This window comes from Rhipicephalus microplus, chromosome 6, assembly GCF_043290135.1.
Source record: "Rhipicephalus microplus isolate Deutch F79 chromosome 6, USDA_Rmic, whole genome shotgun sequence".
Classification (NCBI taxonomy): domain Eukaryota; kingdom Metazoa; phylum Arthropoda; class Arachnida; order Ixodida; family Ixodidae; genus Rhipicephalus; species Rhipicephalus microplus.
The window spans coordinates 123,378,777-123,522,955 of record NC_134705.1 but is presented as its reverse complement, the minus strand read 5'-3'; the positions used below and the strand labels follow the sequence as shown (position 1 = coordinate 123,522,955).

Genomic DNA, 144,179 nt, shown 5'->3' with positions numbered 1-144,179 from the left:
AAAATCTTGAACGCCTAATGTCACTGACTCATACTCAGCGTTCTCAATCAAAATCTTGACCTCCCACACAGCATATTATTTCAACAACCCGCCACCTCTCACCATGTCATGAACCAAGCTCGAGTATACACAAACCCTCCTCACCGTTAGGTAGTTAGATAGCTCCACTAGTGCTTCACTCTCGGAACACATAGACCAGGGCCGCAACTAGACGGGTAGTGAGGAGGTTCTGAGCCCCTGAAGTATTTTCATGCTCTGACTTTTCGTCAACAATAGCTTAATCTGGGCAAGTTGATTCATCGTGGTTGTGTTCTAGTAACAGTGAGAGAAGTTCAGGAAGAGACAAAAAGGACAGGAAAGAGCGCTGACTGCCAACTAAATTTATTGAAGGTACTACGCCCACTTTTATACAGAGTACAAGAACAGTGCTCATGCACAACGACACATGTGATACCATGATAATATAATCTTAACTGAGAAAAGAATACTCTCTCTCCGAATGGATGAGTGAAGGTATACTGATGCACTGATCCATGGCCTTCCTGACAAGAAAATGCTTTCACATTCCTCTCTTTCATTTCTTGTTCTTGCTTTTTTCAAAAACAGTGTTTTATGAAACATAGAACTGCACTTACATTCTTTACAGTGTATGGCCATGCGACTACCATAGCCATTCTTAACATTTTAAGCATGCTGTCTTGCTCGAACATTGGGGCATTGCCAAGTTTCTCTTATGTTTACGTTTCCACATGTCAATAGTATCTCATACACAACATTATATTGGCATTCAGTATACCTATTCTCGTTACGAATGGTGAAATAATAGCTATTCTTGTAGCTCTTTAGTACACACACTTTTGAAAACTTGCAAGGGATGGCAAATAACGAGATAAAATCATGTCGGCTCGCTATTTTATTTATATTGTGAAATACCTTATATTCGTACGGTATAGCATGCAAAGATCTTTGGTCATTCTGTTTTTTTTGGTCCTGTTTTGTTTAACTTGACTTTCTGCAGGAGGGTTTAGCACACGGGTGTGATGGTGCTGTTGGGATATCCAGCATCCTTTAGTCTTTTAATCTGGTTTTTAAGGCTTACCTCATCCTTGTGCTCACATGACTTCTGAAGGGTGGCCTCAATGCACGTGGTGGCAATTCCTCTGTGTAAATTGTGTAAATGTGTAATTATGTGTTATCATGTACTAAAAAAGATGTCCCAAGAATCAGAATAAGTGACAGTAGTCAAAGTTTTTGTCACTGCCTTTATACAAATACCAGTTTATTTGTTGCCTCCTGCAGTAGTTTAGGGCCTCTTATATAGATAGGATGTTTTCTCACTTTTATTACATTTTTGTATTGATGATGCCATATGCTCAGAAGGCAGAATGTCGTTATGTTCTTTCTGATAACTTCTAGCTTCTGAGCAAAGATAATGTTTCAGAAAAATGAAAAAAGGCTAGCATAATATTAAGACATGGGAAGAAAGCAGAGTTTATCAAAAATGAATGCATTAGTTGAGAATGAGAAAAAAAGATGGATGACAGGTCAGTAATGTCAATTAATTTATATTAGGACACACGAAATGTAGCAGAGGGTGGCAGGTGATTAGTTCCAATGAGATCGAGAAATTATCAGCCATAATATGAAATTGGCTCAAACAGGACAGGGAACATTGATTGGGCTTCCACCCTGCAGTGGACATAATATAGGCTTAACGCTAACAATGAGCAAAGCCTGTGAAATTAATTCTCCATGAAATGAGCAGTACTGCACAGATTGCTGTGCTAGACTTCCCATTTTGCATGTTTTTACCAGCTTATCCTGCTCGCTGTTCAGACACAAAGCTTCACCAGAAAAACAATATTATACTTGGTGAGGATAATGCCAGTGAATCCAGTGTTTTATCTACACCTTTCCTTGCTTAAGTCCTCCTCCAAACTATACGATTTTTCTTGGAAATGTTCTGCTTACAGCACACCAACCGATCAAGTGAAACAACTTTATTGGGGTCCTGCAGGACGCGCCCTAGTATGCAATCACCATTTCACTTCACGTTACAACATACTGGTGGTAAAAATATTCTCTGGCAGGGTACAGAAGTGCATGCACTGAGCTAGCTTGTGCAGCGCGGTCTATTCCAGAAAGCTGAACCTATGTTTGGTACAGAATTTTGTAACCACACGATGCTTGCACAGATTAAATGTGGCCACACATAGCAACTTCTGAGCTTTTTTATGAAATGATCTCGCAGTATCTGAAAACATTTGTTTTTTTTTGTTTACTTCATAGTTCCCAGTGAAATATTTCTCTTGTTCCTCTCATTGAATAATGGTATTTGGTGTGACTAAGGTGTTCCTAATGCCTCACTATGAGATCAGAAAACGATTCTTCTTGAAATTGCTTCACAAGCATTTCCTAAGATATTGAATGACACTGCTTGCACATGTACAAACATTTGCTAGTTTTATTGAGGGTTGATGATAAAGGGAATAAGTTGGTGCATCCAAGCCGGACAGAGGTTGACTGGCCCTGAAAAGGGCCGTTTAGTTATATATCTTGCAGCTTGTTCCAGGTAGACAGGGTTTCATTCTGTAGAAATGGTAACTCATCACACTGGTTCCCCAGCATGAAGAACATAACTTGATGCTAACACTGACTCAGATGTTCTGAAATGTCATAGAGGGTACATGAAGGCTGGGTACATGAAGGTTGCAGTTATACTAACTGCACAGTCAGCATGCTTGTGTGATATGTGCATAGCTGCATCAAAGCCACGTGTGAGAATTGCGTGAACAGCTGAAAATCTCAATGGCAGTATAGCTTAAGAAGTCTGTCATCCTTTTTTTGCCAGTTTCCAATATCATCCTTCCCTTTTCATGCATCTTCTTTCAATATAACTGGGGTTTTAATTCCCAAAACCACGATATATTAACGAGAAGCAAATTTTGAACATCTGGTGTTCTTTAACAACTTCACTTGTTTGCAGCGCAACACCAGAAACACAGGACAGGGAAGGAGCAAAACAGAAAGAAAAGACGGCGCAGACTCTGAAAAAGACGGCACTGACATCATGACACGCACATGTCGTGATGTAAGCTGCCCAAAGAGTGGCCTCCCGTGAGAATAGTGAAGAATTGGGAATAGGATGTACCAGTAAGGGCTTTGTGTGCAATTCACAAACAGTGAAAAAGATCCACCAGGGGGGAACCACAGGTACATGGTGCACTCTGGTTGAGAGAGAGAGCAGAGTAAAACAGATGGGCCAGACAGGAGATTATAAATGGTTTTGTCTGGAGCTGGTGCCAGACCAAGCTCTGATTAAGCGTAAGGGAGTATTGAGTGCCAGGCCAATCTGATCCCATTCCTGTGATGGGGTGCAATGTGATGGCAGGTGCGAATTCCATTTTCTTTTTTTTCCATAGGTTTAGGGAAATAATTTTTCAGGGATTAGATGAAAATACCTCCGACATACATAATAACATGCTTATTCTTGGGCGTAGTCATGCCTAGCCACCAGATTGGGAGAAAAAGGAATGTTTCCCGAAATGTGCGATAAAGTGTTTGGTGCTACGCCTTGACGGAAGTATTGATAGGTGCTTTGGAAATCGGTACGCCATTTCTGTAATCGTTAAATATGCAACTGCATGTGCCACTGCTAGGGATAACGTGACACTCCCAGCCATTTCGGGGTAAGCCGTTTTAATCTATATGAAGATGTTAATGAGCCCGTTCTCCATCACAGCAGTAGCTGTGGCCATTCCTTCAACTAGGCCTACTGCAGCGCCAACTAAATGTCTGCATGAATTTAGCGCTAGTACCATGCATAATAATCAGCACGTGCCTTGGGTTCACTTCGATGGTGTTGTGAATTCATCTTGCGTGACAATGGTTTAAGTTGCATGCGTGCCTTAATCATTATTGCAATAGGAGACCATGATTTATCGTCACGCATGGTGTTGCTTAGCTCGGTCCTCAGTGTTCGAAGCAGGTTCCGCCTTGTGAGTGCATGAGAGAGGCACAAGAGTTGATTTCTGCTCTGTGTTTCTATAATTCCCTAGCCTGTATTATACAGGAAGCGGATAGTGCTGATGTGCGTCAGCTGCCTCAATGCGCTCTCAACCGCCTGCCTGGTAAGACTGATAGCTCATTCTATCAGCGCCTTGTCGTACTCCCTTCTCACACTGCGACATGTCCTCCACTTGGAGGACATGATGACGAAACAAGATGATACGAAGCCCAAAACCGCAATGTTTGCAAGCCACAACCCGAGCAAACAATTCAACGGTGAGGCCAGAAAATCTACCTGACTAGGCCTGGAGCAACAAGCCAGAGAGCATATTCTTGGCTGGATAGATGTATGGATGTGGCCGTACCCTTTAGATCGGGCGGCGGCTAACGTCACCTAGCCGTAATGCTTAGTGAACTAACCACTAGATTTTTTTCCCCTTTAAATAGTAAAGTTGGACGGGTACTTTGAAGTGAAGGGTTTAATTTTCAATCGTGCCTTGACTTCAGCCACCAATCAGATAACCTCCTTCTAGTTAAGTCTACCCGCTTAAAGTCTATTTTGCCCTCCCTGTCCCTAAACACCAGTGCTTTGAAAAACTCTGCGCCATCATCTTGAACTATAAGGTGAAGCCCTTTACAGAGCATTGTCAAGTGTTCGGCAGTTTTTTCTTTCTCTTCGCACGCACTGCATATTGTGTCTACCTCTTCATATTTGGCCCGATATGTCTTGGTTCGCAATACTCCCGTCTTGGCCTCAAATAGTAGAGAACTACCCTGATTATTATCATAGATTCTTTCTTTGGCAATTTCCTGCTTAAAAGTTCGATAGATCTCTAGTGCAGACTTCTTAATCATGCCAATTCTCCACATGTCAGTCTCCGTTTCCTGCAGTTCCTTTTTAACCGATAGTTCTTTCTGGTTTGGCCACCTGCTGTTTTCTAAGTATTTACCAGTCAATTTCCTGGTTCGCTTCCTCCATTTTGTATTGACATTCTTCATGTACAAGTAGCTGAAAACCTTCATAGCCCAACGCTCCTCCCCCATTTCTCTCAATCGCTTCTCAAATTTTATCTTGCTGCTAGCTTCCCTGCCATCAAATGATGTCCATCCCATATCACCTTGTACTCCCTGGTTTGGTGTATTCCCGTGAGCTCCTAAAGCAAGCCTACATATTTCACGTTGCCTAATTTCTAATCTTGCTTGAACTTCTGACCTCATGCACAAGACCGCGTTGCCGAACGTCAGCCCAGGAACCATGACCTGTTTCCATATTCCTCTCACAACATTATACCTATTGTAATTCCACAGTGCCCTATTTTTCATCACTGCTGCATTCCTGTTATCTTTAGTCGTCACGCATATTTCGTGTTCCCTCAGGTACTCGGTCCGATTGCTTATCCATACGCCCAGTTATTTGTATTTATCTGTTATCTCTAGCGTGACTTCCTGTATTCTAAGCTCACTACCTTTGTTATTATTAAAAATCATGACTACTGATTTTTCCTTACTGAATCTAAAATCTAACCTATTTCCCTCATTACCGCAGATGTCCATCAACCTCTGCAAATCTTCCTTGTTGTCGGCCATTAGCACTATATCATCTGCGTAGATTAATGCTGATAGTGCCTGATCAATAAGTTTTCCTTGTTTGACTAAAGAGAGGTTGAAGCCAAGTCCCCTTGCCTCTAATTTGGCCTCTAATCCTTGTAGGTACATCATGAATAAGAAGGGTGACAGTGGGCACGCCTGCCTAAGTCCACGTTTCACCACTGTGGGCTTGGATACCCGTTTTTCACACTTTTTAACTACCTTGTTAGTTTTAAAGATTTCCTTTAAACGATTAGTGACTCCATCTTTTACACCCAGTGTGTCTAGTATTCCCCACAAGTCCTCTTGAACCACGCTATTGTACGCTCCTTTGAATTTCTGCAGGCCGGTAGGAAGCTTCACAGCGCAGCGCCTGATCTTGTGAAACGGCGCAGCCATGCAGGCAGGGCATTCAATTCCCTCCCTATTTTTTGTATACTACTGTCCTTGTGTACATCGTAGAACACAAAACAGTAATGATAGCAAACAGATCATTAATTCGGGTAGGCTTGGTGTTTTTATTTAAAATGCAACAACGAGGAAGCTGCTGAAGCTCGCGCCTGTATACAGCTGCTTTATATGGAGATGAAACTTTAACGAAAAAAAAATGTAATGATAAACAGTAGGCTCATAACAAACAACATTTCTCTGAGGGTGCATGGAATATATGTCCCATGCAAGGCTATGCATTGCAGTCCTTACTGCATTAATTATGTACACGTACTGCAGGGCATGCAAGTGTATGCAGACACACGCTGGCGAAATGACATTTTTTGCTACATACAAACGTGCACCGCACCAAATAAGACGCACGTGTTTGTATAGTCAGGGAACACTCGTGAATATTGATGAAATCACACAGCTCGCTTACAGTATAAAACAAACACAATTGCGAACAATAAAATGCGACGCTGTTTAAATAGGCGGACCCAGGTTACGAGGAGAATTATCAGTATGGCATACACACCACGTGTCAAGCTTTTGCAACATCTAAAGAGACTAAATATGGAAAGTTGCCTTTGTAAGTTAACAAGACAGTATCAAATGGAGAGACCACACGAGAGAACTACTCATCGTGGGCTAAAGAATGTGTTTTAAATATTATACACAGCTTTGCAAGTTAATATCGACGAGTTTTACTCGTCTAGGTGTTGGAGGTGTAGGCCTGATAAAATGCGATGTTGCTTCAGAGCTTTTCTTTCGTAATATTGCAATTTTATTCAACTCTTTCAAACGCGGCACCGTAAATTTCTACTGGGTGCTCAAACACGGCAAGCAGGTCACGGGGCAAAATCTTTGTAACATTTTATTACCGAAACAGCGATACTAGCAATGCTTGAGCTGCACTTGCTGTTTTCTAAATTGTAACCTCCTCAATCTCATCACTGTGATCAGGAAACAGAGAGGAAAAGTACAGCAGTAGTACGTAGAGAAATATTCAATTTCAAGCCCTTTAGCAATATCATCTAAACAAATTGCCAGTTCACTGTTGAATTCTCGATGGAAACAAACAGCTGATCAGGGACGCAAGCTTGGCTTGGCACTAGCTTGGCCGTTCATACAGAGCCAAAAGCCGCTGCAGGAAACTGGAGTGCGGATACAAAATATTTTATACATTTTTGTTTTCTTTGTTTCATTTCTATAATTGCTCTTGTGATGGCGTGGACCGCGCTTCGTGATCTCATGTACCGGCGCACTGTTTTTAAGTTTAGTATGGCGCACGATAATACATGATTGCGTGCTTTAATTTAAAAAGGTTCGCGAGTATGGCAGCAACACTGCAATGTCGGGAAGAGGCACGGGGAAGAGGATAGTAGTAGAACCAGTAGCAGCTGCATGCCCGGGTGGATTGACTGATGCCCAGATGGAGGAATGTCAACCCGATGCCTTTTGTGTTGGCCGTTCTGGCAGTTCCGCCGACTTTATAGAAAGAGACGACCCCGTCGCTTGTCCTCTTCTCTTTTTCCTTCGGGCATCAGCGACAACAATGACGGACGACGTGTTCGACTTCACCGTGCACGTGAGTATAGGTTGGTTTTTCATTCGAGTGAATTCTTGTTCAGATTTGCAACTTGTCGACTTCATCCTGATCACCTGTCACCGGCAATAAGTCACATACGTGTGATATTTAGGTGAAATAAATGATAATGCACATTTTCTGCTCCATTTGCGTGACTTAGCTACACCAGGACATGAGGTAAAGCCTTTGTCGCCTAGCCACTAGCAGGCAAGATCGATCACTCGCATCCTTCAGTTCACGAATCAGCGCGCCTGCCTTAAAAATAGTAAGCTGCTCGCAAAGAAATCTTACCGAGGCAATTTCGTTTTCTGTGAACAATGCACCGTAGATTTGTCTTGAATAACAAAAAAAAACTTGAAAAATAAATGTCGCGACCTTTTAGAAAACGCCGTGTCTAAGAGCTAGACGCGGCATTTTGTAAAAGGCTCATTAAATTCAGTATGTTTTCGTAGTTTCTGCTTGAAATTATTATTGTCTATGAATTTCATGGCCCAATCTTTTGCTTTGGCTGAAAATCTCGGTGGCAAAAACTTTGTTCAGTGTCCCTTTAAGGGCAGGTGTAGATGCCATCATTTCAGTCGCAAATCTTTTTGCTAGTCGGTCGGCTGGTTAACAATAAGGGTACTAACTAGAGTTCCAGATTTCATCAGCAACACATCGTCATGGCTTCATCAGATGCTGCATTATATACATTCTATCCTCGTTTTTAAAGGTGTACCGTATGGTCCACTGTTACAGGAAACAAGCGAGCTCATGGACAGTGAGCCATGCGGTGCTAACTGGCAGCGAGGCTTGTGAATGGGACGCATGCGCATAGAATCGGGGAGAGCCCAGTTTTGTCTGCCATTTCTCTGCCTGTACGCATGACAGCATTGGAAAGCGCATCCGTATTTTAGCTGCGCAATTTATCTAGCCCAGTGCCTCCTGCTTCAGGGATTTCCTGTGAGCACAAAAAATGCATGATTTTAATCGTTGCTGCAGTGTTTTGCAAGTTGTCACCGTAAAGCACATCATATTTTTTGCATAATGCTCGCTGCAACTAGCAAGTTTCGGTGACTCAAAATGCTGTTCAGGTCTGATGTAGCAAACATTTTAAGCTCGTCCTTGTGATCATGAAATATTGGTTTATTAAATAATGGAAGGCAGAGTTGGTATCAGTTTATTTACAGTGTGAACATGAAAAGTGCGAAGGACCGTGCCTCGCAAGTAAGCCCCGAGAGCATGAGCAGAGAAGTAGCAGATGAGGATGCTCATGCGCTGCATTTCCAAATCTCACCAGCACTAATGCTTGACGGACTGCTGGCCACGCACTAGCGTGTTCTTTCCGAAACAGGACTTTGGCCCTGTAAGCAAGTTCTTGAAGGGCATAAGTAAAATGTAGAATGGGCCCCCTAAATGCACCCATCCTTGAACCATTGGGCTTATGAATTAGTGCCCTTTTCAAGATACAACTATTCTGAGCTATAAATTGTGACAGAACAGTGCACGAAGTTCATAAATGGGAAAAAAGTCTTTAAATGTCCCCTTTATACATAGTGTTCTTGTGATGTCACTTCTGCCGTTGTTGCCCTCTCCCGCCATGCCCGGGTAACTCCCTGGGTACCTACGGCAGTTCACGTGCTGCAGTGCGAATTGTTGGGGGCTCGTCATCTGTTGCTGTGAACGATGTGGAAGCATTGTGGTTTTTTGTTGTCTTACTTTAACGAGCTCATTGGATTAGGAAGGCCTCGCTCGTTCACTCGATACAAGACCAGATAATCAAGATGTGCGACACATATACCAGCCACGGCGTACACCGGCTGCCCGCCACAACCTATGAGGGCCTATTATCTTGCTTTCACTACAAATTGCCTGGCCCAAAAACAATTGAAAGCTCAAAATCTCTCGAGCCACAATTTTAAGAGTGGATGTGCGAAGCGCAGCTGCTCCCATCGAAAACTAGTCGTGCAGAGCTAGGCAAGTTTACAAGAGATATAACATTATGAATATATTGTCACGGCCTACGCCACCAAAGTAGCAATGCCCCCCCCCCCCCCAGTGTTTTAAACAGTGCTGATGTTGAGCTTGAGCCTCTTTGATTGCAATTTGTGGAAATAGTCGAGGAAAATATTATACAAGGGAGATAGCGACTTTGCGTGGTGTGTGCCGCGGTAATGCCAGTCATCACTTTATTTTTCGCGTATGCTTTAACACACTTCTCACTTTGTATTTTGCTTTTGTTGTACGCTAATGTACAGTGGAGTCACTGAACATGATAGAGACCGTGTGTAGAATTAATTGACTAATTAAAAAAAATCCTGACGCCCAACATGAACCGATCGGCTATACTTCAAAGTGAACTAATATTGTTTCCCATTCTTTATAGTTTGTTTCAATGCAATACCAAATCTCCGCAATCGCCATCACGATTTTAACTGCGGACAAGTTTGTATAAACAGTATCTTGGTAAGCTATATCTGTTTGCAGGTAAATACTTGGCTATGGCACTTACCCGTAATGAAGTTGCACCTGAAGATGCAAATATTGCAAAGTTTCTTCAAGTAGCTTTTGTTAATCTGCACCAGCCAAATACACTAGTACTTTTAGGAAAATCGGAATGTGCGTTCTCAATTTCAGGTTATAACTTTCAGCGAAGAAACACCCTAAGCTCTGCTCCCTCTGCGTGGACTACTAAATCAACTTGCCTCACTAGCAGCTCATAATTTCTCAAACTTGCATCGTGAGGCAAAACTAAACGGGTGCAAGCACGAGGAGACAACATGGCAGTTGTAGGCGATAGATTCGGTTGGTGCCCGGGCATGTTGGTGGCGCATTTCGGAAGTGACGAAAAGGCGCTGCGAGATGCACGTGCACACTTTGTATAGTTGCTGTATTGGACAGCAAACTTTTTTCCTTGTCTGAGCAGTTTTACCAAAGGAAGCTTCATCATATGGCGTGATAAATGAAGCGAATCCACAGGTTGAACCACATCATAGCCTCGCTGTGCTTTTGTACTTTTTTAGCTCGCAAAATTTATTTGTACATATAAGTGACAACTTGCCAGTAATAAGGCAGCACTTGTTTCTTTACCATATGATCATCTCCGGTGTGCTGCTGCCTCAATATTTCAAATTCTAAGCATTTACACCATTGTATGCTAACTTTTCCTTCAAAGTGAGACAAGCCACATGTGTATCGTAGATCAAGAAGCATGCCAGTTTTACGTACTTGCAAGGTAAGCATCAGAAATGCACAGTTGATCAAAAATACTAGTTTAATGGTGCATCTACATAGCAAAGCACCTGTGGCACCTCGGGAACAAGATAATGCCACATATGTTACAAGAGATAATTAGAAAAGACAGGGGACATTCCGTGAACAAATAGAAACAAAAATAAAATGGCACGTGGCAGCGAGCGAAGGCGGCAAGGGGGGGGGGGAGCCCGTGGGAGACTTCAGCGGATGAACGTAAGGTGTGTGTTTAATATGTGGAAGAAAAAAAATTCAAAATTTTGGCGACTGAAATGAGGGTGACTTAGTGAGTGCGCTCAAGACGAGAGTAAACACGGTTATTATTATTTTTTTTCAAATCTTTTTTGAAAGCCACAAAAAATCTGTATGTGGTGCAGCCTAACAGAAGGTCCGTGAAGGCAAATTATGAATTCGTCGTTGTACAAAGGCCTTTTTTTTTTTTCATGCGCACCATCCCCGCCGCGGTGGTCTAGTGGCTAAGGTACTCGGCTGCTGACCCGCAGGGCGCGAGTTCGAATCCCGGCTGCGGCGGCTGCATTTCCGATGGAGGCAGGAATGTTGTAGACCCGTGTGCTCAGTTTAGGTGCACGTTAAAGAACCCCAGGTGGTCTAAATTTCCGGAGCCCACGACTACGGCGTCTATCATAATCATATAGTGGTTTTGGGACGTTAAACCCCACATATCAATCAATCAATCATGTGCACCATAAATAGTGCTCAAAATTTAATTGCATATGTTGTTTTCATTCTCGCTGTATTCCGTGCTGTTTATGATGTAAAAAAAAAAATTAGCACGCTGAAGTGGTGCTGCTTTTGGGCAACAGTTGAAAATGGCGGGGTGCATGAATGCGGAATACTGCCGCTTACACTCAAATCACTCTTGTGGTCACCTCTCACTGTTTGCAGCATGTGTTGTGTATACACAGCTGCATATTTCCTAGCTAGAAAAATTTGATTTTAGGTGTTTCACGCCATTTTCCATGTAACTATTCCACGATTGCACACACTGATCAGCAGGCTTTCAATTGCGCTGAAGGACACAGGTGCCATAAAATTCATAGTCGATTCTTTCAAGAAACCGTATGTAAAGGCTGAAGCTTCATGCGTACATACACACACACATACCATATTGTTTTTTGTACTTTATGAAAGCTGCGAAGGTCTCATGTGCCTCCAAGCGTAACCTGTCTTATTCTCCATCACCGCAAAAGTTTTGTGAGTTTCAAATAAAAGTACTTTGCGCATGGCCACTTTTGGGTAATTTTTTTCTGTAGGTGTTATTTGAGCAGCCTACACTGTTTACTTTATAAGCCTGTATGTATATGTTGCATTATAAGGATGCAGAATGTGTGTAGCTGTACAATATAGATGAAGTGTAAAAATTAAGTGTGTCTATTGTAGTGTTCTTGCAACCAATCTTACCCCCGTATTCTAGAACGTCCCTCCACTCAACGCTTCACCTTCACTTGAGATGGCTGATGGGAGCGCCGTCTCTAAGCAGAGAAAATTGCTGCATGTCAGCAATAATCTGCTGTGATTCTCGAGTAGCGCAGCGTCGCTTTCAAACGAGCAGCGGCACAGTGCTCAACTCTGTCAAGTGAAGGGTGAAAGTCGAGTCGGGGAGCATTTATGAATATGGGGGTTAGTTTTGTTGTCTTGTTAACCTGCCATTAACACTGGGTTGATGCTACTTTGCTCTAGCTGTACAGTGCTCTCCAAGGCTCAGGGAGGCACGGCACGGGGAAGGCTCGGAGCAAACCATGCGTGAGTTTCCTTTCATTGTTACACTATGCACGTATTAAGTGATAGACTTTAATGTATGCTATTTGTATTGTGCAAGTTTTTGGGGACATACAACTTCCAGCACTCATATGTTCTGACGAAAATCACGCAAGGATGAGAGAAGCTTGTGCAAAAATTATGCAAGAGTGTAAGAAGCTTTTGCAGAAGTCTGTGAAATGAAGTTTTGAAATTTTATGGCAATGTGTCATTGTACAGTGGTCAACAGTCTTGCTCAGCATGCTTGACTGCAGGGCTCCCGGCTGCACAGGCGCATCTACGGAGTGCCTGATGCATGATGGGCCAAATGTCAGCCTGCACACTGGTGCCTCTTATCCCCGTTTGTCTGTTACATCAGTGTCTCTTGTAAAGGGGATCAACTGTGCTACCTTTTTTTTTTCGAATGTAGTGAGTTCTTTTTCCAGATTATTGTTGTTTTAAGGTAGAGCCTCACATTTCTATCAAATACTGAAGATTCTATTTTTCCTTCTAGATGCTATGAAGTCACTCCTTGTGTTACAATAGAGTGAACACTGTTATGAGAAAAGCTACTTTATGGAGTTCCTTGTCCCAGTCTTCTATTGCGTTGTGTTCCCTCCGATATCTAACAAACACACCCAAGCTTCTATGCTAAGTCTTATTCAACGCACTCTTCTGCTGGCTCCCATACTGAATATTGCATGTCGAAGAACTCCACGCTGATGTGCTTAGCGGTAGCATGGTTTCAGTTTTCTTCGGTAAGCTTTATAACAGCATTCTGTCTCGTATATAATTATTGTAGCCTATCACAAGGAACGGTAAAAACGCAATCGCCAGATGGCGAAACCGAAAAAAAATGAGTGCGAAAACCTGCCTCATCTAGTTGATGTGACAAGTCCTTGCACGCGTTCAACATCTGTGCTGTGTCTCGGGAATACATTCTTGCCGTGGAAGAGGTGGAAAGATAGGAGGCAAACCTTTAGGCATTTCGGACTACACATAAACAGGTTTCAGTTCTCAAGTTCGATATTCTAGGGAAAGCATAAAAGTTCATGGAAGAAGGGACCTTGCACTCAGTCCATTTTGTGTAAGACTGCACTCGCCTGCTCGACAAGAGATGTGCCTGACCAGAGCATCATGAAGTCAAATGTGTCTGTGTGTGTGCTGGCAAGGTGGCTCGGGCTGGTTGGGGAGGACAAAGTATGCGAGCAAAAAGTTTCTTGTAGTAAAGCAGGCTGGCTAATTATACTGGTGAGCAAATTATGTGAGGATGCAAATTGTGCGAGTAAATATGGTATGTACTCTTGTATGTTTCAGCTCTATTGCTACGGATCCTGCGGATCCAACTTGGCATCCGGCAGCAACAAAGACAGGTTCTGCAGGAGGTGCGCCAGCTGAAGCACAAGGTACGGCTCTTGTCCGTGCCTCAGCACGCCCAGCCAGCACAGCGCCCCTCTGACCTTCCCCGGCTGCCTGCTGGTACAATTGGAGAAGTGGAGGCAGCAGAGGCAGCTGTGCAGAGTAAAGCTGTGGCTGCGGCTTTGGTGTATATTTCTTGATTTTTAATATGCCTATGTAACATGCAGAAATTTAGTACTGCTTTAAGATACTGTGTTTCGGGAAACAAACTAGTCAGGTTATCTCATGAGCCACTGTACTACAGTCGAATATGAATAATTCGTACTCAAAGAGGCCAGAAAATTTGTTCAAATTAAAAGAAGTTCAAAATAATGAAAGTTACCGTAATTACTTGAATCTAAAACGCACCTTTTTTCCGGTTAAGAGAGTTCATAAATCGCATGTGCGTTAGAATCGAGTACGAAAAAAAAATGAATATGGTCATTCTATTGCCATCGCCACTTACAAAATGGGCGCCCCCTACGTGCGTCAGCATGGCGCGTCGGTCATTTCTGCCTATGTGTTTCCCATGCGCGGCACTTCATACGTGTGCTGAGGAGTTCGTCATCTTGTAGTACATTAGCATCGACGGCATGGTAGGGCCGACTCCAAAAACTCGACGAGTGCACCACAATGCTGCTTCTAAAAGAAAAGTCGTCGCGTGTGCCGGAACGGACAGAAATCGGGCCGCATCGCGGTCATTCGGAGTTCCCGAAACGTGCGTGCGGGACTGGCGGAAACTAAAGCAGAATATTGTCGACAGCAAAGATTCACGCAAAGGCTTCAGTGGACCACAGCAGGGTCGGTTTCCACAAATTGAAGAGCTGCTCGGCGAGTATGTGATTAAGCAGTGAGCGGTACAGCGGCTCGTGACGACAGAACTGCTCCAAGTGCAGGCTATGCAGTTAGCCTTAGAAAAAGGGCTAATGCAGAGCCATTTTAAAGCGAACAGGTGCTGGCTAACGAACTTTATGAAAAGAAAAGGCTTTTCCCTCCGAAGACGAACGGGCATATGCCGGAAGTTGCCGGAGGAGTACGAAGAAAAGCTTCAGAGTCTTCAGAGGTTCCTGCTAAACTTGCGGTACAACAACGGCTACCTGCTTGGGCAAATCGGGAATGCCGATCACACGCCTCTTTACTTCGACATGCCTGGCACCACAACCGTCTAGGAGAAGGGGACGAAGCAAGTTTGTGTACTGACATCGGGCCATGGTAAAACTAGAGGGACGGCAATGCTCTGTTGCACGTCAGATAGGCATAAGCTTCCCCCGTACTTCATATTTAAACAGAAGACGCTCTCAAAAAGAGTCGTTTTCGCAAGTGGTGTGATCAAGCGGGCCAACGAGAAAAAAGGGTGCGCGTCGCAACCGATGTCTTAGGTTTTTTTTTTTTTTTTTTTTTTTGTCGTGGAAACCGGGTGCGCGTCACAATCGAGGGCGCGGTAGAATAGAGTAAATACGGTAAACGAGCGGAGGGCTCACCATACAGCGATGCATGTGCATGGGGAAGTTTTATTCACAAATTACAGGACATCCGTCATTAATTAAAGTAGTCAATACATGTCTGTACACGTTGGCCTTGCAACGAGTCAACAAGTTTTGCGTGCAGTTTGCAAAGCATTTGTACTTCGGCTTCACTATTCTCCTGGCAAAAGAAGTTGCGCGCGGCAATGTCCAGTGCTGACACTCTTCGAAGACAACTGTGTTTCCATTGTTACCATCTGCGCTGCAGCCGGAGCGTGGCCAGCACATGATGAGAATGGAGGAGCGTCTCCACCTGGAGAAAAGCAGATCGGCATTCGAGAGAGAAACACTCCGCGGCAGCTTTTTTTTTTTTCTCCATGCGCGGTGTTGAAAGGAGAAGAGTCTCTACATAGCAGGAACGAAAAACAGGGAAGCGTGACACCGGCGCGTTACAGATCGGCATGAGAGAGCCAACTCTCTGCGACAGCTTTTTTTCCCCTCTTTCTCTTCATGCGCAGCGTTAAGAGGAGAAGGGTCTCTACGTGGCAGGGATGGAAAAAGCCGAAGCGGGGCACAGGAATGTCGCAGATTGGCATTTGGCAAACATTCCACCGCAGTCTTTTCTTTCCTTTTCTTCATTTTCTTCTTCAGGCACAGCGATGAGGTGTCTGAAGTGCCACCGCAGGATTGGGCGGGGTGCTGAGAGCATTTTCGGAGCGCGGTATAGCTTTGATAGGACCACAGCGACAGTTCAAATTAATTGTGTTGGAATAAATGAGATTCGACTGTATTTACTATAGTCTGTGAAGTCCGAGTGAACTGTCCTAAGCTAGCAGACGATGTAGGCGGCATCGTGGGTTTGATGGGCAGTGACTAGCAATAGCCTGCTTAAAACAGACATTCAGTAATTTTGTTCATTTATCACCCTATTTCGTGTCCGCTGCGGCTCTCTCTACTTAGAGCTACAGTTCACCCTGCCTTGTGTTAGCCGATTTCTTACTTTTTTAAAAATCTAACATGCACCCAATTTCGCAGTGTGAAGAAAAATGCACCTTTGTTTATTGTGATGAGATTTCTATAGCGACATGCCTCTTTGTTGGCTATCACAGAAAAATATAAACAGCAAATGGTGCGACCATCTAGTGCGACCTTTAATTTTCTATCAGTTTCATCTATGACCAAGATTTGGTCGCTCTAAGGTTGCCTCTTAGTACGCCTTGATCATGTTCATTTATCTTGTTGTGCTCTGCTTACAATGCATTGATTAAAAACATGTCCAAGCTTCTTTTTGAATTCCACATATTTTATCGTTTTTCACCTGTAGAAGCTACTCCTGGTCAACATTCAGGCAAAGACATTGTAACCTCGAAGAAACGTGTATTGGAGTTTGAGCACTGTACAAAGTAATTATACTATTTCATAGCTAGAATCAATATTTATTAAGGGTTATAACAGTGTTGTATTTGATTTCATAACAGCGAAACTGCATTCAGAGAAGGACTCTGAAAGGTTCTCACACTGAGTGTGAGAGGGCTGATGTGGAAACCATTTTAGGTCAAGTGAGTTGAAGTTAGCGTAAAAAAACAATGAAATGTTGTGATGCCCAAAAATTCAAGTTGTTGTTTTCAGTGTCCTCTTCTTGCAGATTTTTATCATGAAAACATTTCGATGTGCTGTTGCGTTCACCCCATCTATGCTTCTTGCATTTTTTTACAGTGCAAGCACCTCCTGCAGATTGGGGGACGTGGCCTCCGAGAAATTGGTGTGAATGCCATGAAGGCTGTATTGGCACATGACGTGCAAGTGCTGTACAGCCTTCATGGCAGAAAAGGGAAAAGGGCCTTTGTGAACCTGAGGCTCTGTAGATTAGTGACAGGTTAGACTTGTTCATTGTTTTATGTGTGTGTACCCTTGTGTATTCTCTGTACTGCAGTGCTTCATGTGTACTATGGTATTTCTGTTCTTGTATGCAGATGTCATCTGCCAAAAAGCAGGGTGCGACCAGGCGGAGGCCCTCAACTTTATTAAGAGGTGGCTGCCAGGGTCTGGTGATCGCTGTGGGGGCAGGAAGCGGCGCTTCAGAGAAGCATTTGTTGTGGAGCAGCCCGATGATTCCCACTCTCAGAGTGCAGATTATCGGCTGCTCGCGGCGGCTGGCTTCCTGCCCAGCCACAGCAGCCAGGGCCTTGACAGCACCACTGTCACTGTGCCCCCAACGCAACCTGACCTGCAGTAGAGCGGGCCTTTTTTAGTTGTGTATATATATTTTTCAATGTATACATTTTTTGTTGTACCAAATAAATAAAAAAACAAAGAATAAATAGTCTGCAGACTGTCGGTGGTGCACTGTTCGGCTAGCTTATGCTGATTCGGAAGCACCATCACCATTTTTAGTTACAAAAAAATGCTCTAAACTATAAATATTCTCGATTACCATGTGGGGGACATATGTGGGGATTGCAAGTGGGGGACATACGCTTTCAACATTTACTTCCTAACGATTTTTTTCGATCTGCTGTACCAAGTACCAGTACCAAATAAAGCACTCGCTATTGCAAAAGATAAATTGGTAAAAAAATAAACTACGCTTCTAGTGTTAGCAAAGGGAATGAGGTATAAAAGATGAAATAGATCGAGTAACTGCTTTCAGTTCTCAGCATTCAATTTTCTGTTGCCCCAAGTATACAGGGCTGCAAAGCTACAAGAGCGGGTCATCGAAGCATATTGTTTAAATCTTCCGGTAAGAAAAATTCCCTACTAATAATGGTTACATAATGGCAAGCCAATCAGTAGCCAATATTCGTCATGCAGGAAACATCGGTGTAATAACGGCATTTGATTGGCTGCAATGTGGCCCTGGATTGGTCCAATGTCGGTCGTACATCCGTAGCCAATATTCGTCGTGCAGCAAACATCGGCGTAAAAATGGCGTGTGATTGGCTGAAATATGGCCCAATGTTGGCCGAACATTGGCAGCTTTGTCGGCAATACGATGGGCCTTCGTCGGCCCAATGTTGGTTGCATACTGGCTAAAACATCGGCAAAACGTCGGCCCATCATTGGCTTGAACGTCGGCCCGACATTGGAAGAAGTTGCACTTCCGACGTCGGCCCGACGTCGGTGCCGATGTTAGCCGATGTTGGTCCAAGATTGGTCCAACGGCGGCGTGCTGCCTGGGATTATACTTTCTTGCTTTGCGAGTGTACCTCCAACTTCTGTTAACGCATTGAGACGTTGCCGTTTCAGACGGGCAAAGTCACACGCTCATTTTTATAGGTTCACGTTATCATCTCATTGCCTGGAGTGTGTGTGTGTGTGTGTGTGTGTGTGTGTGTGTGTGCGTGTGGTGTGAGTGTGTATGTGTGTGTGTTTTATGCGGTTTTGGCTTGAGCCTGCAAGCACAAACTTACTATATTCTCGAACAACTGCTACCACCAGTGGTAACGATCAAATTTGCGATGCCACTTGCATAGTTGGTGACGCGCCGCACCGCAGTTGAGGTTATCAATAGCCGACACTTTGCTCACTGATATCAGTGTGGTCAGCGTGAATTTATAGTCTGAAAGTTCTACCGAATACACCTTGTGGAAGGTTCAACAAATCTGTGGAAGGTTCAACGAAGCTACCGAGTGGGTACCCAGTTGGACGCTTCCGTTAAAACCACGTTGTGGTGGTAGCTGTAACTTGTGGCTTGAGGGTGCATTGACAGAAGCTATCGGTACATAAACAAAAACATCAAAAGAGTGTGAAAGGACCTCCATTCCTTACAAACATTACCTAGTTAGCACGTTCACCATAAATACGAGTAAACAGCTGCCTCACAACGAAAGAAAGGTGCAAGTTTTTTAACCGAGGCACAAGACTGCCGTCGTTGATAGCGAATTTTTCCACAACGTTACAACTTTTGTGGGTTTATTTTCAGCACAGCGAATAAAGCATTGTTATCTGTACGATTGAAATGCGAGCAGTATGTGATTGTTGGGAAGAGCCTTCACAGCGCGTGGCAGGGCTTGGCAGAGCGCTGAGGCCTGTTAACCTATTTCGAAGCGTACCATTTTATCAAGGATAGCCGACGTCGACCTCATGTATTGTACTTCTATTTTATGTGAAAGATTGACCGGTCTTTATTTTTCAATAAAAGTTACCTCGCTGCTGTAGTCACTGACCTATTTGACCTATAGACTTACTACGCGATTAAAATCTGAAAATATATGCATTTCGAGCACTCTGAAGGGATCATAAATAGTGTTAGTTGCTTCAACAAACAGCTACATTCCCATTATCTGGCGCTTTTTTGAAGAACATCCCGACATGTGATCATTATTAACACGATGCGCTACGTGTAAACGTGTTGACAATGTCTCTTTCTATGCCTGCCGGCACCTATTCAATTTCAAACCATTGCAGCAAGGTAGTTTTGCGTTGGCGACTGCATGCCTGAAAAACCACCTCAGCACGTAACTAACAATAGCAGACATATGGCAGGATGTAACACATTTTCAAGCCCAACACTTTTTTTGTTTGCTCAATGCAAAAAGCGCCGCACATTTCAAGCATTTGTTATCATAAGAAAGGACGCAGGAGTAGATAGAGTATCTACTCAAACATGGATCACATTTTCGGAGAACCTAATCAGTGCTTTCCTTGATGTATTACCATTTCAAAAAAAAATAAACAGGGGTGATCAGAGTATCCAAGCCACCCTTCTGAATTCCTTCGTTAAAAGCAGATAAATGTCTTGCAAAGTACGCATACTGAAGCAATAAGCGCGCGAAACAGCCCACGCAACGCTACGTTGTTAAACTGCACAGCCGGGAAAAAAAACTACAAACAGCACGCACCACTACGATCGATCTGTTGGCTTAGAATTGATGGTGCTCTCGAGGAAGCTGACAATCATATAACTTTCATCACAATGTAATACAACGAAGTAATGTTGTTAACAGAAGCACAGGCATGCGCGAGTAGCTGCCATGCAGCTATGAATGTCGTACACGAAGCTGTTTCATCTCTGTCTGCAAGTACACAGCGTGAAAACTGACTTGTTCCGGCGGGACACAAAAGCGTTCTCTGGTGAGTGAAGATGCTCTCAGTTCTCGCATATATTACCAAAGGTGACCGTAAGTGCGTTTCTAGGCGAAAGCAGCATCCAAAGAAACAGAACGTTCTGCTACTTCGCGTGGGCAGCGAGGAAACCTAATAAAAAATTATTGTCCCACAAATCTTTTTCAGCATTCGTATTCCCTCGATTTAATCAACGCAGTACACAAAAATCTGTCAGCATCGCCACCTCCACCAGCTGCTTCCCGTTGCAACGCACGCTTTGTTTGGGCACATGTGGAGTGCGGATAGCCTTCAAAATGGCGGAAACGCGCACAGCGCCCGCTAGATGGCAGCGGATTTTGCATAGGGTCTCCCACAAGTTTATTCTTGATTCTGCCTACTGCGGCCTTCGTCAGCGTCAAGAAGCCAGGACAACCTATAAACCATCTGTCTTTGAAGACGTTCTGTATTCACCCCCTTAAGCCATCAATTCCTAAAACTGGGCGCAAATGTGTGACGCATATGCTTTTTCTTTTGTTTGGAAGGTTCTTGTGCACTGACGCAGAGTCTAGCAATCGTCTGGTTGCCTTAGATGAATGTTTTCCTCGCTATATGAAATGACAATTAGTTATCATTTATAGAATATACATGCTCATACTTGTTATCACTTTCGCCAGAAGAACTTGTAATGGCGAGATTTCTCCTACACACGCTGCCTTTCGTGCTGCTCTGTATGTGTCTACATTGTTTCATAGGAACTCATGCGCTGCGGAATCCACGAAGTAAGATGTCTTGAATTTTTATGTTTCTTGTTTTATTGTTGCCTGGCAGGATTTTGAAGCAGCTTTACCCATTAATGCTGTGCCGTATCTGCAAGTAAGCCCTTAGGTTGAGTTAGCGCGGTACATATGAGAAAAAAAACATGACACATAAAAAAGGTAGGCGCTAACTTGCGCCTACCATTCTTTTTATTGGCGCCTATTTTTCGCCTGTGTCAGGCTTCCTGTTTATATGTACTTCGCTAATATAGGCCAAGTTCATGGGTGACCAGCTCGCCCAAGTCAAAAGATATTTCGCAAGTATAGATGACGTACTTAAATCCCCAGCAGTTCACAATTTCTGTGGCCTGCATAAATGCAAGATTGCACTGTGAACACTATGGAAGAAGCAAAACGTATCTGTCCCCCTGTAGTAAGAACTGCATTCTGAAAATAATACCGGTAAAAGAATTATTCTACCCAAGTTTTAGCCACGGACACCCGCAAATACCACAAAGCCAACGGTTGCCTACATTTTAATGCTGTTCCAATATTCACGTACTTCTTTTTTTTAGCGTGCATAATGTTTCCAAGCTTAACTTCTTCAGATTACACGAATCAATATTAAAAATATTTTGGTAAATGATTTTAGTTCCAAGGTTACCATAATTTTACCCATATATACGTTGATGATGTTGGTGAACAGTGGCTTTCCTGTTGTTGACGAGTTCTTAAACCGAAAGCACAAACGATAAGCCTAAATACCAACAGAACTACGTGCGCAAAAGACAAAGTTAATTGATTGATTGATATGTGGGTTATAACATACCGAAACCACCAAAAGAACAAAAGAGAAATTCAAGTTCACCGTCGTATATCATCGGGTTTTGTCCAGGGCCGTGTTATTTTAGACGAACGCGCACTTTTGCAATAGCCCATCATAACCTGTATAATTTGGCATGAGCATATTTCTAGTCAATATATACATACGAGATTTCTAGAGCTCAATTAAGTGTGGCATTAAAAAACTTGGGGCTAAATTTTTAAACCAGGTGCCTGAAAACTTTACTATATTCACTCTTTTTCAGTTTGTGACCGACAACGAAACCGCAATCAGTGCCAGTATCCAACAGGTATGGATGAATGAAGGGAAGAACTTTTTTAGTCCTGAAGAACGTAACTAGCGCACCGTTGGCTTCTCCCTCGTTGGGACGCACACGCTATGTCCTAGTTTTTTACCTAATACTAGTACGGTAATTTTATTTTCTTTGAGCATTGACATAACTTGTCAAGTAACATGGTTGTTTATATCCGGCACTAAATTTGGGCGCACTAATATATTGGTTAAACCTCCGCGTCTGGTGCTGGTTGCAAAATATTTTACTTGGCACAAAGTACATCGACAGTCTCTACTGCACATTCAGTCCATTAGGTAAGAATGCCATGATAACTTATTTTGTTTAGTCAGAACATTCAAATAAATATACCTATTAAAATATACACTAATGTGTAGACCAAAGCTATTCAATCATCAAACGCCGCATCGCTAACTATAATGACGCATCTCGATCGTAACCATAGAATTAAGGTGTGTTGTGGACAAAAGATTGTACTGTATTGGAATGGTACGAATAGACTTCATTTTGATGTATTTGGCTTCGATGTTATCCAGCTGCGTCACTTTCTGATGTGTGCTCAGTGCATTCATGTAGAGTATATCATTTGCCAAGATGTTTCTCTTAGCGTTAAGTCATGCCTCTTTGATCTCATTTGGCGTGATATTCTCAAGATACACAGATAGCGCTTGCCTATGCGTACAGCGGAGGAGTGAGGTCATGGCTGAGGGGCAGAGGTCATCGCTGAGGGGCATTCAGTGGAGTGAGGCCATCCCTTAGGTGCAGTTGTGATGGTGGCCACGCTTGACCCCGAAGTAAGTTCCTGCTGTTTATTGGCCATCAACTGACACGTTCTTCAGCCTGTACTAGCTGACGAGGATAAACAATACGTAAGCCAACAGTGAAGAAAAGGAACCTTATCATCCCCGTTGTCGTTGACCACCTGTCTACAACAAATAAATTTGTTCACAAAATACTGCAAACCATACTCTCCTTCAGTTTTGGCCCATGGATTATGTTTCGTGATTTCCACGCCCACAATAAGCCGTGGGCGAGCCTGAAGATCTGCACAAAAGGCAGAAGTGTGGTAACGCTTCCTTGAGACAATAAGCTGTTCTTGTAAAATGCTGGCAGTCCCACGTTTTTACGTGGCCCTTGATACAGCAGCTGCCTTGACTTGGCCTTTATCTCTTGAACTCTAATGAGATGTGCCAGATGGTCTGTGGATATAAAAAACATAAGAACAACCACAATGCCACCTATGAGAAGGTAAGAGGATTATCACCTAGCGATGTACGCGGCACTATTCAAGTAGTGAACTGGACTAAGTTTCAATTTCTTACAAAAGAACGATGTGAAGACAACTCATTTCACTTCATAGAGGTGATGAAGTTCACCATGCAACCATGGTGTGCACCCTCCCATGCTATTCAAAAGCATCACATTTTGTATACAGTTTGGACGACTTCAGGCTGTCTGACAATGTGCCGAACGATGGTGCAGCTGCGTGAAAGCAATCGACCCTTTACGAATCACAAGAAGACTACAGCAGAATATGCAACGCCATATTAAGAAGTTAGAGTCACAACGATGGGCTGCCTTTTGCGCGTTGTTAGATCGCTCAGGTATTTTTTATACGTAGGCAGGAGAGTAAAAGGGCTCCCGACACGTCGCGTCCAGTGGTCTTCTTTGGGCCTCTAGCCTTATTTCAATAGTGATTGGGGGTCGACGTGAAGCAAGAGTTCAGTGCAAAAGTACTGGTCAGCTCACAGTTCAAAACAGCTTTCGGTCGTCACGTGGTGGTCCGCAATTACGCGATCGCCATAACTACCTATGCTTCTCAATTCATGACCTTAAAGAACCACTGGCTTTGTGTAGACAAACATGAGCACTGAAGCCTCATAGAACTTCTAAGAGATCAATGTGTCACAAAGGTTTCCGTGAGATAGCTGCCGTCCTCGAGATATGCAATGAATCGTCATGAGAGGGCAATACCCATTTATGTGGAAGACCTGTCATCTGGTTCAGTTACTAAAGCCTGGAAAGTCACCAATGATGCTAACGTCGTACAAGCAGACTGCTCTGGCTAGTTGCATGGCCATAGTACTGGAGTGGGTGATAATAGGACACTATAAGGGTACCTGGAGCAACACATCATCTACCCAGACACCATGACGGAATACACCGTGGTTGATCGTTAATTCATAGCATTGTCGACCAGACCGCCTACACAGAACAGAAGAAGGGCCGTCAGCTGCTCTGTGACTCTCTATTCCTCAATGCTAAAGGGGCGTATAACAACGTAATGCATGAAGCATCGTCGTCGCTCTAAAAAATGGCAGGAACGGCCAGTCGCATGTTTTAGTGGCAGCGCAGTTATCTCTCCGAGCGGCCCTTTTATTGCGACAGCAGTTATATGGACACTCTCGGCTGGATTTTGCAGCCGGCGTTGACGTTGACGTCGGCGTTGGCATCACCGTCACTTACCGTATATGCATACGGATCTATTTGTATGAAAACTGAAGAACAAAAAATAAGCCATAAAAAGACTCTGACGCGCGGAATCGAAGGTGAGACTTTTACAACGTGAATACAGGGCTTTATGCACTTAGCCATTTAGGAGCACGTCGATTTATATCGACCACTTACCGATAGTGACGAGCATCTCAGGAAGGGGGGAGGGGAACCATCGTGTTTGCAGTATTACCAGCAAGATAGCTTAATGAGCGCGCGTCACCGCATTGTCACGACGCGACGGTGCGCTTTCATCTCCCACGCGTACTTTGCCCATCGGAGAGGAGGAGGTCGGTGCTCACTCGCCTGCATTTACTGGTGGTGAGGAGAATGGTACGTTCTGGCTGGACGTCAAGATTTCCCGGAACGGTTCTGTCGTATTTAGCGGGCACGCAAAGATCACCGCGATTGTTGCACAGTCTCCGTTTGCACGAAAAGCGCGCTTTTCAGACACAGCGAAGTAACACAAGAGACGCTTATATTGAGTTCATGTGTACATGTGAGTACGTTTAGTGCGTGATTTGTGTGCCAGAAACGTGGGGCACGTTTTGATCAGCTTATCATTCTGCGCGTCACCCTCCAATTTGTTTCTATTGAGTTCATTGCTTCGCCTTTGCAGAAAAGGTGTGACTTTTTTGTGAGAACCGAGGGCGGCGACAGTTCGCTACATCACAGCCCCCATGTTCTTCTTTAGGTGGCTTTTTTTAACCCTGTAGTATTCAATTAGGTGCTAATCACTCACCATGAACATCTGCCAAGTACTGTCAGATTGTCTATGTACGCACAGACGACACCTCCATGTGGACGGCTGCATTGACACACCTACAGCTGCGAGCGTGAATTGAAAGAGCCTACACTCAAGCTGCTTGCTATTTACGCCCGTAAAGAATTTTTGAAAATTTCCCCTTAGAATTGTGTGCTTGGGGAATTTACGTGCAAAGCAATGGAGGGCTAAAGCGTCAGGGTAATTGGCAAAAGGATACCTTACGTCCAATAGTACAAGTGGCTAGAAGTTATATTTGACACTGACCTCTCAAGAAGCTTTAATGTATCCTACATAAAATAGCAGTTGACAGTAATCTCACAATTGTTGAAGTTCTTCGCTGGAAGGAGTTGAAGAATGTCCACAGCCGCTATGTCTGAACTATACAGAGTCGTTTTCCGTGGATCACTTCGGTAAGACCTGCCTACGTTAGCCAATGCAACTAAAATAACTCCTCGCATAATTCAAAATGTTCAGACTAAACCACTCCGTATTTCTGCTAGGGGACGACGTTGCTAATAACCTAGCCAATGGAGACCGCTCATGACACCGCTGCAGAGCAGATATTCGTTGCTCCTGGCCGTATACAGCTTTGGCTCTAAAAACAAAATAAAACATATGTCCTTGATGTGGTATTTCCTTATCGTTGTTATATTTTCATAGGCTACAATTCTATATTGCTCTACAACGGGCAGGGCTTAACATATGCAGCCGATATTAACGCACTGTAACATTTTGCGTACCAAAACTGATCGTATAAGGCACTTATTGTCGCTATTTTGACTGCTGGCACAGAATTCTAACCAAATACTCGCTGAGAAACATGTATTTTTTTGCATTGAGCCATGAAAGCGAAAGTGCACACCGCAAATACCTCTCACAAGGGAGCACAACTAACAAGTAGAGCACAGAGGTGAGAGGAGTGAAATATATGTGAAGTGAAAAGACTGCGGGAAACAAAAGAAAAAGAGGGACCCATCATACGTATGTAAAGTTAAGTCACCGCACATCATGCGCCACTGAAAAGAAAGCCATTGAGAAGGCCGGAGGGGCGCTCTAGAAAAGTGGGAGCACGTGAAGCTCTTGCCTGAGCACGTAGCCCAGGCAGAAGAAAAATAGAGTCCTGATGACCTCGCGGGTCAGAGTCCAGTTGTCATCGGTGAGGTCTCAACTGGCTGACTGAATTCCTAGCACAATGAGCTCATGTGCGGAAATAGCTGAGGAACATAATCTTAGCACCCGAGAGTCAGCCGGCAGCATCGCGAGCATTGCATCAACCACTGCAGCGAGTGCGGCTATCACTGCGTTCGTTTGTTCGACAGCTGGGCCAGGGAATTTGAAGGAGGGGGTGGGGCAGGCAATCTGCATGTCATTGAGATGCACCGGTATTACGAAATGATCCAGCGTAATTTTTTCTGCTCATTTTACACCTAGAACGAATACAGCTGCAGGTGCCTTCTATGTAATCTCAAGATGAAAGTTTTAAACAGCTGTTATGTTTCGAAAAATTGAGGCATAGCCTGCCACGCGTAGTAAAAAATTGCGTTCGTGGGTGCAGCCAGATCAGAATAACGCAAAGCAATTAGGGAGCAATATGCAGTCCTTAGTCGTCAAACAGTAGTTCACTTCAAACATCTCTGGGGGAATACGGGAATGGGCACTACGTATGATCTATTGATCGGTACACTTGAGCATGCGCTTCATTTGCATAAACACAATGTTTGTGGTCAAATGTGAGTATTGACATTACGTCGAGGCATGTTCTATTCTGCATGTGCTATGGCCAGGTATGCCTTTCAGTTGACAAGAATTAACAAATTTCCTTCAATGTTCTGATCCAGCGTTGCCTAAGAGGCATCACCAAAAATCCGTCTCAGCAACTTTTGACTCTTTGATTCACAATACACGAATTCCAACAATGCACTTCATCAGACGTAATTTTTTACAATTATTCGTAATAATAAATGTGTCATCCACAAATAATTGTGATTGTTTTACTTACTTATCGTGATACTGTTTTCATATTTGCAGCCTGCTACTGCGACCACCGTCTTTATTTTGGAAGGAGGTTTTCATATCTATATTACTACAACAGACGTACAAATAGGTGTCAAAGAAACGGAGAATTCTTCAACTGCAACGCATTCAACTCACGACAGCTATGCGAGAATACATGTTTAGTGGAAGACGCAGCGCGGTAGACTGGCCTTCATTTGTTTGCTGCTGAAATGTATGTAGTAATAAAATGATTGACAGAAAACAGTTCAACAATTATTTTATTAACAGCATTTCACCAAACGCATCTATCTTTTAGTGGAAGAGGATAAATATTGTGATAGCTCTTTCTTCATGGCTGCTTATTACTAACGCTGTGAAAACAAGCACCGGTTCACGCTCAAGTGGTACGAATATGTAAATATCATTCACTTTATGGAAATAGCATGCACGAAGATTCAAATATCATACACATATCAAAAACAGTACATAAGAAGCTTGAATGTGTCCAGGGTTTGTTTTTATTTATTTCTGTGTATGTTTCAGTTACGTAAGTCATGTAGCTTATTAATAAAATTTACGCAAGTGCAATATCAGGTTCACAGTTTATAGGGCAAGTCACCACCTCTTTGAGTATCACACTGGTGGCCCAGTAGCTCATAAAACTGTATAAATTTTATGTCATCTGTTGCGGCACAGTAAATAAGCAGCGAGGTGCATTTTGCTACGGGCAAAAAAGAACAGCTGGCTCTCCCATAATCGATGTTAAAATGGCTACCAGGAAAAAAGATTTCTTGGTGGCAACACAAGCCGCAATCTGCTGCGTGTGCGCCGGGCCGCACTTCCGAAAACAATATACCGCATAACAATCTGTAGTTGCTTATTAGCCCCGAGAACGAACACTGGCGTCACTGCATTAATAGCGATGTGACCTTATGGCGAAGATTCAGCTCATTCTCCTCCGCTTTTCGTGCTTTACTGCACCCGTTGTGTACTCGCTGGGTAGCGATACGGTAGTGATTACTAAACTTCGCAACGTAAATCTTTCAAGGTATCATGCAGAAGGTTCTGCAACAAGAGAAGGTTATTTAGGTTAGAACTCTCTGATACTATGGTTACGCGTGAAGGGCAGGGCATACATAAATTAGGAGGTCGTTTATCAGGTCACCAAGGTGAGCGCAGGACCGGCCAGCATGTTGGTTTCATCAGCTTCTTAGTCTGCCATTTAGCCGCCTCGGGGAACAAGCTCGTGCAAGAGGACGTGTACGATTGAAGAGGCCGTTTATTAGGTCGCAAAGAACAGCGCAGGAGCGGACGACATGTTGGATCTGTCAGGAAATTCGTCTTTCTTTTAACTGCTTTGGGGAACAAGCATGTGTCGGTGGACGTGTATGATTGAGGAGGCCGTCTATAAAGTCGGGAACGAGAGCGCAGGAATGGGTGACTGCTTGGATCTATCAGGATAATCGCCCTCCTTTTAACTGCCTCGGGAAACAATCACGTACAGGAGAGCGTATACGATCGAGGAGGCTGTTTATCACGTCTCGAAGGTGAGCGCAGGAGCTGATGACAGGTTGGATCTATAAGTATAATCGTCCTCCTTGTAACTGCCTCGGAGAGCAAGCACGTGACGGGGGACGTATACGATTGCGGAGGCCATTCATTAGGTCGCGAAGGTGAGAGCAGGAGCGGATGACAGGTTGTATCTATCAGGATAATCGTCCTCCTTTAATTGCCTCGGGAAACAAGCACGTGCAGGAGGACGCATACGATTGAGGAGGTCATTTATTAGGTCGCGAAGGCAAGCGCACGAGCTGATGACAGGTATGATCTATAAGGATAATCGTCCTCCTTGTAACTGCCTCGGAGAGCAAGCACGTGCAGGAGTACGTATACGATTGAGGAGGCCTTTAATAGGTCGAGAAGATGTGCGCAGGAGCAGCCTAAAGGTTGGATCGATTAGCACCTTATTCTCCCTTTTAGCTCCCTCGGGGATCAAGCACGTGCATTGGAGGACGTATACGATTGAGGAGTCCGTTTGTTAGGTCGCAGAGGTGAGCGCAGGAGCAGCCGAAATCTTTTATCTATGAGCGTCGTCGTCTTTTTTTTAGCTATCTCAGGGATCAAGCACGTGCACTGAAGGACGCATACTACTCAGGAGGCTGTTTGTAGTAGGTCGTGGAGGGGAGGGCAGGAAAGGTCAACAGGTTGGATCTACCAGCGTCGTTTTCTTCCTTCGAGTTGCCTGGGGGGAGGCACCTGCACCAACCTTCGTTTGTTTCTACTTTAGCTGCAACATTCCTCTCCGTAAGGCCAATCGTAAGGCCAGTCGGTAAACGTGTCTCAGCCTGAATAATTTTAGGCGGGCGACATAGACAGCTTCGGTTTTGCCAGCTGGTCTATCACTCACCGTAAGACGTACTATGGTGTATGTGACATATGTGAATCTTTGTTAATAATAAATGCTCCATCATAAGTGGCTTTTGGCATAAGACGCATTTCCTTGCAGGACATTACAGCCAGAATAAATCACCTCATCCCTAGGTTACTGGTATAGGTGGTGAATGGGTAGCAAGCTTTCGCACTGTCTTGACATGCCAAGGTGCGTAATGCAGTTATACGATGCGCCTCTTCAACAAGACAGATAGCTTCAGCAACTTTGACGTTTTTTTTACCATAAAAAAAGAACACTGTCGATCATGTGCGCCGGGAGGGGGGTGACGTGCTTAAATAAGAAGTGGGCTATAGCATGTAGTCTCGTAATTCAATGCATGGAATGGGTACGTAAAAAAAGTAATACGGCGTCGAGTTTGTATGTTTGGATAAAACAAACGTTGACAATATGTGGATAATGCCATGGTTGGTGCACTTTGTAGGCCCCTTTGATTGTGGATGGGAAGGCATCGAGTGACGTAAGCTACATTACACATACGATCACTTTGAATGAGGCTCAATTACCATGGCCTTTTAGATACAATGATCAATTTAGACACGGGTACGACTATTTGTGGAATGAATTTCTTATGTACTCTTAGGCTTAAGGTGTTTCTTTTCAGCCGTGTAGTGACATTCCCTGCTTTGAGTGCTGACGCGTTTTGTCTCGCTGTGTCCTGCGGCAGTTTTTACAGCTAATATTTTGTTCTGCAGCAAAGCGTTTCCCAGAAACCTGCTGCTATTGTGCGAGAAACGCATGTCATTGTTCTAGGAATTCCTTTTATCGGTAGTTCAGAGCAACAGTTGATCGTCGAACCGTGTACCTTTCCCTGAATGGCTGTTTCTGTGGTGCCCATCTAGAAATATTATGCCATGATGATTACGACTATGTCGTATTCTAGAACGTGGTCGCTCGTGCCTTCTCTGCCAAGTGTGTGCTAGTGCAATGTTTTAGTAGCGACGTTTTCACGTTGGACACCACACTCAACCTTTTTTTATTTGGCCCGTGTGAAGAACAACATTGTATTTCTCTATTTTATGGTGTCTGTTGTTAACAGACGCACACGTCTGTGGGAAATCAACAGTTTAATGAAGCCAACAGTGTTGCCTGGAGCAATTAGGGCTGTATATAAACCCGCATTGTTATGACGCTGATTGCCCATCTTGACGCTGCCGGCAAGAACTGACATGCAGCTTCTCAACGTTCAGAGGTTTCACAAGTCCTACAAGTTAATAACTATTCAGTATGCCAAAGTGAGCATCACCCCCACCACGACGTTCTCTCCAAGCACGCTGAACATTCGACATTACAAATGCTATCAAAATGACTCATTTGCAGCATCTCAAGTACGAAATCAAATGAAAACATAGTCGACGCACCCCACAAGACAGAACTCTTGCACAATGCCATCTTCAAAGCGCAACGTTATTGGCGACAAAGTGTTTGTATTCGTTCAAGAACAGTTTAATGAGAACGCAGGCATTTTTATTCTACCACATTCTTTAATAATGCACACTCTTGAGCTGATAACCGCAACGAACACGAACGTATGCCCTTTAACATTCCATTGCGAAAGCTTTTGTCGTCAAAGCAAGCGCGCAAGAATGAGTTCCTTGGCATTGATAAATCTCCTGTATTGCTGCATGCTATGAAAACCAAAATTATATAGAAAGCGCTCATTATTACACGTCGCTAGGACTTGTAGAAAGACGTTTAAGGGTGGAATGGCTTTTATACATACGCTGTCTGTCAATATGGCCTGTATATCTTTGCTTTATCTCGAAGCAACAGATGTATTGCGACTGCCACAATGTGACAATACGCTTGTTTCAATCTTATAGTTTAATATTATTTTTAGCCAACGGGAAGCACATGAAGTGCTTAACACATTGTGTGGTATGTATGCGTCCTTCCGTATATATTGTTTCGAGAAGGAGTCCGACCTGAAGAGCACACACAGATGTATTTAAAGACGGTTAAGCGAGTAGCGCCAGCGATACACATTACATCACGCTAGTCTATCTTCTTTTCTTTTTCATCTCTATGCCACTGGTACGTAGCATGACCCCCGGCAGCGGAGTCACAGTCATCTGACGCACTCTTGTAGGGCTTGATCCGCGAAACGTGGGCAGTATCACTGGACCGCACAGCTGGTGATCATGTACAAATGAGGCTGATTTCATAGGTTGAAGGTGTTACTTGACGCAAAACACGGTAAGGTCCCTCGTAAAAAGACAAAAGTTTTATATGCGAAAGATTTCTTAGTGAACTTTGGCGACGTTTAACATATCTATTTATCTATCTTTTTATCTATCTAGCCACCTACGACCTTTATCTCTCCTGGCCATTAAGGTGATGGTACCGATCATACCACGCTCATGCCACGCTCATGATGCACTCGTGGCCTTTTCGCAAGCGTCACATATACCAAATTTAGTATTACATGAATGGATGATGAATGTATTTGACTAATGGATACATGATAATCACGACATGCGTGTCATGTAACAACATGACTACATGCCACGCTCATGATGCGCTCGCGGCCGTTAGCTAGCTGTACCTGTACGAGATTCGGCATTATGTGACTTGCACAGACGACATAGGTAAATGACACGTTCAAACATGATACTCATGAGATACGTGTCATGTAACATCAAGGCTACATGCTACGCTCATGATGCGCTCGCGGCTAATTAGCTAGTTTCGCATGTACCAAATTCGGTATTAAGTGACGCGAACGGGCGGCATAGTTAAATGACACGTCCAAACATGACAATCATGACAGGCTTGTTATGTAACAACGTGACTACAAGCTACACTGTTGATGCGCTTTCGGCCGTTTAGCTAGCATCACATATGCCAAATTTGGTGTTACGTTCCGTGAACAGATAACGAAGGCATTTGACTGGTGCAAACATGATATGCCTGAAATGCGTGTCATGTGCGAGCATGACCACATGCCACAGTCAAGTCGCCAATACATTTCGACGTGACGCAGTGCGCGTGCTCGCGTTCATTTCGTCGCGTCACGCTGGAGTTGCCACGCCAGGCGCCGGTCCTGCCATATACTCGCAGGCGCGCTGAGGGCTGCGTTGCTTTGACGCATGCGTGTTTCAGCGCGACTGGCGTCCCTCCATTACGAAAAGAGGAGACGCAGTGTGGTCCGGGTAACTTATCGCGGGAAATGCAGCATGTCGCATTTCGCGCTGGTTGACATCGGGGCCACGCCGATGGACGCTGCTGGCGCCTGGCGTCAGGCTCGCGTCTTGCTAACGTAGCGTCGCTGTGCCCAGTGTGCAGGCGCGTCAATGCTACATGAAAGTGTATTTCGCGCTTCATGATGCGCTCGTGGCCGTTTCACAAGCTCCACATATACCAAATTTGGTGTTACGTGATGTCAATCGAAGACGAGATATATGACTGGTGCAAACATGATAATACTGACACACGCGTCATGTAAAAACATGACAACATACCCCAATCATAGAATGCTCGTGGCCGTTTCGCTAGCTCCACATATAATAAATTTGGTATCACGTGACGCGAATAGTTGGGGAAGGTTAACGACACATCCAAACTTGATAATCCTGACACGGAAGTGAAGTACGGCATCATTTACCTCCACCGCAACGAGTTGTGCTAATATTGAAGTGAGACATTAACATTTCTCATTCGGGCTTCGCATATCATCGATTTCCACTGTACACTGTCGTTTTTTTTAAATGAAACACGCGAACACGTGGCCTGCGCTCTGCGGTGGCTGCCTACAGCACCATCAACCGACAAGTGGAGAAAGCACGTTCGCTTTTCTCGTTATGTATAGCCAAGCAAGATAACGAGATATGACAAGTAGACAAGCGCTGCTAGATTACGTTCCCTAATCGCTCGCTGCGCGGGTGATATCGGGGGTTTACTGCAGCTTGTGCCGTGGTCGCGAACAACGTTTGCTATGTTGGCAGTGGACTACGCACTGCAGGCGTGAGCAGAGAGAGAGTGCAATCTTGCAACGTTTTACTATTGGCCATAACTCGTCATCATTTTTTCCGGCAAGAGATGACGCTGAAAGTGAACACGTTTCTTTTTGCTGTCGGTTGATGATGCTGTAAGCAGCCGCCGCTGAGCGCAATCCACTCGTTCGTGTGTTTCTTTTCATAAAGGATGACCGTGTACGTGGGATTCGACAATTTTTTTTATTGTAAGCCCACCTGACGTTTGAGGAGACCAGACAAAGGTGAGGGTACCGCGAACGAAATGTACGTGTCGATGTTCCGCATCATACTGACGCTTTTGTTTGGTCTGCGACGCCATCAGCCGAGTGCGGGCGAGCTGACTGGCATGATAAACTTCGCGATTGCGTCGCTGGCATACTCGCTAGTGGACGAGTCGAGCTTTGTTAAGGTAATAATTTAGTTGTGGAACTGTACAGCGCAATCTGATATAGGTTGCTTCATACTGGCGAGATACACACCACTATTTACTCCAGCAATACCTCGGATGGATCTATCAGCGTCGTCTTCTTTCTTCTAGCTGCCTTGGGGAGGGGGCATCTGCACTAGCCTTCGTTTGCTTCGACTTTAGGCGCAATAGTCCTCTACATGCAGACAAATACCGCGGGGCCAGTCGGTCTACGTGTCTCAACCTAAACAATTTCAAGCAGGCCACATGGTCAGCTACTGTTTTGGCAGTTGGTCTATCATTCGCCGTAAGCCGTACTATGGTGTATGTGACCTATGTGAGTCTTGTGAAAATAACAAATGCTTCATCATAAGTGGCTTTTGGCATAAGCCGTGTTTCCTTGTAGGACTTCACACCAGACTGGATCACCTGATTGATAGGTTACTGGTATGGGTGGTTAATGGGGTAGCGTGCTTTCGCTCTGTCTTGACATGCGAATGTGCGTAATTCAGTCATACGCTGCACCTCTTCAACAAGTCAGATAGTTTCGGCGACTGTACATTTTTTGTTCATAGAAAAAGAAAACACTGTCGGTCATGTGAGCCGAGGAGGGAGTGGGGGCGTGCTTAAAGTAACAAGTGGGTAATGCCATGTAGTCTCTTGCTTCGCTGTATTGAATGGATACCTAATGAAAAGTATTACGGCGTCGAGTTTGTATGTTTGAATGAGACAAACATAGACAACATGTTGATAACGCCTTGGTTGGTGCACTCTGTAAACCCATTCGCTTGTGGATGGTTAAGGCATCGCGTGAGGTAAGCTACACTCACACAAACGGTCATTTTGGATAGCGCGCGATTACCGTGGTCCGTTTAGATAAAATGAACTTTCTAGATACAGGCACGACTCTTTGTGGGATGAATTTTTCTTTTTAAGCACTCCTAGGCCTAACGTGCTTCCTTTCAGGCGTGTAGTGACATTGCCTGCCGTGAGTGGTGAAGCGTTGTGTGTCGTTGTGTCATGTGGGAGTTTGCACAGCTAAAATTTTTTTCTGCAGCAACCCTATCGGAAAAAAACGAATGGTGGGCATGGTGGAAACCACCACCCACCATTATAGTGGAATAATGTAGTGGGTGAATGGTGGGAAACGCCCACCATGGCGCATGGTGGGTGTGGTGGGTGCGGCAGTGCCGGCAACACTTGAGCGCGAAATGACGTCAGAATCACCGTGACGAGCTGCCACAAAAAATAAAAAAAGAATTCTATAAAAACGGTATAAAAAACACCCGTCTCGTAAAAAAAAAATAAGGCGCCACGGGGGATTGAACGTGCAACCTGCGGATTCCCATTCGAAGACGCTAACCACTCCACCACACCAACATAACGGTGTTCGTGTGTAAATACTTAGTTCGCATACAAACTTAAGGTTCAACTTATGTTATGTTTGTCGTGTACACAACATAGACAAGAATTACACCTGCTACTAAAAATTGAACATTTATTAAACACAAGCAACTGCGGCCTGTAACGATTGCCACTATGTTAATGGCACTAGTGCTATTTTTTTTTTACAATTCACGACTTCAAGAAAAAAAAACCCAAGTGGACTGGGGAGCAGCAACAGTTTACCGGCGGGGTCTGCCAAGTTTAATATTCGTTTCGCGCTCGTTCTAAAGGGCGACATCTGCTCACGCTTTATGACGCTTCTAGGCTCATTCCACAGATACGCCCGCCTAATTTATTTGATTGAGTATTGGGATGCTTTTCGCGCAATGTAGAGGGTGGTCGCGCCAGCGAAATGCTGTAGCTCTTTCGCTAAAGCAACAACTACAAAACGGCTTGGCTAAAATGAATGCAGTGTGCCGGAAACATTACGCTATCATATTGGTTCACCAAGCACATGAATTGCCACATATGAGTTCTCATACAAGATCTAGAGAAGTGCCGGCGAGTGCGACCGGCGGCTGTCGGTGAGAAGACACCTAATTACGTTCTCTGGGAGTGCTTTATTCGTGTCGCATCGATGTTTTGTTGCTTCTTGAGCGGACACCATACACAATGAAAAATGCTTCATTTAGGTTAATTGATGCCATATGGCTGCGCTGTATTGTCATACTTAATCGTCGTAATTGTGTATTCTGAAAGCTGGAAGCACGGATAACACAATTTTATGGGCTCGGTCAGTAGGCCTAACCCTTGGTGGAAATCATGGTGGTAGAACCTGTAGTGTTCAGATCCCAGCTTGGTACACTATATAAATGGCCCGCCATTATAAGCCCACCCATCATCTGCTTACTGCTTCCCAGCATTATCGCGATGGTGGGCAGAGCTTCTCAGCTTGGTACACCATGTGGCCCACCATAACAAGCAGCACCCATCATCTGCTTAGTGCTTCCCAGCATTATCGCAATGGTGGTAAGAGTTTTTCAGCTTGGTACACCATGTAGCCCACCATAATAAGCACCACCCACCATATGCTTAGGGCTTCCCAGCATTATCGCAATGGTGGGCAGAGTGTCCCATTATTGCCCACTATCTAGCCTCTGCTTTCCACCATCATTTCCACTTTACCCATCATCTGTACACCATACCACCCAGTATGTCCCGGCATAACCACCATATTTTCCACTACGTCCCACCATAGCCATCATAATTTCCACCATGCCCACTATTATTTCCACTACGCCCACCACGTTTTCCAGTATCCACCATGGCAATTTTTCCGATAGGGAAAGCATTCCGCGGAAATCTGCTGCTAGTGTGTGATACGCGCATGTCATTGTTCTGAGAATTACTTTTATCGGTAGTGTAGAGCAACAATTGATTGCCGAACTGTGTACCTTTTCCTGTATGACTATTTCTCTGGTGCCCTTCCAAAAATATCATCCCATGATCATGACAACTATATTGTATTCTAGAACGTGGTCGCTCGTGCCTTCTCTGCCAAGTGTGTGCTAGTGCAATGTTTTAGTAGTGACGTTGCCACGTTGGACACCACACTCAACCCTACTTATTTGGCCCGTGTGAAGAACAACATTATAATTCCCGTTTGTGTGGTGTCTGTAGTTAACGGACGCACACGTGTGTGAAAAATGAACAGTTTAATGAAGCCCACAGTGTTGCCGGGAGCAACGAAGGCTGTATGCAAATCCAAACTGTTACGACGCTGATTCCCTTGCTGACACTGCCGTTGAGAACAGACATGGAGCTTCTCAAAGTTCAGAGGTTTCAAAACTCCTACAAATGAACAAATCAGTAAGCAAAAGTGAGCAGCACCCTCACCACGACGTTCTCCCTAAGCACGTTGAACATTCGACGATGCAAAACGATTCGACGTTACAAAAAGCTATCAAAACGCCTCAAGTGCAGTATCTCAAGTACGCAATCAAATGAAAACCTCATCGACGCACCCTTCAAGACAGAACCCTTGCCCATTGCTATCTCCAGAGTGCAACGTTTTCAGCGAGCAAGTGTTTGTATTTGTTCAAGAACAGTTTAGTGAAAACGCCGACGAAAAAGGACACGGTCATTGCGGAAGCAGCGTCCTCATCCTTCTCCTTCCTCTTCTCTCGCTTCTACATGTTTTATCTCGCAGGGACTCTTCGAAGCCATATATAAGCTATCTCTATGCGACCACATTCTCTAATGATGCACACTCTTTAGCTGACAACCGCAACGAGCGCGAACGTTTGCCCTTTAACAGCTGTCTGTTGCAAAAGCTTTTGTCGTCAAAGCGAGTGTGACTATTCAGTTCCCCGGCATTGATAAATCTTCTATATTACTCGATGCTATGAAAGTCAAAATTATATAGAAATCGCTCATTATTACACGTTGCTAAGACTTGTAGAAAGACATTTAATGGTGGAATGGCTTCTATACAGACACTGTCTGTCATAATGGCCCGTATATCTCTGTTTTATTTCGAAGCAACAGATTTGTTGCGACAGCCACAAAGCAAGAATGCGCTTGTTTCAATCTTATATGTTCTTATTATTTTAGGCTAATGGGAAGCACATGAAGTGCTTAACACAATGTGTGCTATGCATACGTCCATCTATATATATTGTTACGAGAAGGAGTCCGACTCGGAAGAGCACACACAGATGTATTTAATGAGGGTTAAGCAGGTGGCGCCAGCGCTATAGATTACCTCACGCCAGTCTATCTTCTTTTGTTCTTCATCTCCATGCCACTGGTACGTAGCATGACCCCCGGTGGCGGAGGCATATTCATCTGACGCATTCTTGTAGGGCTTCATCCGTGAGACGTGGGCAGTATCACTGGACCGCAAAGCTGGTGATCATGCACAGATGAGGCTAATTTCATAGGTTACAGGTGTTACTTGACGCAGAACACGGTAAAATCCCGTGTAAAAAGACAAAATTATCAAATGCGAAGGACTTCTTAGTGAACTTCGGTGACGTTGAGCATATCTATCTATCTATTTAACTATCTATCTATCTATCTATCTATCTCTCTATCTATCTATCTATCTATCTATCTATCTATCTATCTATCTATCTATCTATCTATCTATGTATCTATCTATCTATCTATCTATCTATCTATCTATTCATCTATCTAGCCACCTACTAGCTCCTACTATCTATCTAGCTCTCCTGGCCGTTTCGGGAATGGTATCGATACCAAACTGGGTATAGCATATCATGACTGTATGGAGAACATTTTTGGCTTGTCATAACATGAAGATCATGACATGTATGTCATGATGCCATGATTTACATTTCCTGGACCTGCAACTCTTGCGGTGGTTTCCTTCACATGGCATATTGCAAAACTGATATGGTATGCCTTGATTGCATGGCGAACACAAGCGACAGACTATAACATGAAAATCATCACATGCGTGTCATGTAACATGACTACATGCCACGCTCATGGTTCGCTGGTGGCCGTATTAGTAGCTTCACTTATACGTAATTTGGTATTATGGTATGTGAAAGAATGATGAAGAGATGAGACTGGTGCAAACATGATAAACACAAGATTCGCACCATGTAACAACATGACTACATGCTACGCTCATGACGCACTTGCGGCCGTTTCACTAGCTTCACGTGTACAAAATTTGAGAATACGTGACGCGAATGGACGACACACGTAAATAACATATCGAAACATGATAATCACGACATGTGTGTCATGTAACAACATGAATACATGCCACACTCGCGATGCGCTGGCGGCCATTTTGCTTGCTTCACATATGCGAAATTTGGTATTACGTAACGCCAATGGATGACGAACGTATTGGACTGGTGCAAACATCCTATTCATGAGATGCGTGTCATGTGACAACATGCCTACATGCCACAGTTAAGGCACCAAAACACTTCGACGTTACATGGTTATACGCAAGCTCGCCGGTGTTCTTTTTGTCGCGTCACGCCAGCGTGGCCATGCCAGGTGCCAGTTCTTCCACATGCTCACTGGCGCGCGCCACGCTGCGTTGCTTTGACGCATACGTGTTACGGCGAGTCCGGCGTCCCTCCGTCACGAAAAGGTGCAGGCGCAGTGCTGTCTGGGTAACGCATCGGCGCAAAATGCAGTGTTTCGCATTTTGCTCTGGTTGCCATCAAGCCACGCCAAAGGACTGCGGACGCGCCGATCGCGCCTGGCGTCAGACTATAGAGTTCTCGTGTTTTGCTAGCGTAAAGCTTTGCTGTGTTCAGCGTGCGTGTGCGTAAACGTTACGTTGAAGTATATTGGGACATTCATGATGCCCTCGCGGCCGTTTGGCTAGCTTGACACATACGAAATTTGGTGTTACGTGACGTCAGTAGATGATGAAAGTATACGACTAGTGCAAACATGATAATCATGACACGGGTGTCTTGTCACAAAACGATCAGATACCACGTTCATAGCATGCCCGCGGCCATTTCGCTAGCTTCAAGCTTCACGTATACTAAATTTGGCATCACGTGATGTGACTAGATGAAGAAGCTAAACGACACCTCCAAATAAGATAATCATAACATGGAAGTCGTGTACGGCATAATTTACCTCCACCTCGTAATATTTAGGTGATTTTCAAGAGGCATTTCAAACGTCCTCATTTGTGCTTAACATATCATCGATTCCCACTACGTGGCATCTGCCATTTTTTTAGATAGCAGCGCTTTGGCTCCAGTTCCAGCGTTGAGCGCGCTCTGCGTATGCATGGCCGGCAAAGCAATTGAGGGTGAAAGAAAGCAACGGTGTAGAGATGTGCAGGAATAAAGACAACGACATACAACGACAGATTCCTGGGCGACCACTGGTGGAGCCAACGTATAAAGCTGCTATAGAACTCGCAAACGCACTGCTATCCACAGGCTCCACATCAGCGAGTTATTTGCGCTACGATACATCTTTGACCGTTGATATTGATACGTGTATGGAACTGTCGTTTCGGCAACGCATGATTGGCACCCGAAAGTAGAAGACGACAACGTAGTTCTGGTGGGTTGGTCTCTAGAGCTTACCCCGTTGGCCTGCACGACAGTGCTCTGTGTATGTAAACATATAACGTTTTCGAAGCAGTCTCCTCTTCTCAGGATATTTTGGTCTCTCGTACCGCATAGCCTATCAGAAGTTCGGTTGATTTGGGTCCCCGGGCATGCTGGAATTGTACTAAATGAAATTGCTGATTCGCTCGCTTCGGCATCTTTAAATTCCCCGGTGGAGCTAGTAGCCCCAAAGTTTCCTTTTATTACTGCCGAACAATTCAAACGCCTGTTAATCTTAAAAATCAACGAAACGTCTATCCTACAATCTGAAGAATTTCGGCACTTGCAATTCTCGTGGAACACCGCAAAATGCCTTTCCCGTCAATGTGAGGTGACCCTCACAAGCTTTCACTGTAAAGTTCCTCGGTTAAATTTTTTATCTCAACAAATCAGGATTTTCGTTCACTAACCTATGTGCAGTTTGCAATGAACCGGAAACAATAGATAAGTTTCTTCACACATGCCGCCACTTCGCCTCACTGCGACGAATAATTCTTAACAGACCGATTAGTATGCTGGGATTGCCAGTTAATACATCCTCCCTATTATCGTTTGGAGCCAGTCAGTTGGGTGTGGGCCACAGTGTTATTCTGTATGCGTTACATAAATTCATTCAGGCAACCGGTAGAATAAGCTGCTAGTTGTACTGCCAGATATATCCAATTCTTTGTCTCCCTTCCTAAGTCTTGTCGATTTATTTTATATATTCTGGTTTATCGCATTCTTCTGCACTTTTTCGCGTTATTATTTTTCGCGTATATAATAAGGAACTTTATTATTGTTTCCTATCTAATTTCTGTTTCTCTTTTTAGCAAGCATTGTAAAAAAATTTATCTATTATGAAGTACAGTGTGGCCAATACCCCATGTAGGTATGAGCCAAGATATCCTAGGCGACGAGACAACACAAGACTGTGCACTCTTTAAGCCGTTAGGAAGACCTGCTGTCGAAGAACAAATCTCCCGTAGCAATTTGAAACATCCTGTTCGAAATTTTTGTTGCAGGTACCCTACTCATGGCGCTCTCGTCCTGATGTAAACGCAGCCTTAGGCAGTTCTTCCTGAGCATTGAGCATCGCAGTTTGTTTATTTGAGTCTTCACCCGCAGCTGCTAAGGATTTGCCCGGGCTAGAGGAACTAGAACCGGGATTGTACCGCATTATTTTGTAAATGTTTTTTCTTTGCCGTGGCGTCATTTCGGGGGGCTCCAACACATAGAGGGTCCAGCTGTCTTGCCTCTCTAGTGTTCCGGCACGCTCCTGGCCATCTGATAAAATGAATGTATCCCAAATTTTCCGCTGCTAGATATATCTCTGTGACGAATACGAATTTCAGGTGGTAATATGGAAATCATGACAAGCCTTTCATGCACAGCAAGCTTTACATTCCACACTCACGGTTGGATCACCACCGGTTTGGCTAAGTTCATTTCCACAAAAGTTAGTATTTTTGGAGGTGACTGCATGGTGCACATAACTGAAAGATAATATTCACCACAAACGAAATTTCGCGAAGTGACTGTATGACGAACATGAATGACCAGTTGTGCCATCATATTCATAAAGTGTATTATATGTCCATCATGATTTGCATGCCCTGGTCAAAATGTGCTCGTGACCGCTTGACTACCTTGATATTTATCAGAATTTGTAATGCATCAGTAATGCATCAGATGATTGTACGGCAAACGTAAATGAACCGTGGAAACACGAAAATCATGACATGCAATTTGTGTATAGATTCAAATACAACCTTGGCTCGTGGTGAGATCGCGGAAGTTTGGCCTGCTTGATGTTGAACAAAATTGATATTTTGTGAGGCTACTATATGTCGGGTAAAAATGAAAGCTTATAACGTGGTAAAGGTGAGGTGCGCTTAATGTATACTGTGATATACATGCCGCGATTTTGGCGTGCACGTGGCCGGTTGCCTAGCATGATACTCACCAAAATTGATTATGCGTAAAGTGACTGTGTGACGAACAGGAACCAAAGGCCAAAACTTGCAAATAATTGAATGCCTTTTATGCATATCATCAATCATATGCCGAGATCACAATGGGCTATTATAGCCATGCGGTACATGACATGGCTGCTATCATTTCAGGTCACTACGTTCTCTCACTTACGCCATACGTTTGCGTGACACAATGCCATTTTTGTGATTTTCAGATGGTGAATCCTCTGTGGGCACAGCACGAGCCCGCCATTTACATCATGCTTTACATTATGTTTATATATTATGAAGTGAGGACCTTCTCTGACCTTACAAACTTAGGAGAGCAACAAATCCATGGCAACACTAATCTCTCGCTCAAGCCACTGATAGCACTCGCGTGCCAGTGGATTGTAAAATAAATATCAGTTTCAACGCGATGGTGGTGGAATAAGCGTGAGATCACCATTATGTAATGTTATATGAACAAAATATCGGTAAATCAAGTCCAGGCGCTTATTTTCTGCATACCATCTGACAACATCTTTAAATCTTTTGCATCCCACCTGACTGAAATAAAGGAATACGGCTGCCTCAGGGAGCGAAAGGGCTTTGCAGGCTTGAAGCTGTCTGATGCTTCAACATGAAGGTGTGAGAGCACAGCACGTATGTTGAAGGGTATGTATGAACCGCGTACTGATGCTAAGCAAGAGAGTGCACGCTCCTTCCATCGCGACCAGTTTTATAACGTCAAGGATCGCAGTTGTGTTACAGCAACGCGGCCACTACGCCAGCCCCACTCACAGGGGCGCCCTCGTCGAAACTTACCAGATGAGAGACATACAGTGTCTCCTCTTAAGCAGCCATAAGCGAAGGCTTTTCTTGTGAACTGAATTCATTGCACGTGCCCCTTGAGCAATGGGGAAAGGCTGGCCTGTTTCTTAGCTCCTTGAATCACATGTGCAGACAGCCTTGGTGCGACCTTATTGTCATATACCACGGTTGATATACAAAACATGACGGTGACGCGAACAGTATAAACGAAAATTTGTCTAAAATGCCCGTATAATCGCTGTCAAAGTATCACAGAATATCTCAAAAAGTCATCTCTTTCGCTCAGGGCCTGTTGGCATGTTGCAAGTAGCCACAAAAACACCAGCATTCCGTGGTACTAAATGGGAAGCTTTTAAGCAGTTAGAAGCGACGGCGCAAGCGTTGCTGTCTTTTGGTCTGGTCATTGTCCACGCAAAGGACCGAAAGGAGACTGAAAAGACAATTACTAAAGAACAAGCTGCTTACCCGCATACATGATTTTGGTTTTTTTAAGTGTACTATTGATGTTCTTCATCTTTAACATTGCCTGCTGGAATACGGCCACTTATGGCGAATGCGGCCCCTAGTGGGAAAGAAAGGGATTTTGTCAATTCTGCTGCCTCAACGTGAAGCGATGGGACCACATCACTTAAAAAGACATACGAGTTATTCGGTGACCTGTGTCAAGATTTAGCGCATGGCACGTCTAGCAGGCAGCTTGATGATGTCACGGTCTGCATGGGCGCGAGGGAAATGGCTTGCTTGTTTCAACTTTGCTTTTCAATGTTAATCACTTCCTGCTTACAATATTTAGCTCTGGAATAAAACTATGTTGAGCAGGGTGATGTAATCGACTTTTTATTTGTACATAGCATGACAAGGACGGCAAAAACCTGTTGAACAAGTGTATGTAATTACTATCGCATTTATATAAACACGCAATGCGACGGCGTACTGAGCTACAACCATCGATTTTCAACTCTCATACGCTGTTCGGGGTTCGGCGACACAGTGACATAGCACCGACGAAAAACAGAAGTCGATTTATAAGGTTACTTATTGTATTTTCTGCTCATCAATGAAAATGTGGTTCATGGCACGGAATTCTCTAAACCTAATTCATCCTTACGATGGGTAACTTATTTCCACGAAGTATATTTTTGTCTATAATGGGGAATGTGCTTCGATCCTAAATTATACGTCATTTATCTGCAATTTGAAATGGCCACATTCATCTTTGAGAAACGTTGTGGCTGGTCACACGTCACTTTAGTACTCAATACTGCTTGTCTCCACCCGTGTTTTATAAGTTTTAAGTGGTCTGAGCAGGGTAAAAAAGCTTTCGTGGCCATGAAATGATTGATCACATATCAACAACTCAAATGAAACCTTGTTTTAAATGCCAATTGCCGGAACCTTGAAACTTGATTGGACATGATGAAGTAGAATTGCTTTGTATAATGCGCCATTGGTTTTCAGCTCAGCGAAGTTATAATGTCGCAGATAATATCAAAGAGCCTAACTGTGCTTTTAGAATAACACTCGTCTCAACATACGTAAGAAATGGCTTGTATGTACAAGTTGCTTTCTATGACGCTCCTCATTTTTATCCTTCTCCGACAAGCCGCATAGTCAGCTTTACACGTGGAGGCGAGAATCGACCACGCGAGTTAGTTCATAATTCTACATCGCGTGATTTTAAAATTATTTCATATAAGGCTTCTTGCCTCGCACAGGGACGGTAAGTTGAACCTGTTGGTTTGATTTCATCTTGAACATGGTTTTAATAGCGCAACACCAGAGACACGCACAGAAAGAAGAAAAGTTAGAGTCACCACCAAGTTTAGTTCCTCCATTTTTGTGTTCGTGTTTCTTGAGTTGCGCTGTTAACCAAGTTCGACATAAACTGTTGTGTCACCCGTGCATTATATTGAATAAATTGCATATTGTGACATGACGCTGTAGCCTTTGATTATCAATCAGGATAAGGTAGATTGTTTAATATGTGACTCGTTATGCAATTTAATGAGAGGTGAAACGTTACACCTAGATGTTATTACGGTAGTGGGTGCTTTTAGCTGCGAAGCAGCTCTTTTATTAGCCTGTGAAATGCTTTACGTTCGTCGGTACGTGCCAACGCACAGCACCACGTTCTCCCTGCCATTGTTGTTGGAGCGATGCCAAGTAGGTCAATTCACAGCTTCGCGTTTACGTCACTCTCTCTCTTACCCGTAGCAGCTAGCTTCTCCCAACACATCTGGGTGATGTTGCTACCCAACCCGCTACACACTTCTCTCTCGCTTCACCCTCTCCACCAGCCTCAACGCTCGACCGCACGTCGAGTTAAAACAGTCTTTCAGCTCGTTTATCTGCGGTGAATCTCACACAAATTTCTACCAGCCTGCAGTGTCTTTGCGTTTCAAACACAAGTTTACTCCAGTAAAGGTAACACCGAGTTTTGCTTCAAACCGTTCTTCCAGCACCCGCGTCGACACCCGTTTTAGCCGGGTAAATGGCGTTCACACCACTGCTGCTTCGCATCCCATCCTGGTTCTCTTCTGGGAGATGGTGCACAACTGTTTTGTAGCAATGTTTTCGTCCTCTTTTATCATTGGGATGCTTTCACTGTTTCTATTGGTCTGACCTGGCACGACGTTTGTCGACATTGCGTTTAGCATCTAGTGAAGCAAAATGATGGTGCTGGAAAGCATAGGTTTTCTCCAATTAGCACTCTGCAGTATCAATGGCACGATAACAAAACCCAATAGTGGCTTTTTTCTGAAATGATGTGGCCTTTCACATGCCAGTGGGGTCTTCGAATAACGAGTAAAGTTGGAACTACCGTGCGGGAGAAGTTTGAAATTTTGCTGTCCTGACATGTTTCTATGACGTCGTTTTCGAGCTTGAACGGTCTCAAGATTTGACCCGTTCATACCGCGCTGAAATTGGCGTCAAAACGCACAGACTTAGGAAGACGAAAGACCTATCGAGACTTTATTGTTCTGAAACCTCGCATATCTTAGTCGTTCGTACTTGGTAGCTGAAAAAATACATGAAAGCATCAACAGTGATATTGAAACATGGTTTCATGGGACCAACCGTGCCGTCATTATTTATCGTTGTTGCATGTTTTACAGATTTAAAGAATCTTACGATGTGGCCCAACAAGAATTTTTTTCTTTTTAAAAACTGCTCTCCTCAGCGTCAAAGCAGAAGCGATGAGTGGTGCCACTTAACAAAACACTAGGTAATGTCTCTATTCCAGTCAAAGTCTCCACTGCTTCTCCGGCCAATCGCTAGGCATACAAGTCAACATGTCTGGAAATTATATGTCACCTTGTACTGCTAAGTGCAAGAAGATTCGCTTCTGACGGCCTCCCTTTTTGCATAACATGAGCTGATAGTAAAGAATATGTTTGGGATTAAGTCAAACTTGAAGTACTGGTATTCTCTTCTTTGCTGAAAATTTAGTAAAACAAAATTTGTCCTCGGTGTTGAGCTGGTAACTATAAAGATTTTGAATAATCACCAGTCGTTTGCAACCACGCTGTTTATCAAAAAAACCTTTCTAGGACACCGTATTCAAAAGGTATCAGTAATGTCAATATTATTGCGAATAATGGAGGTTCTCTGATAATATTTCAAATAGAATACATAGTCTTTATTTAGAATGCAATATAAATATCAGTGGCAAGCAGCAGGTGTTTCAACGTGATGCGTTTTCAATTAATTGGGCAACCAGGCACCGCTATCAATGCGGGAAGCTATCAACACAGGCGTTATCAAGAAATATATTCATGTCGTAACAATTTTATTGATTTACTTTTGAGCTACTAAACTGAATGCAATTTACTTCTAATTACGCATTAAATTCTGCCTAGCCTTTTCTAGAATATGACAGGCGCATCGTTCGTGTATGCTCAGCATGCCAGACTCCGTCAACCTATATAGGCCTACAAACTAAAGAAAACATCAAGGTTAGAAGAGAGAAGCAAATGCCACAGCTAGTGGCTTTTTACTCCTGGGTTTCAGAATTATTCGCATTTAAAGCTTCATATGCCTTAAATACACTATATACAGTATTTTCCTATGCAGAGTTTGTGTTAGTTAAGGCCAATCATATACGCTTGAAGAACGTTGCTGTATATTGGCAGTACTACTATCACTATGTCAATAAAGGAATAATTTTTATGTTCGCACCAAGTCGTGCAGAGCTTGCCACAGCGAAGCACGAGATTATCCTTGCTCGTCCTGCCTGACCGACACGTCGTGCTTTGATACACGTGGGGTCCCTCTCAGGAGTCAACCAGGTTGTACACAGTCGAGAGGAGGTGGGGAGCGACGTCGAAGTCTTAGGCTGTGGCTTGCTTGTGTTGTATTTCAGTCTATCTTTATCACGTCTTTCTGTTTCTTTCTCTGCCTTTTATTGATGTTCTTTGGTCTCTTTATATTGCTCTTTTTTCATTGTTTCTGGGCTACCTTTTGCTCTCTGCTTTCCTCTCTTTTTTCTTTCTCACCATGACACTTTTCCCCATCATGCTCACTTCCCTTCCCCACGACCCGTCTGCACTATACTAAACATAGTTGCGCAATGCTCTGCTAAGGTAGCTGGAGAGTCGAGTGATTATGATGTTCGCCCTCTCTGTAACCCTTCTCTCACGCGTTGTGGTTATTGCAGGAAACGCAGTAGCGATTAGTGGCGGGATTTCGCCAAGCTCGGTTGCTCACATTCATCGATGACGTTTACACTTTTGCGAAAGGGTGCACATTCTATGGGTGGGTTAAAACGTCTGGCTTTTAATAAGCGAAGGTACTTTATGTGCGTAGACCTGAGTTGCCTCGACAGAGCTCCAATGCAAGGCTAAACTGTACAACGTTTCTTCTGTACATAAATATGAAGCATGTAACATAAAAAAAGTCCACGTTGCAACAAGTATACCTTTATATAGGCGTTTAGACATGAACTTTCTTTATTCTTAGTAACACGAACTTCATGGGTCAAGTCATCTTTTGATTACTCCGTTACCGTACCTAAACGCGATCATTTTACAAATAAATGGATGCTGCAAACTCCTAAATGTTTAGTTTATGATGCCTTGAGTTCATCGCACCTAATGTATTACGCCCGAGCACCTGGTTGCGTATTGTTCACATTTTTTTGTGTGTTTGATATCCATCAATACGAATTATTAGCCGTTTCTCGAGGTAGCGCAATTCTTGGTGGACGAAACCAGAAATTAGCGTAGTCTTTCCGCTGTGCAGTATCAGGCGTACAAGGGTCCTGATGCTCACATTTTACCTCACCAAGGTTCAGATACACAGGTCAACCCCACAACGCACGTCATCATAGTAAGCGACAACTGTTCCCCAAAACCACAGCGAGAGCTGGAACTTCTCAACTCTTTTGGGGCTTCTGCTATAGGTAAACGCCACAAGGTGCCACGCTGACAATCATAACATTCGGTGAAGTAAAAACAAAACGTGCAACATCTTCTTTATCATTATCCTATGGAGAAGCAAAGTACCTGATACACAGCTGCAAGGCAATATTTCCACTTAGTGCTAAGGCTGATGACGAGAAACAAGAAAAGTTGAGCTTTTTATAATGCGTTGGTAGCAATGCACTGGCAGCAGTTCGAATGTACGATGCCTGGTTGTTAATTACACTTCTTGCACGACATATTGCGCATGTTACGTGATTTCTTGCTTTGCGTCGAGCCTGTAGGGTCTTTTTGTGAAGGAGTTTCAAGCTCCAGCACAGCTGCGTGGTGTAATGCTGTACGTGAAGAAAAGGACCTAGACTAACAACGCAAATGAAATCGGATAATATACTCTTTATCTGCGTGTTGGTGGTTGCAGATACTGGTGGTGGCGACGGAATAAATACGTTACCAAAAAAGGCTGTTTTAGTCTCACGCCGCTTTCGTCATTGATAAACAAATTGTTAGGCTAGGAGAAAGCGTGCGGGTGACTAAGAAGCGTCATTCGCAACGATATGTGCACATGGCTGTCATGAAATACCATATAGATTCGATTGTAAAACATCAAGTATTGGAGCCACGTTGGCCAAGAAATCGCGTTAAATACGTTAAGCATAGCGTGGTAGAACTGTAAAATAGCAGCCTCGTGGCACCCTGCAAACCACGTAACTGGTGAACCTTTTGAACCTCCCATACATTACTAAAGACTCAGGCGTAATTTCTCATTGTTGTCAGCCACAAAAAAAAAACGCAAAATGCCTTAGAAATGCAAAATGACGCACTTGTTTCTCCCATGAAGCACGCGTATTGTTACAGAACGTGCTTCTCTGCTAAAAATGATAGTTTATGGCGTAGTGAAACCGTGGACGCGCTATTTTAGCAGTCTTCTGAAAACAGTTGACAAGGGGCACTAGAGAGGCTACCCTCCAAGCTTTTTCTCAGACTTTGCCATGTGTTTCTTGCATACACGATATTTTTCATCTGAATTTCTGCTGTGTGGGAACACTGCTTGTTCTTCCGTCGTGAGCCACTGCACACGATGGTGTTTTGTCCTGTACTGGTTTTCTTAAAGCATGTCTTTCGTTCTTGTAGAGTATTGATTTCAGTGCATGTATTCCGGTCTCCACTCAGCAAATAGCTTGGACAGTTGTGCCGGCGTTATCACACTCTGCCGCCTTGTCATCTCCAGTTTTTACAGTTCATGTCCAGGTTACGGCTCAGCCACCCCACAACGCTGAGGGAAGCGCCGGACAAAAACCTTGAGTTTAACCTGTCTGTATAGCAGTATAACGCGCTTCGTCCTCGCCAAGGCCTACACGCACGCCAAAACCCACAGTACCGACGCTCCTACTGTGGTATGCCTAAAGAGGAAAATAGTGTGAAGACCTAAACCATATGGTAAACGAACCAAGGAACTTAATTAGGAACCCCTCTGAGGAAGAGGTTTTAAGAAACAGTGCAAAAAATATGGTGGATTGCCACAGCAGGAACGTTGCCATTTGTTACGGTTCTCAACCTTCAAAAGACCCCGCGTGCTTTTGAGCTATCTCCGAGTGCAGACTATGAAAGGATAAGTAGCGAAGTTTATCGCAGATCAAACTAAAGAAAGTAGTCTTGGAAATATGATTTCAAGGATATAAGTACTATATTAGTCATCGTATTTTTACTGTTCTTCAAATATGTACTCTATGTTTCAGAATTTGTGGATAAGGCTTTCAAAATACTGCAGAAGCTCTTTCAACATTTCATTAAAATATTTGCGTGATTGCCTCGAAGTTGCAATTTTTAGTTACTTGTTGCACGTTGTGTGAGGTAAGCTGCTTCAGAAAGCAACGGAAAATGTCAGAATCAGCACACTGCCCTCCGACACCCTAGTATGGTTATTGGCTCTCCTAAACCCGCAGAAAAGCATTTGAACTAAAAGAATTTGATTTGTGGGGTTTAACGTCCCAAAACACCATATGATTTTGAGAGACGCCGTAGTGAAGGGTTCAGAAAATTTCGACCACCTGGGGTTCTTTAACGTGCACCCAAATCTGAGCACATATGCCTATAACATTTCCGCCTCCATCCGAAATGCTGCCACCGCAGCCGGGACTCGATTCTGCGACCTGCGGGTCAGCAGCCGAGTACTTTAGCCACTAGACCACCGTGGCGGGGCAGCTGAACTAAAAGAAATTACCCAGGGACAACTGTGCTGCTGCCGGCAACCTCGACTAGTCTTTTGCTTTTTGCGTATTCATTTTACCCGTAAGTATATTTGCTGTCCCCTTATAGTAGCCAGACACACCAGAAGAGTGAAAAAATATTTATTTGTAATGCTATTTTGCAGCCTGCGCTTGCCGACCTCAATTACGCTTAGAGGAGGCATTTTACAATGTGTAATACTATGATATTTATATTAACTGGTGCAGACCTAATGGAGAGAAATACATTTGCAATGGATTTGATTTTATGCTGCAGTGTCTGCTCGCCTGCGAAGCACTGGCAGCAGCCCGTTAGTTGTTTGTGAGAACGAAACGTACTGAAATATACGAAATAATGTTCATTTTAAAATAAAGGTGCCAAAGCCTAACGTGAGGGTGCACTTCTCTTTAAACCGTTCACAATCCACTATTTTTGTTATGTACGCTATGTCCCCTTTCCCAACGTGATGTCTTCGCGTACAGATGTCATTAAAACTAAAACAGACGAAACAAGCTGGTGTAGCGGCGACGGGTTGGACTGAAATTTGTGTCTTGTAGGACGCGCTTGTCAAGTAGCGGACGTCTTCCAGGTATAGAGGGAACGATATAGGGCGGCCACTTTGTAGGTTTGCTGGATGATGAATCGTTGGCCGGCTAGAAGGGACACAAAGCCGTTCAAAAGGCATATGGAGACAACTGCGCCCCATGTCCTGTAATAGCTGTAAAACTCTTTTTTATACTAACAGATATTGCATTTTCCCCTGAGAGCAAGAAGTCTAATTTACAGAGCAAAACTATCAAGATATTGATTGGCACACCTCGCAAGCTGGATTCGGCGCATTGAGGTGACATCATGAAACATTATGGATTATTGAAAGTCTACAACAAACACGATGGTATGGCATATCAGGTCAAGCGAATTCATTAGCTTCCGTTGACACAGAATCTTTTTCACAGGTAAAAATGTCGAGCACTCTCGGAGCGCAGGCCATAGACGTCAGACTTTGTGTAATTCGTTGTCATAATGTCTTAGCTATTGTTGAACGCACGAGGTCCACGAAAAAGTTTCTGCTCGCGTGCCTCAAAGGACCCCTGATAGTAAAAGTTTTATTTGCGAGTTTTTTTACAGTAATCTGTAGCGTTGTGTCTGGTAATGCAGAAATTATATCGTAAATGCTCTAAGGTATTGTATATTTATTGTTAGCAGCGTTTAATAGAAACAATTTTGTGTCAATTTGAAATCGCTAGGCATACAAGTAACCCAATGCTGTAACCCATTGAACGACGCGACCCAAGCTCTCAAGTGCGCATGTGCACAATCTTATCCCCCTTCCCTCTCCCCCTTACTTTCCTATATATATTCACGAGTGTGAATAAAACTGGCTGTTCTTTTCTGTTGGCATGGTCCGACTGTCACGTTTACTGCTGGAGCGGCGTGGCCGCCTCCCAACTAACAGTGGCGACGAGAATACCCACCGATACGTGTAAGCCGGGCGCCAGCGGCGAGACCAAGACGAAGACGCCCATCAGCCCGCCCGCAGCCATGGCCCTCAAGCCTCCGGATTTTGCAGAGGAGACAGATAAGTGGCAAGCGTATCTCGTTAACATTGACGCCTACTTCGAAGCGAACGAAGTTACGGACGACGCGAAGAAAAGGGCCTTGTTGGTGGCTGCGTTAGGATCGAGGACCGTTGAAATCCTTTGCGGCAGAATCGCACCGCGAAAACCAAGCTCGCTGAGTTACGAAGAAGTTGTTTCAACCTTGAACGAGCACTATGATCCGTCCCCTAACGAGATATCAGAAAGCTTCAAGTTCTTTCACCGAAACCAACAAGAAGGGGAGTCCGTGCAGGCGTTTATCGTCGAGATTCGCAAGCTAGCGCATAACTGCAACTTCTCTTCAATGTTGGAGCGAATGCTGAGGGACCGCATCGTTTGTGGAGTGCGCTCGAAAAACCTGCAGAAACAACTATTAGCCAAAAAGGACTTGACGCTGGCAGAAGCGGAAGCACTAGCTCTAGCAGCCGAAAGCGCGGAGTTAGGGTCGCAACAGATGACCGGGCAAGGTGACGCCGTTGGGGTGTTCAACGTGCAGCGTAGCAGGCAACCCGAAATCAGCAGGAGCGAACGGAGCAGCTTATCGCAGCACTGCAGCTGCTGTGGCAAACAGGGACATCAAGCCAGGGAATGCTCATTACGACGGCGCAGGTGCTACAAATGTGGGCGACAAGGTCACTTGGCGCGAGTATGCTCCCGGACAGCCACCACCAACAGAACCTTCGCGATAACAGAGTGTTCAGCGGAAAGTGAAGATAACGATTGTAACGCACTACAAATATGGTCAGTGAAGGGTAATGGAAGCCTGGTTCCGCCCCTACACAAGCAGGTTACATGGAACGCAGTGCCACTGAATATGATAATCGACACAGGTTCACCTGTCTGCGTAGTGCCTAAAGCGATATACGAAGCCTATCGTCATAAGTGGCCACCGCTTTGTAAAGCTGCATTAACTCTGTCATGGTATCTTGGGAAGATACCAGTGCGGGGCATTGTCAAAATGCAAGCTTCCTACAAGTCTGCAACAGTTGACTGCGATCTCGTTGTGTTAGACTGTGAAGGTCCTAGCCTTTGCGGCCGTGACCTGTTACAGATGCTCGAGACACAAGGGGCACCACTTCTTCACATCGCGTCACTCTCATCGGACGGGAAGCTGGAGAGTCGGACAGCGGCACCCGTGCTGGAACAGTACGCAGACCTTTTTGCGGAGGGCCTGGGAGCCATCAAAGGACCACCAGCACGGCTTTATATAAAGGACGGAGCAACCCCAAGGTTCTGTAAGGCAAGAAAAATTCCATTTTCTTTGCTAGACAAAGTGTCCGCCGAGCTAGATCGACTCGTGGCCGAAGGCATTATTACGCCAGTTTCCTATTCAGAATGGGCAACCCCGGTGGTGCCAGTGCTGAAACGTGACGGAACAGTCCGCATCTGTGGCGATTTCAAAGTTACTCTAAACCCAGTATGTGAAATGGAAAGTTATCCTCTACCCGTAGTGGACGACATTTTCGCTACGCTTCGTGGAGGGCAGCAGTTCAGTATCTTGGATCTACGTGATGCCTACAACCAAATTCTTCTAGACGAAGATTCGCGCAAGTTAGCGGTTATAAACACTCACAAGGGCCTCTTTTGTTATAACAGGCTACCGTTTGGGATAGCCTCGGCCCCTGCGATTTTTCAACGAACAATTGAGCAGGTGCTGCAAGGCCTCCCAGGGGTTCAAGCGTACTTAGACGACGTCCTGATAGCAGATGCGAACGATAAGCCAACTGCGAACCTGCAAGCAGTCTTGCAGCGGTTCAGGGAGTACGGCGTGAAGCTCCGCGCGGACAAGTGCCGAATAGGTGAGGAGTCAGTTACGTATCTAGGACACAGAATTGACGCGGCAGGGTTGCACCCGTCAGACAAGAACATCGAAGCAATTAAGCTGGCACCGACTCCTCACAATGTCACGGAATTTCGGTCTTTTTTGGGCACGCTAACTTTCTACAATAAATTCTTGCCTAATCTGTCCACGCTCCTGAGTCCCCTATACCTTCTTCTGGAAAAGAAATCGAAATGGTCTTGGGATGAGCGCGAAAACGATGCCTTCCGAAAAGCAAAAGCCGTTTTGTGTTCCGCGCCTGTGTTAACTCACTTCGATCCCGCACGAGAGCTATTTCTGGAGTGCGACGCGTCACCCTACGGTGTGGGAGCGGCGCTATTCCACCGAATTGAAGGACAGTATCAGCCCCTTGGATTTCGATCCAGGACGCTTACTGCCGCAGAAAAGAATTATGCACAGATTGAACGTGAGGCGTTGGCTCTGGTTTATGGCGTCACGCGATTCCGAGATTATCTGCTGGGCAGACAGTTCACGCTTCTAACCGACCATCAACCACTGTTGGGTCTCCTAAGAGCGGATCGTCAGACGCCGGCTATGGCCGCTGCGCGCATTCAGCGTTGGGCCATCATACTTGGTGCCTACCGTTATCGGTTGCAACATCGACCGGGTAAACTCATGTGCAATGCTGATGCTCTTAGCCGTCTACCCCAACCGTTGCAGGAAGAAGTGGACCAGGAGGACGAAGCTCAAGTTCTGACCCTGGACCAGTGGGATCAGCCGGCCCTGCCATGGAAGGAACTCCAGGCACTCGCCGTCGCGGATGAGGTACTTTTCCAGGTACGCAAGTATACCCGGGAAGGTTGGCCGAAAAAACTCGACACGGAAACTACAGAAATCGCCGATTTTTACAAAAGGCGGCATGAGCTGTCTGTTAGTGAAGAACTTCTTTACTGGGGCCATCGCTTTGTAGTGCCGACAGCAGCACGCGGGAAGTTGCTAAGGCTACTGCATGAAGCCCACCAAGGAATTTCCACCATGAAGGCGAAGGCCAGATCGTTATTTTGGTGGCCCGGCGTAGAGCAAGACATCGAGCGCGTTGCGGCGACATGCCAAAACTGTGTGCAAGCGTTGCCGATGGCTCAGGCAAAAGAACCAGTAAATTGGCCCGAGACGCACGAAAGGTGGTCGCGGTTACATGTGGACTATGCGGGACCAGTAAAAGGGAAAATGTTACTCATCGTTGTCGACGCGCACACCAAGTGGATTGAGGCGCTTCCCGTGTCGCAGGCCAACTCGCATAGCACAGTCGAGGCCCTCAGAACGATATTTAGCCGTTTTGGTATACCGCGCACGGTGGTTTCTGACAACGGGACGCCATTCACGGCACGAGAGTTCGAGCAGTTCATGGAGCGCAATGGCATTGCGCATATTCGAACACCTCCCTATCACCCCCAGAGTAATGGACTAGCAGAGCGAGCCGTGCGCACTATCAAAGATGGCTTGAAGAAGATAGGCGGCACTTGCCTCCTCACCTCACTGGCACGTGTATTGTGCAATTATCGGAACGCACCACACCAGGAGGGTCCTTCTCCCTCAGAGAGGCTATTAGGATACCGTCTGCGCACAAGAATGGAGATGTCTTTTCCTTCCAGAGTCTATCCTGCCAAAGCTGCGAGTGACCCAGGCTGGAATTTCGCACCGGGAGACTACGTGTACGTGCGAAATTACGGCGCCGGAGACAAGTGGTTCCCAGGCACAGTGGAGGCTACGCGTGGCACTCGCCTCCTGGAGGTAAAGACTGTGGATGGCCTTGTCCGCCGCCACGTGGATCAAGTTCGCAAGCGAAGCCCAGATGAAACGCCAGCAGCCGACGACATGTCGAGGCCATCTACACCGGTTTCCCCAGGGCCGGTACGACTAGAAACAACGGCGCCGGCTACCTCTCAGAGTACCCCAGAATCGCAACCATACGTACTACGTCGCTCCACACGAGCCAAGAAACCGGTCGTGCGTTTTGGCTACTAAGGGGGAAGAAATGCTGTAACCCATTGAACGACGCGACCCAAGCTCTCAAGTGCGCATGTGCACAATCTTATCCCCCTTCCCTCTCCCCCTTACTTTCCTATATATATTCACGAGTGTGAATAAAACCGGTGGTTCTTTTCTGTTGGCATGGTCCGACTGTCACGTTTACTGCTGGAGCGGCGTAACCGCCTCCCAACTAACAGTGGCGACGAGAATACCCACCGATACGTGTAAGCCGGGCGCCAGCGGCGAGACCAAGACGAAGACGCCCATCAGCCCGCCCGCAGCCATGGCCCTCAAGCTTCCGGATTTTGCAGAGGAGACAGATAAGTGGCAAGCGTATCTCGTTAAGATTGACGCCTACTTCGAAGCGAACGAAGTTACGGACGACGCGAAGAAAAGGGCCTTGTTGGTGGCTGCGTTAGGATCGAGGACCGTTGAAATCCTTTGCGGCAGAATCGCACCGCGAAAACCAAGCTCGCTGAGTTACGAAGAAGTTGTTTCAACCTTGAACGAGCACTATGATCCGTCCCCTAACGAGATATCAGAAAGCTTCAAGTTCTTTCACCGAAACCAACAAGAAGGGGAGTCCGTGCAGGCGTTTATCGTCGAGATTCGCAAGCTAGCGCATAACTGCAACTTCTCTTCAATGTTGGAGCGAATGCTGAGGGACCGCATCGTTTGTGGAGTGCGCTCGAAAAACCTGCAGAAACAACTATTAGCCAAAAAGGACTTGACGCTGGCAGAAGCGGAAGCACTAGCTCTAGCAGCCGAAAGCGCGGAGTTAGGGTCGCAACAGATGACCGGGCAAGGTGACGCCGTTGGGGTGTTCAACGTGCAGCGTAGCAGGCAACCCGAAATCAGCAGGAGCGAACGGAGCAGCTTATCGCAGCACTGCAGCTGCTGTGGCAAACAGGGACATCAAGCCAGGGAATGCTCATTACGACGGCGCAGGTGCTACAAATGTGGGCGACAAGGTCACTTGGCGCGAGTATGCTCCCGGACAGCCACCACCAACAGAACCTTCGCGATAACAGAGTGTTCAGCGGAAAGTGAAGATAACGATTGTAACGCACTACAAATATGGTCAGTGAAGGGTAATGGAAGCCTGGTTCCGCCCCTACACAAGCAGGTTACATGGAACGGAGTGCCACTGAATATGATAATCGACACAGGTTCACCTGTCTGCGTAGTGCCTAAAGCGATATACGAAGCCTATCGTCATAAGTGGCCACCGCTTTGTAAAGCTGCATTAACTCTGTCATGCTATCTTGGGAAGATACCAGTGCGGGGCATTGTCAAAATGCAAGCTTCCTACAAGTCTGCAACAGTTGACTGCGATCTCGTTGTGTTAGACTGCGAAGGTCCTAGCCTTTGCGGCCGTGACCTGTTACAGATGCTCGAGACACAAGGGGCACCGCTTCTTCACATCGCGTCACTCTCATCGGACGGGAAGCTGGAGAGTCGGACAGCGGCACCCGTGCTGGAACAGTACGCAGACCTTTTTGCGGAGGGCCTGGGAGCCATCAAGGGACCACCAGCACGGCTTCATATAAAGGACGGAGCAAGCCCAAGGTTCTGTAAGGCAAGAAAAATTCCATTTTCTTTGCTAGACAAAGTGTCCGCCGAGCTAGATCGACTCGTGGCCGAAGGCATTATTACGCCAGTTTCCTATTCTGAATGGGCAACCCCGGTGGTGCCAGTGCTGAAACGTGACGGAACAGTCCGCATCTGTGGCGATTTCAAAGTTACTCTAAACCCAGTATGTGAAATGGAAAGTTATCCTCTACCCGTAGTGGACGACATTTTCGCTACGCTTCGTGGAGGGCAGCAGTTCAGTATCTTGGATCTACGTGATGCCTACAACCAAATTCTTCTAGACGAAGATTCGCGCAAGTTAGCGGTTATAAACACTCAAAAGGGCCTCTTTTGTTATAACAGGCTACCGTTTGGGATAGCCTCGGCCCCTGCGATTTTTCAACGAACAATTGAGCAGGTGCTGCAAGGCCTCCCAGGGGTTCAAGCGTACTTAGACGACGTCCTGATAGCAGATGCGAACGATAAGCCAACTGCGAACCTGCAAGCAGTCTTGCAGCGGTTCAGGGAGTACGGCGTGAAGCTCCGCGCGGACAAGTGCCGAATAGGTGAGGAGTCAGTTACGTATCTAGGACACAGAATTGACGCGGCAGGGTTGCACCCGTCAGACAAGAACATCGAAGCAATTAAGCTGGCACCGACTCCTCACAATGTCACGGAATTTCGGTCTTTTTTGGGCACGCTAACTTTCTACAATAAATTCTTGCCTAATCTGTCCACGCTCCTGAGTCCCCTATACCTTCTTCTGGAAAAGAAATCGAAATGGTCTTGGGATGAGCGCGAAAACGATGCCTTCCGAAAAGCAAAAGCCGTTTTGTGTTCCGCGCCTGTGTTAACTCACTTCGATCCCGCACGAGAGCTATTTCTGGAGTGCGACGCGTCACCCTACGGTGTGGGAGCGGCGCTATTCCACCGAATTGAAGGACAGTATCAGCCCCTTGGATTTCGATCCAGGACGCTTACTGCCGCAGAAAAGAATTATGCACAGATTGAACGTGAGGCGTTGGCTCTGGTTTATGGCGTCACGCGATTCCGAGATTATCTGCTGGGCAGACAGTTCACGCTTCTAACCGACCATCAACCACTGTTGGGTCTCCTAAGAGCGGATCGTCAGACGCCGGCTATGGCCGCTACGCGCATTCAGCGTTGGGCCATCATACTTGGTGCCTACCGTTATCGGTTGCAACATCGACCGGGTAAACTCATGTGCAATGCTGATGCTCTTAGCCGTCTACCCCAACCGTTGCAGGAAGAAGTGGACCAGGAGGACGAAGCTCAAGTTCTGACCCTGGACCAGTGGGATCAGCCGGCCCTGCCATGGAAGGAACTCCAGGCACTCGCCGTCGCGGATGGGTACTTTTCCAGGTACGCAAGTATACCCGGGAAGGTTGGCCGAAAAAACTCGACACGGAAACTACAGAAATCGCCGATTTTTACAAAAGGCGGCATGAGCTGTCTGTTAGTGAAGAACTTCTTTACTGGGGCCATCGCTTTGTAGTGCCGACAGCAGCACGCGGGAAGTTGCTAAGGCTACTGCATGAAGCCCACCAAGGAATTTCCACCATGAAGGCGAAGGCCAGATCGTTATTTTGGTGGCCCGGCGTAGAGCAAGACATCGAGCGCGTTGCGGCGACATGCCAAAACTGTGTGCAAGCGTTGCCGATGGCTCAGGCAAAAGAACCAGTAAATTGGCCCGAGACGCACGAAAGGTGGTCGCGGTTACATGTGGACTATGCGGGACCAGTAAAAGGGAAAATGTTACTCATCGTTGTCGACGCGCACACCAAGTGGATTGAGGCGCTTCCCGTGTCGCAGGCCAACTCGCATAGCACAGTCGAGGCCCTCAGAACGATATTTAGCCGTTTTGGTATACCGCGCACGGTGGTTTCTGACAACGGGACGCCATTCACGGCACGAGAGTTCGAGCAGTTCATGGAGCGCAATGGCATTGCGCATATTCGAACACCTCCCTATCACCCCCAGAGTAATGGACTAGCAGAGCGAGCCGTGCGCACTATCAAAGATGGCTTGAAGAAGATAGGCGGCACTTGCCTCCTCACCTCACTGGCACGTGTATTGTGCAATTATCGGAACGCACCACACCAGGAGGGTCCTTCTCCCTCAGAGAGGCTATTAGGATACCGTCTGCGCACAAGAATGGAGATGTCTTTTCCTTCCAGAGTCTATCCTGCCAAAGCTGCGAGTGACCCAGGCTGGAATTTCGCACCGGGAGACTACGTGTACGTGCGAAATTACGGCGCCGGAGACAAGTGGTTCCCAGGCACAGTGGAGGCTACGCGTGGCACTCGCCTCCTGGAGGTAAAGACTGTGGATGGCCTTGTCCGCCGCCACGTGGATAGAGTTCGCAAGCGAAGCCCAGATGAAACGCCAGCAGCCGACGACATGTCGAGGCCATCTACACCGGTTTCCCCAGGGCCGGTACGACTAGAAACAACGGCGCCGGCTACCTCTCAGAGTACCCCAGAATCGCAACCATACGTACTACGTCGCTCCACACGAGCCAAGAAACCGGTCGTGCGTTTTGGCTACTAAGGGGGAAGAAATGCTGTAACCCATTGAACGACGCGACCCAAGCTCTCAAGTGCGCATGTGCACAATCTTATCCCCCTTCCCTCTCCCCCTTACTTTCCTATATATATTCACGAGTGTGAATAAAACCGGTGGTTCTTTTCTGTTGGCATGGTCCGACTGTCACGTTTACTGCTGGAGCGGCGTGGCCGCCTCCCAACTAACAGTGGATTGCGCTCCATGAACTGCTCGAACTCTCGTGCCGTGAATGGCGTCCCGTTGTCAGAAACCACCGTGCGCGGTATACCAAAACGAGAGTACCTCAGAGTACCATCATACTTGGTGCCTAGCGTTATCGGTTGCAACATCGACCGGGTAAACTCATGTGCAATGCTGATGCTCTTAGCCGTCTACCCCAACCGTTGCAGGAAGAAGTGGACCAGGAGGACGAAGCTCAAGTTCTGACCCTGGACCAGTGGGATCAGCCGGCCCTGCCATGGAAGGAACTCCAGGCACTCGCCGTCACGGATGAGGTACTTTTCCAGGTACGCAAGTACCTGGAAAAGTACCTGCTGTAACCCATTGAACGACGCGACCCAAGCTCTCAAGTGCGCATGTGCACAATCTTATCCCCCTTCCCTCTCCCCCTTACTTTCCTATATATATTCACGAGTGTGAATAAAACCGGTGGTTCTTTTCTGTTGGCATGGTCCGACTGTCACGTTTACTGCTGGAGCGGCGTGGCCGCCTCCCAACTAACAGTGGCGACGAGAATACCCACCGATACGTGTAAGCCGGGCGCCAGCGGCGAGACCAAGACGAAGACGCCCATCAGCCCGCCCGCAGCCATGGCCCTCAAGCTTCCGGATTTTGCAGAGGAGACAGATAAGTGGCAAGCGTATCTCGTTAAGATTGACGCCTACTTCGAAGCGAACGAAGTTACGGACGACGCGAAGAAAAGGGCCTTGTTGGTGGCTGCGTTAGGATCGAGGACCGTTGAAATCCTTTGCGGCAGAATCGCACCGCGAAAACCAAGCTCGCTGAGTTACGAAGAAGTTGTTTCAACCTTGAACGAGCACTATGATCCGTCCCCTAACGAGATATCAGAAAGCTTCAAGTTCTTTCACCGAAACCAACAAGAAGGGGAGTCCGTGCAGGCGTTTATCGTCGAGATTCGCAAGCTAGCGCATAACTGCAACTTCTCTTCAATGTTGGAGCGAATGCTGAGGGACCGCATCGTTTGTGGAGTGCGCTCGAAAAACCTGCAGAAACAACTATTAGCCAAAAAGGACTTGACGCTGGCAGAAGCGGAAGCACTAGCTCTAGCAGCCGAAAGCGCGGAGTTAGGGTCGCAACAGATGACCGGGCAAGGTGACGCCGTTGGGGTGTTCAACGTGCAGCGTAGCAGGCAACCCGAAATCAGCAGGAGCGAACGGAGCAGCTTATCGCAGCACTGCAGCTGCTGTGGCAAACAGGGACATCAAGCCAGGGAATGCTCATTACGACGGCGCAGGTGCTACAAATGTGGGCGACAAGGTCACTTGGCGCGAGTATGCTCCCGGACAGCCACCACCAACAGAACCTTCGCGATAACAGAGTGTTCAGCGGAAAGTGAAGATAACGATTGTAACGCACTACAAATATGGTCAGTGAAGGGTAATGGAAGCCTGGTTCCGCCCCTACACAAGCAGGTTACATGGAACGGAGTGCCACTGAATATGATAATCGACACAGGTTCACCTGTCTGCGTAGTGCCTAAAGCGATATACGAAGCCTATCGTCATAAGTGGCCACCGCTTTGTAAAGCTGCATTAACTCTGTCATGCTATCTTGGGAAGATACCAGTGCGGGGCATTGTCAAAATGCAAGCTTCCTACAAGTCTGCAACAGTTGACTGCGATCTCGTTGTGTTAGACTGCGAAGGTCCTAGCCTTTGCGGCCGTGACCTGTTACAGATGCTCGAGACACAAGGGGCACCGCTTCTTCACATCGCGTCACTCTCATCGGACGGGAAGCTGGAGAGTCGGACAGCGGCACCCGTGCTGGAACAGTACGCAGACCTTTTTGCGGAGGGCCTGGGAGCCATCAAGGGACCACCAGCACGGCTTCATATAAAGGACGGAGCAACCCCAAGGTTCTGTAAGGCAAGAAAAATTCCATTTTCTTTGCTAGACAAAGTGTCCGCCGAGCTAGATCGACTCGTGGCCGAAGGCATTATTACGCCAGTTTCCTATTCTGAATGGGCAACCCCGGTGGTGCCAGTGCTGAAACGTGACGGAACAGTCCGCATCTGTGGCGATTTCAAAGTTACTCTAAACCCAGTATGTGAAATGGAAAGTTATCCTCTACCCGTAGTGGACGACATTTTCGCTACGCTTCGTGGAGGGCAGCAGTTCAGTATCTTGGATCTACGTGATGCCTACAACCAAATTCTTCTAGACGAAGATTCGCGCAAGTTAGCGGTTATAAACACTCACAAGGGCCTCTTTTGTTATAACAGGCTACCGTTTGGGATAGCCTCGGCCCCTGCGATTTTTCAACGAACAATTGAGCAGGTGCTGCAAGGCCTCCCAGGGGTTCAAGCGTACTTAGACGACGTCCTGATAGCAGATGCGAACGATAAGCCAACTGCGAACCTGCAAGCAGTCTTGCAGCGGTTCAGGGAGTACGGCGTGAAGCTCCGCGCGGACAAGTGCCGAATAGGTGAGGAGTCAGTTACGTATCTAGGACACAGAATTGACGCGGCAGGGTTGCACCCGTCAGACAAGAACATCGAAGCAATTAAGCTGGCACCGACTCCTCACAATGTCACGGAATTGCGGTCTTTTTTGGGCATGCTAACTTTCTACAATAAATTCTTGCTTAATCTGTCCACGCTCCTGAGTCCCCTATACCTTCTTCTGGAAAAGAAATCGAAATGGTCTTGGGATGAGCGCGAAAACGATGCCTTCCGAAAAGCAAAAGCCGTTTTGTGTTCCGCGCCTGTGTTAACTCACTTCGATCCCGCACGAGAGCTATTTCTGGAGTGCGACGCGTCACCCTACGGTGTGGGAGCGGCGCTATTCCACCGAATTGAAGGACAGTATCAGCCCCTTGGATTTCGATCCAGGACGCTTACTGCCGCAGAAAAGAATTATGCACAGATTGAACGTGAGGCGTTGGCTCTGGTTTATGGCGTCACGCGATTCCGAGATTATCTGCTGGGCAGACAGTTCACGCTTCTAACCGACCATCAACCACTGTTGGGTCTCCTAAGAGCGGATCGTCAGACGCCGGCTATGGCCGCTGCGCGCATTCAGCGTTGGGCCATCATACTTGGTGCCTACCGTTATCGGTTGCAACATCGACCGGGTAAACTCATGTGCAATGCTGATGCTCTTAGCCGTCTACCCCAACCGTTGCAGGAAGAAGTGGACCAGGAGGACGAAGCTCAAGTTCTGACCCTGGACCAGTGGGATCAGCCGGCCCTGCCATGGAAGGAACTCCAGGCACTCGCCGTCGCGGATGAGGTACTTTTCCAGGTACGCAAGTATACCCGGGAAGGTTGGCCAAAAAAACTCGACACGGAAACTACAGAAATCGCCGATTTCTACAAAAGGCGGCATGAGCTGTCTGTTAGTGAAGAACTTCTTTACTGGGGCCATCGCTTTGTAGTGCCGACAGCAGCACGCGGGAAGTTGCTAAGGCTACTGCATGAAGCCCACCAAGGAATTTCCACCATGAATGCGAAGGCCAGATCGTTATTTTGGTGGCCCGGCGTAGAGCAAGACATCGAGCGCGTTGCGGCGACATGCCAAAACTGTGTGCAAGCGTTGCCGATGGCTCAGGCAAAAGAACCAGTAAATTGGCCCGAGACGCACGAAAGGTGGTCGCGGTTACATGTGGACTATGCGGGACCAGTAAAAGGGAAAATGTTACTCATTGTTGTCGACGCGCACACCAAGTGGATTGAGGCGCTTCCCGTGTCGCAGGCCAACTCGCATAGCACAGTCGAGGCCCTCAGAACGATATTTAGCCGTTTTGGTATACCGCGCACGGTGGTTTCTGACAACGGGACGCCATTCACGGCACGAGAGTTCGAGCAGTTCATGGAGCGCAATGGCATTGCGCATATTCGAACACCTCCCTATCACCCCCAGAGTAATGGACTAGCAGAGCGAGCCGTGCGCACTATCAAAGATGGCTTGAAGAAGATAGGCGGCACTTGCCTCCTCACCGCACTGGCACGTGTATTGTGCAATTATCGGAACGCACCACACCAGGAGGGTCCTTCTCCCTCAGAGAGGCTATTAGGATACCGTCTGCGCACAAGAATGGAGATGTCTTTTCCTTCCAGAGTCTATCCTGCCAAAGCTGCGAGTGACCCAGGCTGGAATTTCGCACCGGGAGACTACGTGTACGTGCGAAATTACGGCGCCGGAGACAAGTGGTTCCCAGGCACAGTGGAGGCTACGCGTGGCACTCGCCTCCTGGAGGTAAAGACTGTGGATGGCCTTGTCCGCCGCCACGTGGATCAAGTTCGCAAGCGGAGCCCAGATGAAACGCCAGCAGCCGACGACATGTCGAGGCCATCTACACCGGTTTCCCCAGGGCCGGTACGACTAGAAACAACGGCGCCGGCTACCTCTCAGAGTACCCCAGAATCGCAACCATACGTACTACGTCGCTCCACACGAGCCAAGAAACCGGTCGTGCGTTTTGGCTACTAAGGGGGAAGAAATGCTGTAACCCATTGAACGACGCGACCCAAGCTCTCAAGTGCGCATGTGCACAATCTTATCCCCCTTCCCTCTCCCCCTTACTTTCCTATATATATTCACGAGTGTGAATAAAACCGGTGGTTCTTTTCTGTTGGCATGGTCCGACTGTCACGTTTACTGCTGGAGCGGCGTGGCCGCCTCCCAACTAACACCCGCCAAAATATTATAATAAACTAGCGCCCCACAGCGGAGCAGCGGTTGAGTCTGCTTTCGAAAAGGGGGACACTCGTGTGGTGAAGAATGAAACGATGTGGGTGCCTTAAGCGTATACCCCTGAGAAAAAAAAAAGAAATGTATTCCTGGCGTAAGCAGTGAAAACCACCTTGGGAGCAGCCCGACAACAGAGTGAGAGGCGTGACCAAGAATGGCCCTCGCGAGGTGCCAGCTGGGGGATTGTGCACGCCCTGCAAATGTTAACCCCGCCATGCCACAAGAGGAGTTTCAGTCTACCTCAAACCAAAGAAAATTTTGATCGCACCAGAATACTCGGAAGAGCTTGCTCCCTTACTTTCAAGCAAATTGAAATATCCTCAAGGCAACGCTCGCCACTAATAATTGATCAGAGGTTGCCCCACATGCAGGACTGTCAAATAACACAAGCATCTCGAGTTTCCGAATTTGGTGTCAGGGGTCCTTTAAACAAAATGACTCTCTGTTTCAATAATAGCGAAAGTGGGGCTAGTTGTTGGTTAATACTTGGAAAGTAAAAACTGCGGAAAAATATAGCCAAGGACTAATAACCTGGCTTCTTGTTCGGCTTTCAGCATCGACATTGGGGACATGTCTTACTTTTTACCGCATGTTGAACTTCTGCAGAGTGTTATTCATGTGTGGTTGAAAACAATAGTGAAGTCAAGTTTGTTAACAGTTGTGGTGTTTCCTTGGAAAGCTTTCTGGAATTGCTGAGGTTTTACTTTCGGTCAATGTGTGGGGGATGGAAAGGGGGCTTTTATGTCCAGAAATATGGTGTTTCCATCGCATCTACTTTGGCACCAGTTTTAAGTGACAATTTCCTGGGACCGTTGAAGTGATGATTATGTCCTGCCGCATGTATCGGTATGTTGATGATTTCCTTATTGTAATGAAAACCGACAGTCAGCATAGCGTGAGAGCTGACGTATTAAACTTCTTTAAGTATTCTGCCAATGGGCTTAAGTTCACCTATGAGCTGCCTTAGAAAAAAGAGCTTCATTTTCTTGGTATTAGAATGTGGTTTCACGAGGAACATTTGTGTTGGCGGTACAAGCATCAATCCGTAAAGGCTATCCTGCCATTCCCCTCAGGCCATTCTAAGATCGTTAAGTCCGGCATTATTTATGCTGCGCTTCGGGGTGCGCTAATGAAAATGGCCACGCATGCGTTTAAAGAAAGTTTCATGAGCCAGGTAGAGAGGCTGAGGTTGGCAGGCTACTCTGATACGGAAATCTTGAGTAGTTGTCAAAAGCTAATAAAGTGCGTCAAAGGCGTAAGTGATACGCACAGGAGAACAGAGTGCGTGCGCAATGAAAAGAAACCGGTTGTGGTACCCTACGTGCACAAGTTTTCACATTGCTTGAAAAATGTGGCCAGCAGGTATATGGTACGCTCCCAAGAAGTTGTCCTCCATTTGCTCCCGCGTGCATAAAAGAAGTTCGGGTTAATGAAAGACCTGCTCGTACTGTCCGGAGAAAATAAAAATAGATTTGTTCAGTGTAAATCGTGTATGGTGTATATGTTGTCATGGTCATGTCGGGGGGGTTACATAGGACAAACCGGGCGATGAATTAACGTGAGACTGAAAGAACACTTAACCACTTTAACGGCCACTGGCGGGTTGCACCTGCCAGCTCATTATAAGGAGTGTGGCTGCCAACCTTTCGCAGACAAATCCATCGGGACAAGTGCACCAGGGAAGTGAGGGAGACTTTTTTCATTGAAAAGAAGGGGGAAAGGTGTGTAACCAAGCCGTCTGTGGCCCTTAGTGAACAAGAAGTTCGGCACCTGGGTTCAGCGCTGCCATGTTAAAGTGATCGTTTGTTTGTTAGAGACTGTTGCGTATGCTATTGGCAAGAGGGAAGATGCGTTTTTTTGTTTTTTTTTTCGTGGTTGTTACACAACTCTTGATGATCAATATGATTAAGCTTGTTTTTTACCTTGTTTGCTTTGATGCGCGAGCCCATTGGTTTTCCACGTGACTGGGTTGAATTCTGAATATATGTGCGCGTATCTTTCAATAAAGTTTAGTTGCTAGTTCAGCGCGGTGTCGTCTCTTCCTCGGTCCTTGTTTAAATTTTGGCGCTGTTTTTACTTCCCGGGAACTCTCTGGTTTTACTGCCGAGTCGTTTATGTCCCCAAAGGAAACGAGCGAAAAACCATTGAACGCTCTATAATTAGCAATTCTAATAATTGATTATTATATAGAATTTTGCGTCACGAAAGCACCATATGATTACGAGAAACGCCGTAGTGGAGGACTGTGGAAATTTCGACCAGCTGGGGTTTGAACGCGCACCTAAATCAGAACACACGGGCGCAAAGCACTTTAACCTCCGATGAAAATGCAGCAGCCGAAGCCGAGATTTCATCTCGTGACTTGCGGGACAGCAGCCGAGTACCTTAGCCACCAGACCACCGCGGCGGAGCAAATTAGGAATAGAAAATATTTTGTAAGTTTATATGTATGCTCTTACAAAGGGCATTCCGTCGAACAAGCGGTAAGAGACATCTGCATGAGATCATAGGCGATGACATAAGTTCAAAGTATTTTTTCATCAATCACTTGTTCAAAGCGCGATTGTGTGCCGGAAGAATATGCTTTTTGTCAAGCTTTAAATACGAGAGACAATACACACAAGACCCGAATGCATAAAAAATAGCTCACAGATTTTATATCTCTCTTGGCGTTGAGTCATCTGATAAATGCAGATCATTTATCTACGATAAGTGTCTAGTCTTAGGTATGACTTCTCGGGCGGCATTGAAAATACTGATGGCTGCTATGTATAAGATGCCTGTCATGCTGATGTCTATTTTCATATTTTGCCTCAGTACAACATATGGACTAAGAAATCCTCTACGTAAGCGTGTATTCACTTTACTTCTCCAATTTTCACAATAACTTTTGGCGTCAGCAAATTTAACGCTCTGTGTATGTTTATGCTTGCTTGTTTGCGGTGGTACGTGTTCTATTAAAATACTGTTTGGTTACCTGTACCGCAAATTCTAATAAGTGCAGACGCACTTCTGCAAAATTTATAGTGTATAGAACAAGCAGTAAAGGCGCAATGTGGGACTTCTTAGAGAACGTCATGGTAACTGCAGCAAAACTTTCATTTTTGTTCTTGGTCAAGCATGACCCATTTCTTAATTGCGCTCTATTGACCTTATCATTTCTATAGACTTCACTCGTCTACCGTTGACGAACAAAACCTCTACCAAGTATCGATATTTGCGTTTGTTATTGTGGAGTATTTGATTGTGCTAGCATTTTGTTTAAAAAATAAATTTATCTAGCGCCAATGGGTGAAAAAGCGGAAAGATTTCATATTTGTGTGAAGGATCTCGCTAGACTTCTAGCACAAAAAGTAAGCCTACAATGTTTGCTGTACCTTTAATGTAGCATTTCGCAGAATTTTTTTCATGAGTAGATGCCCTAAATAGAATCTACGCATACTGAAATCACGTCTTAGGCGCAAAACAAAGGCAGGCACTAGGACGTAAGGTGTCTAAAACAGTCAGGCAGTTAACGTTTAGGCGTCTATCGTCTTAAATGTAGGCACAATACCTTTTTACAAATATACAAATATATCTAATCCAAATACGTGCGCTACCAGTACCTACAAAAAAGCAACAAAAAAGATATAATACTTTTGTGATGGCACATAGGCACGATAAGCTGAACATAGCCGTGCAATGCATTGTTTTCGTGTCGTTTCACAAGATAATGTCTCTCCTTTTATTCTCTAGCAGGATGAGTCAGGTATCCACTATTGAAACAACACAAGCCTGGATCAAATTCACTTCGGTATGGCATAGAAGAGCCGCACTGGAGCAGATAGCAGACTGCTAAAGGACCAGCGACGAGAGGGATGCCTCCTCTTTTCTCGGTCTAGCCGCAAATGGCCAACTTCTCTCCTGTAGCTGAAAACTTTAAAAGATGTACTATAGGCCACACAGGATCCATCTGCCCACCACATTTTTTTTCTCTTTACACTCTAATGTTTCCCGGACGGCTCTCGGCGGTGTGGCATTAGCCAACGGCTAGATCCACGTTACTGCGTAGTCTTATGGTTCACAGGGTGTCTTGCTTTATGTTTTAAAGTGAATGTTTTCCGGAAGTTAGTAAAGCTAAAGAACCATGGTCAGGTATACTTTAAGGAGTCTATTCGGACTCAACCTATGACAGTCCAGCACGTTCACGGCTAGAAAAATAGTTCCTTTCATGCCCTCTGCAATATTCGCCGAAAGTGAAATTAAGGTTATCAAAAGTAGGTGATCTCATCCATGAGTCAAAATATCTGGACTCACTCATAGTCCGATCAAGCTGAGAGTTTGAGGATGAGTGAGTGCAAGCAATAATCTGGTGACTGAGTCCGAGTGAATCAGGCTCAGAAACATTTTTACGAGTGTGAGTCTCTGTTGGGCGAATGTGTAAGGTGTGTTTCTTGAGTTGATCTGACTGAGTTCTGCTCATTTTTCCTATCTGTTCCAGCAGTACGGCTGATAAGGTTGTTGTATCTGACAGTAGCTTGAAGCTCATAGAGTTCCGAACAGTAAAGGTCGACCGGTAACATCATTAACGGTATCAAACTGAACTCGAAAGCTAAAAGTGAGATTTGAATTCAGGGTAAATATTAGGATATACGGACATAAAAAACCGCTTTTCTAGCGTGCATAGTGAAGTGCAGTCATCATTTTTTGTATATGCCCTTTATGCAGAGAACGTAACTGTTGAACGAGTCTGCTTTAATTTGATTGCACAGGACTGCTCTGAAAAGTGAATGTATTATCAAGCTGTTCTAATATTTTTTCTTGTACTCATTCTTTTATAGTTTGTGACACACGGCTTGTCCTTCCTCAGTGCCAGTATCCTACAGGTACGAGCAATTTTATTTTCCTTGAGCAGTCTTACATCTGCTATGGTTTTAATAAATTACCACCGATAGTCTTACAAACATATTTGAAATTGTTTAGGTATCAGTACTGACAAAGTTTCTTCGGAAACACCATCAGCAGTACTGAAGGTACTGTCCCAAAACGAGAAGCCAAATAATATTATATTCCTGCTTAGTGCTGGTCAACAATGTGCACAGAGCGCTTTCAGAATCATCAGCTTTATATTTACAATGTTTGACGTCGAGAAGGCGCTAATTATTGAGTTTTTAGAGCCATAGTATCATCAGACATTCCACATTGACAGTAACAAGGCAAAGCAAGTGGTTACAAGACTCAAATTCTTCATAAAGCGAGCAAGTGCTTCCCATATAACAACATTGCTCCTATCAACAACTGCAGTGGCCCTATATTCTGTCTGATCCCGTCTTTACTGAAATCTATCTCACTCGTAATAAATGCAGCTCCATTGATCACTGTCATACACTCTGAGATTGCTTCGCAATAAGCAGAAACAAGGGCAACAACGGAGAATGGGGCAGGTAGCTCCAAGCAGTCTTACATTACAGGGTCAGCTGCGGGCAATCCAAGAAATCAGCGAAGCGGCCGGTAAGGTGGCCATTCGTTTCCAACGTGGAAGTGGGCCGTTTCGGGCTGCAAAATTCGCGTGAGCTATGGAACCTTATTGATGTTATTCCTTCGAACCGGCCGTCAGTTCACGAAGAAGCAACTTTTTCTAAGTTCTACTATTTCACAACAGTCAGGTCTCACAAAGCAGCTTATTTTATGGCACTATCAGCACGCGATATTGATGCTAGGATCACGTGAGCACACTATCACGGTTGAATCAGGCCTAATGTGAGCCTCGAAATACATCTTCATGTTCTCAAAACTGAGCAGAAGCCCGATATATTATCGTTTTCAGAGTGTCTGCAATTCGAGCAGCTGTCATGAAGTCTGTTATAGAGATCATTTACAACACCTGACTTCACAGTGGGGCACTCATGTTGAAGGCGGTGTATTGATGCCAGAAGAAATTGTGCTTCAACGCGACTTTTGGTACCTGCTCTTTTATTCAATGACGTATACACCGTCTTATTCTTATTCGACAGAGTATATGATGACTAAAAAGAGCAAAGCTGTACAGTCTGTCAATATTGTGAGCCACAGGTATCCTAACTCCGTTTCTTTCGTCTGTTTTGCATAGATTGTGATGCCTGCAGTGCACAGAAATGTCTCCGTTACACTCATATGCTGGCAGCTCCTGCAGTTTGGCTAATAAAAGTTGCTGTTATAAAACTCGGAATATCCATAACTTCAAATTCAGTTGGCGTTAGCGCAACATAAAGCGTGAATCAGTGCTTTGTGATTGCTACTCATAGACACCAGTTTTGGCATTGAGAGCGTCTGCGCCTGCATACCGGATAGAGTGAACGAGGGTAAGAAAAACTGGAGCGCAGCAGAGGACTAAAGACAGCGGTAACCGAGACCGTACGAATCAATCAATCAATCAATCAATCAATCAGTCAAAATCACTTATTTTCATAAAAACAAACATTTCCCGTGAAATAAGGTGGCCGAGAGAAAAGCTGTCCAATTCAGCTTGACAAAGCCCCAATCAACCATAGGCGTTGAAACGAGAGGGTACAGCACTTCATGTATGCGTTACAATGTACATTGCGCAAATGTATACAGATGTACATGCAAATACACACACACACACACACACACACACACACATATATATATATATATATATATATATATATATATATATATATATATATATATATATATTAAGAATATATATACAATATAACAGGATAACAGACAATTATGCCAATAAAAGTATAGGGGAAGGTATTAGGCCAATTGTAATGTAAATGTGAAGAAAGAAAAGTGGGTGAAAAGATAACTGATATATATATATATATATATATATATATATATATATATATATATATATATATATATATATATATATAAGAGAGAGAGAGAGACTATTTAAATAATAAGGAATGAGAAAAATGAATGAATCCCTGTTTCAAGACGACAGGTTCTTTGTGGTCGCTGGCGGTGATGCGGTACTTGAACTCACGCTGCATTCCGCGGCCTCCCCATTGGTGGGGCAGTAGCGCTACCCTTCATGTTTGGTGATTGGTGCGGTGTAGGCTGCATGCATTTATCCGCACTAGCTGCGCTACTCTCGGCACTCTCTTCTTAATGCAGACAACGTGCCTATACGATTGCTTGTCAAATAGTTGACTATACACAATACAGTTTTCTTTCCAGTTATTTCTGAATCATGAGCTATGCAATCGATTGATGTGCCTCGTCCACAGCTGCGCCTAAACGAGCTGCCCGAGCAGAAGCGCGACGCTACCTAAACCCGAATACAGAGTTGTGCGAAATAGAAGCAAAAGTTTGCCACAACTTATCGGAAAATCAAAACACATAAATGTCTGCGCTAAGGTTTTCTTTTAGGTATTAGAGTACTCTTCAATGAATTCTTTGAGGAATCTGTCAAGTTCGTATCGTTTGAATTGATTATGAATTCAACCAAAGACACGGTTGTTATTTTACTGGACGACTTAGTCTTTGTAGAAATGTACCTTTTCAAAAAGCCTGCTTCGGCAAGAAAAGTGTGTGGAGTTACTATTGTGGCTAAAAGGGGTTCCGCTTTGGATACTGCGAGTTGTAATAAAATACAAGTAGCCACTGTTCAGAGCCAACAGCGTTCCACTTGTAAAGAAGAGACAATGTTTTTATAAGAAGGGTTACACGAGTGTCAGTGCATGTGCGAGCAATTTCTTTTCATGTTTGTACAAGTAGCAATGTCTTAGGGTACTAATAATCTGTTGAACGTTCCTTAATTTTCTCTACGAACCAATAACACTCAGACGTAGCATGAAGTGGAACGCGTGGGCGCAGGAAAAAAGCACATGTATTACCTTACCTGAGTAGTGGTCGTAGTCAGTTAGGGGGCAGAGCCGCTACCAAACTTACTTTTTCACCATTCTCATGATTATAAGGCAATTTTTTTCATACGGCAAGCTTTGTATCTGAAAGAGTGATATCATCTTTTGTATTATTTGCAGCCTGCTACTGCGACCAGCTTCCAAGGCTTGGGCCTAGGTATAGACCACTGTTATACTACGACAAAATTACGAATAGATGTCGTAGATATGGACAGTTACACAACTGCAATTCATTCATCTCAAAACAGATATGTGAACTTACTTGCGTAGTGCCTGATGCTGCGCGGTAGAAAGGTACCTACATGTGTTTCATTGGCGATTGTGTATTAAAACTGGATTACGCGAAAGCGTTATTGCTGTACCAAAGTTTCCTCGTTTTTCTAAAACAATAAGCAGACAGCGCATTACCTATTCCTTAAAGGAGTCGTGAAACGGTCGCTTTACAATGACAATGCGACACCAGCGGCAGCCACATGCGCTAACTGTATTATCAGCCCGAGTGGACTTGCGTAGACGCTTTGCCTATTGAGGAACGCGGAACTATATATGGCATATCGAACACGTGGAACAGGCGCTCATCGGCGTCTGTCAAACGCGATCCGCATCCCACAAGAATGCTGCTTAATATGACGTCAGATTTCATGGTAGTGCCGATTGCGTATAGCAAAGACGCTGATAGGTGTCCCGGTTGCACGCACTCGCAAGTACCAAAGAGTTCCGCGCTTCTCGATGGGCAAAGCATTACTTATGATGACGTCACTTAGTTAGTGCGTGTGGACGCTGGTGGCTTCGCATTGTAGCTTTAGAGCGAGCGTTTCACGACCCCTTTAAGACTTTCACAATTCAATGGTGAATGCGAAGCATTTCTTGGTGAACTTCGGCAACTTTGAGCGTATCTATCTATCTATCTATCTATCTATCTATCTATCTATTTATCTATCTATTATCTATCTATCTATCTTTCTATCTATCTATCTATCTATCTACCTATATATCTATGTAGCCGCCTACAACATTTACCTCTTCTGGCCGTTTCGATAATAGTATCGATACCAAATTTGGTATGGCATAACATAACTGTAATAAGAACATAAATCACTAGTCATAACATGAAAATCATGACGTGTATGTCCTCAATAATATGATTTACATTTCAAGGTCCTGCAGCCCTTGCGGTGGTTTCGTTCACATGGCATATTGCAAAACTCGTATGGTATGGCATGATTGCATGGCAAACACAAGTCAATGACACTATTATGATAATCATGAGATTCGTCTCATGTAACCACATGACTCCATCCCACACTCAGGATGTGCTGGCGGCGATTTCGCTAGTTTCAGTTATACCAAATTTGGTATCATGAAACGTGAAGGGATGACGAAGGTATGATACTGGTGCAAACAAGATAAGCATAAGATGTGTGTCGTGTAACAACATGGCTACAGGATACACTCAGGATGCGCTCGCGGCCGTTTCGCTAGCTTCACATGTACTAAACTCGGTATCACAGGAAGCGTACGGACAACATAGGTAAATGACACATCCAGACATGATAATCACGACATGCGTGTCATGTAACAACATGTCCACATACCACACTGGTGATGCGCTCACGGCCGTTTTGCTAGCTTCACATGTGCCAAATTTGGTATTCCGTGACGCCAATAGATGACGAAGGTATGTGATTGGTGCAAACATGATAATCATGAGATGGTGTCATGTGACTACATGCCACAGTCAAGGCGCAAATACATTTCGACTTGACGCGGTGCGCGTGCTCACCGGTGTTCATTTTGTCGCGTCATGCCGGCGTTGCTACACCAGGCACCGGTCCTGCAATATACTCGCAGACGAGCGCCGCGCTGCGTTGCTTTGACGCATGCGCGCTTCAGTGCGTTCGACGTACCTCCATCACGAAAAAAGGGAGACGCAGTGTTGTCTGAGCAACGCATCTGCATGAAATGCAGCATGCCGCACTTCGCACCGGTTGCCACTGCGCCGTGCCGAAGGACTCTGGGTTCAGCTGGCGTCAGACTAAGGAGTGTTCACGTTTTCCTAACGTAGCGTCACTGTGACCAGTGTGCACGCGTGTGGACGCTAAGTCAAAGTATATTGGGCCCTTCATTATGTGCTCGCAGCCGTTTTTCTAGCTCCACATATACTTAATTAGGTGTTACGCGCTTCCGATGAATGACAAGATATATGACTGGTGCAAACATGACAATCGTAACACGCGTATCATGTAAGAACATGACAACATATCACGCTCATAGCATTCTCGCGGTCGTTTCGCTAGCTCCATATAAGCTAAATTTGGTATCACGTGACGTGAATAGATGACGAAGGTGAAAGACATATCCAAACATGATAATCATGACACGGAAGTCATGTACGGCATCATTTACCTGCACCTCGTAACGTTGTGCTGAGTTTAAGGTAACTTATCAACATTTCTCATTCGTCCTTCACATATCATCGATTCCAATTGTACGTGGGTTCTGCCAATTTTATTACCATTGCTCGGAAGATCGAGGAGAATAGTCTGGTACTCTCGGGTCCACGTTGACTTACCGCCGCAATGCGACCACAAGCACGACTGCTTCTTGGGAACCATAAGTATAGCGTTCACTTCGCTGGACGACCGCGAGCCCATACTGAAGTCAACGACCTCGTGTAGTACCTCAGAGGTAGGACTGCCGTTGTCCCGAACGAAGTCAGGCGAGAATCAGTCTCATTTTTGTTGAAAAACAGTATGATCGTAAAGAATAACTTCTGCCCAGCTCACTCGAACTGTACCATCGGTTTACAGTTGGCGCTGTGACTAAAGGTGTTGCAGGCCTTGATGACGGCTCGACGGCCGTTCACCTATAGGTTTTTCGTGCACTCTCTCGAGGATACAACAAAAGTGATATTATCGATGTCGCTGGTTACGTTACGAAATACTAGCGCTAGCTGCGACCGAAGACACCACAGGAACGACCAGTAGGACTTCTGAAGCACATCGAGCCACCTCATGACAATATCCGCAGATAGGTATGTACTTATTGGGGTTGTTCCCGACATAAATTGATGAAAACAAATAGATTGTCGTAGCCCCTGACTACCTCACCTGCTTCGCAAAGCGAAATAGCTGCCCAAAGGTAGGGTCAGCTGAGCATCCGAGCGTTTTCAAAAAACATCGTTCTTCATCATACTGTCCGACAGCTCTTCATCAACAACAGTAGTACGGCCTTTACTGCCGACTTTACTCAGGCTACCTCTAGAGATACAGCAAAACAAGTGATCGCTGGATCACCAATTAACGCCCCTAGAGCAATGGCCTTACAAAGCGGCTAAATAAAACCATCACCTGTATGTTGGCCACGCACGTCAAAGTCGAGCATAGGATGGTGATCACAGCATTAGGTACGTGGCCTAGGCATACGAAAGTCTCGTACAGGAAATGACGCAGAGGACGCCATACAAGTTAGTGTGCGAAAGGAGGCTGGCAACGACGCTTAATACCATGCTACCCGACATGACTGATGACGTAATATTTGACGTAACCGCCTACCTACAGCACGCCGAAGCAGCCCAAGAACTTACTCATCTGCATCTACGCCAGCAAAAGTGTGCCAGCCATCGCTACCGTGTTAAGTGTCACCAAGTAGAAGACGAACCCGACAATCATGGACGAGTCTGAACACGAAGCTACCGATGTGGACTCTCTGAAAAATTGCTTTTGTGGTACTTCTGACCATAAGAAACACTTCCACGTGTCTTGGCTCTCTTGAAGACGAAGTTCTCCGGACGGCATCACGAGCTCAAAGGTGCCATGCACAGACCGAAGTCTTCCGTGTCGTGCGTCTGAAGCCGTTTTACGCATAGTAGCTAACCTGAGCACAGTGTTTCTTGCTTCTTCCTTATACTGATGAATTATTATACTTACTTGCTTTGTGAGTGTACCTCCAACTTCTGTTAACAAATCGAGACGTTCCCTTTTCAGACGGGCAAAGTCAAACGCTCATTTTTATAGGTTCAAGTTACCATCTCATTGCCTGGGGTGTGTTTGTTCGTTTGTTTGTGTGTGTGTGTGGGTGTGTGTGCGTGCAGTGTGTGTGTGTGTGTGTGTTTTATGCGGTTTTTCGTGCCCACTTTTTCGGAAATCGTGCATCAACAACTATCCCATCAGTACGTACATATTTTATGGTAATGGCTCAAGCTTGAGCTTGCAAGCACAAACTTACTATATTCTCGAACAACTGCTACCACCAGTGGTAACGGCCCCGCCGCGGTGGTCAAGTGGCTAAGGTACTCGGCTGCTGACCCGCAGGGCGCGGGTTCGAATCCTGGCTGCGGCGGCTGCATTTCCGATGGAGGCGGAAATGTTGTAGGCCCGTGTGCTCATATTTGGGTGCACTTTAAAGAACCCCAGGTGGTCTAAATTTCCGGAGCCCTCCACTACGGCGTCTCTTATAATCATATAGTGGTTTTGGAATGTTAAACCCCCCATATCAATCAAATCATCAATCAATCATCAGTGGTAACGATCAAATTTTCGATGCCACTTGCATAGTTGGTGACGCGCCACACCGCAGTTGAGGTTATCAATAGCCGACACTTTGCTCACTGATATCAGTGTGGTCAGTGTAAATTCACCTTTTGAAAGTTCTACCAAATACACCTTGTGGAACGTTCAACGAATCTGTGGAAGGTTCAACGAAGCTACCGAGTGGGTACCCAGTTGGACGCTTGCCTTAAAACCACGTTACGGTGGTGGCTGTAACTTGTGGCTTGAGGGTGCATTGACAGAAGCTATCGGTACATAAACAAAAACATCAGGAGAGTGTGAAAGGGTCTCCATTCCTTACAAGCATTACGTAGTTAGCACGTTCACCATAATTACGAGTAAACAGCTGCCTCACAATGAAAGAAAGGTGCAATTTTTTTAACCGAGCCTCAAGGCTGGCGTCGTTGATAGCGAATTTTTCCACAACGTTACAACTTTTGTTGGTTTATTTTCAGTGCAGTGAATTAAGCATTGTTACCTGTACGAATGAAATGCGAGCAGTATGTGATGGTTGGGAAGAGCCTTCCAAGCGCGTGGCAGGGCTTGGCAGAGCGCTGAGGCCTGTCAACCTATTTCGAAGCGTACCATTTTATCAAGGATAGCCGACGTCGACCTCATGATTTGTACTTCTATTTTATGTGAAAGATTGACCGGTCTTTAATTTTTAAATAAAAGTTACCGCGCTGCTGTAGTCACTGACCTATTTGACCTATAGACTTGCTACGTGATTAAAATCTGAAAATATATGCATTTCGCGCACTCTGAAGAGATCATAAGTAGTGTTACTTGCTTCAACAAACAGCTACCTTTCTATTATCTGGCACTTTTTTGAAGAAAATCCTGACATGTGATGATGTTAACACAATGCGCTACATGTAAACGTGTTGGCAATGTCTCTTTCCACGCCTGCCGGCACCTATTCAATTTCAAACCATTGCGGTAAGGTAGTTTTGCATTGACGACTGCATGCCTACAAAACCACCTCAGCACGTAACTAACAATAGTGGACTTACGGTAGGATGTAACACATTTCCAAGACCAACACTTTTTTTGTTTTCTCAATGCAGAAAGCACCGCACATTTCAAGCATTTGTTATCATGAAAAAGGACGCAGGAGTAGATAAAGTATCGACCCAAAAATGGATCACATTTTCGGAGAACCTAATCAGTGCTTTTCTTGAGGTATTAACATTTAAAAAAAAATAAACGAGGATGAAGTATTCAAGCCACCTTTCTGAATTCCTTCGTTAAGAGCAGATAAATGTCTTGGAAACTACGCATACTGAAGCAATAAGCGTGCGAAACGCCCCACGCAACGCTACGTTATTAAACTGCACAGCCGGGAAAAAAACTACAAACAGCACGCTCCAGTACGATCGATCCATTGGCTAAGAATCGATGGTGCTCACGAGGCATCTGACAATCATATAACTTTCATCACAATGTAATACAAAGAAGTAATGTTGTTCACAGCAGCGCAGGCATGTGCGAGTAGTTGCCATGCAGCTGTCAATAGAGAGCTTTAGTACTGCGTACGCTGCGTACGTGGCGGCGGTGCGTACGTAAGGACGCCACTTTCTGCGTAGTGCGCACGCGCACACCGCAACGCGCACGTATCGCATTACGTACGAAGCCGCTACGTACGCACGCATGCGATGGGTGCGTGCGTACGTACGTGCTGATCGCGCCGCTCTCGAACAAGTTCGCGACAGCGCGAGACTTTGTTTTGCAAAATGGCGGCATCGAAGGCAAGCACCGACCGGCTCTGTGGCTCTAAATATGGCCACAATCTGGCTATAACACTTGGATTGGCTCACATTGGCTGTCAAAAACACGTGCTTTTATTTTGATCTACCAGATGGCGCAACACGCGTCACGCTCGTTACGTACGCGGATACTGCGGCGTACGAAAAGCCGATTAGTGGCAAACGACCCCACGTAACGCAAGGCTCTTGCGTGATGCGTACGTAGCACCATTCCGCAATACTAAAACTCTCTATTATTGTACACGAAGCTGTTTCATCTCTGTCTGCAAGTACACAGCGTGAAAACTCTCTCGTTCCGGTAGAACACAAAAGCGTTCTCTGATGAGTGACGATGCTGTCAGTTTCCGCATATATTTCCAAAGGTGACCGTAAGTGCGTTTCTAGGCGAAAGCAGCATCCGGAGCAACGGAACGATCTGCTACTCCGCGTGGGCAGCGAGGAAACCTAATAAAAAATTATTGTCCCACAAATCTTTTTCAGCATTCGTATTCCCTCGATTTAATCAACGTGGTACATAAAAATTTGTCGACATTACCGCCTTCACCAGCCGCCTCATGTTGCTACGTACGCTTCGTTTGGGCACATGTGGAGTGGGGATAGTCTTCAACATGGCGGAAACGCGCACAGCGCCCGCTAGATGCCAGCTGATTTTGCATAAGGTCTCCAACAAGTTTATTCTTGATTCTGCCTACTGCGGCCTTCGTCAGCGTCAAGAAGCCAGGACAACCTGCAAACCATCTGTCTTTGAAGACGTTCTGTATTCACCCCCTTCTGCCATCAATTCCTAAAACTGGGCGCAAATGTGTGACGCATATGCTTTTTCTTTTGTTTGGAAAGTTCTTGTGCACTGACGCAGAGTCTAGCAATCGTCTGGTTGCCTTAGATGAATGTTTTCCTCGCTATATGAAGTGACAATTTGTTATAATTTATATAATATACATGCTCATACCTGTTATCACTTTCGTCAGAAGAACTTGTAATGGCGAGATTGCTCCTACAGACGCTGCCTTTCATGCTGCTCTGTATGTGTTTATTTTGTTTCATAGGAACTCATGCGCTGCGGAATCCACGAAGTAAGATGTCTTGAATTTTAATGTTTCTTCTTTTATTGTTGCCTGGCAGGAACCTTTGAAGCAGCTTTACCCATTAATGTTGTGTGGTATTCACAAGTAAGCCCTTAGCTTGACTTAGCGTGGTACATATGAGAAAAAAAACATGACACATAAAAAAAGGTAGGCGCTAACTTGCGCCTACCATTCTTTTTATTGGCGCCTATTTTTCGCCTGTGTCGGGCTTCCTGTTTATATGTACTTCGCTAATATATTCCAAGTTCATGGGTGACCAACTCGCCCAAATTAAAAGATATTTCGAAAGTATAGTTGACGTACATACATTCCTAGCAGTTCACAACTTCTGTGGCCTGCATAAATGCGAGATCGCACTGTGAACACTATGAAAGAAGCAAAACGTATCTGTCCCCCTGTAGTAAAAACTGCATTCTGAAAATAATACCAGTAAAAGAATTATTCTACCCAAGTTTTAGCCACGTACACCCGCAAATACCACATAGCCAACGGTTGCCTACATTTTAATGCGGTTCCCACATTCACGTACTTCTTTTTTTTTTTGCGTGCATAACGTTTCCAAGCTTAACTTCTTTCGATTACACGAATCATTATTTCAAATATTTTGGTAAATGATTTTAGTTCCAGGGTTACCATAATTTTACCCATATATATGTTGATGATGTTGGTGAACAGTGGCTCTCCTGTTGTTGACGAGTTCTTAAACCGAAAGCACCAACGATAAGCCTAAATACCAACAGAACTACGTGCGCAAAGACAAAGGTAATTGATTGATTGATATGTGGTTTATAACATACCAAAACCACCAAAACAAAAGAGAATTCGACGTTCACCGTCGTATATCATCGGCTTTTGTCCAGGGCCCCATTATTTTAGACGAACATGCACTTTTGCGGTAGCAAATTTATATATACGAAAATGCTAGAGCTCAGTTAAGTGTGGCTTTAAAAAACTTGATGCTGATTTTTTAATCAAGATGCCTGAAACCTTTACTATATTAACTCTTTTCCAGTTTGTGACTGACAACGAAACCGCAATCAGTGCCAGTATCGAACAGGTATGGATGAACGAATGGAAGAAATTTTTTAATCGTGAAGAACGTGACTAGCGCACCGTTCCCTTCTCCCACGTTAGGGCGCACACGCTATGCCCTAGAGTTTTTCCTAATACTAATACATCCATTTTATTTTTTCCGGGCATTGACAAACCTTTTCAAGTAACATAGTTGTTTATATCCGGCACTAAATTTGGGCGCACTAATATATTGGTTAAACCTCTGCGTCTTGTGCTGGTTGCAAAATATTTTACTTGGCACAAAGTACATCGACACGTCTGTACTGCACATTCAGTCCGTTATGTAAGAATGCCATGAATACTTATTTTCTTTAGTCAGAACATTCAAATAAATATACCTATTAAAATATACACATATGTGGAGACCAAAGCTATCCAATTATCGAACGCCACATCGCTAACTATAATGACGCATCTCGATCGCAACCATAGAATTAAGGTGGGTTGTCGACAAAAGATTGTACTGTATTGGAATGGTACGCATAGACTTCATTTTGATATATTTGGCTTCGATGTTACCCAGCTGCGTCACTTTCTGATGTGTGCTTAGTGCATTCATGTAGAGTATATCATTTGCCAAGATGTTTCTCTTAGCGTTAAGTCATGCCTCTTTGATCTCATTTGGCGTGAAAATCTGAATATACTCAGAAAGTGCTTGCCTATTCGTTCAGCGGAGGAGTAAGGTCATGGCTGAGGGGCAGAGGTCATCGCTGAGGGGCATTCAGTGGAGTGAGGCCATCACTTAGGTGCAGTTGTGATGGTGGCCGCGCTTGACCCCAAAGTAAGTTCCTGCTGTTTATTGGCCATCAACTGACACGTTCTTCAGCCTGTACTAGCTGACAAAGATAAACAATACTTTAGCCTAACAGTGAAGAAAAGGAACCTTATCACCTCCGTTGTCGGTGACTACCTGTCAACAACAAATGAATTTGTTCACAAAATACTGCAAACCATACTCTCCTTGAGTTCTGTCCCATGGATTATGTTTCGTGATTTCAACGCCCACAATAAGCCGTGGGCGAGCCCGAAGATCTGCACAAAAGGCAGAAGTGTGGTAACGCTTCCTTGAGACAATAAGCTGCTCTTGTAAAATGCTGGCAGTCCCACGTTTATACGTGGCCCTTGATACAGCAGCTGCCTCGACTTGACCTTTATCTCTTGAACTCTAATGAGATGTGCCAGATGGTCTGTGGATATAAAAAACATAGCAACGACCACATTCCCACCTATGAGAAGGTAAGAGGATTATCACCTAGCAATGTACGCGGCACTATTCAAGTAATGAAGGGGACAAAGTTTAAATTTTTTACAAAAGAACGATGTGAAGACAAATCATTTCACTTCATAGAGGCAATCAAGTGCACAATGCAAGACATGGTGTGCACCCTCCCATGCTATTCAAAAGCATCACATTTTGTATACAGTTTGGACGACTTCAGGCTGTCTGACAATGTGCCGAACGATGGTGCAGCTGCGTGAAAGCAATCGACCCTTTACGAATCACAAGAAGACTACAGAAGAATATGCAACGCCATATAGAGAAGTTAGAGTCACAACGATGGGCTGCCTTTTGCGCGTTGTTAGATCGCTCAGGTATTTTTTATACGTAGGCGGGAGAGTAAAAGGTCTCCCGACACGTCGCGTCCAGTGGTCTTCTTTGGGCCTCTAGCCTTATTTCAATAGTGATCGGGGGTCGACGTGAAGCAAGAGTTCTGTGGAAAAGTACTGGTCAGCTCACAGTTCAAAACAGCTTTCGGTCGTCACGTGGCGGTCCGCAATTACGCGATCGTTATATCTACCTATGCTTCTCAATTCATGACCTTAAAGCACTACTGGCTTTGTGTAGACAAACGTGAGCACTGAAGCCTCATACAGCTTCTGAGAGATCAATGTGCCACAAAGGTTTGCGTGTGACAGCTGCCATCCTCGAGATATGCAATGAATCGTCATGAGAGGGCAACACCCAGTTAAGTGGAACACCTGTCATCTGGTACCGTTACTGAAGCCTGGAAAGTCACCAATGGTGCTCACGTCGTACCAGCAGACTACACTGGCTAGTTGCATGGTCATAGTACTGGAGTGGGTGATACTAGGACACTAGAAGGGTACCTGGAGCAACACATAATCTACCCAGACACCATGACGGAATACGCCGTGGTTGGCGTTAATTCATAGCATTGTCGACCAGAGCGCCTACACAGAACAAAAGAAGGGCCGTCAGCTGCTCTGTGATTCTCTATTCCTCAATGCGAAAGGGGCGTATAACGACGTAACGCATGAAGCATCGTCGTCGCTCTAAAAAATGGCAGGAACGGCCAGTCGCATGTTTTAGTGGCTGCGCAGTTACCTCTCCGAGCGGCCCTTTTATTGCGACAGCAGTTATATGGACACTCTCGGCTGGATTTTGCAGCTGGCGTTGACGTTGACGTCGGCGTAGGCATCACCGTCACTCACCGTATATGCATATGGATCAATTTGTATGAAAACTGAACAACAAAAAATAAGCCATAAAAAGACTCCGGCGCGCGGAATCGAAGGTGAGACTTCTGCGACGTGAATACGAGGCTTTAATCACTTAGCCATTGAGGAGCACGTCGATTAATATCGACTACTTACCGATAGTGACGGGCATCTCAGGAAGGGGGTAGGGGAACCATCGTATTTGCAGTATTACCAGCAAGATAGCTTATTGAGCACGTGTCGCCGCATTGTCACGACGCGACGGTGTGCTTTCATCTCCCACGCGTACTTTGCCCGTCGGAAAAGAGGAGGTTGGTGCTCAATCGCCTGCATTTATCTGGTGGTGAGGAGAATGGTACGTTCTGGCTGGACTTCAAATTTTCACGGAAAGGTTCTGTTGTATTTAGCGGGCACGCAAAGATCACCGCAATTGTTGCACAGTCTCCGTTTGCACGAAAAGCGCGCTTTCCAGACACAGCGAAGTAACACAAGGGACGCCTATATTGAGTTCATGTGTACATGCGAGTACGTTTAGTGCGTGATTTGTGTGCCACAAACGTGGGGCACGTTTCGATCAGCTTACCATTCTTCGCGTCACCCTCCAATATGTTTCTATCGAGTTCATTGCTTCGCCTTTGCCGAAAAGCTGTGAGTTTTTTGTGAGAACAGAGGGCGGCGACACTTCGCTACATCACAGCCCCCCTGTTCTTCTCCAGGTGGCTTTTCTTAACCCTGTAGTATTCAATTAGGTTCTAATCACTCACCATGAACATCTGCCAAGTACTGTCAGATTGTCTATGTACGTACAGAAGACATCTTCATGTGGACGGCTGCATAGACACACCTACAGCTGCGAGCGTGAACTGAAAGAGCCTACACTCAAGCTGCTATTTACGCCCGTAAAGAATTTTCGGAAAATTCCCCTAGGAATTGTGTGTTTGGGGCATTTACTTGCTAACCAATGGAGAGCTAAAGCGTCAGGGTAAATGGCGAAAGAATACTTTACGTCCAATCGTACAAGTAGCTAGGTGTTAAATTTGACACTGACCTCTCAAGAAGCTTTAGTGTATCCTACATAAAATAGCAGTTGACAGTAATCTCACATTTGTTGAAGTTATTCGCTGGAAGGAGTTGAAGAATGTCCACAGCCACTATGTCTGAACTATACAGGTTCGTTTTCCTTGGATCATTTCGGTAAAACCTGCCTACGTTAACCAATGTAACTAAAATAACTCCTCGCATAATTCAAAATGTTCAGACTCAAGCACTCCGTGTTTCTGCTTGGGAACGAAGTTGCTGATAATCTAGCCAATGGAGACCGCTGATGACACCGCTACAGAGCAGAGATTCGTTGCTCCTGGCCATATACAGCTTTGGCTATAAAAACAAAATAAAACATATGTCCTTGATGTGGTATTTCCTTAACGTTGTTATATTTTCGTAGGCTACAATTTTATATTGCTCTACAACGGGCAGGGCTGAACATATGCAGGCTATATTAACGCACTGTAAGATTTTGCGTATCGAAACCGATCGCATAAGGCACTTAAGGTCGCTATTTTGACTGCTGCTACCTAATTCAAACCAAATACATGCCGAGAAGCATATAATTGGCTTTGCATTGAGCTATGTATGCGAAAGTGCACCCCTCAAATACCCCTCACAAGGGAGCATACCTAACAACTAGTGCACAGAGGTGAGAGGAGTGAAATATATGTGAAGTGAAGAGACAGCGGGAAACAAAAGAAAGAGAGAGACCCATCATACGTATGTAAAGTCAAGTCACCGCGCATCATGCGCCCCTGAAAAGAAAGCTATTGAGAAGGCCGGAGTGGCGCTCTAGAAAAGTGGGAGCACGTGAAGCTCTTGCCTGAGCACGTAGCCTAGGCAGAAGAAAAATAGAGTCCTGATGACCTCGCGGGTCAGAGTCCAGTTGTCATCGGTGAGGTCTCAACTGGCTGACTGAATTCCTAGCACAATGAGCTCATGTGCGGAAAGAGCTGAGGAACATAATCCTAGCACCCGAGAGTCAGCCCGCAGCATCGCGAGCATTGCATGAACCACTGCAGCGAGTGCGGCTATCACTGCGTCTTTTTGTTCGACGGCGGGGCCAGAGAATTCAAAGGAGGTGGTGGGGCAGGCAATCTGCATGTCATTGAGATGCACCGGTATTACGAAATGATTCAGCGTAATTTTTTCTGCTCTAGTTACACCTAGAACGAACACGGCTGCAGGTGGCTTCTAGGTAATCTCAAGATGAAAGTGTGAAACAGCTGTTATGTTTCGAAAAATTAAGGCATGGCCTGCCACGCGTAGTAAAGAATTGCGCTCGTGAGTGCAGCCAGATCAGAATAACGCAAAACAATTAGGGAGCAATATGCAGTCCTGTAGTCGTCAAACAGTAGTTCACTTCAGACATCTCTGGAGGAATACGGAAATGGGCACTACGTATGAACTATTGATCGGTACACTTGAGCAAGCGCTTCATTTGCATAAACACAATGTTTGTGGTCAAACGTGAGTATTGACATTACGTCGAGGCATGTTCTATTCTGCATGTGCTACGGCCAGGTATGCCTTCCAGATGACAAGAATTACTAAATTTCCTTCAATTATCTGATCCAGCGTTGCCTAAAAGGCATCGCCAAAAATCCGTCTCCGCAACTTTTGACTCATTGATTCACATTACATAAATTCCAACAATGCACTTCATCTGACGTGATTTTTTATAATTATTTGTGATAATAAATGTGTCATTCACAAATAATTGTGATTTTTTACTTACTTATTGTGATACTGTTTTCATATTTGCAGCCTGCTACTGCGACCACCGTCTATATTTTGGAAGGAGGTTTTCATATTTATATTACTACAACAGACGGACAAATAGGTGTCAAAGAAATGGAGAATTGTTCAACTGCAACGCATTCAACTCACGACAGCTATGCGAGAATACATGTTTAGTGGATGACGCAGCGCGGTCTACAGGCCTTCATTTGTTTGCTGCTGAAATGTATGTAGTAATAAAGTGATTGACAGAAAACAGTTCAACAATTATTTCATTAACAGCATTTCACCAAACGGATCTATCATTTAGTGGAAAAAGATAAATATTGTGATAGCTCTTTCTTCATGGCTGCTTATTACTAATGCTGTGAAAACAAGCACCGGTTCACGCTCAAGTGGTACAATTATGTAGATGTCATTCACTTTATGGAAACAGCATGCACGAAGATTCAAATATCATACACATAATAAAAACAGTACATAAGGAGCTTGAATGTGTCCAGAGTTTGTTTTTATTTATTGCTGTGTATATTTCAGTTACGTAAGTCATGTAAGCATATTAATTAAATTTACGCAGTGCAATATCAGGTTCACAGTTTATAGGGCAAGTCACCACCTCTTTGAGTATCACACTGGTGGTCCAGTAGCTCAAAAAACTGTATAAGGTTTATGTAATCTGTTGCGGCACAGTAAATAAGAAGCGAGGTGCATTTTGCTGCGGGAAAAAAAGAGCAGCTGGCTCTCCCATAATCGATCTTAACATGGCTATCAGGAAAGAAGATTGCTTGGAGGCAACACAAGCCGCAATCTGCTGCGTGTGCGCCGGGCCACACTTCCAAAAACCTAATACTGCATAACAGTCTGTAGTTGCTTATTAGCCCCGAGAACGAACACTGGCGTCACTGCTTTAATAGCGATGTGACCTTATGGCCAAGATTCAGCTCATTCCCCTCCGCTTTTCGCGCTTTACTGCACCCGTTGGGTACTCGCTGGGTAGTGATTACTAAACTTCGTAACGTAAATCTTTCAAGGTATCATGCAGAAGGTTCTGCAACAAGAGAAGGTTATCTAGGTTAGAACTTTCTGATACTATTGTTACACGTGAAGGGCAGGGCATATACAAATTAGGAGGTCGTTTATCAGGTCACCTAGGTAAGCGAAGGACCGGCCAACATGTTGGATTCATCAGCTTCATAGTCTGCCATTTAGCTGCCTCGGGGAACAAGCTCGTGTAGGAGGACGTGTACGAGTGAAGAGGCCATTTTTTAGGTGGCGCGAAAGTGAGTGCAGGAGCGGATGACAGGTTGGATCTATCAGAAAATTCGTACTTCTTTTAACTGCTTTGGGAAACAAGCATGTGCCGGTGGACGCGTACGATTGAGGAGGCCGTTTATTAGGTCACAAAGAACAGCGCAGGAGCGGACGACATGTTGGATCTATCAGGACAATCATCCTTTTTTTAACCGCCTCGGGGAACAACCACGTACAAGAGGACGTGTATGATTGAGGAGGCCGTTTATAAAGTTGGGAACGAGAGCGCAGGAACGGGTGACTGGTTGGATCTATCAGGATAATCGCCCTCCTTTTAACTGCCTCGGGAAACAATCACGTACTAGAGAGCGTATACGATCGAGGAGGCCGTTTATCACGTCTCGAAGGTGAGCGCAAAAGCTGATGACAGGTTGGATCTATAAGTATAATCGTCCTCCTTGTAACTGCCTCGGAGAGCAAGCATGTGCAGGAGGACGTATACGATCGAAGACGCCGTTTATTACGTCACGAAGGTGAGCGCAGGAACTTATGACAGGTTGGATCTATCAGGATAATCTTCCTTCTAGTAGCTGCCTCGGAGAGCAAGCACGTGCAGGAGGACATATACGATTGAAGAGGCCGTTTATTAGGTCGAGAAGGTGAGCGGAGGAGCGGATGACAGGTTGGATCTATCAGGATAATCGTCCTTCTTTTAATTGCCTCGGGGAACAAGCACGTGCAGGAGGACGTATACGATTGACGAGGCCGTTTGTTAAGTTGCCAAAGTGAGCGCACGAGCTGATGAAAGGTTGGATCTATCAGGATAATCGTCCTCCTTGTAACTGCCTCGGAGAGCAAGCACGTGAAGGGGGACGTATACGATTGAGAAGGCCATTCATTAGGTCGCGAAGGTGAGTGTAGGAGCGGATGACAGGTTGTATCTATCAGGATAACCGTCCTCCTTTTATTTGCCTCGGGGGAGAAGCACGTGCAGAAGGACGTATGCTTTTGAGGAGGCCGTTTATTAGGTCGCGAAGGTGAGCGCAGGAGCGGATGACAGGTTGAATATATCAGGACAATCGTCCTCCTTTAATTGCCTCGGAAAACAAGCACGTGCATGAAGACGTATACGATTGAGGAGGCCATTTATTAGGTCGCGAAGGCAAGCGCAGGAGCTGATGACAGGTTGGCTCTATCAGGATAATCGTCCTCCTTGTAACTGTCTCGGAGAGCAAGCACGTGCAGGAGGACGTATACGATTGAGGAGGCCTTTAATTAGGTCGAGAAGATGTGCGCAGGAGCAGCCTAAAGGTTGGATCGATTAGCACCTTATTCTCCCTTTTAGCTCCCTCGGGGATCAAGCACGTGCATTGGAGGACGTATACGATTGAGGAGTCCGTTTGTTAGGTCGCAGAGGTGAGCGCAGGATCAGCCGAAATCTTTTATCTATGAGCGTCGTCGTCTTTTTTTTAGCTGTCTCAGGGATCAAGCACGTGCACTGGAGGACGCATACTACTCAGGAGGCTGTTTGTATTAGGTCGTGGAGGGGAGGGCAGGAAAGGTCAACAGGTTGGATCTACCAGCGTCGTTTTCTTCCTTCGAGTTGCTTGTGGGGAGGCACCTGCACCAACCTTCGTTTGTTTTGACTTTAGCTGCAACATTCCTCTCCGTAAGGCCAATCGTAAGGCCAGTCGGTAAACGTGTCTCAGCCTGAAAAATTTTAGGCGGGCGACAGAGACAGCTTCGGTTTTGTCAGCTGGTCTATCACTCACCGTAAGACGTACTATGGTGTATGTGACATATGTGAATCTTGTGTTAATAAAAATGCTCCATCATAAGTGGCTTTTGGCATAAGACGCATTTCCTTGCAGGACATTACAGCCAGAATAAATCACCTCGTCCCTAGGTTACTAGTATAGGTAGTGAGTGGGTAGCAAGCTTTTGCTCTGTCTTGACATGCCAAGGTGCGTAATGCAGTTATACGATGCGCCTCTTTAACAAGACAGATAGCTTCAGCAACTTTGACGTTTTTTTTACCATAGAAAAAAAGAACACTGTCGATCATGTGCGCCGGGAGGGGGGTGACGTGCTTAAATAAGAAGTGATCTATAGCATGTAGTCTCGTGCTTCAATGCATAGAATGGGTACGTAAAAAAGTAATATGGCGTCGAGTTTGTATGTTTGGATAAAACAAACGTTGACAATATGTTGATAATGCCATGGTTGGTGCACTTTGTAGGCCCCTTTGCTTGTGGATGGGAAGGCATCGAGTGACGTAAGCTACATTACACATACGATCACTTTGAATGAGGCTCAATTACCATGGCCTTTTAGATACAATGATCAATTTAGACACGGGTACGACTATTTGTGGAATGAATTTTTTTATGTACTCTTAGGCTGAGGTGTTTCCTTTCAGCCGAGTAGTGACATTCCCTGCTTTGAGTGCTGACGCGTTTTGTCTCGTTGTGTCCTGCGGCAGTTTTTACAGCTAATATTTTGTTCTGCAGCAAAGCGTTTCCCAGAAACCTGCTGCTATTGTGCGAGAAACGCATGTCATTGTTCTAGGAATTCCTTTTATTGATAGTGTAGAGCAACAGATGATTGCCGAACCGTGTACATTTCCCTTAACGGCTCTTTCTCTGGTGCCCTTCTAGAAATATTATGCCATGATGATTACAACAATGTTGTATTCTAGAATGTGGTCACTAGTGCCTTCTCTGCTAAGTGTGTGCTAGTGCCATGTTTTGTAGCGACGTTTTCACGTTGGACACCACACTCAACCTTTTTTTATTTGGCCCGTGTAAAGAACAACATTGTAATTCCCTATTTTATGGTGTGTGTTGTTAACAGACGCACACGTCTGTGGGAAATCAACAGTTTAATGAAGCCCACAGTGTTGCCTGGAGAAATGAAGGCTGTATATAAACTCGCATTGTTACGACGCTGATTGCCCATCTTGACGCTGCCGGCAAGAACGGACACGCAGCTTCTCAACGTACAGAGGTTTCACAAGTCCTACAAGTTAATAACTATTCAGTATGCCAAAGTGAGCATCACCCCCACCACGACGTTCTCTCCAAGCACGCTGAACATTCGACATTACAAAAAGCTATCAAAATGACTCATTTGCAGCATCCCAAGTACGCAATCAACTGAAAACATAGTCGACGCACCCCACATGACAGAACCCTTGCACAATGCCATCTTCAGAGCGCAACGTTATAAGTGACAAAGTGTTTGTATTCGTTCAAGAACAGGTTAATGAGAACGCAGACATTAGAAAAGACGGTGATTGCAGAAGCAGCTTTCTCATCCTTCTCCTTCCTCTTCTCTCGCTTCTACATGTTTTCACTTGCAGGGACACTTCGTAGCAATATATAAACTATCTTTATTCTACCACGTTATCTAATAATGCACACTCTTGAACTGCTATTCGCAACGAACACGAACGTACGCCCTTTAACATTCCATTGCAAAAGCTTTTGTCGTCGAAGCGAGCGCGCAAGAATGAGTTCCTTGGCATTGATAAATCTCCTGTATTGCTGCAGGCTATGAAAACCAAAATTATATAGAGAGCGCTCATTATTACACGTCGCAAGGACTTGTAGAAAGACATTTAAGGGTGGAATGGCTTTTATACATACGCTGTCTGTCATAATGGCCTGTATATCTCTGCTTTATCTCGAAGTAACAGATGCGCTGCGACTGCCACAATGTGAGAATATGCTTGTTTCAATCTTATATTTTCTTATTATTTTTAGCCAACGGAAAGCACATGAAGTGCTTAACGCATTGTGTGGTATGTATGCGTCCATCCATATATATTGGTACGAGAGGGATTCCGATCGGAATAGCACATACAGATGTATTTAAAGATGGTTAAGCGAGTAGCGCCAGTGATACACATTACATCACGCAAGTCTATCTTCTTTTCTTCTTCATCTCTATGCCACTGGTAAGTAGCATGAGACCCGGCGGCGTAGGCACAGTCATCTGACGCACTCTTCGCGGTCTTGATCCGCGAGGCGTGGGCAGTATCACTGGACCACACAGCTGGTGATCATGCATAGATGAGGCTAATTTCATAGGTTACAGATGTTACTAGACGCAGAACACGGTAAGGTCCCGTGTAAAATAAACAAAAGTTTTAAATGCGAAAGATTTCTTGGTGAAATTCGGTGACGATGATTATAATCTATCTATCTATCTGTTTATCTATCTAGCCACCTACGACTTTTAGCTCTCGTGGCCATTTCGGTAATGGTATCGATAAAAAACGTGATATGGCATAACATGACTGTATGAAGAACATATGTGACTTGTTATGAGATGATAATCAAGATATGTATGTCATGAATGCCACGATTTACATTTCATGGTCCTGCAGATCTTGCGGTGGTTTCGTTCACATGGCATGTTGAAAAACTGGTATGGTATCACATGATTGCTTGTCGAACACAAGCGACAGGTCCCTAACATGAAAATCATGACATGCGTGTCATGTAACAACATGACTACATACCACGCTCATGATGCACTCGTGGCCTTTTCGCAAGCGTCACATATACCCAATTTCGTATTACAATATGTCATTGGATGATGAAGGTATTGTACTGGTGCAAACAAACGTGATAAACATGAGATGCGTGCCATGTAACAACATGACTACATGCCACGCTCATGATGCACTCACGGCCATTTCGCTAGCGTCACATATACCAAATTTAGCATTACATAAATGGATGACGAATGTATTTGACTAATGGACACATGATAATCACGACATGCGTGTCATGTAGCAACATGACTACATGCCACGCTCATGATCCGCTCGCGGCCGTTCGCTAGCTGTACCTGTACGAAATTCGGCATTATGTGACGCGCACAGACGACATAGGTAAATGACACGTTCAAACATGATACTCATGAGATACGTGTCATGTAACACCAAGGCTACATGCTAAGCTCATGATTCGCTCGCGGCTAATTAGCTAGTTGCACATGTACCAAATTCGGTATTAAGTGACGCGAACGAACGACATAGTTAAATGACACGTCCAAACATGACAATTATGACATGCTTATTATGTAACAACGTGACTACAAGCTACACTGTTGATGCGCTTTCGGCCGTTTAGCTAGCTTCACATATGCCAAATTTGGTGTTACGTTCCAAGAACAGATAACGAAGGCGTTTGACTGGTGCACACACGATATTCATGAAATGCGTGTCATGTGCCAGCATGACCACATGCCACAGTCAAGGCGCCAATACATTTCGACGTGACGCAGTGCGCGCGCTGGCGTTCATTTCGTCGCGTCACGCTGGAGTTGCCATGCCAAACGCCGGTCCTGCCATACACTCGCAGGCGCGCTGAGGGCTGCGTTGCTTGGACGCATGCGTGTTTCAGCGTGACTGGCGTCCCTCCATTACGAAAAGAGGAGATGCAGTGTGGTCTGGGTAACTTATCGCGGGAAATACAGCATGTCGCATTTCGCGCTGGTCGACATTGGGGTCACGCCGATGGACGCTGCTGGCGCCTGGTGTCAGGCTCGCGTCTTGCTAACGTAGCGTAGCTGTGCCGAGTGTGCAGGCGCGTCGATGCTAAATTAAAGAGTATTTCGCCCTTCACGATGTGCTCGTGGCCATTTCACAAGCTCCACATATACCAAATTTGGTGTTACGTGATGTCAATCGAAGACGAGATATATGACTGGTGCAAACATGATAATACTGACACACGCGTCATGTGAAAACATGATAACATACCCCAACCATAGAATGCTCGTGGCCGTTTCGCTAGCACCACATATACTAAATTTGGTATCACGTGACGCGAATAGTTGAGGAAGGTGAACGACACATCCAAACATGATAATCCTGACACGGAAGTGAAGTACGGCATCATTTACCTCCACCACAACGCGTTGTGCTAATTTTGAAGTGAGACATTAACATTTCTCATTCGGGCTTCGCATATCATCGATTTACACTGTACACTGTCGTTTTTTTAAGGGAACACGCGAATACGTGGCCTGCGCTCTGCGGTGTCTGCCTACAGCACCATCAACCGACAAGTGAAGAAAGCACGTTCGCTTTTCGCGTTATGTATAGCCAAGCAAGATAACGAGTTATGGCGGGTAGACAAGCGCTGCTAGATTACGTTCCCTAATCGCTCGCTGCGTTCCCTAATCACTCGAGTGGTATCGGGTGTTCACTGCAGCTTGTGCCGTGGTCGCGAAGAACGTTTGATATGTTGGCAGTGGACTACGCACTCCAGGCGTGAGCAGAAAGAGAGTGCAATCTTGCAGCGTTTTTCTATTAGCCATAACTCGTCATTATTTTTTTCGGCAAGAGAAGACGCTGAAAGTGAACATGTTTCCTTTTGCTGTCGGTTGATGATGCTGTAAGCAGCGGCCGCTGAGCGCAGTCCACTCGTTCGTGTGTTCTTTTTCATAAAGGATGACCGTGTACGTGGGATTCGACAATTTTTTTTTATTGTAAGCCCACCTGACGTTTGAGGAGACCAGACAAACGTGAGGGTACCGCGAACGAAATGTACGTGTTGATGTTCCGCATCATACTGACGCTTTTGTTTGGTCCGCGACGCCATCAGCCGAGTGTGGGCGAGCTGACTGGCATTACAGGCTTCGTGATTGCGTCGCTGGCATACTCGCTAGTGGACGAGTCGAGCTTTGTTAAGGTAATTATTTAGTTGTGGAACTGCACAGCGCAATCTGATATAGGTGGCTTCATACTGGCGAGATACACATCACTATTTACTCTAGCAATACCTCGGATGGATCTATCAGCGTCGTTTTCTTTCTTCTAACTGCCCTTGGGAGAAAGCATCTGCACTGGCCTTCGTTTGTTTCGACTTTAGGCGCAATAGTCCTCTTCTTGCAGACAAAGACCGCGGGGCCAGTCGGTCTACGTGTCTCAACCTAAACAATTTTAAGCGGGCCACATGGTCAGCTACTGTTTTGGCAGTTGGTCTATCATTCGCCGTAAGCCGTACTATGGTGTATGTGACCTATGTGAGTCTTGTGAAAATAACAAATGCTTCATCATAAGTGACTTTTGGCATAAGCCGTGTTTCCTTGTAGGACTTCACACCAGACTAGATCACCTGATCGATAGGTTACTGGTATAGGTGGTTAATGGGGTAGCGTGCTTTCGCTCTGTCTTGACATGCGAATGTGCGTAATGCAGTCATACGCTGCACCTCTTCAACAAGTCAGATAGTTTCGGCGACTGTACAATTTTTGTTCATAGAAAAAGAAAACACTGTCGGTCATGTGAGCCGAAGGGCCAGGGGCGTGCTTAAAGTAACAAGTGGGCTATATCATGTAGTCTCTTGCTTTGCTGTATTGAATGGATACCTAATGAAAAGTATTACGGCGTCGAGTTTGTATGTTTGGATGAGACAAACATAGACAACATGTTGATAACGCCTTGGTTGGTGCACTTTGTAAACCCATTCGCTTGTGGATGGTTAAAGCATCGCGTGAGGTAAGCTACACTCACACAAATGGTCATTTTGGATAGCGCGCGATTACCATGGTCCGTTTAGATAAAATGAACTTTCTAGATACAGGCACGACTCTTTGTGGGATGAATTTTTCTTTTTAAGTACTCCTAGGCCTAAGGTGCTTCCTTTCAGACGTGTAGTGACATTGCCTGCCGTGAGCGGTGAAGCGTTGTGTGTCGTTGTGTCATGTGGGAGTTTGCACAGCTAAAATTTTTTTCTGCAGCAAAGCATTCCACGGAAATCTGCTGCTATTGTGCGGTACGCGCATGTCATTGTTCTGAGATACACTTTTATCGGTAGTGTAGAGCAACAAATGATTGCCGAACTGTGTACCTTTTCCTGCATGACTATTTCTCTGGTGCCTTTCTAGAAATATCATCCCATGATCATGACAACTATATTGTATTCTAGAACGTGGTCGCTCGTGCCTTCTCTGCCAAGTGTGTGCTAGTGCAATGTTTTAGTAGCGACGTTGCCACGTTGGACACCACACTCAACCCTACTTATTTGGCCCGTGTGAAGAACAACATTATAATTCCCGTTTGTGTGGTTTCTGTAGTTAACGGACGCACACGTGTGTGGAAAATGAACAGTTTAATGAAGCCCACAGTGTTGCCGGGAGCAACGAAGGCTGTATGCAAATCCAAACTGTTACGACGCTGATTCCCTTGCTGAAACTGCCGTTGAGAACAGACATGGAGCTTCTCAAAATTCAGAGGTTTCAAAACTCCTACAAATGAACAAATCAGTAAGCAAAAGCGAAAGCACCCTCACCACGACGTTCTCTCTAACCACGTTGAACATTCGACGTTACAAAAAGCTATCAAAACGCCTCAAGTGCAGCATCTCAAGTACGCAATCAAATGAAAACCTCATCGACGCACCCTTCAAGACAGAACCCTTGCCCATTGCCATCTCCAGAGTACAACATTTTCAGCGAGCAAGTGTTGTATTGGTTCAAGAACAGTTTAGTTCAACAGTTCAAGAACATTTCAAGAACATTTCAACAGTGAACAGTTCAAGAACATTTCAGCGAGCAAGTGTTGTATTGGTTCAAGAACAGTTTAGTGAAAACGCTGACGAAAAAGACCACGGTCATTGCGGAAGCAGCATTCTCTCTTTCTCTTTCCTCCTCTCTCGCTTCTACATGTTTTATCTCGCAGTGACTCTTCGTAGCCATATATAAGCTATTTCTATGCGACCACATTCTCTAATGATGCACACTCTTTAGCTGACAACCGCAACGAACGCGAACATTTGCCCTTTAACAGCTGCCTGTTGCGAAAGCTATTGTCGTCAAAGCGAGTGCGACTATTCAGTTCCCCAGCATTGATAAATCTTCTATATTACTCGATGCTATGAAAATGAAAATTATATAGAAATCGCTCATTATTACACGTTGCTAAGACTTGTAGAAAGACATTTAATGGTGGAATGGCTTCTATACAGACATTGTCTGTCATAATGGCACGTATATCTCTGTTTCATTTCGAAGCAACAGATTCGTTGCGACAGCCACAAAGTGAGAATGCGCTTGTTTCAACCTTATATGTTCTTATTATTTTAGGCCAATGGGAAGCACATGAAGTGCTTAACACAATGTGTGGTATGCATACGTCCATCTATATAAATTGTTACGAGAAGGAGTCCGACTCGGAAGAGCACACACAGATGTATTTATTGAGGGTTAAGTAGGTAGCGCCAGCGCTATAGATTACCTCACGCCAGTCTATCTTCTTTTCTTCTACATCTCCATGCCACTGGTACGTAGCATGACCCCCGTTGGCGGAAGCATAGTCATCTGACGCATTCTTGTAGGGCTTCATCCGTGAGACGTGGGCAGTAATACTGGACCGCAAAGCTGGTGATCAAGCACAGATGAGGCTGATTTCATAGGTTACAGGTGTTACTTGACGCAGAACACGGTAAAATCCCGTGTAAAAAGACAAAATTATCGAATGCGAAGGACTTCTTAGTGAACTTCGGTGACGTTGAGCATATCTATCTATCTATCTATCTATCTATCTATCTATCTATCTATCTATCTATCTATCTATCTATCTATATATCTATCTCTCTATCTATCTATCTATCTATCTATCTAGCCACCTACTAGCTCCTACTATCTATCTAGCTCTCCTGGCCTTTTCGGGAATGGTATCGATACCAAACTGGGTATAGCATATCATGACTGTATGGAAAACATATTTGGCTTGTCATAACATGAAGATCATGACATGTATGTCATGATGCCATGATTTACATTTCCTGGACCTGCAACTCTTGCGGTGGATTCGTTCACATGGCATATTGCAAAACTGATATGGTATGACATGATTGCATGGCGAACACAAGCGACAGACTATAACATGAAAATAATCACATGCGTGTCATGTAACATGACTACATGCCACGCTCATGATGCGCTCGTGCCCGTTTCGCTAGCGTCACTTATACCAAATTTGGTATTACCGTACGTGAATGGATCACAAAGGTATGTTACTCGTGGCAACATAGTAATCATGAGATGCGTGCCATGTAACAACATGACTGCATGCAACGCTCATGGTTCGCTGGTGGCCGTATTAGTAGCTTCCCTTATACGTAGTTTGGTATTATGGTATGTGAAAGCATGATGAAGAGATGAGACTGGTGCAAACATGATAAACACGAGATGCGCGTCATGTAACAACATGACTACATGCTACGCTCATGACGCGCTTGCGGCCGTTTCGCTAGCTTCACGTGTACAAAATTCGAGAATACGTGACGCGAATGGACGACACACGTAAATAACATATCGAAACATGATAATCACGACATGTGTGTCATGTAACAACATGAATACATGTCACACTCGCGATGCGCTGGCGGCCATTTCGCTAGCTTCACATATGCGAAATTTGGTATTACGTAATGCCAATGGATGACGAACGTATTGGACTAGTGCAAACATCTTATTCATGAGATGCGTGTCATGTGACAACATGCCTACATGCCACAGTTAAGGCACCAATACACTTCGACGTTACATGGTTACACGCAGGCTCGCCGGTGTTCTTTTTGTCGCGTCACGCCAGCGTGGCCATGCCAGGCACCGGTCCTTCCACATGCTCGCTGGCGCGCGCCACGCTGCGTTGCTTTGACGCATACGTGTTACGGCGCGTCCGGCGTCCCTCCGTCACGAAAAGGTGCAGGCGCAGTGCTGTCTGGGTAACGCATCGGTGCAAAATGCAGTGTGTCACATTTTGCTCCGGTTGCCATCAAGCCACGCCAAAGGACTGCGGGCGCGCCGATCGCGCCTGGCGTCAGACTATAGAGTTCTCGTGTTTTGCTAGCGTAAAGCTTTGCTGTGCTCAGCGTGCGTGCGCGTAAACGTTACGTTTAAGTATATGGGACATTCATGATGCCCTCGCGGCCGTTTGGCTAGCTTGACACATACGAAATTCGGTGTTACGTGACGTCAGTAGATGATGAAGGTATACGACTAGTGCAAACATGATAATCATGACACGGGTGTCTTGTCACAAAACGATCAGATACCACGTTCATAGCATGCCCGCGGCCATTTCGCTAGCTTCAAGCTTCACGTATACTAAATTTGGCATCACGTGATGTGACTAGATGACGAAGCTAAACGACACCTCCAAATAAGATAATCATGACATGGAAGTCGTGTACGGCATAATTTACCTCCACCTCGAAATATTTAGGTGATTTTCAAGTGGCATTTCAACCGTCCTCATTTGTGCTTAACATATCATCGATTCCCACTGTACGTGGGATCTGCCATTTTTTTAGATAGCAGCGCTTTGGCTCCAGTTCCAGCGTTGAGCGCGCTCTGCGTATGCATGACCGGCAAAGCAACTGAGGGTGAAAGAACGCAACGGTGTAGAGATGTGCAGGATTAAAGACAACGACATACAACGACAGATTCCTGGGCGGCCACTGGTGGAGCCAACGTATAAAGCTGCTATAGAACTCGCAAGCGCACTGCTATCCACAGGCTCCAAATCAGCGAGTTAGTTGCGCTACGATGCATCTTTGACTGTTGATATTGATACGTGTATGGAACTGTCGTTTCGGCAACGCATGAATGGCACCCAAAATGTAGAAGACGACAACGTAGTTCTGGTGGGCTGGGCTCTAGAGCTTACCCCATTGGCCTGCACGACTGTGCTCTGTGTATGTAAACATATAACGTCCGCAAAGCAGTCTCCTCTTCTCAGGATATTTTGGTCTCTCGTACCGCATAGCCTATCAGAAGTTCGGTTTATTTGGGTCCCCGGGCATGCTGGAATTGTACTAAATGAAATTGCTGATTCGCTCGCTTCGGTATCTTTAAATTCCCCGGCGGAGCTAGTAGCCCCATAGTTTCCTTTTATTACTGCCGAACGATTCGAACGCCTGTTAATCTTAAAAATCTACGAAACGTCTCTCCTACAATCTGAAAAATTTCGGCACTTGCAATTCTCATGGAACACCGCAAAATGCCTTTCCCGTCAATGTGAGGTGACCCTCACAAGCTTTCGCTGTAGAGTTCCTTGGTTAAATTTTTATCTCAACAAATCAAGATTTTCGTTAACTAACCTATGTGCAGTTTGCAATGAACCGGAAACAATAGATCAGTTTCTTCACACATGCCGCCACTTCGCCTCACTGCGACGAATAATTTTTAACAGACCGATTAGTATGCTTGGATTGCCAGTTAATACATTCACCCTATTATCGTTTGGAGCCAGTCAGTTGGGTGTGTGCCGCAGTGTTATTCTGTGCGTGACATAAATTCATTCAGGCAACCGGAAGAATACGCTGCTAGTTGTACTGCAAGATATATCCAATTCTTTGTCTCCATTCCTCATTCTTGTTAATTTGTTTTATATATTCTGGTTTATCGCATTCTTCTGCAATTTTTCGCGTTATTATTTTTCGCGTTATAATAAGGAACACTATTATTGTTTCCTATCTAATTTCTGTTTCTCTTTTTAGCAAGCGTTGTAAAAAAATTTATCTATTATGAGGTACAGTGTGGCCAATACCGCATGTAGGTATCTGCAAGATATCCTAGGCGACAAGACAACACAAGACTGTGCACTCTTTAAGCCGTTAGGAAGACCTGCTGTCGAAGAAGAAATCTTTCCCGTAGCAATTTGAAACATCCTGTCCGAAATTTTTGTTGCAGGTACCCTACTCATGGCGCTCTCGTCCTGATGTAAACGTAGCCTTAGGCAGTTCTTCCTGAGCATTGAGCATCGCAGTTTGTTTATTTGAGTCGTCACCCACTGCTGCTAAAGATTTGCCCCGGCTAGAGGCACTGGGACCGGGATTGTACCGCATTATTTTGTAAATGTTTTTTTCTTTGCCGTGGCGTCATTTCGGGGGGCTCCAAAACATAGAGGGTCTAGCTGTCTTGACTCTCTAGTGTTCCGGCACGCTCCTGGCCGTCTGATAAAATGAATGTAGCCCAAATTTTCTACTGCTAGATATATCTCTGTGACGAATACGAATTTCAGGTGGTAATATGGAAATCATGACAAGCCTTTCATGCCAGCAAGCTTTACATTCCGCACTCACGGTAGGTGCACCACCGGTTTGGCTAAGTTCATTTCCACAAAAGTTAGTATCTTTGGAGGTGACAGCATGGTGCACATAACTGAAAGGTAATATTCACCACAAACAAAATTTCGCGAAGTGACTGTATGACGAACATGAATGACCAGTTGTGCCATCATATTCATAAAGTGTATTTTATGTCCATCATGATTTGCATGCCCTGGCCAAATGGTGGTCGCGACCGCTTGACTACCTTGATATTCATCAGATTTTGTAATGCATTAGTAATGCATCAGATGATTGTCCGGCAAACGTAAATGAACCGGGTAAACATGAAAATCAAGACATGCAATTTGTGTACAGAATAAAATACATGCTTGCCTCGTGGTGTGATCGCGGAAATTTGGCTTGCTTGATGTTGAACAAAACTGATATTTTGTGAGGCTACTGTATGTCGGGTAAAAATGAAAGCTTATAACGTGGTAAAGGTGAGGTGCACTTAATGTATACTGTGATATACATGCCGCGATTTCGGCATGCCCGCGGCCGGTTGCCTAGCATGATACTCACCAAAATTGATTATGCGTAAAGTGACTGTGTGACGAACAGGAACCAAAGGCCAAAACTTGCAAATAATAGAATGCCTTTCAAGCATATCATCAATCATATGCCGAGATCACAATGGGCTATTATAGCCATGCGGTACATGACATGGCTGCCATCATTTCAGGTCACTACGTTCCCCCACTTACGCCATACGTTTGCGTGACACAATGCCATTTTTTGTGATTTCCAGATGGTGAATCCTCTGTGCGCACAGCACGAGCCCGCCGTTTACGTCATGCTTTACATTATATATAATGAAGTTAGGACCTTCTCTGACCTTACAAACTTAGGAGGGCAACAAATCCACGGCAACACTAATCTCTCGCTCAAGCCACTGACAGCACTCGCGTGCCAGTGGAATGTAAAATGAATATCAGTTTCAACGCGACGGTGGTGGAATAAGCGTGAGATCACCATTATGTAATGTTATATGAACAAAATATCGGTAAATCAAGTCCAGGCGCTTATTTTCTGCATACCATCTGACAACATCTTTAAATCTTTTGCATCCCACCTGACTGAAATAAAGGAATATGGCTGCCCCAGGGAGCGAAAGGGCTTTGCAGGCTTGAAGCTGTCTGATGCTTCAACATGAAGATGTGAGAGCACAGCACGTATGTTGAAGGGTATGTATGAACCGCGTACTGATGCTAAGCAAGAGAGTGCACGCTCCTTCCATCGCGACCAGTTTTATAACGTCAAGGATCGCAGTTGTGTTACAGCAACGCGGCCACTACGCCAGCCCCACTCACAGGTGCGCCCTCCTGCAAACTTACCAGATGAGAGACAGACAGTGTCTCCTCTTAAGCAGCCATAAGCGAAGGCTTTTCATGTGAACTGAATTCATCGCACGTGCCCCTTGAGCAATGGCGAAAGGCTGGCCTGTTTCTTAGCTCCTTGAATCACATGTGCAGACAGCCTTGGCGCGATCTCATTGTCATATACCACGGTTGATATACAGAATATGACGGTGACGCGAACGAATCAAACATAAATTTGTCTAAAATGCCCGTATAATCGCTGTCAAAGTATCACAGAATATCGGAAAAAGTCACCTCTTTCGCTCAGGCCCTGTTGTCATGTTGCAAGTAGCCACAAAAACACCAGCATTCCGTGGTACTGAATGGGAAGCTTTTAAGCAGTTAGAAGCGACGGTGCAAGCGTTGCTGTCTTTTGGTCTGGTCATTGTCCACGCAAAGGAGCGAAAGGAGACTGAAAAGGCAATTGCTAAAGAAGAAGCTGCTTACCCGCCTACATGATTTTGGTTTTTTTAAGTGTACCATTGATGTTCTTCATCTTTAACATTGCCTGCTGGAATACGGCCAGTTATGGCGAATGCGGCCCTGGTGGGAAATAAAGAGATTTTGTCAATTCTGCTGCCTCAACGTGAAGCGATGGGACCACATCACTTAAAAAGACATATGAGTTATTCGGTGACGTGTGTCAAGATTTAGCGCATGGCACGTCTAGCAGGCAACTTGATGATGTCACGGTCTGCATGGGCGTGACGGAAATGGTTTGCTTGTTTCAACTTTGCTTTGCAATGTTAATCACTTCCCGCTTACTTCATTTTGCACTCGAATAAAACTACGTTGAGCAGAGTGATGTTATCGACTTTTTATTTGTACATAGCATGACAAGGACGGCAAAAACCTGTTGAGCATGTCTGTGTAATTACTATCGCATTTATATAAACACGCAATGCGACGGCGTACTGAGCTACAACCATCGATTTTCAACTCTCATACGTTGTTCGGGGTTCGGCGACACAGTGAGATAGCAATGACGAAAAACTGAAGTCGATTTATAAGGTTAATTATTGTATTTTCTGCTCATCAATGAAAATGCGGTTTCTGGCACAGAATTTTTTAAACCTAATTCATCCTTACGATGGGTAACTCATTTCCACAAAGTATATTTTTGTCTACATTGGGGAATGCGCTTCAATCCTAAATTATACATCATTTATCTGCAATTTAAAATGGCCACATTCTTCTTGGAGAAACGTTGTGGCTGGTCGCAAGTCACTTTAGTACTCAATACTGCTTGTCTCCACCCGTGTTTTATAAGTTTTAAGTGGTCTGAGCATGGTAAAAAAGCTTTCGTGGCCATGAAATGATTGATCACATATCAACAACTCAAATGAAACCTTGTTTTAAATGCCAATTGCCGGAACCTTGAAACTTGATTGGACATGATGAAGTAGAATTGCTTTGTATAATGCGCCATTGGTTTTCAGCTCAGCGAAGTTATAATGTCGCAGAGAATATCAAAGAGCCTAACTGTGGTTCTAGAATAATACTCGTCTCAACATACGTAAGAAATGGCTTGTATGTACAAGTTGCTTTCTATGACGCTCCTTATTTTTGTCCTTCTCCGTCAAGCCACATATGCAGCTTTACACGTGGAGGCGAGAATCGACCACGCGAGTTAGTTCATATTTCCACATCGCGTGATTTTAAAAATATTTCATATAAGGCTTCTTGCCTCGCACAGGAACGGTAAGTTGAACCTGTTGGTTTGAATTCATCCTGAACGTGGTCTTAATAGCGCAACACCAGAAACACGCACAGAAAGAAGCAATGTTAGAGTCACCACCATGTTTGTTTCTTCCAACTTTGTGTTCGTGTTTCTGGATTTGTACTGTTAACCAAGTTCGACATAAACTTTGGTGTCACCCGTGCATTATATTGAAATAATTGCATATTGTGACATGACGCTGTAGGATTAGATTATCAATCAGGTTAAGGTAGATTGTTTAATATGTGATTCAATATGTAATTTATTGAAAGGTGAAACGTTGCACCTAGATGTTATTACGGTAGCGGTTGCTTTTAGCTGCGAAGCAGCTCTTTGACTAGCCTGTGAAACGCTGTACGTTCGTCGGTACGTGCCAACGCACAGCACCACGTTCTCCCTGCTATTGTTGCTGGAGCGATGCCAAGTAGGTGAATTCACAGCTTCGCGTTGACGTCACTCTCTCCCTTACCCGTAGCAGCTAGCTTCTCCCAACAAATATGGGTGATGTTGTTACCCAACCCGCTACACACTTCTCTCTCACTTCACCCTCTCCACCAGCCTCAACGCTCGACCGCACGTCGAGTTCAAACAGTCTTTCAGATCGTTTATCTGTGATGAATCTCACACAAAACTCAACTAGCCTGCAGTGCCTTTGCGTTTCAAACACAAGTTTACTCCAGTAAAGGTAACACCGAGTTTCGCTTCAAACCGTTCTTTCAGCACCCGCGTCGACACCCGTTTCAGCCGGGTAACTGGCGTTCACACCACTGCTGCTTCGCATCCCATCCTGGTTCTCTTCTGGGAGATGGTGCACAACTGTTTTGTAGCAATGTTTTTGTCCTCTTTTATCATTGGGATGGTTTCACTGTTTCTATTGGTCTGACCAGGCATGACGTTTGTCGACGTTGCGTTTAGCATCTAGTGACGCAAAATGATGGTGCTGGAAAGCATAGGTTTTCTCCAATTAGCACTCTGCAGTATCAATGGCCTGATAACAAAACCCAATAGTGGCTTTGTTCTGAAATGATTTGGCCTTTCACACTCCAGTGGGGTCTCCGATTAACGAGTAAAAATGGAACTACCGCGCGGGTGAAGTTTAAATTTCGCTGTCCTGACATGTTCCTATGACGTCGTCTTCAAGTTTGAAAGGTCTCAAGATGCGACCCGTTCATACCGCGCTAACATTGGCGTTTAAACGCACAGACTCGGGAAGACGTCAGACCAAGCGATGCTTTATTGTTCTAAAACCTCGTAAATCGAAGTATTTCGTAGATGGTAGCTGAAAAAAGTCATCAAAGCATCAACAGCGATAATAAAACATAGTTTGTTGGGACCAACCGTGCCGTCATTATCTATTGTTGTTTGCATATTTTACAGATTTAAAGATGTCTTACGATGTGGCCCAACAAGAATTTTTTTCTTTTTAAAAACTGCTCTTCTCAGCGTCAAGGCAGAAGCGATGAGTGGTGCCACTTAACAAAACACTAGCTAATGTCTCTATTCCAGTCAATGTCTCCACTGCTTCTCCGGTCAATCGCTGGGCGTACAAGTCAACATGTTAGGAAATTATATGTCCCCTTGTACTGCTAAGCGCAAGAAGCTTCGCTTCTGACGGCATCCCTTTTTGCATAACATGAGCTGATAGTAAAGAATATTTTTGCGATTAAGTCAAACTTGAAGTACTGGTATTTTCTTCATTGCTGAAAATTTAGTAAAAGAAAAATTGTCCTCGGCGTTGAGCTGGTAATTATAAAGATTTTGAATATTCACCAGTCGTTTCCAACCACGCAGTTTATCAAAAAAAAACTTTCTAGGACACCCTTTTCAAGAGGTATTAGTAATGTCAATATTATTGCGAATAACGGAGGTTCTCTGACAATCATTCAAATAGAATACATGTCCTTTATTCAGAATGCAATATACATATCAGTGGCAAGCAGCAGATGTAGCAACGTGATGCGTTTTCAATTAGTTCGGCAAACAGGCACCCCTATCAACGCGGGAAGCTATCAACACAGGTGTTATCAAGAAATATATTCATATCGTAACAATTTTATTGATTTACTTTTGAGCTACTAAACTGATTGCAATTTACTTCTAATTACGCAATAAATTCTGCATAGCCTTTTCTAGAATATGACAGGCGCATCGTCTGTGTATGCTCAGCATGCCATACTCCGTCAACACATATAGGCCTACAAACTCACGAAAACATCAAGGTTGGAAAAGAGAAGCAAATGCCGCAGCTAGTGCTTTTTTACTGCAGAGTTTCAGAATTCTTCGCATTTAAAGCTTCATATGCCCTAACTACACTATATACAGCATTTTACGCTTCAGAGTTTGTGTTAGTTAAGGCCAATCATATACGCTTGAAGAACGTTGCTGTCTATTGGCAGTACTATTATCATTATGTCAATAAAGCAATAATTTATATGTTTGCACCAAGTCGTGCAGAGCTTGCCACAGCGAAGCACGAGATTATCCTTGCTCGTCCTGCCTGACCGACACGTCCTGCTTTGATACACTTGGGGTCCCTCCCAGGAGTCAACCAGGTTGTACACTGTCGAGAGAAGGTGGGGAGCGACGTCTAAGTCTTAGGCTGTGGCTTGCTTGTGTTGTATTTCAGTCTATCTTTATCACCTCTTTCTGTTTCTTTCTCTCCCTTTTATTATTATTCTTTGTCTCTCTTTCTATTGCTCTTTTTTTCATTATTTCTGGCCTACTTTTTGTTCTCTGCTTTTCTCTCTTCTTTCTTTCTCACCATGACACTTTTCCCAATCATGCTCACTTCCCTTCCCCACGCCCCATCTACACTATACTAAACATAGTTGCACTATGCTCTGCTAGCGTAGCTGGAGAGTCGAGTGATTAACATGTTCGCCCTCTCTGTAAACCTTTTCTCACGCGTTGTGGTTATTGCAGGAAACGCAGCAGCGATTAGCGGCGGGATTTCGCCAAGCTTGGTTGCTAACATTCATTAATGACGTTTACACTTTTGCGAAAGGGTGCACATTCTATGGGTGGGTTAAAACGTCTGGCTTTTATTAAGCGAAGATACTTTATGTGTGTAGACCTGAGTTGCTTCGACAGAGCTCCAATGCAAGGCTAAACTGTACAACGTTTTTTCTGTACATAAATATGGATCATGTAACATAAAAAAACTGCGTGGCAACACGTATACCTTTATATAGGCGTTCAAACATGAACTTCCTTTATTCTTAGTAACACGAACTTCATGGGTCAAGTCATCTTTTGATTACTCCGTTACCGTACCTAAACGAGATCATTTTACAAATAAATGGATGCTGCAAACTCCTAAATGTTTAGTTTATGATGCCTTAAGTTCATCACTCCTAGTGTATTACGCCCGAGCACCTGGTTGCGTATTGTTCACATTTTTTTGTGTGTTTGATATCCATCAACACTAATTATTAGCCGATTCTCGAAGTAGCACAATTCTTGGTGGACGCAACCAGAAATCAGCGTAGTCTTTCCGCTGTACAGTATCAGGCCTACAAAGGTCCTGATGCTCACATTTTACCTCACGAAAGTTCAGATACACAGGTCAACCTCACAACGCACGCCATCATAGTAAGCGAGAACTGCTCCCCAAAACCAAAGCGAGAGCTGGAAGTTCTAAACTCTTTTGGGGCTTCTGCTACAGGTAAACGCCACACGGTGCCACGCTGACAATCATAACATTCGGTAAAGTAAAAACAAAAAGTGCAACATCTTCTTTTTCATTATTCTATGGAGAAGCAATATACCTCATACACACCTGCAAGACATTATTGCCACTTAGTGTTATGGCTGATGACGTAGAAGAAGAAAAGATGAGCTCTTTAGATTGCGTTGGTAGCAATGCATTGGCAGCAGTTCGAATGTGCGATGCCTGGTTGTTATTTTACACTTCTTGCACGATATATTGGGTATGTTACGTGATTTCTTGACTTAAGTCAAGCCTGTAGGGTCTTTTGCGAAGGAGTTTCAAGCTCCAGCACAGCCGCGTGTTATAATGCTGTTCGGTGAAGAGAAGGACCCAGGCTAACAACCCAAATGAATTTGGATAATATTCTCTTTATCTGCGTGTTGGTGGTTGCAGATACCGGTGGTGGCGGCGGACTATATACGTTACCAAAAAAGGCTGTTTTAGTCTCACGCTGCTTTCGTCATAAATAAACAAAGTGTTAGGCTAGAGAGAACACGTGCGGGTGACTCAGAAGCGTCATTCCCAATGATATGCGCACATGATTCTCATGAAATGCCAAATGAATTCGGTTGTAAAACATCGTTTATTGTAGCCATGTTGGCCAAGAAATCGCGTTAAATACGTTAACCTTACTGAAACGTTCAGTATGAAATCTTACGGAAAATATATGGACTCCGTAACATTTCCTAATGCTACTTACGGAAAAAATATGGAGTTTTATGGAAATATACGAAAGATATAGGGCATATACGGAAAGCTTCTTATGGAGCATATGGAAGGATAAGGAAATTGTATGGCGTATATGAAAAGCTTTTTATGGAGTATGCGGAAAGATAAGGAAAATGTATGGCATATATGGAATGCTTTTTGTGAAGTATATGGAAGGATGAGGAAGATTTATGGCGTGGATGGAGAGTTTTATGTAAAATATGGAAAGATAAGGACATTTATGAAGCATGCGGAGAGTTCAATATGGAAGATATGGAAGGATAAGGAAAGTGTATGGGGTGTACAGAAGCTTTCATAAGGAAAATGCGGAATGTAAGGTCTTACGGAAATATACAGATTTTGTAAGGTGCTTACGAAAATGTGCAGTAGTGTATAAAAGGCATGTGGATTGTTGCAAAATAGTGGAAAATCTACATTTGTTGTCACATTCTCAGCAGGAAATCCGAGCTCTGTATAGTTATGAAAGAATGCACAGTGACATATATAGTACAAAAGAATAACGCAGGCAAGTCTGTGTTGTCAGTCACCGCTGTTCGCCCTTTTACAGAATGAATACAACATCTGCAGATGACCAGGTGCTAAAGTCTGTCAAACAGAAAATGAGTCATTCACAAGGAATGACAATAACTGTCATTTTACTTGCATGCTAGCTCTTTCTCAAGAAAACAAATCAAGCAAAAAAAGCATATCTTCAAGGGCTCGTTTTTTGGGCAGAAAAATATTATTGGGTACTAAATTCAATGCAAATGAACTTGTCAATATTAGTAAAACTGTTCTCATTAACATTGGCAAAGAGAAAGGTAACTTTAAAATATCGACCATGAGCTTTGCCCTCCTGAGCACCGACAGAAGAAATGAAAATCTATGAAAACTAATTGCATGTAGCCTAAAAATAATTTTTATTGATGGAATGGGCTCCTACAATATAAATACAGCTATACGCAACTTTCCACAGCTTCAGGAGAGAAACGAGGTAGGGGTAGAACGAGTGGTCAGAAAAATAATTAAGTATGAGAGCACAACTGATATGTATATGGACACACAATGGTGCTTATCATTGATGCTGGGATGGTTGTGTATAGAACTGGGTTGTTTTGAGATTTTCAAAAGCATTGTTTCAGACCACCATGCAGATTACGCTTCAATTGAAGTGCTACATAAGACACAACTTATGGGCCAGCTTTAATGAATAAGAATAATATAGGTGAAACAAATGCTTTAAAATGTATCATGGCTGCATGGACGCATACAAGTTATGTAAAGCAATAAAGCCATTACGCTTGAGCTTCTCTTAATGCTTCAGTTCTACATAGGTGCTTCAACTGTGCTGCAAAGAAATTTAACCTATGTCTGTGTCTGCAACATTGTCCATTTTAAACTATTTATATGTATATATAAAATTTCTACTGCGAGTTAACCTACGTAGCACTCCATAACTCTTCCTTTTATTAAGGGCAATTTTTCAAACAATCAACATTATTCATTTTCTGTATCATGACTTCGTGCCCGCAATTCTTGGTTTGGCTCGATCACAATTCTGCAGCCCTTAGTTTGGAGGAATGAAAAAACATCAACCAAAATATATTTGGGAACTGCTTCTCAGTGATATTGCCTTCCCGCAACTGTCACAGCTTGAGATGAGTCATTTAGCAAGTCTCGCACATACCTAGGGCCTACCCTTGAAGAAGCTGGTCCGGCTATGAAATGCTCAGTTTTTTCTCAAATAAATTTTTGGTCAGAGTTTTCTCACTTCTCGAGTCCCTTTACAATCAAGTGTACCCAATGTTCCCCTTAGTCCTTAATTTTGTTATAATATGAAATAAATAAAAAATGTAATAATAAAAATAAAAGTATAAACTTAAAAAAATATAAAAAATCGACTATATGGCATTCGAACCTGCACCTCTTAGTTGTGCTCGCGCACGTGAACTGGGTGCGTTAGCTTGCTAAGCTATTCGCGCCAAACAGTTGGTGGTGTTTAAATTATATATATAAATTTGCTGATACACGCTATGTGTTGGCTTATTTATGTACGATATGCGATCGTATCTATTGTTGTGTGCATATGTTTTATAGTTGTATATACGTCACATGCTTTTCGCATGTCTTTCAACTATAGATTGCTGCTCCGTCGCGAATCAAAACAAGTATTTTTACACCAACACGCAAGCTTGAGCAGTTGAAGTTGTTTCCCGGGGCTCTCTTGCGATTGAATCGGCCACCACAGAAAATTAGAGTGATACGCCATTAATCCCTGCATCTAGCTGTATTCCACTTAGTAGCTCTATCGCCTAATGACAAATCGAGCGCGGGGCGTGACGCTATTTCGCACGACCATGCCTCGCGTAGCGGCGACATCAGCTGATTGCGCCGGCCGGCTTGGTTCGATTTGCTTCAGAGCAGAGAAATGTCACACCTTGAAAGATTGCGTACTGCACTATGTCAAAATGTTACTGCTTTGTAGCCATCCTATGATTCATTGAGAATTGATAACTCTGATATCACTACTGTAGAGCTTTGCGTCCACGACACGCACCGAACGTGAAACCGCACTACGTCTGTCGTAGAAGCAGTAGGGGGCTGTCGTCTGCTAGAACAAAAACAAAACAAAGACCTGCGAAAATATTCATAAGTTGTTACTTGTTTTTTGAATAACCGTTTATCACTTTAAAAGTTATTTTGCCAGATAACATACATTTTTTTCAGTTTATGGCAGCGACAGATGTTTTTTTTATTTTCTTCACACAGATATCCAAGTCAAATTCATTCACAGCTAAAGCCACTTGTTGTTTGTCTTCTTCGTTTCCGTGGGCATGCCGTATCGGTGCGTCTCTCATGTGTTCGCGCTGCTACACACGAGAGCACGAAATGTTAAATTTACGCCAGGAAGCGCCGTTCCTCGTTGTGATGTGCAAAAATTGCGCCCTATTCCCGCGGTTGTTCGAGTGCGGATCAAGTGCGAGTCGTCCAAGGAATCGGCGGTTTGTGCGGGAACTCGAAAGACACCGAGGTGACGGCTGACGCCTGTGGTCGCCTTCCTCAGGACAGTGTGAAAGAAACTAAAGGTAAGGGGGACACTTGTTTATGTAGACTAAGTATAACCACGTGCAAGTGTGTGTTGCCGCACTCGAACGATGTGTCGTGAAACGGCAGCCTTACGCGCCCTTGCGAGTGCGGTTGCCAATTCGCTTTGACAACACTAACGTCGCCAGCAGAGCCATGGCGCATCGGCGCGGCCTTACTAGAGCTAATTCTCGACAACTGTGGTAACATGCATGTGTGTGGTGATCAATTTTTTCATAAGTGCAATATAGTGAGGATGACGCACAAGGTGCTTGCTACGTTGTTGATTAAACGTAGCCTGCGGTGCCATTTGATGCAAAGCAGCGTTTTCTTCACGTTCGCGGGCGATACAATTTGTAACTTGGCTCAATTCACCAAGCCAACCGCCAAGTAGGTTGATAAGCATACGTTCACAGTAGAGGGTTATTATAGTCCTAAACAGTGGCGTATGCTTGTTAAAAGATATGTGTGTACGTAGTGTAGAGAGAGAGGTGTTCGTGCAATCTCTATGTGTAGCTGCAAGACGCGTTTGCTTGTAACTAACAATGTACCGGCCAGCACCTACATTGTACGCCTGACTTTGAAGAAAACTTGCATGCACAATGTGAGATTTTGTAATCTGCCAGAGTACATTTTTATAAACTAATACATTGCCAGCATGTTCAAGATATGTTTCGCTGCTGTGGGGCAGGGGTGCGCTTATCACGCTGTTGTGTAGTTGGCTGATGCAAGCACACATAGTTTTGATGCGTTAATCTTTCATATCTTCCTCATTATGTGTTTGGCTGTTTCAGCCAAAACAAGGCAAAGAGAGAAGGAAGACGGGTAATGACAGGACCAGTGCCGACTTTTGTGTGCAGGAGAATACTCATGTTGGTGTATTTATTGTGACACCCTTTCTGTGTTGCTTTTTTGCCCAGTTTATGCAACGACACAGTTGTCATCATTATGAGAGAGAACACTGAAATTGGCTTTACTAGATCATGATGACTAAATGCCTAGTAGTTCACCGCACAAAGTAAGAACAAAAGACATCAGTATGATCAATGTGGGACGAGTACAGTCTTGCATCTAATAAATTTATTGTGCAAAATGTTGCCTAAGTAAGAAACCTCTCTATGTTTGCGAATAGTGTGACGTCAATTCGAGAACCGTGCCGGCCATTCCCTTCCTCAGTGCAAGGACTGGTTGGAAAGGAAGTTGCTGGTGACGTTCCTGATAGCCCACTGAGATGTATGCGATTCTAATCCTGTAGCCTAATATATACGTAATCTTTTGTGCAGTTACATCACTGCATCTGACACCGACAACTTATTTGCATATTCACAATGCTCCCTTAGGACCTAACACACAAACTTGTAGTGTGCATTTTCACTGCATGAATATCGAGCGGTAAAGGTACCGAGTATATGTGAAACAAGAATCCTTGCTTAATAAATGAAGACATATGAGGCCTTTGATAAAACAATTTATACGTTTATTGGTCTTGCGCACTCGTGGGGGCGATCCATACATGCAGCTTCAGCAAATGGTATCTTCCAGCCCGGTGACCATGCGATTTTTTTCTGCACACAGTGCAAACACCGAGATGTACCCACTCACAGATGATTGCGTCAAATGCATGTTTACCTTGACTAAAATGTCAAATCAAGTTTTTTCAACAACCGGTCGCTGCCACGAATGCTATCGTCTTCGCAAACAAGACACATTGTTATTGACACTGCACACACCACACACAATATTCTCAGTTGAACCGATATTCTCAATACATTTCAATGCACTCTACATGTCGCAATCAACAGTGCACATTTTTGAAGACTGTGCCGCTGTTCCTCACACAGTTCACCATGTGTGTTCACTTCTTCAAGATAAACGGACAGCGTGACAAATATTTTACCACACAGCTACATGTTTGCTGACACATACTACAGCTAGTGTCAACATTGTAACGTGAAGTGTAAGCTTTGAAAAATTAAAACTTGCCCCAAAAACCGCACGACTGTACCTGGCTGAGCCACCAGCGGGAGTGTTTTTCCAGTCACACCTTTTACGTGTGCCAGTGACATCATGCTGTGACGTACCTCGGTAGGAGCCTATCGCTGCATACATCATGTGAATGAGGGTCCTGTTAGAGAAAGCAGGCATTGTTTACTTGGTAAATTGTTCATTTCCAACTGGACCTTCATTTACACGAGTTGTCTGACTGATATTCAGGCGAACATTTGTGCAATAAATTACACAGTTGGCAGTCAATGCTTGCCCCATACTGTTGTTACTGGTGTTTCTCGTTGTTACTTTGCACTGTTCATTACTGCTCACCTACAAAAACTAGCCTAGCTTGCCACTGTTTTGGACAAGATGCAGCTGGCAAGTGCAATAGTGTTCATAACTCGAAATGCTCAAGCAAAAATTATCGTTTCATATTCAGTTAGTTGCATTGATATCAGTACATTATAAGTATTTATTGATTAAACATGAATACCTGTTCTTTCACATAATGCTCATAAAGTTTATATCAAATTGAATGGTGTTTATAAAAAACATGGGTTATAGCTAAACTTCATGCTGTTTTCTTGAACAGCTGACAAAACGCTATTGCATGCTTACTTGCCATGAATTGGATTGTGTTCGAAATACATTGCAATTCTTCACCGGACTGCCAGTACACTTCACATAGGGGAAATATTGGGGAACCATGGATTGATTAATTTTTAAGAACGGAAAGAAAGAAGCGGCAGGCCGGGATACTTACTTGATGTTAACATCCGTTTTGCTACCCAGCGCATTATCATGCAAACTTCCTATGGAGTGGTTATGCGTCTTGCATGTGTGACTGTAAACCAAGAACTTTGAATAGAACTATATTTGTCTTACAAATGGTTGCAGGACTGTAGAGGCTGTAGGGCTGCTTAGCCAATATGAATGGTAGAATCCCTGGACACGTGTTCAACCACACTGGATCAGCTGCTTGGCGTTTTCATGGCATGTTTACAGATGTGTTGGGTGAGTAAAGCAAGCAGGTTTCAACACAGGGAAAAGTATATTATGGCAGCACCTCTTGTGCATGCCTTACATTCTAAGTGTATCAAATATTTATCTTGCACCTTGTGGCTTGTGGCTTTGTTTTTGAGTCTTGATTCTTCGACATCAATGTGTTTGTGTTTGACAGCAAGTGTTCTTGAACAAATAACTGATCTCAATAAAGACAAAACACACTTCATACTTGGTCCTTAGCATAAGCTTGCACATATCTATAGCAGATTCAATTGTTCATTTTTTGCTGTGATGATAATGGGCAAGTAGCAAAGGCAAGTTCAGAGTGCAGTGGTCGATGACGTCTGTTTAGGCTGTGCCATATTGCTTTACAAACAGAGTTACTTGTGGCCACATATACAATGAAGCCATATGACGTGCATTCTAAATGAGAATATCATATTACATTTCACTGCATCTTAATATGTGTCGAACAAATGCAGATATCTTTAGCTGGCCACTATAAAGTGATCCTAAACCAACACAGGGTTGAAATTTAGTCGTGGTGTTGCAGCTGTGTATGACTCTGCAATGGATGCATAGCCGTGATAATTTTTCTATATGTTGTCGCAATAGTAATGTTACACACATTGGACGATACAAAAGAGGTCCTCGCTTATTTAGCTATTTTTCGCTATGCTTTTTTGCTTCTTTCTTGTCTCTTGTTGCCATGTGCTCGTCCTCACTGTGCAAGGAGCAAGAACAGTGGGCACACAAACACGCATTTAAAAAAATGTTGTAAGGTGAGCACTGAAGGGCTGAACATTTTCAAAAGGCTCAAAAAGGAAAAGGTATCGTTTCTAGCTACTTTTTGGGCACCCATAGCTAGTTGTGCTGCTGCAGTTGTCATTCTTGATCAGGACACTATTCTGAAGTCGTTGCTCACATTTGCTTGAAATGTTAGCAAAATATATGGAGGTGGTTTGGCACCCTTTATTGCAGTTACATACAGAACTAGATTTCAATGCGTAAGCAAAATCTGTTCACTGTAAATCAATCCTAATGATATCCGAAATTCAGAAAATATTCACAGAAAAGCTCAGGAAAAGGCTATGTGGTTGCCCCTTGAACTTGAAGGAGATACCCTTTTTTTAAAAGGTCAATATACAGTCTAGTAGTCTCGATATTACATGCACTATAAATTATTCTGGTGTGGTGCTCTTCATGCATGTTATATTGAGAGGGGTTTTTAATAGAACTGTCGTCACTTTGCCCTGCATTGCTGAAATCGTTCACATAGTTATAATACATGAATCACTTTATGCCTTTTGATTTTATGCAAGTGGTTTGCTTACCCAGTCGGTATAACTTGATTTGGATAAAATCATAAATGCTCTAAATGTTTTTACTATACAGCAGGTTTATTTTTAAAATACGCGACCATAGATGTGAACGCAGTTGATGGTATGCTTCATTAATGCTTAACTATCACCACTCTAACTACACCTGCTACCGTGCATAGTGAAACAAAAGTAATGGTACTTAACATTACTGGCAGCATACACTTTTATGTTTGAAAATGTGTTAGAAAGCCTGGTTAAAATGTGTGTACGCTTTTTTCACTCCACTAAAAATTCTGGTCTACTCAAAGCAGCTTCCGCTCTTTTAGGTCCTCAAACAATTAGGTGTTCAAAACAAGTATCAATGCCATATCCTTTCTTTGTCAGCCTACTCACCACTCTAATAATGAGAATTACCCGACAACATTACCCAGGAAATTATAGGGATGTTATAAAAAGTAATGTCAATTCAATTGTCAAAAAATGTCAACCCATTAGTAACTTGCCGCCAAGTCATGTCTTCGTTCACTTTTCTTTTCACAATTTTGTTAAAGTTCTTTTTGATAACATCACCTATATTTTGTTTCGCATCATTGTCTGCTAGTTCTAGTTATAATGTGTTCAACAAAGACAACGAACCCTTAAATTTGTAGTTCTTTCCGTCACTCATGAATCTGAAACAGTGAATCTCAGTAATCTTAACGGTGTGAGACTTGTTTTTTTTTGATCAGTTGTGCGTGTGTTCAAGTACATGCATTTAGGTGGGAGGGCGAACCATTGCCACCTCCTGTGACTAGCAGATTTTCAGAGAACTAACAGGTACATAATGCTGCCAAAGAAGTATAGGGATACTTTAGGTTTTTTTATAGAATATTGGAAGTAATTGGATATTGGACACCTTTTTTTGCCAGTAGGCAAAAAAAGGTGTCCCACACTCACCATAATGATAACAGGCAGTGCTGACTGACTCTGCTATGATTAAATGCAGATATATACCGTACAAAATGGAAGGGGGATAGCCGTCATGGTAGCTCAGTTGATGGAGCATCGGACAGGTTATTCGAAGTTCGCAGGCTCGGTCCCAGTCCAGGGCAGGTTATATTTTTTCTTCTACTTTTCTTTCTTCACAATTACAACACTTCTATTCTTCTTGCAGATTTTCCGGTGTAAAAAAGGTACCTTATAATCTGAAGAGGCAAACAGAATGTACCAGTGTATGAGTTAGCTCTTGTAGTGGTTAGAAGTAAGATATGTTTTGAATAATAAATCCTTCTGCCACTTGCCTAAAGAAAGGCTACAGGACATGGTGCTGGATGCACTTTGTTATTTTTGAATCGAGCTATCTTGAATTCTATTTTTATAAATTACATGAGATACTCAAGGCGGTATCACACAATTTAATACCACAAAGAATATGCAGTGAACATTGTTATAAATGCGAAATCACATAAGGATAACGTGAAAACTGCACCCTCAACGAGAATGTACAGGGAGCACACGGTGCAGGCATCATTCCTCCTGCCCGTGCTTTTCAAGTGCGAGCTGTTTTCACCTCCTTCTGATCAGCTGACTAGATTGATATGTGTTGTTATAATGCATAAGAATGCTCCACAGGAAACTAGGTTTGTCTTAAACTCTGTGTGTCTATCAACCTATATGGTGCCAGGTTCAAGAGTTCATGCAAACCAGATCGTGTAAAACAGGACACCCGTTTAACATAATAACATGGCTTAAAGCATAAGGCAGTTAATGGGACCGAATATCAATTTTTATAGGAGATGTTTTTTTCTGCAATAGAAAGCTTACTGGCCTGATCGTATAAACATGCAGTGAAAGAAGAAAATTTTCTGGCTTGTTTCTTTTTGTTTGACATGGCTTTCATGAGTACATCTAGTGGTAACACAGAAAGTGCTGGAAACATTTTAAGAATTTTCAGGTCTCTGACTGCGATGAAGTGTTACACAACACAGGCAGCAAACAGTGGGAGGTCAGCATAACAGCTTTATATGTTTGGGCATTGCAGTTTGCTGAGAAAGCATGCGTTTCATATGCGTGTGAAATGTACATATTTTGCACTGTTTGCCACGATGACAGTGCTGCTTTTTGAGGGTTGTCTTCTCTGTGTAGACAGCACAGAATATTGTGGGCACAGGTAATATAGATATATGCTGTAACTTTGACCACTAATCTTTGTGCATGTTGAAGTATCAAATAATTTGCAGTAAACAAACAGGCTGCATGACGTACTGATTTTTAGGCGTTTTAAGCGCAATCTTAAAAAGAAATGCCACTCAAGTTGCAAAAATAATGCAGTTGAATTCTGATTTTTTGATTTTCACTTCCAATCACACATTCTGGCAGCTTGTCAGTCTCTTTAATGATGAATACCTAATAAAAATTTTTAGCTGGACGGGTTCGTACTGATGTTGAATTTTAGTGCACTGCTCATGGGTAGAATGATAGATTCGTGCCCTACCCTTCAGTACTGCCTAAAATCGATCAGGATATCTTTGCATATTTTTAGTATCGTTGAACGATCAGTGTCAGCTTAAGATATGCCATGAAAGCGGCCCAAAGCGTCCAGCTAATGTTGTTTTCGTGTGCAACTGTAGTTGTGGTTGTGCTGAATGACCTTTATTTACATACACTACATAACAAACTTACTCATTTAGAGTCAAGTGCATCTTCGGATCGATTGTAAATGTTTTCATATGCGAGGCCTTAAGTTTTATAAGAAGTTCTTCAGTGTGCCGCCAGGAACTGTGTGTTCAGCAAAAATTTGTATATCATTATATACAACTCTGAGAGCCTGGTTCAACTTTGTGCAGGTTGACATTGAGCAGAAAACGAGAAGCAGCAGGGGCCCCCAAAAAAGAGCAAGCACCCTCCAAGCTCCCCAAGCTCTCTTCGACAGGAACAGCAAAGTCACTGTGTGGCATTGAAAACCACTGCAAGGAGTGCCTTATCAGGACACTGTGCTGCTTTTTCATCACAGAACACGAAGTTGACCACTCCAGAGGAACTTCACGCTGTGTATTGTGAGTGCGTCAGTGGTTTTGTTTTGTCCAGCCAGCAGTCAAGAAATCGTGTGTCACATTCAGCCGGGATGGCTAGAGAGAGTCGGGCAGGCATGTTTGGACATTTGTCTAGCCAAGTAGTCGCAATTTTCGCACTGGTCCTGTTTTAGTTACTGCCACAAATGACAGAAGCGTTGTCACCTCTCTAATTGTACAGATGTGTCGGGGAAGATTAGCTGCATTAGTTTTTTCTATAACAGATAGCTGCAAACATTCTTCATTGTACAGGAGTTTCGTTCCTCACTTATGGGTGTAAAGCCCTCCACAGAAAAAAATGGTACACGTCTACTTACAGAATGCCCCAAGGCCCTACTTGTAGGTTTTTCGGCTTGTATGATAAGCACCTCATTTGGGTGTACATGAACATTTTATAAACATGTACAGCAAGAAACTTGAGTGGCTGGTCATTTTGTCGTTACCATGTTTCTCGCAATATTCTTAAGCATGTTGTGCATTACGTTGTCAATCTGGTTCATGTGCATAGTAGACATTACGCAGTTTCAGGCTACTTCAAGCACTGGTAGTATAAAAAGCCAGGAAGCAAGCTATCAATAATTTTTTTAACACAGTTGCTTAATCTGGTGCATAATATATCACTAAACTTACGTGCGTATTCATCAATGTGAGCTCGTTTTAGTGTTATCCAAAATGAAGATGCGAGTCGACAGGTGGAAGCATCTAGTCGGGTAATCAGGGTGAACAGTAGAAGTGCCCCAGACAGGCTGGCCGACGTTGCGATACGAGGACCTATTTTTTAGAAGTCACCATGTCAGCCTTGGCGTGTTAGTTTATATGGGGTTAGTAATGACATCCTCTTTTGGTGTAGGCGTGTGTGCCTGTCGGAAATATTTGTGTGAAAAAAAAACTTATAACGCTGAAGAGTGCGGCCCTTGCTTCCTTTCAAGTTAGGTTGCGATGATACAAAGTGTTCTCCTGTCGGAAGTTGGGGGTAAGAGACGCAAAAAGATGGTAAAAGAAAGAAAAGAAGAAAAAGGAGAAAAAGGGGGGATGCAAAGTAAAAGTAGTTGGCTACACTGCTCCTACTTTGCATCCCCTCTTTTCTTCTTTTTTTTTCTTTTTTCATCTTTTTTGTTACAATTGCATTGTCCCAACTTTTGCATGAATCAATGACACATGGCTTTGCTGTAGCAAAGATACCTATGTGGTGTTGGATTGAACAGCGCAATGTACTTCATTCAGTTAATTACAGGCTGATCAGTCTTGCAATAAGCGCTTCCTGTCTATCGCCACAAGTGATCACATGAAAATTTTGCGCTTGGCTCTTAGTATACTGGTATATAGCTTCTGTCTTGGACTACTCAAAATGAATGTTATTTTGCTGCTGCTTATGGTAATGAATTTATCCAACATGAAAATATCTTGCCTTGTGAACCATGTCAGATCTGTCTTTCTTTTTCTTTCCTATGCAAGCATTGTATGAAAGGAAGGCAGTAACAGAGAGGTGATAGCTTGAGCTTTGGAAGAATAATTGCTGGCGGTGAGGCAATTCCACGTAAAACGTTCCAGCCATTTTGCCAACCATCCTAATTGTGTTTTGAAAAAAATATATTGTGCTCGTTCACTGTATTGAAAACAGCAAAATGCTAAAATCTATCGCAGAGAACAAAATATTAGGCCTCATTGGTGCCTTCTGGACTTCCCAGGATGTCATCACGGTGTTGTTTGTAAAAAGTAAAAAGAAGTATTTCAAAAATACTGCCTCTTCTACACTTAATTTGGTCTAGGCATTAAGTAAAGGTGATTGTGTGTAGTGCGTGAAGCTCAGTATTATTAGTGCAATTATTTTGCCACATCAAAAGCAAGGAAGCAGCTCTCTTTATATGGCAAGTTATATGGTTACACTTTGTTTTAAAGAATGAATAATTTTTTAAGTTTCCTAATGATGGCTGTTTTCTGCATTTGTTATACGACAGCTTCCGTTCCGAAGTTCCCCATGTCTCTCAATAGGAGACTTCAAATATCAGTTTCCTCATTGAAACGAAAATTGTAATGATAACACTTGCCATATAACAAGAACTGTTTATTTGCTTTCAACTTACACATAAAAAAGATTTTCTTTTAGAAAAACACATTGTTCAAGTTGCTTCTCAATGTGGACAAAAACGATTATATAGTAATATTTGTAATCTGGACCTAATACTATTTTTTTCGTGAAGTATAACTTCTGTGGAGTGAGTATTTGTGGCTCAAATATTCATACAAAGTGCAGTATTGCCATAAAAGAAATGCAAACGATGAATAGCTTGGCTAAGTTATTCAAAGCCTATGTAGCGGATAAATATCACTAATGTTACTCGGCTTCAAATACTTTAAAGAAGCACCTTTACTTAACATGTACATCAAATTTGATATGGCAAGAAAAAGCGGTACTTTTAAATTTTTCTCACAAATAACACCCGCACGACATTCTGCGAAAGTCTTAAGGTACTCATGTGACCTTTACTTTTTTCTCTTCAAAATAATTCTGCAAATAACTATTTTCAAAAGAGTAAATTACCATCATTTTTAAAACTAGATATTTGTGATGGTCACCAGGCAGTATGGTTTAGATGTTTGGTGTAGAATAGCCCAGCGGGAAAAACAACAAATGTCTGAGCATCCTTTGACGCTCGGGCGATTTCGAAAGCATTTGTTTGTTAGCAGCAATTCAATTAAGCCCTTGTCTTCATGCTTAGGGCCAGAAACAAAGCACAAGTAACCAATGTAGTCCTAAGAGTCATGCAGTCTCGCTGTTTCAAGGCTTGTGGAGCCTAATTTAGTGCAAGCTTCACCATTTTTAAAAAAATTCAGATTCAACTAACAGGTTTTGGAGGCACAATGCATTTTCAGCTAAATTGTTTCATACAAGTTACTTAGATAAAAGTGGCAAGTAGAGGTAAAAATACCATTTTAAAACCATTGTAGGTAATAACAAAAAGGTCTGCTTTCTTTTTTTGTGTGGCACTTTGCCTGAACGCTGTGCTTTTTGTGGTATAGTTCATTGTCTAGTGAACATAGGCCTTAAAAACTCACATTAGCCATGTTGAGGTCGATTTCTTGGTTATAGTCATAGTAGTCGTAATAAAAATTATGACTTCAAACTTGATTGTTCTTTTGAAGATTTTTTTCTTGCATAATGATATTTCAGTCTTAGTCAATTTCGTTATAAGAAAACGTGATGTCATAATAGGGTCACTTTTTAAAGAGTCATTCAGTTTTACTTTATCTTTTACATTCTTAATAGAGCAGTTATTTTCAATATCGGTATTCAAAATGGAATGAGCATGCTGTATGTATGAAGGTGTAAGCACTTACAAATAGCACATGCAGTCAGTCAGTCAAGAACTTTAATATATGGTCCTGAGGAGTTTAAGCCACCAGGGTGCCCACGTGGGACATCCTAGCAGCCGCTACCGTAGGCGACGCCCGAGTCGGGGCGGGAACGTGGTGGCGTTCCGCCAGTTCTTGGGCCCTCTGGACTGCCTTAAGTTGGTTTCGGAGATTGGGGCTCCTGAGTGCCTCCTCCCAGTCGGACTCACTGGTGAGAGGTCCCTGAGGTAACGCGGGACATTGCCAGAGCATGTGCGCGAGTGAACAGTACACTTCTGTGCAATCTGGGCACTGTGAATTTATGTCTGAGTTATAATGGCTGAGTCGGCCCCGTGATGGGTACGATCTCGTTTGTAACATTCTAAAGGCTACTTCTTGCGCGCGTTCTAGTTTTGAATGGGGTAAAGGGTATCGGCTTCTGTTGTGTCGGTAGTGGGAGGTAATTTCATGGAAGGTGAGTAGTGGGTCATTAAACTGCACGTCTGGGCCCAGCTCTTCGGTGGCTGATTGATCGTCACGGCGGGTCAGTTCTCGTGCTCGATCATGAGCCATTTCGTTGAGGTTGGGTTGTTGTGGGTGAACGTCTTTGCCCATGTGGGCAGGGAACCAAGAGAGGTAGTGCGAGCCCGTATATTTCCGTGTTTGTAAAATGCGGGCTGCTTCTGGAGCGATGTTGCCGGTTTCGTAAGCCCGAATGGCGGCGCGAGAGTCTGTGAAGACATTAGTGAGTGAGGGGTCGGTCATCGCTAAAGCTATAGCAACTTGTTCGGCTATGGCGCTTGTTGATAGCCTAACCGAGGCGGCTGAGCGTAGGGCTCCGTCGCCATCTACTACCGCGAGTGCGAAAGAGGAGGAGTTACCGTATTGCGCTGCGTCGACGAATGCGGTAGAGTTGCGATTCGCGGCGGTACGGTTTAGGATCGCGCGAGCGCGGGCCAGCCGTCTGCCTTCGTTGTGTTGTGGGTGGACATTTCGCGGAAATGGGGTTACCATGTAAGTAGCTCGGACAACTCTGGGGAGGGTTACTGCGCGTTCAAGGCAGGGGTGTGGGGACATGCCGGCCTCGCTTAGAAGTCGGCGGCCTGCCTTGGAGGAGAAGAGGCGGATCACTTGGGCCGTGGTCTGGGCCTCGATCACTTCATCGATGCCGTTGTGCATGCCTAGTTGGTCGAGACGGGAAGTGCTCGTGTTTTGAGGCAAACCAAGGACTTGTTTAATGCTTTTGCGCATGAGTGTGTTTAGTTTCGTCTTTTCTACCTTCGTCCAGTTGTGGGCAGAGGCGACGTAATTGATGTGACTCATTAGGAACGCGTGGTATATGCGCAGAAGGTTGGCCTCTCCAAGGCCTCGTCTACGACCCGAGACTCGCTGAATGAGTCGGAGCATGTTCTCTGTTTTTGCTGTGATATGTTTAATTGTTCTTGCATGACAGCCAGTGGCCTCGACGAGGAGGCCGAGAATGCGTATGGAGTCCACTCGGGGTATTCGCTGCCCATCTTTGGCGTGTAGCGCTATGGGTAGATCACCTAAGGGTGTTAAGTTACGAACGCCTTGGCGAGATTGCCGGTACAGTAGCAACTCTGATTTTGTGGGCGACAAACGAAGTCCAGTGTTTTTTAAGTAGGCTTCTGTGGTATCGAGAGCAGTTTGAAGGGCTTGCTCCAACTCCGCCAATGAGCCTCCTGGGCACCAGATGGTGATGTCATCTGCGTATATAGCATGGTTTATGTTTGGGATGTCGCGGAGTTTGTCAGATAGTCCCTTCATTACTATGTTAAAAAGGAGTGGAGAAATGACTGCCCCTTGTGGTGTCCCGTTGGAACCTAATGTGTAAGTATCGGATGTAAGTTGCGATAAATGCAGCTGAGCTGTTCGATTTTGCAGAAAAGAACGAATGTACGCCTGGAATCTTTTACCGAGACCAAGGCTGGCAATGGATTCCAGTATAAAGCGGTGTGAGACGCTGTCGAATGCTTTAGTGAGGTCTAGGGCGAGAATGCCACGAACATCTCTCGTTTTTGAGTCGAAGATCTGTTTCTTTAGTAATAGCATGACGTCTTGTGTTGAAAGGTGCGGACGGAACCCGACCATGTTGAACGGAAAGAGTTCGTGATCCTCTATGTAGCGCGATACACGATTTAGGATAACATGTTCAGCTGCTTTTCCTATGCATGAGGTTAGGGAAATCGGGCGTAGATTGTCGAAGTTGAGTGGTTTACCTGGCTTTGAGAGAAGGATTACCGTGGCCGTGCGCCATTGTTCAGGTACCTGGCCAGTTTCCCACATGTAATTAATGTCTTTTGTGAGTAGTGTGATGGCTTGGTCGTCTAAATTTCGCAACAGGCGGTTGGTTACCTTGTCAGGACCGGGGGCTGATCTGCTGTTGAGGTTGTGTAATGCCTCCCGAATTTCTGACTCCGTGAAGGGTTCGTCGAGTTCGGGTATCGTTTCGCATTCTATTTCTGGGTAGTCGGTGGGTTGTGCTGTGTTTAAGGGGAGGTGACGTTTGGAGATTTCTTCAAGAAAGGATGAGTTTGTTCCTCCCATCTTTTTGTGCGAGTGTAGGAGCCGGTCTATGGCATGACTCTGGTTGTTTTTTGTTTCGCAGTCGTCCAGCATGTATTTTAGGAGGTTCCATTTACCCCCAGTTCGCATGCGGCCGTCGACCGCCGAGCAGAGTTCATGCCATTGGAGTCGTGTGAGCTCCGTGCAATATTTGGCAATGTCTTGGTTCAGTATTGATAGACGTTTTCGTAAGCGTCTGTTTAGTCGTTGTGTTTTCCAGCGCGCGAGTATTGACGCTTTTGCCTCGAGCAAATGTGCGAGGTGTGGGTCCATTCTCGGGACCTCGAGTTCTGTTTGTATTGTTTTCGTTGTTTTGGCTATGTCTTCCTGAAGTGAGGTGAGTAGTTCGATGAATGTGTTGTATTCCTTTGTGTTGTTTTTGCGGAGGGTGCGGAAGGCATCCCAGTCCGTCAGCGTGAATGTACGGGGTGGGGCTGATGCGTTGGGTAGTTCGGTTCGTATGATGAAGTGATCGCTGCCCAGATTTTCCTGCGTATTGGTCCAGGTGTGGCCTGTGACGTTACGGGTAAATACCAAGTCCGGCGTAGTGTCGCGTTGTACCGATGTTCCAAGTCTCGTAGGGAATCGGTGATCTGTGATGAGTGTGAGGGACAAGTCGTCAATTGCTCGCGTGAGGTTAGTGCCTTTAGCCGTTGCCTGGGGGTAACCCCATGACGGGTGGGGGGCATTGAAGTCGCCTGCTATAACAAGCGGAGAGTTTCGCGCGAGCGTTGTGGCTTTAGTTAAGAGCGCGTGGAAGGACTGTCTGTAGTCTGACGGGGAGCTGTAAACGTTAAGGATAAAAACGCTTTGTTTTAAAAAACGGTTTGGTACGAGTTCGACGAGTATCGCTTCCAGGCGGCTGCGGGTGGGTAATACCTCATGTACTATGTGAGCAAATTTCTTGCTAATCAGCGTGGCTATACCTCTCTTGGTATCCCCTCGTTGTGAGATGGGGTGGTAACCCGATAATGTGAGAGTATCACAAAGGGTCTCCTGCAGTAATATTACATGAGGCTTCTTGGGTTGCGCTTTAATGTACTGCAGCAGTGGGGTTTTACGGGTCGCGAAGCTAGCGCAATTCCACTGCCAAATTTCTAACGTGTTTTGGGTTGTGGAAGCCATGATGATTACATTGAATTTGGTGGCCCAGGCAGATTTGCCGTAGGATCCACAGAAACTACTGTTCTGGCTTTGGTTTTAGCTTTTATGGTGGCTTTTTGCTCTAGTGCTTCCACCCGGCGTGACAGCGTGTCGATGTTATCGTGGTTTTCTCGCGTGAGACGTAAGATTTCGTTTAGAGTGTCTTCTGGTGAGTCGCTGTCATTCGTGTCCGCTTCGCGGAGTGGTGGGGCTCTGCGTTTAGGTTTGCTAACATCTACAGTGGATGAGGGGGGATCTTTAGGAGCTGTGAGAGTTTGTATTTGGTGCCTCGCCTCATTTAGTTGTGTGGTGAGCTGTTGTATGGTTGCCCGAAGACCTGCTAGTTCTTCTCGTAGAGTTGTAACTACCTCGCTTTCATGCTCTGGCAATGAGGGCCGCGTTACCTTTGTGACTGGCGGCGTGCTCCGTAGCGGTGGTTTCTTCCCTTGGACTCGGTCCGCCCATGTCAGCTCAGCCTGGCGAGATGGGGAGTGTCTCCTGGAGCGGGAGTGGCTGCGCTGGGCACTGCGACGTCTCGCTGTCGGTGTGAGGGAGCGGCTTCGCCTGGATGTCGCATAGGTGCTCGAGGTGGCGCTGGAATCGCGGGAGCTGGCTCCACTCGATCCTCGGGAGCGGCTACGACCGCGTCGACGGCGTCGGCGTCGTCGGCACATGCACCCAACTTTTTAGTTGGCAGTTTATTTCTGTTATTCTTGATTGATATGTGAGGTTTCACGACCCAAAACCCCTATATGATTATGAGAGACGTCGTAGTGGAGGGTTCTGGAACTTTCGACTACTTGGGGTTCTTTAACCCGTGCCCAAATATGAGCACACGTGCCTACAGCATTTCTGCCTCCATCGGAAATGCAGCCGGGAGTCAATACCGTGACCTGTGGGTCAGCAGCCAAATTTCTGTTACTTTTGCTCCCCTATTTCTGTGCAGTTCGGTTATAGTTTTCTGGCTTGCACAGATGTTTAATGGCACCTGCCTGATCCCGCTTGCTTTCATGATGATTTTAAACTTCATAATTTGCATAGGTTTACCTCTCAAAATTGTTCAAGATGCCAATTTTGTGCACAAACTGTATAGTATAAAGGCAGCAGATGTACATGCACACACTATAAGTGTACATTGAGAGCTTTCACTGGTAGTTCCTAAAGTTCTACTGTGCAGGAAACATTTAAATCATAATTCTATAGGAACATATCGATAGATTATCTCTATTATTGAAAATTGTCACAACCTAGTTATTTTCACTGTGATAAACATGCTGTTTTCTTTAATGTGGCAGAACTAATTTATACACTTAATTCTTCTATTATTCACATATGCATAACATGAAGGATTGTCTGCCTTATATTTTCAGTTTTATTCTGTGTGTTATAATTTCTGTGCATGTGAACTAAGGTGCTAACATGTGTCTCTGACTTTATTTGTCCCAATTATTTACATTTCCAAGTGCCTATGAAGGCCACATAAGTTCTATGGCAGTGACCTCCCAAATCTACAGTGGTGCCAGAGCCTCAAGCAGCATTTCGCCGATCTCCACAAGATGTTCATGAGATAAACACAGCGCCACACTTTCACAGTGCTATGATTATAATTTATGTTTAAAGATTTCATTCCAACATTGCTGTTACATTGTGTTTTGTGCCACCATCCTGTGGCTTAGGTGGAGCTTGTGAAATTACGGGGTAGTCACCTCATTTGTGTACCATCAACAATGAAATGTCGCTATTCACAGCTGAAGCATAAAAAAAATAAAAAATATATCGATTGTAGCAGGGCTGATGCGTATAATAATGCTTCTCTATTGCAAATAATAACTTTATAAGTTCTTTAAGTCTTGAATAGAACACTGCAATAATGTGTTGCAATGTAACCACCATTTATGATCACTAGCATGTTAATTTAGTAGCTTTGTAACGCATTTTAGTTAAAAGGTAATTTTGCTTCCGTAACACGACAATTAAAAAGATGCCGATGATTCAATTTCTCTTCATGCATATTGTCGCGGTACAACGCGAATAAAGCACAGATACACCTTGGGACGACGAAAGGCAGCGTGTCCTGAACAGCCCAGTCACAAGATCGCTTCAGCCTCGAGAGAAGCTAGAGGCCCACTACCTCGTGCCCACTAAATGCCCGATCATCGTTATCGTCCACATGTAGACACGCGTCATTTGCCTCTCTCCCAAAGAGCATCGCCCCGATACGCAGTCTGTAATGCAGTTTTTTTTCTAAATTAAAGTATCATGCAATCACTTGCTGACGTAGGGTTTCATGCGGACTACGTGAACGAGGTCAGGATGGTGCTGGCGGCGCCTTGTACTATACGAACAGTCGGGAACAACTTCGTGAGTGACATCGCTCAGTCGTCGCACAACTAGGTACATCCAAAGTATCTTCTGAAAAGTTTTTCAGAAAGTCCTCGTTTTCGTATGGGCGTCCAAACCCATACTTTGTCGCCACTTTGGTAGACGACTGTTCTGCGGTGAGCATTGTAGCGGCCTGCATCGTAGTCTTGCTGCTGGCTGATCCGTAAACGTGCAAGTTGCCTAGCTTCTTCTGCGCGTTCCGTAAACGTGTCGGCGTCCGGGACGATGTCGTCGCCTTCGTGCGGTAACATTGCATCTAACATGGTTCGTACTTCCCGTCCATGAACGAGGCTGAAAGGTGTCATGCGGGTCGTTTCTTGCTTGGCCGTGTTGTATGCAAACGTTATGTAAGGCAAGATTGTATCCCAGTTTTTGTGTTCGACGTCAACGTACATCGAAAGCATGTCTTCAATGGTTTTGTTTAGACGCTCTGTCAGCCCGTTTGTTTGTGGGTGGTATGCGGTAGTCTTACGATGCGTTGTTCCACTCAGCATCCAAACATGGTCCAAAAGAGCTGCTGTAAATGCGGTTCCTCTGTCTGTGATTACGACGGTTTGTGCACCATGCCTCAGTACAATATTCTCGATAAAAAATCTTGCCACCTCCGCTGCTGTACCTCTCTGGATAGCCTTTGTCTCGGCATAACGGGTCAAATAATCCGTCGCGACGATAACCCATCGGTTGCCTGCGGTAGAAGTAGGGAGTGGGCCCAAAATGTCCATGCCGATTTGGTGGAATGGAGTCATTGGGATCTGTACGGGTTGCAGGAGGCCAGCTGGTTTAGTTGGCGGTGACTTGCGTCGCTGGCAGTCGAGACAGGTACGGACGTGGTGCTTCACGGCTGTGGTTAGTCTTGGCCAGTAATACCTTTGCTGTACCCTGGCCAACGTTCTTGTGTAACCCAAGTGGCCAGAGGTAACCTCGTTGTGGCATGCTTTCAGTACTTCGGTGCGAAGGGCTGCTGGGATGACGAGCAGATAGGCAGATCCCGTCGACGAAAAATTTCTTTTATAGAGTACTCCGCCACGTAAACAAAATGATGACAACGCTCTTGCGAAAACTCTTGGCGCCTTCCGAGATCTGCCATCCAAGTAGGTAATTAGGCCAAGCAACTCATCGTCGTCTCGTTGTTGCTGCGCAATGGTGGTCGTCTCGAGGACACCGAGAAATGATGTTTCCTCCTCCTCGGGTAGGGTTGCCGACTCAATGGGTGAACGGGACAAACAGTCGGCGTCCATATGTCGCTTCCCTGACTTATGTACGACTGTCATGTCGAATTCCTGCAGCCTGAGACTCCAACGCGCTAATCGGCCGGTAGGGTCTTTAATATTAGTTAACCAACACAGTGAGTGGTGGTCGCTAACTACTTTGAAGGGGCGGCCATATAAATACGGACGAAATTTTGTAACCGCCAATACCACGGCGAGACACTCCTTCTCAGTCGTGGAGTAATTAGCCTCAGCACGTGTTAACGTTCTGCTTGCGTAAGCGATTACCCATTCTGCGCCATCTTGCTGCTGCACAAGCACAGCTCCCAGACCGACATTGCTAGCATCTGTGTGAAGCACCGTAGGGGCTCTCTCGCTGAAGTGGGCAAGGACTGGGGGTGTTTGTAGTCGCTGGCGAAGATCGTTAAAAGCAGCTTCCTCTTCGTTATTCCACTCAAAGGTGAGGTCTTCTCTTGTTAGGCGAGTTAGTGGTGATGCTATGCGTGCGAAGTGCGCGATAAATCGTCGATAACACGCGCAGAGGCCGAGAAAGCGTCTGACAGCCTTTTTATCGGTAGGCATAGGGAACTGTTCTACGGCTGCGATTTTTTCAGGATCGGGACGAATACCAGCATGACTGACGACATGACCGAGAAATCGCAGCTCTTCGTAGCAAAAGTGGCACTTCTCAGGCTTCAACGTCAGGCCCGCGGACTGTATGGCTCGTAAGACCACCTCAAGTCTTTCAAGGTGCTCGTCAAACGTCGCGGAAAACACTATGACGCCGTCCAGATATACTAGGCATGTTTTCCACTTCAACCCAGAAAGCACGGTATCCATGAGTCTTTGAAAGGTAGCAGGTGCTGAGCACAAACCGAATGGCAAGACCTTAAATTGATATAACCCATCTGGTGTCACAAAAGCGGTCTTCTCGCGGTCTCTCGGGTCCACCTCGATTTGCCAATATCCACTCCGCAAGTCCATTGAAGAGAAGTATCGAGCATGTCGAAGTCTGTCGAGAGAGTCGTCTATACGCGGTAGTGGATATACGTCTTTCTTGGTCACCTAATTTAGCTTCCGGTAATCCACACAGAAGCGCAGGCTGCCGTCCTTTTTCTTAACGAGGACTACAGGCGACGCCCAGGGGCTCTGTGAAGGCTGAATGACGTCATCTTCAAGCATTCTGTCTACCTGCTGTTGTATCGCTTCACGTTCTTTTGGAGCCACGCGATAAGGGTTCTGGTGAATAGGTCTCGCCGTTTCCTCGGTAATTATTCGATGCCTGGTTAGAGGCGTGCGGCCAACTCTTGATGTTGTCGAAAAGCAGTCTTGAAATTTGGCCAGTAACTCAAGGAGTCTGCGTCGGTCGTCTTTTGGCAAAGTAATGCTAACATCCAGAACAGGCGCTGAATCAAGATTTAGCGACTCGTCGACTACCGCCAAGCAGCCTTCGGCATCTATGACATCGTCGAAGTAAGCGACAGCCATGCCTTTAGGAAGATGCCGGCGCTCAGCACTAAACTTGGTCAGCAGCAAGTCCGTGCGTCCAGCAGCAACTCTGACGATACCTCGTGCGACAGAAATACCGTGGGTGAAGAGCAGCGAGCTTATTCGGTCCGCAACTCCTTCGGCGTCAAACTGAGCAGCGGCGGCCACAGAAACAAGCGTGCATGAACTCGGAGGGAGAACCACATCGTCATCAGTAAGACGCAGTTGGTTTGGTCGCGCCTTTGGGGAATCGGGTAAGCCCGAACTGTTGCAAAACGTAACCAAGCTCTCTGGTATGTTGATGACGGCACCATATTCCCGTAAAAAGTCCATGCCGAGAATTACGTCTCTGCAGCATGCGGCGATAACGACGAACGACGCCGTGAAAGGAGAACCTCCGATGTCAATTCTTGCGGTACATCTTCCCGAGGGCATCAATAACTGGCCTCCTGCTGTTCTTATATGAGGGCCCGTCCACGGCGTCTTCACTTTTCTGAGGCTGTCGGCGAGGTCCTGACTGATAATGGAGAAGTCGGCACCAGTGTCGACTAAAGCTGTCACTTTCTGGCCGTCGAGAAGAACACTAAGGTCAGCAGTCACAATTTCATCGTTTTCACGGCTTATCGGCTGTATGGCGTCGTGCTGTGGGGGCTTCTTGTCGTTATCTTTATGGCCTGCAACCTTGCCCCCGGAGGTCGCCGCTCTCAGTTTCCCCGGCGCGGGCTAGGTGACCTTCTTGTATTAAGGTTCGCATAGGTGCGGTGGTGCGACAAAGGCGAACGCGCGGGGGACGGAGAGCGGGACTGACGTCTCGGACCAGGAGGCTGAGCAGGCATTGCCTTTTCTGCAATGGTAGAGCCGTCCTCAAAGTGATAACGGGCTCCATAGAAAGAGGTGTCGTCACGGCGCGGAGTGTATTCGTCGTTGGCACGTCGATTGTCAAACCAATGTCGTTGAGGACGGAATGAATCACCTCGATGCCAGCAATGACGGGCAATATGTCCTGCACCTCCGCAGTGAATGCATAGTGGACGCCTGCCTACGGTGCGCCATGCATCTGTTTTCCGGGTCGGTGGACGCGTCGATGCCCATGGGGTGGCTGTGGATGGCTGGTTGTGGGGCTGTAGCGTAGGTGTTTGATGCAGTGTCTGCTCTTGCGGCGGGTACGAAGGGGCCATCGGCACCTGGTGGTACAGCGTCGGCATAGCGGGTGGTGGACGTCGGAGAGCGGAAGCGTAGCTCATAGGACGCTGCTGAGCATCAGGACTAGCCTTAGACAACGCTTGGTGGATTTCATCGCGTACGACTTCAGCGATCGATGCGATGAGATTTTCAGCAACAGGATTCCGCAACTTCTGCAGTTCCTCGCGAACTATCTCCCTAATCAAGTCTCGCAAGCAGCTCTGACTCTCAGACGTCATGGTGGTAGCATTGATTGGGACATTGCAGGACATGCGGTCATATTGCCTGCAGCGTTGATGAAGGGCCCGCTCGATAGCCGTAGCCTCCTTAATGAAGTCAACCACGGTAGTCGGAGGGTTGCGCAGTAGCCCGGCAAAAAGCTGCTCCTTGACACCGCGCATGAGGTAACTCAACTTTTTATGTGCGGGTTAGCTCGTTGAAAGAGACGAGTCATGTCCTCGGCAAACATTGCAACGGTTTCGTTGGGTTTTTGAACCCGTAGCTCCAATAACTGCTGCGCGCGGTCCCTTCTATCGATATTGGCGAAGGTATCGACGAACTTCTCTCGAAAGTCGGGCCAAGCTGACAGATTGCCTTCTCTATTCTCATACCAAGTACTAGCACCGTCGTCAAGGTAGAAATAGGCAGGCCAAAGCTTTTCCTGTTCCGACCAATGATTTACCTTGGCAACACGCTCATAGTGGTCAAGCCAGTCGTGAACGTCTTCATGGGCACCGCCACTAAAGCGATCGGGAACGAGGGGTTGAAAGAGGGTCACCTGTGATGGGTGCGTCGGAAAGCTGCCTTGGGGCACCTGTTGTGAGCTTGCGTTGGCCATTGGTTGAGCTGTGCGGTGCCTAGCAGGTTCCGGCGAGTGAGTAAGCTCTGGCGCGAGGCCTCGCAACCGTCGACTGGAGCGATGCACCGGTGTTTCTACAGGTGACAGTGCGTTTGGACTCGATGAGCGGCTCCCAGCGGGCGTGTGGAGCATCAGACAGGGTTGCGGCCCAGCACCTCCACCAGTGTCGCGGTACAACGCGAATAAAACACAGATACACCTTGGGATGACGAAAGGCCTTTACTGCCGACTTTACTGAGGCTACCTCTAGAGATACAGCAAAACAAGTGATCGCTGGATCACCACTTATCGCCCCTAGAGCAATGGCCTCACAAAGCGGCTAAATAAAACCATCACCTGCATGTTGGCCATGCATGTCAAAGTCAAGCATAGGATGGTGATCACAGCATTAGGTACGGGGCCTAGGCATACGAAAGTCCCGTACAGGAAATGACGCAGAGGATTCCATACAAGTTTGTGTGCGAAAGGAGCAAGGCAACGACGCTTAATACAATGTTACCCGACATGACTTATGACGTAATAATTGACGTCAACGCCTACCTACAGCACGCCAAAGCAGCCCGAGAACTTACTCATCTGCATCTACGCCAGGAAAAGTGTGCCAGCCATCGCTACCGTGTTCGGTGTCAACAAGTAGAAGACAAACCCGACAACCGTGGACGAATCTCAACACGAAGCTACCGATTTGGACTCTCTGAAAATTTGCCTTTGTGGTACTTCTAACCATAGGGAACAATTCCACGTGTCTTGACTCTCTTGATGACGAAGTTCCCCGGACGGCATCCCGAGCTCAAAGGTGCCATGCACAGCCTGAAGTCTTCCGTGTCGTGCGTCCGAAGCCGTTTTACGCATAGTAGCTAACCCGAGCACAGTGTTTCTTGCTTCTTTCTTCTACTGATGAATCATTATACTTTCTTGCTTTGCGAGTGTACCTCCAACTTCTGTTAACGCATTGAGACGTTGCCGTTTCAGACGGCCAAAGTCACAAGCTCATTTTTATAGGTTCACGTTATCATCTCATTGCCTGGAGTGTGTGTGTGTGTGTGTGTGTGTGTGTGTGTGTGTGTGTGTGTGTGTGTGGTGTGTGTGTGTGGGGGTGGGTGGGTGGATGTGTGTCTGTGTAGGTGTGTGTGTAGCTTGAGTGTGTATGTGTGTGTGTTTTATGCGGTTTTGGCTTGAGCTTGCAAGCACAAACTTACTATATTCTCGAACAACTGCTACCACCAGTGGTAACGATCAAATTTGCGATGCCACTTGCATAGTTGGTGACGCGCCGCACCGCAGTTGAGGTTATCAATAGCCGACGCTTTGCTCACTGATATCAGTGTGGTCAGCGTGAATTTATAGTCTGAAAGTTCTACCGAATACACCTTGTGGAAGGTTCAACAAATCTGTGGAAGGTTCAACGAAGCTACCGAGTGGGTACCCAGTTGGACGCTTGCGTTAAAACCACGTTGTGGTGGTAGCTGTAACTTGTGGCTTGAGGGTGCATTGACACAAGCTATCGGTACATAAACAAAAACATCAAAAGAGTGTGAAAGGACCTCCGTTCCTTACAAACATTACCTAGTTAGCACGTTCACCATAAATACGAGTAAACAGCTGCCTCACAATGAAAGAAAGGTGCAATTTTTTTAACCAAGCCACAAGGCTGGCGTCGTTGATAGCGAATTTTTCCACAACGTTACAACTTTTGTTGGTTTATTTTCAGCACAGCGAATAAAGCATTGTTATCTGTACGATTGAAATGCGAGCAGTATGTGATTGTTGGGAAGAGCCTTCACAGCGCGTGGCAGGGCTTGGCATAGCGCTGAGGCCTGTCAACCTATTTTGAAGCGTACCATTTTATCAAGGATAGCCGACGTCGACCTCATGTATTGTACTTCTATTTTATGTGAAAGATTGACCGGTCTTTATTTTTCAATAAATGTTACCTCGCTGCTGTAGTCACTGACCTATTTGACCTAAAGACTTACTACGCGAATAAAATCTGAAAATATATGCATTTCGAGCACTCTGAAGGGATCATAAATAGTGTTAGTTGCTTCAACAAACAGCTACATTCCCATTATCTGGCGCTTTTTTGAAGAACATCCCGACATGTGATCATTATTAACACGATGCGCTACGTGTAAACGTGTTGACAATGTCTCTTTCTATGCCTGCCGGCACCTATTCAATTTCAAACCATTGCAGCAAGGTAGTTTTGCGTTGGCGACTGCATGCCTAAAAAACCACCTCAGCACGACTCTAACAATAGCAGACATATGGCAGGATGTAACACATTTTCAAGCCCAACACTTTTTTTGTTTGCTCAATGCAAAAAGCGCCGCACATTTCAAGCATTTGTTATCATAAGAAAGGACGCATGAGTAGATAGAGTATCTACCCAAACATGGATCACATTTTCGGAGAACCTAATCAGTGCTTTCCTTGATGTATTACCATTTCAAAAAAAAATAAACAAGGGTGATCAGAGTATTCAAACCACCCTTCTGGATTCCTTCGTTAAAAGCAGATAAATGTCTTGCAAACTACGCATACTGAAGCAATAAGCGCGCGAAACGCCCCACGCAACGCTACGTTGTTAAACTGCACAGCCGGGAAAAAAACTACAAACAGCACGCACCACTACGATCGATCTGTTGGCTTAGAATTGATGGTGCTCTCGAGGAAGCTGACAATCATATAACTTTCATCACAATGTAATACAACGAAGTAATGTTGTTAACAGAAGCGCAGGCATGCGCGAGTAGCTGCCATGCAGCTGTGAATGTCGTACACGAAGCTGTTTCATCTCTGTCTGCAAGTACACAGCGTGAAAACTGACTTGTTCCGGCGGGACACAAAAGCGTTCTCTAGTGAGTGAAGATGCTCTCAGTTCTCGCATATATTACCAAAGGTGACCGTAAGTGCGTTTCTAGGCGAAAGCAGCATCCGAAGAAACAGAACGTTCTGCTACTTCGCGTGGGCAGCGAGGAAACCTAATAAAAATTATTGTCCCACAAATCTTTTTCAGCATTTGTATTCCCTCGATTTAATCAACGCAGTACACAAAAATCTGTCAGCATCGCCACCTCCCCCAGCTGCTTCCCGTTGCAACGCACGCTTTGTTTGGGCACATGTGGAGTGCAGATAGCCTTCAAAATGGCGGAAACGCGCACAGCGCCCGCTAGATGGCAGCGGATTTTGCATAAGGTCTCCCACAAGTTTATTCTTGATTCTGCCTACTGCGGCCTTCGTCAGCGTCAAGAAGCCAGGACAACCTATAAACCATCTGTCTTTGAAGACGTTCTGTATTCACCCCCTTAAGCCATCAATTCCTAAAACTGGGCGCAAAGGTGTGACGCATATGCTTTTTCTTTTGTTTGGAAGGTTCTTGTGCACTGACGCAGAGTCTAGCAATCGTCTGGTTGCCTTAGATGAATGTTTCCCTCGCTATATGAAATGACAATTAGTTATCATTTATAGAATATACGGTTGCCTACATTTTAATGCTGTTCCAATATTCACGTACTTCTTTTTTTTTGCGTGCATAATGTTTCCAAGCTTAACTTCTTCAGATTACACGAATCAATATTAAAAATATTTTGGTAAATGATTTTAGTTCCAAGGTTACCATAATTTTACCCATATATACGTTGATGATGTTGGTGAACAGTGGCTCTCCTGTTGTTGACGAGTTCTTAAACCGAAAGCACAAACGATAAGCCTAAATACCAACAGAACTACGTGCGCAAAAGACAAAGTTAATTGATTGATTGATATGTGGGTTATAACATACCGAAACCACCAAAAGAACAAAAGAGAAATTCAAGTTCACCGTCGTATATCATCGGGTTTTGTCCAGGGCCGTGTTATTTTAGACGAACGCGCACTTTTGCAATAGCCCATCATAACCTGTATAATTTGGCATGAGCATATTTCTAGTCAATATATACATACGAGATTTCTAGAGCTCAATTAAGTGTGGCATTAAAAAACTTGGGGCTAAATTTTTAAACCAGGTGCCTGAAAACTTTACTATATTCACTCTTTTTCAGTTTGTGACCGACAACGAAACCGCAATCAGTGCCAGTATCCAACAGGTATGGATGAATGAAGGGAAGAACTTTTTTAGTCCTGAAGAACGTAACTAGCGCACCGTTGGCTTCTCCCTCGTTGGGACGCACACGCTATGTCCTAGTTTTTTACCTAATACTAGTACGGTAATTTTATTTTCTTCGAGCATTGACATAACTTGTCAAGTAACATGGTTGTTTATATCCGGCACTAAATTTGGGCGCACTAATATATTGGTTAAACCTCCGCTTCTGGTGCTGGTTGCAAAATATTTTACTTGGCACAAAGTACATCGACAGTCTTTACTGCACATTCAGTCCATTAGGTAAGAATGCCATGATAACTTATTTTGTTTAGTCAGAACATTCAAATAAATATACCTATTAAAATATACACTAATGTGTAGACCAAAGCTATTCAATCATCAAACGCCGCATCGCTAACTATAATGACGCATCTCGATCGTAACCATAGAATTAAGGTGTGTTGTGGACAAAAGATTGTACTGTATTGGAATGGTACGAATAGACTTCATTTTGATGTATTTGGCTTCGATGTTATCCAGCTGCGTCACTTTCTGATGTGTGCTCAGTGCATTCATGTAGAGTATATCATTTGCCAAGATGTTTCTCTTAGCGTTAAGTCATGCCTCTTTGATCTCATTTGGCGTGATATTCTCAAGATACACAGATAGCGCTTGCCTATGCGTACAGCGGAGGAGTGAGGTCATGGCTGAGGGGCAGAGGTCATCGCTGAGGGGCATTCAGTGGAGTGAGGCCATCCCTTAGGTGCAGTTGTGATGGTGGCCACGCTTCACCCCGAAGTAAGTTCCTGCTGTTTATTGGCCATCAACTGACACGTTCTTCAGCCTGTACTAGCTGACGAGGATAAACAATACGTAAGCCAACAGTGAAGAAAAGGAACCTTATCATCCCCGTTGTCGTTGACCACCTGTCTACAACAAATAAATTTGTTCACAAAATACTGCAAACCATACTCTCCTTCAGTTTTGGCCCATGGATTATGTTTCGTGATTTCCACGCCCACAATAAGCCGTGGACGAGCCTGAAGATCTGCACAAAAGGCAGAAGTGTGGTAACGCTTCCTTGAGACAATAAGCTGTTCTTGTAAAATGCTGGCAGTCCCACGTTTTTACGTGGCCCTTGATACAGCAGCTGCCTTGACTTGGCCTTTATCTCTTGAACTCTAATGAGATGTGCCAGATGGTCTGTGGATATAAAAAACATAAGAACAACCACAATGCCACCTATGAGAAGGTAAGAGGATTATCACCTAGCGATGTACGCGGCACTATTCAAGTAGTGAACTGGACTAAGTTTCAATTTCTTACAAAAGAACGATGTGAAGACAACTCATTTCACTTCATAGAGGTGATGAAGTTCACCATGCCACCATGGTGTGCACCCTCCCATGCTATTCAAAAGCATCACATTTTGTATACAGTTTGGACGACTTCAGGCTGTCTGACAATGTGCCGAACGATGGTGCAGCTGCGTGAAAGCAATCGACCCTTTACGAATCACAAGAAGACTACAGCAGAATATGCAACGCCATATTAAGAAGTTAGAGTCACAACGATGCGCTGCCTTTTGCGCGTTGTTAGATCGCTCAGGTATTTTTTATACGTAGGCAGGAGAGTAAAAGGGCTCCCGACACGTCGCGTCCAGTGGTCTTCTTTGGGCCTCTAGCCTTATTTCAATAGTGATCGGGGGTCGACGTGAAGCAAGAGTTCTGTGGAAAAGTACTGGTCAGCTCACAGTTCAAAACAGCTCTCGGTCGTCACGTGGCGGTCCGCAATTACGCGATCGCCATAACTACCTATGCTTCTCAATTCATAACCTTAAAGAACCACTGGCTTTGTGTAGACAAACATGAGCACTGAAGCCTCATAGAACTTCTAAGAGATCAATGTGTCACAAAGGTTTCCGTGAGATAGCTGCCGTCCTCTAGATATGCAATGAATCGTCATGAGAGGGCAACACCCATTTATGTGGAAGACCTGTCATCTGGTTCTGTTACTAAAGCCTGGAAAGTCACCAAGGATGCTCACGTCGTACAAGCAGACTGCTCTGGCTAGTTGCATGGCCATAGTACTGGAGTGGGTGATAATAGGACACTATAAGGGTACCTGGAGCAACACATCATCTACCCAGACACCATGACGGAATACGCCGTGGTTGATCGTTAATTGATAGCATTGTCAACCAGACCGCCTACACAGAACAAAAGAAGGGCCGTCAGCTGCTCTGTGACTCTCTATTCCTCAATGCTAAAGGGGCGTATAACAACGTAACGCATGAAGCATCGTCGTCGCTCTAAAAAATGGCAGGAACGGCCAGTCACATGTTTTAGGGGCAGCGCAGTTATCTCTCCGAACGGCCCTTTTATTGCGACAGCAGTTATATGGACACTCTCGGCTGGATTTTGCAGCCGGCGTTGACGTTGACGTCGGCGTTGGCATCACCGTCACCTACCGTATATGCATACGGATCTATTTGTATGAAAACTGAAGAACAAAAAATAAGCCATAAAAAGACGCTGACGCGCGGAATCGAAGGTGAGACTTTTACAACGTGAATACAGGGCTTTATGCACTTAGCCATTGAGGAGCACGTCGATTTATATCGACCACTTACCGATAGTGACGAGCATCTCAGGAAGGGGGGAGGGGAACCATCGTGTTTGCAGTATTACCAGCAAGATAGCTTAATGAGCGCGCGTCACCGCATTGTCACGACGCGACGGTGCGCTTTCATCTCCCACGCGTACTTTGCCCATCGGAGAGGAGGAGGTCGGTGCTCACTCGCCTGCATTTACTGGTGGTGAGGAGAATGGTACGTTCTGGCTGGACTTCAAGATTTCCCGGAACGGTTCTGTTGTATTTAGCGGGCACGCAAAGATCACCGCGATTGTTGCAAAGTCTCCGTTTGCACGAAAAGCGCGCTTTTCAGACACAGCGAAGTAACACAAGGGACGCTTATATTGAGTTCATGTGTACATGTGAGTACGTTTAGTGCGTGATTTGTGTGCCAGAAACGTGGGGCACGTTTTGATCAGCTTATCATTCTGCGCGTCACCCTCCAATTTGTTTCTATTGAGTTCATTGCTTCGCCTTTGCAGAAAAGCTGTGACTTTTTTGTGAGAACCGAGGGCGGCGACAGTTCGCTACATCACAGCCCCCTTGTTCTTCTGTAGGTGGCTTTTTTTAACCCTGTAGTATTCAATTAGGTGCTAATCACTCACCATGAACATCTGCCAAGTACTGTAAGATTGTCTATGTACGCACAGACGACACCTCCATGTGGACGGCTGCATTGACACACCTACAGCTGCGAGTGTGAATTGAAAGAGCCTACACTCAAGCTGCTTGCTATATACGCCCGTAAAGAATTTTTGAAAATTTCCCCTTAGAAATGTGTGCTTGGGGAATTTACGTGCAAAGCAATGGAGAGCTAAAGCGTCAGGGTAATTGGCAAAAGGATACCTTACGTCCAATAGTACAAGTGGCTAGAAGTTATATTTGACACTGACCTCTCAAGAAGCTTTAATGTATACTACATAAAATAGCAGTTGACAGTAATCTCACAATTGTTGAAGTTCTTCGCTGGAAGGAGTTGAAGAATGTCCACAGCCGCTATGTCTGAACTATACAGAGTCGTTTTCCTTGGATCACTTCGGTAAAACCTGCCTACGTTAACCAATGCAACTAAAATAACTCCTCGCATAATTCAAAATGTTCAGACTCAACCACTCCGTATTTCTGCTAGGGGACGACGTTGCTAATAACCTAGCCAATGGAGACCGCTCATGACACCGCTGCAGAGCAGATATTCGTTGCTCCTGGCCATATACAGCTTTGGCTCTAAAAACAAAATAAAACATATGTCCTTGATGTGGTATTTCCTTATCGTTGTTATATTTTCATAGGCTACAATTCTATATAGCTCTACAACGGGCAGGGCTGAACATATGCAGGCGATATTAACGCACTGTAAGATTTTGCGTACCAAAACTGATCGCATAAGGCACTTATTGTGGCTATTTTGACTGCTGGCACAGAATTCTAATCAAATACTCGCTGAGAAACATGTATTTTTTTGCATTGAGCTATGAAAGCGAAAGTGCACACCGCAAATACCTCTCACAAGGGAGCACAACTAACAAGTAGAGCACAGAGGTGTGAGGAGTGAAATATATGTGAAGTGAAAAGACTGCGGGAAATAAAAGAAAAAGAGGGACCCATCATACGTATGTAAAGTTAAGTCACCGCACATCATGCGCCACTGAAAATAAAGCCATTGAGAAGGCCGGAGGGGCGCTCTAGAAAAGTGGGAGCACGTGAAGCTTTTGCCTGAGCACGTAGCCCAGGCAGAAGAAAAATAGAGTCCTGATGACCTCGCGGGTCAGAGTCCAGTTGTCATCGGTGAGGTCTCAACTGGCTGACTGAATTCCTAGCACAATGAGCTCATGTGCGGAAATAGCTGAGGAACATAATCCTAGCACCCGAGAGTCAGCCGGCAGCATCGCGAGCATTGCATCAACCACTGCAGCGAGTGCGGCTATCACTGCGTTCGTTTGTTCGACAGCTGGGCCAGGGAATTTGAAGGATGGGGTGGGGCAGGCAATCTGCATGTCATTGAGATGCACCGGTATTACGAAATGATCCAGCGTAATTTTTTCTGCTCATTTTACACCTAGAACGAACACGGCTGCAGGTGCCTTCTATGTAATCTCAAGATGAAAGTTTTAAACAGCTGTTATGTTTCGAAAAATTGAGGCATAGCCTGCCACGCGTAGTAAAAAATTGCGTTCGTGGGTGCAGCCAGATCAGAATAACGCAAAGCAATTAGGGAGCAACATGCAGTCCTTAGTCGTCAAACAGTAGTTCACTTCAAACATCTCTGGGGGAATACGGGAATGGGCACTACGTATGATCTATTGATCGGTACACTTGAGCATGCGCTTCATTTGCATAAACACAATGTTTGTGGTTAAACGTCAGTATTGACATTACGTCGAGGCATGTTCTATTCTGCATGTGCTATGGCCAGGTATGCCTTTCAGTTGACAGGAATTAATAAATTTCCTTCAATTATCTGATCCAGCGTTGCCTAAGAGGCATCACCAAAAATCCGTCTCAGCAACTTTTGACTCTTTGATTCACAATACACGAATTCCAACAATGCACTTCATCAGACGTGATTTTTTACAATTATTCGTAATAATAAATGTGTCATCCACAAATAATTGTGATTGTTTTACTTACTTATCGTGATACTGTTTTCATATTTGCAGCCTGCTACTGCGACCACCGTCTATATTTTGGAAGGAGGTTTTCATATCTATATTACTACAACAGACGTACAAATAGGTGTCAAAGAAATGGAGAATTCTTCAACTGCAACGCATTCAACTCACGACAGCTATGCGAGAATACATGTTTAGTGGAAGACGCAGCACGGTAGACAGGCCTTCATTTGTTTGCTGCTGAAATGTATGTAGTAATAAAATGATTGACAGAAAACAGTTCAACAATTATTTCATTAACAGCATTTCACCAAACGCATCTATCTTTTAGTGGAAGAGGATAAATATTGTGATAGCTCTTTCTTCATGGCTGCTTATTACTAACGCTGTGAAAACAAGCACCGGTTCACGCTCAAGTGGTACGAATATGTAGATATCATTCACTTTATGGAAATAGCATGCACAAAGATTCAAATATCATACAAATATCAAAAACAGTACATAAGAAGCTTGAATGTGTCCAGGGTTTGTTTTTATTTATTTCTGTGTATGTTTCAGTTACGTAAGTCATGTAGCTTATTAATAAAATTTACGCAAGTGCCATATCAGGTTCACAGTTTATAGGGCAAGTCACCACCTCTTTGAGTATCACACTGGTGGCCCAGTAGCTCATAAAACTGTATAAATTTTATGTCATCTGTTGCGGCACAGTAAATAAGCAGCGAGGTGCATTTTGCTACGGGCAAAAAAGAACAGCTGGCTCTCCCATAATCGATGTTAAAATGGCTACCAGGAAAAAAGATTTCTTGGAGGCAACACAAGCCGCAATCTGCTGCGTGTGCGCCG

General features: G+C 44.8%; 2 protein-coding genes and 3 long non-coding RNA genes across 8 annotated transcripts; all 5 read left to right on the top strand.

Moving 5' to 3' along the window:
* Positions 1–7,326: 7,326 nt before the first annotated feature.
* On the top strand, positions 7,327–17,786 carry LOC142765472 (uncharacterized). 2 transcript variants are annotated; one of them, XM_075866512.1, is made up of 5 exons: positions 7,334–7,615; positions 12,548–12,610; positions 13,922–14,010; positions 17,182–17,341; positions 17,439–17,786. In XM_075866512.1, the coding sequence occupies exons 1-5, from the start codon at positions 7,468–7,470 to the stop codon at positions 17,699–17,701; spliced, it is 723 nt and encodes a 240-aa protein (XP_075722627.1). In that variant the 5' UTR covers positions 7,334–7,467; the 3' UTR covers positions 17,702–17,786. The 2 variants fall into 2 exon arrangements, with proteins under 2 accessions (XP_075722628.1, XP_075722627.1); XM_075866513.1 differs by lacking the exon at positions 17,182–17,341 and having other exon boundaries at positions 7,327–7,615.
* Positions 17,787–20,400: 2,614 nt separating this feature from the next.
* Positions 20,401–27,918, top strand: LOC119183986 (R.appendiculatus Kunitz/BPTI-like protein). 3 transcript variants are annotated; one of them, XM_075866510.1, is made up of 3 exons: positions 20,401–20,538; positions 22,355–22,399; positions 27,690–27,918. In XM_075866510.1, exons 1-3 carry the CDS (start codon positions 20,451–20,453, stop codon positions 27,857–27,859), a joined length of 303 nt encoding a protein of 100 aa, XP_075722625.1. In that variant the 5' UTR covers positions 20,401–20,450; the 3' UTR covers positions 27,860–27,918. The 3 variants fall into 3 exon arrangements, 2 of the variants coding, with proteins under 2 accessions (XP_075722625.1, XP_075722626.1); XR_012884273.1 differs by lacking the exons at positions 20,401–20,538; positions 27,690–27,918 and adding exons at positions 21,087–21,290; positions 23,056–23,364; XM_075866511.1 differs by lacking the exon at positions 20,401–20,538 and adding an exon at positions 21,091–21,290.
* Positions 27,919–68,590: 40,672 nt separating this feature from the next.
* Positions 68,591–74,121, top strand: LOC142765470 (uncharacterized). Its single transcript, XR_012884272.1, has 3 exons — positions 68,591–68,755; positions 70,730–70,774; positions 73,889–74,121. It is a non-coding gene; the product is annotated as an uncharacterized LOC142765470 (long non-coding RNA).
* Positions 74,122–80,929: 6,808 nt separating this feature from the next.
* LOC142765469 (uncharacterized) lies at positions 80,930–87,748 on the top strand. The gene is made up of 3 exons (XR_012884271.1): positions 80,930–81,157; positions 82,182–82,226; positions 87,518–87,748. It is a non-coding gene; the product is annotated as an uncharacterized LOC142765469 (long non-coding RNA).
* A 4,599-nt stretch (positions 87,749–92,347) lies between these two features.
* LOC142765468 (uncharacterized) lies at positions 92,348–143,610 on the top strand. Its single transcript, XR_012884270.1, has 4 exons — positions 92,348–92,459; positions 102,965–103,061; positions 138,047–138,091; positions 143,382–143,610. It is a non-coding gene; the product is annotated as an uncharacterized LOC142765468 (long non-coding RNA).
* The last annotated feature ends 569 nt before the right edge of the window (positions 143,611–144,179 follow it).

What these genes read in the sequence shown, in the direction of transcription:
- LOC142765472 (XM_075866512.1), top strand. Translation starts at nt 7,468, where the DNA reads ATGTCAACCCGATGCCTTTTGTGTTGGCCGTTCTGGCAGTTCCGCCGA. An exon ending in TGCGCCAGCTGAAGCACAAG is followed by an intron (nt 14,011 to 17,181) that starts GTACGGCTCTTG and finishes ATTTTTTTACAG; the next exon opens with TGCAAGCACCTCCTGCAGAT. An exon ending in GCTCTGTAGATTAGTGACAG is followed by an intron (nt 17,342 to 17,438) that starts GTTAGACTTGTT and finishes TCTTGTATGCAG; the next exon opens with ATGTCATCTGCCAAAAAGCA.
- LOC119183986 (XM_075866510.1), top strand. Translation starts at nt 20,451, where the DNA reads ATGTCGTACACGAAGCTGTTTCATCTCTGTCTGCAAGTACACAGCGTG. An exon ending in GGACACAAAAGCGTTCTCTG is followed by an intron (nt 20,539 to 22,354) that starts GTGAGTGAAGAT and finishes ACTCTTTTTCAG; the next exon opens with TTTGTGACCGACAACGAAAC. An exon ending in TCAGTGCCAGTATCCAACAG is followed by an intron (nt 22,400 to 27,689) that starts GTATGGATGAAT and finishes TCATATTTGCAG; the next exon opens with CCTGCTACTGCGACCACCGT.